The sequence below is a fragment of the Alosa sapidissima genome, chromosome 19 (genome assembly GCF_018492685.1).
Source record: "Alosa sapidissima isolate fAloSap1 chromosome 19, fAloSap1.pri, whole genome shotgun sequence".
Lineage (NCBI taxonomy): Eukaryota > Metazoa > Chordata > Actinopteri > Clupeiformes > Clupeidae > Alosa > Alosa sapidissima.
The window spans coordinates 4,229,728-4,371,402 of record NC_055975.1 but is presented as its reverse complement, the minus strand read 5'-3'; the positions used below and the strand labels follow the sequence as shown (position 1 = coordinate 4,371,402).

Below are 141,675 nucleotides of genomic sequence, written 5' to 3'. Positions count from 1 at the left end.
TGTCAGATTCGGAATGGGGTAAGGCTGGTCGATTGTGGAATTCGAAGGCAGGTGGAAAATAACCATGACCTTTGGTGATCTTGGAAGTTTATACAACAGCCACTAAGGCCTTCATTACACTAAACAGGAGGTGTCCCCACCAGTCCCCACTGTGAATTATTCCTGAGTTAGTGAGCAAGGCCCTTGTAATTAGACAGCAATTTGTTAGAAAGGAGGGGGGAAGCGTGCTGACTCCTGGCCCTTGCATGGTACAGCTAAGTGTGGAGCAGTGACCCAAATCAAGTGAGTGAGGGAAAAGGTCACCTGGAATGTGAGTGAGAGATTTCCCCTGATGTATAGAGGGGCCAGTGCATAGTGACCAGCATGACATCTCATTGCTTCAATTCATGTATGATGAGGACAAAGATTATTGTGGATCTGTGTCCAAGCAATTATGTGACCACAATGAGGATCAAACGTCTGATGCATCCAGTGACGACACGTTATGTGTAAATGGTGCAGCTTTTCTTTTCTCTATCCACACAACAATTTAAATTTACCAAATTCAGCAAATGACCTGAATACCTCCTTGAGCACAGTGACAGTCATGTGTAAAATCATTGGTGACCGCTGTGTTTTGGATACACTAGTACACATAGTTCTTTCAAAACACATCATATGACAGAAGTACTCAACGAGGCTGAATTCCCAGGAAGTTTGCACTGCATGCCAAAACAAAACTGTTGGTCTGATTGACTTGCCGAAGGTTGCAAAATTGTTCCAATGACATGGTAGCCCAATGTCCCAGAGAGTGATCTCGAAAAGGGATTTCAGTTTGACTTTAGAATAGTGTTAAAGAAGACTGTAGAATAAGACTACATGCTGATTGATGACATGCCAAGAACGACCTTTAAAGTGTTAGAATGGTGATCATATTGGTTTGTTTACATCTTTAAAAAACTCAGTGTCATTACTAATTAAACTAATAACAAGTTAGAAAAATAGGCAATACTGCATAAATATCCTACAGAAATAAGCATAAAGCCTGTATAGGTCTTCTGTGTGTTGACTAGCACATTGAAGCATTGTTGTTATTATCACATGTGCAAAACCAGCATAAAGGGGTCAAGTTATGTCATCCGACATTGTAAAAGTCTCAAACATAACATCCAGCTAGGGTCATCACAATTATCAAGCAGTGTCCATTTACTTTAGAGGGGCCTGCAGATCTATATATAGAGCACAGTTTTCTTATGCCTATTCAGAAAACTTTGACTAATCTCTGTTACATAACATGCAATAGACGAGGCTCTGCAAACCAGTGTGAAAATATTTACTCTATGTCCACCATGCACGTGAATGCACTAACGCTATGTGCAAGGAAAACACAGCTTTGCGTGACCAGAGCCCTGTGTACAGTCCAACTGATGCATAGATTGAGGACAGCTCTCAATGGAAAGGTCATCCACATGTCTTTCTAAGTTTAGCCAGCTCTCTGTTGCATTTCCACTAAAATAACAACCAACACATAAGGGAAGCATAGGCTTTGGACAGAGGTTTAAGTGCCACTGAATGCATGAATGTCCACACTGACTAATGCACACATGGCATCTGATCTAGGTCCACTGCTTGCTTTTCACTTTGAAACTTCTGCATATTTTCTTTCACCTCCAGGTCCACTTTCTTTTATTTTGTCTGCTTTTCTATCATGGAAACTACTCACATCTAGCCCAGCACAAAATGTGCTAATAAAATCAAGGCACGTTTGTAAGCTAAATGTGCCGTGTCTTGATCACATTACTGAGCATAAATAGACACTGTGGATATATTTCAGTCACACCTGACCTGGGTGCAGATGATAATTACAGAGAGGGGTGAGAGCTACTGTAGCTGCTCACCGACTCCTGCTCCCGCACATTCAGGGCTTTCTTTCTCACACCAGCTTGCTCATTAGGCAGACCGTTTTTCTTCACAATGGTTTGTCACGTTCAAACCAAACTCTGGGCTGCCTCAAGCCAGTGCAAATTGCATCAGCACCAACTTTTTTAATCACACAAATCTATCCATAGGGACACAGCTAGGCCTGAGCTGAATGGTTGCCTGGGAGGAGACATCTTTGTCCTGGACTGAGAGCAGCATTACAGCCCCCCACCCCAGCCCACCCCCATCTGATAGCTCTGTTGCCTCTGGCGACAGCTCTGTACATTGGCAGTGCTGCTGTATAAGGCACGTTTTCAGGAGGAGGGAAAAAAAAGGCACAAGGAAAAAAAATGAAAAAAGACACAACCGTGCCATCTGCGGAGCAAGAGACCGAGTTAAAAATAGACATAAATACAAACCGGCTAAAAATAGCAGCAGAGAAAAGCCCACACTCACCTCTGGGTTTGAAGCACAACAAAAACACGTTCTTCATCACTAAAGAGAAATCGTAGCCACGCATGGCACAAATCCAATTCATCCACTTGATGACCTTGGCTTTTAGGGAAGGACTGCACAATCTATAACGTGATCAGCTTGGGAAACTATCCAGAGAGAAACCAAATGCAAAAACAGTGAATACAATCCAGCATGCATTTCATGGGCATAGATAATGAATGCATTCCACACACACACACACACACACACAAACACACACACACACACACAAACACACATACACACACACACACATACACACACACACACACACAAACACACACACACACACAAACACACACACACACACACACCATCTCTCTCTCTCACACACACACACACACACACACACAAATGCATGCACGCACATACACAAAAGCTTACATGTAAGAGAATCCTAACTGACAATGTTATAGCTAAAAGCCCATATTGCAGCACATCAACCTCAGTCTAATAGTCTAATACTGTTAATAGTCATGGCTCATGCATGAGGGAAGAAACCCGTCTTTATAATTCATTTGCTCTGGACCACTTCTGCTCTCCCTCACGCTTCAAGCTGCTTCATAGCTACTTAATTTCTCCCAGTCACCTCAGGGCTCCGAGGCTGAGGCACGGTCCTGACCTGTCTCAGACGGGTGAGGGAGGGAGAGCAGAAGGAGCAGAAGAAGGAGGAGGAGAGGCGTGTGTTTGGAGGAGAAAAATCACTCTCAAATTGTGTTTAGGAAACATGGCTTCTATCTGAAGCTCATCCACCCCTTTCGGCATCTGGAGAGCTCATCAGTGGCACAGCAGATGAGGCGCTTTGGGAGAGAGAGACGCGCGGCGCATTCCTCTGCCCTCCTCTGTTTGCCTTATTACCTCAGCGGGACGCTCATGTTAGCAATTAGCTGTCTGATGCCCGATTCCTGTAAATTAGCGAAGAATAACAAAGAAGGCTTTGTGTTTACCATTCAACGATCTGTGAAATAGAAAAGCAATTGAGCCTGGTCTGTGGTCCAGTCACGGCAGCACGCAAGACTTTCAGGCACTCCAAATGTGTGTGTGTGCGTGTGTGTGTGTGCGTGTGTGTTTGTGTAAGGGTGGGTGAGTTGGTGTCTGTGCACATGGATGTGAGTGTGAGATGGCTTCAACCTGTGCAGTCGAAACTGGGATGCAGATCAAAAGACCTCGCGGTCCATGCATAAAGCGTGTCAATGCTAACCTTTGATTTCCACCAGGGTTCATAGAAGCTCCACACTTCCTTAGACCGTCTGGAGAGTGAGACAGAGAATGAGAGACAGAGAGAGAGAGAGAGAGAGAGAGAGAAACAAAGAGAAAGAGAAAGACAGCAAATACCATCAGTCTCTGTCATGAAATAATCTCTTCCATTACAGTGCTGTTAATGTCAGCCATTGGAATTTTGACATACACCGCTGCCATTTTAGGCCATATTAATTATCTCCCAACATTTGATTTAGCAGCCTGCTCCCATCAACAGCAACGTCTTTACTGTTAGTGCCCCCTCGGTGGGGATGATGGATTTTAAATGGCGGCAAAGACTTCCTCCCTGAGGCGGATGCCAACGCTTGAGCAGAAATGATTAAGAGACTTTGGGGAGAGGTGCCCAGCTGAACCCTCCGCTGCCCTGTGTTCTTTGCACGTGCCATGAGAGCGGCTTCCTTTACTTTATTTACTTGTGTGAGTGAGTTGTGAGGTGGTGTTTCCAATCGCTTATGCATCATACACACACACACACAGACACAGAGGAGATGAGAGGCTGTAGCTCAGTACACTAGGGCATGGGTTCCCAAAGTGGGGGTCGAGACCCCCCGGGGGGTCGCGGGACGCTGAGGGGTGGGTCGCGAAATGATTTCCATAAATCAAATAAATTTTGGAAAAATAAAAGAGCTGTCACTTGACAGACAGATTTTAATTCGCTTGCTGAGTTTTGGATTTCAGTCGAGAGGGAATATCCACAGCTATTGAAGGCCACGATGGACGTACTGACGCCGTTTGGCTCCACATACCTGTGCGAAAAGACTTTCTCTGCAGTGACATATTAAAAACAAATACAGATCGCGTCTAAATGTGGAGGATGATCTCCGTGTGGCCGTCTCCACAATTAAACCAAGAATTGCTGTGTTCCACGTATAGCGCGCTTCCATCTCATTATATGAGATTTACGCTGAAAGATAGTTGCCAAAATGTAAATTTGCTCAGCAACAATGTACATATGTTTGCAACAGTTTGTGGATATTACCCTGACTAAGATATTCTTCTGTTAAAATGGAAATTAAAGTAATGTTTCAAAGTTAAGTTTGCACGACAGCAATAATGTGCACTCATGTTACAGGTATTCTGCTTTTATCATATAGTAAATTTCTATATGTAAAATCATAACAGACTGCTCTGTTCTTTTTTGTTGTCGTTAAGCCCGTGTTTGGATAAGCCTAGTGCGTATGGCCGGTGCGCACATTTTATTTTATTTTTTGAGTCACATCCAGGGATAGTGGGGGTCGGCAGTCTCTGGCACGGTTATTTTGGGGGTCGCGGGTTGAAAAGTTTGGGAACCCCTGCACTAGGCCATAAGGTTTTCCATGAATAATTCAAGCTACTCACCCCCCCCCCCCCCCCTCAGACAGCCCCCAAAAAGTTTAGAAACATCAGAAAGATAAACCATCAGTTAACTTTGCCTCTGTCTGTATTGCTGGCATGGCAGTATTTTTTCTCAGTCACGTGTACCACGCACTAACCCCCACCCCCACCCACACTATCCCAATTCCAAAAGCTCCACAGGGGGAGTGCTTTACCTCATGAATTGAGGGGGACCCGAGGTGAACACGGTTCTGCTGTTCTCTAAGCCAGCCAAACGGTCGGATACGGTACACCGAAGGGGACAAACAAAACAAGCTGACAGACAGTCCTTTCCAAAAGCCTCTCAAGCACACACAGGAGGAAAGAGATCAATCGTAACCCATCCTCCTCTGTTGCTTTAAAGAAACAGCCACAGTTTTGAAGGAGACCAGGCACATGCCGGTGACATGTGTCACGTGTGGCGCAGGTGACCTCTGTCTGGTCACGCTAGTCACACTCACACACACACACACACTCACACACACAGGTGAAGTTCGGCACTCTTACCCTGACATTTTGACAACCTTGCCTCGCTATCTGTCCGAGTCCATGCCCTCTTCACTCCCCCCCCCCCCTGCAGTGCCCCATCGCAATCTCTGCCATCTCTCCCATGTTTGACCGGGACACTGTTCTTTTTCTCGCGGACATGGCTAGGGAGTTATCAGCCTTCCTCAGCTGTGCAGTGGCCAGACCCAGCTTTATCTCATGGGCACACAGTCCTGACGGCCACAGAGGGTGCCGCCATGCTGTCAGGACAAGAGCTGACCGCCGAGGCAGACCATCACATGTCCGAACTGACGGGCAGTGGGGTGGGCACATGCTGGCTGTCATGCGACTCGGCCGGAGCCTATCCGGGTCGAACTGCAGGGGTGATCCCAGGGGCGGACTGGGACCAAAAATCGGCCCTGGCATATTTGGCCCAAGCGGCCCTCAAATCGGTCGGGCACACCTAATTAAATACAAAATCTTTGCATTACCCTTAAATATGCATATATTTTCAACTGTCATGGAGCACTGAAAGTGATGTAGGCCTCATTGGCTATCACTCTGATCAGAGGTAGCCATGGAGCACATGGTCTCCATATTCAAGTAGGCTATAAAACCAATTATTAAAGAGTTTCTGCTTGAATTCACATCATTTCAAATTATTCAATAGGCTAAATTTAAACTATACAATGCTCAACTGACAGCAGCACCAAACAGTTACTGAAGCCTATGTGTAAGGAGCTAAATTTCCTAGATTGTCGTAGACATTAATCACTGTAGGACAACTGAAATAAACAGGGCTGTTGCTGGAAATATTTTATTCCTTTAGGCTATATACCTACCTACATTGCTGGTACATTTTGGAACAGTATTTCTACATTAACTAATTATCTTTAATGTCTTTCAGTAGCCTATCGTATAGGTCACTGTATATATAGCTTAGTTGGCTTGTGCATGAATATGACTTGATGTTTTGTAGCCTACATTTCCGTCAGTCTACAGTCTTTTAGCCCATCTTTACCATGATAGTCTAGTCGTGATCCCCATAGGCCCAATAGTAAACCCAGAAATGCTGAGTACCCTAAAGTTTTATTGCAGAAATGTCATCTATAGGCCTAGTGGGTGGAATTCAACTTGGTTGCCTAAAGTTGCACTTTGGGCAATTTGCATAATTAGCATAAATAGGCAATTAAGGCGAGGCAGTACAGGTGAAAGATGTAAATAATAGATATCACCATGAAACTTTCTGAGTTGATTACTTATGTTAAGATGAGAAAAAAATGTATTGCATGTTTTTTTATATTTTAATGTTTACATATGCAAATGAGGCCCTATCTCATTAAAAATGCTCTAATTTGCATACACACTAAAGCAGATAGTGTGATAAAGCCAGGCTCAAAATTGTTTTTCCAAGGTAAACACGTGTACTTGGTTGGGTGAGTTGGTGAAAACCTTTAAGAAACTTGGTAAGGAGGCAGTGTTGACCTATGGACAGACAGATTAAGAAATTAAGTGTGCCATGCAAAACTAGAAAAGCACTCCAAGAGTGCAGACCTCCGCCAAGCGAAAACATAACCGCCTCCTGGATCCAGACGGTGATCCGGATCACTCCCAAACGTTATCTTGCGAACAAACAGATGAACAGACAAACAAACAAACAGACAAACAAACCCTGATGAAAACATAACCTCCTTGGCGGAGGTAATAACTATATAACAGCATGCACACACAAACCCACAAGAACTATATACAGTATGCAAAATAACTATATCCAGCATGCACACGTACACAAATGCACAATAACTATATACAAGAACTATATACAACATGCAAAATAACTATATACAGCATGCACATACACACAAACCCACAAGAACTATATACAATATGCAAAATAACTATATCCAGCATGCACATGTACACAAATGCACAATAACTATATACAAGAACTATATAGAACATGCAACACGCGCGCGCACGCACGCACACTGTAAACTATATAACTATATACAGTATGTACACACACACACACACACACACACACACACACACACACATTTAACAACAACCACACAATCCCACTCAATAGCCTTCACCATCTTCATCATTTCTTTCCTCATTCCCTTCAGTCTCATCATCTTCTTGATCTTTATTATTGTATTGTGAATGGGTTGCAGCATCGGACCTCACCCTCTTCACACTTGCAATAGCAATAACTATATAAGAGCATGCACACACAAACCCACAAGAACTATATACAATATGCAAAATAACCATATCCAGCATGCACACGTACACAAATGCACAATAACTATATACAAGAACTATATACAACATGCAAAATAACTATATACAGCATGCACATACACACAAACCCACAAGAACTACCGGTATATACAATATGCAAAATAACTATATCTAGCATGCACACATACACAAATGCACAATAACTATATACAAGAACTATATAGAACATGCAACGCGCACACGCACACACACACTGTAAACTATATAACTATATACAGTATATATATATATATATATTGCATGTTGTATATAGTTCTTGTATATAGTTCTTGTGCATTTGTGTACGTGTGCATGCTGGATATAGTTATTTTGCATATTGTATAGTTCTTGTGGGTTTGTGTGTGTGCATGCTGTTATATAGTTATTACCTCCGCCAAGGAGGTTATGTTTTCATCGGGGTTTGTTTGTCTGTTTGTTTGTTTGTTTGTCTGTGTGTCTGTTCATCTGTTTGTTCGCAAGATAACTCAAAAAGTTTGGGAGTGATCCGGATCACCGTCTGGATCCAGGAGGCGGTTATGTTTTCGCTTGGCGGAGGTCTGCACTCTCGGAGTGCTTTTCTAGTTTTGCATGGCACACTTCATTTCTTAATCTGTCTGTCCATAGGTCAACACTGCCTCCTTACCAAGTTTCTTAAAGGTTTTCACCAACTCACCCAACCAAGTACACGTGTTTACCTTGGAAAAACAATTTTGAGCCTGGCTTTATCACATCTGCTTTTGTGTGTATGCAAATTAGAGCATTTTTAATGAGATAGGGCCTCATTTGCATATGTAAACATTAAAATATAAAAAACATGCAATACATTTTTTTCTCATCTTAACATAAGTAATCAACTCAGAAAGTTTCATGGTGATATCTTTTATTAGGGGTCCGAGCAGCGTAGCTGCAGGACCCCTATTGTTTCTGTACCGTTCATTTTTGGCCAAAATTCTGTAAAAGTCATACTGCAGCCTAAACCGTAACTCCAACACTCTTCAAATTTTCAGGTATGGTTACCAGTACCCCCCTCTGCCCATAACCCAAAATTTGGGGTACTGCACCAAAAGGTGGCGCTGTTGGAAAAAAAAGTTAATTATGCTAATTTCTCCTTACCAGATTGACCTAGACTCAAAAATTCTTTCATAATATTAATCTCTAAACTCAGATGCATCTTTTTGGCCCTGGTCTTATGGTCTAAAAATGTTTACTTTTGACACAATTTCATGGAAAAGCCAAACATTATAAAAAGTTTCACACGCTTCAAAAATAATCAAATCTTCACCAAAATTCTCACAGACAATGTTTAGACCAAGCCTCACAAAAGTTATCAAAAGAATTTGGATATGTTGTTCCATTTCAGAGATATAGACCAATAAAGTTCGACCACTCAGCCCATTTCTCCTATATCACCTATATTCCTATATGAGTAATTTTTTTTCCTTGGAGAACAACCATACAACCATCATTATGTGGATACCATTAACAGTGCACATTTTCAGATCTATACTCTTTTTTATAAAGCCCTTAATTCTATTGTCAAATGTATGCTAGGAATTTTCTTGATTTTGTGTGTTTGCCAACACACATTTTCACCATGTGAATGTGACTGGCAAATATTTAGGATTGTCAGTGGCTCAGTGGGATAATGCCTAGTGCTGGTGTTTGTTAGGTTGAGAGTTCAAATCCCTGGTAGTGCTTTAGGCTCTAGCTCAAATACTATTGGTTATTGAAGATTCACACCATTGAACAGCACCTGAATGACATCAGGCAATCAACATACAGAGTCATTAGTTGCCAAGAATCAGAATGCCGAGACACTCTGACATTTAGGGGAACTTCTTTGTTTACTATTTTTCGTTCATCATTAAGTCTACCATATTTATATTTCAAATTGCCCCAGAATTTTTCCCAAATTGCCCCAAGAAGATTTCAGGTGTACTCTTTCAGCAAAGCCCTTCATTTTATTGTCAAATGTATGCTTGGAGTTTTTCTTGTGTGTTTACCAACACACATTTTCACCATGTGAATGTGACTGCCCAATGTGTATGATTGTTAGTGGCTCAGTGGGATAATGCCTTGTACTGGTGTTTCTCAGGTTGAGTGTTCGAATCCCTGTTAGAGCTTTAGGATTTGTCATTTAAGATTCACACCATTGAACAGCACCTTAATGACATCAGCCAATCAACATTCACACTCATCAGTTACCAAGAATCAGAATGCCAGGACTATCTATTACAATCATAATACTATAATCTCTACAAATGTCTAATTCCCCCAGAATTTCAAAAAGTTTTCAGGTGTACTCTTTTAGGGAAGCCCTTCATTTTATTGTCAAATGTATGCTTGGAGTTTTTCTTGTTGTGTGTTTACCAATACACATTTTCACCATGTGAATGTGACTGGCCAACATGTAGGATTGACAGTGGCTCAGTGTGATAATGCCTTGTACTGGTGATTCTTAGGTTGAGAGTTCAAATCACACTTGAAGCATTAGTGTTTGAATGCTGTTGGGTTGTGGATGTTCGCATACTACAATAGAATGCTGTTGGGTTGTGGAGGTTAACGCACTATAACATTACAGCTACTTGTCAATATGGACTTGTAGTGCAAGGCAAGTATAACTGTATAATTATAGGCTGTTTATCTTATTGACTCCGACACAGCTGTAGCCTATAATTATTTGTTATTCTTATAATATTTGTCATTTCTTATACATATTTAGTTGGCTCTTCCACTTGACAGAACAACTCTGTATCGGTTAAGGATGTCACGCATGAAACAATGCTGCAGAAACACGAAAATACGACTTTGAGTTTAGTAGGCTATAATTTTCAGTTCCTGTTTATCTATTGCACGATGGGTAATAATTTAAAGGAATCGTGTTGCAGTCTTGTAAATAGTGACCCTGCAAGATCCCTAGTCATTGCAAAATCATAGTCTGTGACTACTTGTCTTTAGATGTGAGAGGGTCCGAGACTGTAGTCTTTCAAAAATCTTTTCCAAATCTTTGCAAATCTTTCCAAAGTCTGTCAGTGTAAGGAGGGCTTGAGGTGAAAGTGCTGTGGAGAAATTGCAGGATTGTTTGGCTCTGCCACCTAACCACACCCAGTTTACCTGCTGGGAAACCCTGTAGCTCCGGAGCAGGGGCTCAGAACAGGATAAATTGTTTGCTCGCCCTCAGTTCACTTTTTTGTTCATCTCAACCCAGCACTCCAGTGTGTCCTGCTCTGTGTGCGTCTTTGAGTTAACGTAAGTCATCACTTTAATGACCCTCACTATGACTTTTGTGATGTTTATCAGTTTGTAGAGTAGCTCTGCCATCATGTGTAAAGTTAAGGTCTTTGTTTGTTGGTTTGGTGTGTTGGAGTTCCATGTGAGAAATGATTAGGTGATGTTGGTTGACTTGGGATGTCAAGTATTGTTTAGTTGTACCTTATATGATTTCAGTTTATTGTTCAAATGTCAATTGGTTTGTTTGTGAGTTGGGATCTGTACTGATTTACCCCATTTCACTGATTACTCCATTTTCTGTTTGTTTCCTCTTTGATGCAGCACACATACAGGTAAAGAAGAAAAGATGAATTGAAACTCAAATAAAGTTAACTTGTGTTGCACCGAAACCTGCCATCTCCGTGTCATCACTCCATACCATTGAGCCTTCTGACCGAGGCTCTGCCTCGACCCACATCGCCCACTACAGTTCCTTCAGTTGGGTTGTGGAGGTTAGCATACTAGAATAGAACACTGTTAAGAATACTGTTGGGTTGTGGAGGTTAGCAGACTATAACTTTACAGCTACTTGTCAGGACTTGTCGTGCAAGGCAAGTATAACTGCATAATTATAGGCTGTTCATCTTATTGACTCCAACACAGAACCCACCCCCACCCCCCTTCACCTACCACCACAAATACAATTCCATTCTGTGGGAAACACTGCCTTCCATAATCAGACCCTTCATCTTATCCATGACAAATGCATAGTCCTGTAGAATAGAGTATTGTTAGAATACTATTGAGTTGTGGAGATTAGCGCACTAGAATACTACTGTTAGAATACTGTTGGGTTGTGGAGGTTAGCACACTAGAATAGGGTATTGTTAGAATACTATTAGGTTGTGGAGGTTAGCACACTATAACGTTACAGCACAGGGTAATCCTAATTTTATGCATCAAATTTATTCCAATCCAACTCAAAAGTTTTGAACCACAAAGTGAATGTTTTATCCAGATCAAAACCAAGAATAGATTATATGATTTAATCCAATTTCAGGATCCTTGTTTCCCTTTGAACAAGCTTTTTTCAAGATTTGATCCAATCCGTTAGCCAAAATCCGATAACCGAAATCCGATCACGTTTCTTTTGAACAATTGGGCCCAAACAATCAAAGCATATGTAAAACTAAAAAGCTATGCTACCTCATGTTTGTTTTGCTCGGACCCCGTAAATCACCGCTTGCGGTTATATTTATTAGGGCCCGAGCACCGAAGGGCGCAAGGCCCTATTGTTTTTGTAAGGATTATTATTATTTTTCACTATTATTATTGTTATTCCACTTTTTTGCTTTCCTGTTTTTGAGGTGGTTAACATGGTCGAAAACTCTTGAAATTTGGCACACACGTCAGGTGTCACGCATCGCAGTTAAGTACAAGAGCTTGACCCCGGGCGTGGCCCAGGGACTCGCTAGCGCCCCCTTAGGTGACTGATCTCGTGGTTGGAATATATTTTGAGGTGGTTAACTTAATCGAAAAGTCTTGAAATTTGACACACACATCAGGTGTCACACAAAGCAGCTAGGTACAAAAGCTTGGCCCCGGGCATGGTCCAGGGACTCGCTAGCGCCCCCTTACGCCCCCTTAGGTGACTGATCCCGTGGTGGGCATATACTTTCAACTACACACACCAAATTTGGTAGATGTCTGTATCTCCCCAAGATGAACAACTTTCCTATGTACAATGCATTAGCCACGCCCAACAGGAAGTGAGGTATTTGGGATTTTGTGCAGACTAATATGTGATGAAATATGTGCTGAATTGTGATCCCAAAAGAGGTGCTTCCCATGGGTGAAAACGCATGAAATTTGGCACACACATCAAGTGGTACAGTGAATAGACACGGATAAAAGCTTGTTACCGGGCGTTGCCCAGGAACTTCATAGTGCCCCCTTACGTCACAGTGACTTGTGGTTGGCATATAATAATAATAATAATAATAATAAAGCTTTATTTGTATAGCACCTTTCATACACAGAATGCAGCTCAAAGTGCTTTACATTTGAAGCATGTAACACAATAGTAGTCAGTCAGTCATTATCAATCACTTTTCTTTGCTGTTTATGATATGCTCAGCAACATATCAAAAATATAGAAAATGACGTCATAAGACTGGCAGCCTTAACCCTCTTACCCCCCACAAGCACGCCATATGGCAACTGTATATAGTTTTAGATACACACACCAAATTTGTATGGTATGTAACTCCCAAAAACAAACAACTTTTGTATTAACATGCCATTAGCCACGCCCACAGGAAGTGAGGTATTTGAGATTTTGTGCGTTGTGGACATGATCAATTTTAATGTACTCCTCCTTGACGGTTGATCCGATTCATGTGAAAGTTGGTATATATGATGCCAATATGCTTCTGATTCTAAATTGTGAAGCTTTTTTTGATATGTTGTAATTTGACGAAATGGCAAAACTCTGAATTTTAATACCCTTCCACATAAACAATAAATGTGTCTTAATTCACCATGCATGGCTTGAAATGTTTTAAATTTCACAGGTCTTTGAATACCATGGGAGTGATGATATTGACATGCCCATAATGCATATTTGGCATAGTGCCACCACCTGGCAACAGAAAGAATGGCAATTACACTGATGTCACATGATCAATTTTAACATACTTCTCCTAGACGGTTTGTCAGATTCATGTGAAATTTGGCAAATATGATGCCAAGATGTTGCTGATGTTAAATTACGAAGGGATTTTTGATATGTTGTAATATGTCATGATTTTAATATCTCACCACATAAACAGGAAATGTGTCCTAAAGTCACAGTGCATTGAATGAATGGTCTGAAACTTCTCAGGTTAATAGATATTATGATTATGATGATATTCAGACACCCAATGGGCCTGCCTGGCATAGCGCCACCACCTGGCCAAGTAGGAAATGTGCCAGAAATGGACAATGCCTTAAGTGACTGATCTGAAACTTTATAAAATATTGGATATCATTATTGTGATGATATTCACACATATAATTCATATGCCTAGCATAGCGCCACCATCTGGCCAAACAGGAAATATGCGAGAAATGCTCTATGCTTTGAATGAAAGGTCTGAAACTTCTCAGGTTAATAGATATTATAATTATGATGATATTCAGAGACCCTATGGGCCTGCCTGTCATAGCGCCACCACCTGGCCAAGCAGGAAATGTGCCAGAAATGGACAATGCCTTAAGCGATTGATCTGAAATTTTACAAACATTTGGGATATCATTATTGTGATGATATTCACATGTGTAATTTCCATGCCTACTGTAACATAGCGCCACCATCTGGCCAACCAAAAAGTGTATCAGAAAGGTTCTTTGCTTAAAATGAATGGTCTGAAATTTCTCAGGTTAACATATATTATGATTATATTGACACCCAATGGGCCTGCCTTGCATTGCGCCCCCACATGGCCAAGCAAGTAAATGTGGCAGAAAATAAAATACAAAAACACATAGCACACGCATCAAATATGTACATTTCACAAACGCACCACGTCGGTGCTTTGTTGGATTCCGACATGTCACGGGTTGCGGCCCGCAGGTGCTCGGGCCCGCCATTGCCGATTGCGGCTATATTTGTTATTATAATCACAGCACGGCCTTACTATGTTATCATTACCATTACATTATCGCAATTAATAAGTCATCATAATTATCATCGTCAGCATGGCATGTCACCATTGACGGACTGGGATTAAAAAACGGCCCTGGCATTTTCATCAAACAGCGGCCCACACGGGGACGCGCATGCACGCACATTACATTACATTACATTACATTACATTTGGCTGACGCTTTTTTAACCAAAGCGACTAACAACATGGTAAACAGTAAGTTTTAGAACAATTCTCACAATTTTAGGACAGTTTAAAAAAAACACATTAGAGTACAGTAAGAATAAGTGCGTCGGTGAGTGCTGTATTTTAACAGTTACTTGTCAGTTTAAAACGGCTGGTGAGTGCTAGGATCAGTAAGACTTGTTGTAAGTGTTGCTATGAGAGTAGATGTTCTCTAAAGAGCTGGGTCTTCAGGAGTTTTTTGAACGTGGAAAAGGATGTCCCTGCCCTTGTAGGAACTGGCAGTGTGTTCCACCAACGAGGAACAACAGATGAGAAAAGTTTGGATTGGCTTGAGCGTACCGGTGGTAGAGCTAGACGTCGTTCGTCAGAGGAGCGCAGCGGTCTGGAGGTAGTGTAAGTCTGTATGAGGGCATTCAAGTAGGTGGGAGCAGAACCGGAGACTACTTTGTAGGCAAGCATTAGAGACTTGAATTTGATGCGGGCCGCCATAGGTAGCCAGTGTAGCTGGATGAGCAGCGGGGTAACATGTGCCCTTTTGGGTTGGTTGTAGACCAGGCGCGCCGCCGCGTTCTGGATCATCTGAAGTGGTTTCACTGCGCAGGCTGGGAGACCTGTCAGGAGGGCATTGCAGTAGTCGAGTCGTGAGATGACTATTGCCTGAACCAGAAGTTGGGTAGCATCTTGAGTCAAGTAAGTCCTGATTTTCCGTATGTTGTAGAGTGCGAAACGGCATGACCGGGCGACTGAGGCAACATGATCTGAGAAGTTTAGTTGGTTGTCGAGAACAACTCCTAGATTTCTTGCAGTCCTGGTCGGTGAAACAGACAGGGAGTCAAATTTGATGTTGATGTCGTGGTGTATGGTAGGTTTAGCTGGGATGACCAGCAGTTCAGTCTTTGAGAGGTTCAGCTGGAGGTGGTGTGCCTTCATCCATGTAGCTATGTCTGAAAGGCAATCCGAGATCCGTGCTGAAACCAGGGGGTCGTCAGGTGGAAAGGACAGATAGAGCTGTGTGTCGTCTGCATAGCAGTGGTATGAGAAGCCGTGCGAACGGATAATCTGTCCCAAGGAGGTGGTGTAGATAGCAAAGAGGAGGGGGCCCAGCACTGAGCCCTGGGGGACCCCTGTGGTGAGATGGTGAGGTGCAGATAGCTGACCAAGCCATGATACGTTAAACGAGCGTCCTGTGAGGTAGGATTCAAACCAGGAGAGAGCAGCTCCGGAGATTCCCATGTCAGCGAGTATAGAGAGAAGGATACGGTGATTAACCGTGTCAAAGGCAGCCGATAAGTCAAGCAGAATGAGTACTGATGACCGAGCGGTCGCCCTGGCTTCTTTTAAGGCTTCTGTTACAGACAGCAGAGCCGTTTCGGTAGAGTGGCCGCTTTTGAACCCAGACTGATTTGGATCCAGAAGGTTGTTCTGTGAAAGGAAGTCAGAGACCTGTTTGGAGACTGCTCGTTCAATGCCTTTGGATAGGAAAGGCAGTAGTGAGACAGGGCGTAGTTCTCGACTTGAGCAGGGTTGAGAGAAGCTTTCTTAAGTAACGGTGTTACCCGGGCCATTTTGAACGCTGTTGGAAATGTGCCGGAGGTTAGCGAGGCATTGATCACATGTGTGATAGCTGGAGCGATGGTCGGGCTGATGGACTGAAGTAGGCTCGTAGGTATAGGGTCCAGCGAGCAACACACATATAACTTCACATGCACGGACATAACACGTTTGTAGCCCCATTGGTGATGAACTCTAACTTTAATATGCATAAAGACTGAACCAAGAACATGGATATATCAATGCACAACTCCAAAAAATGAATGCAATATGAAATATGAAAAAGAATAGCCTAGAATACATGGATTTCTATGTAACGTCACGAAAACATGCGTGCGCAAGAGGCAGAAAGCACCATAGAACAGCGCTCTCCATGAAAAGAACAAAATGTTTTTGTGCTGAAAACTGCACCAATTTGAAATCACGATGGTTAGAGAATGTTCAATATGTTCAATATCCCTAAAGGAATGCATGTCTTCGCCAAAAATGACAAAATACGATGTTAATGCAAATGAACGGCAAACTCTGAAATATAGCCTGAAATGAGACAACAGGGGACCAGGGGTATATAAAAAAATACGATTGTAGCTTACAGCAGCCGACTATTTAAGTCAAGTTTATAACGTTGTGGCACCAAGCGTCTTCTGCCCCACGGCTGCGCGCGAATGTAGTTTTGTTGATAAACGGGAAACCCATCAGAGCAGCCGCTCCACAAACATGTCTTAATTAACGTCATGCAGTTAACAAGGTGCAAAGGAGCTTGCTCTTCTCCGCAACCCTGTCTATCACGTCATCAGCATCCAAGTTCATTATAGGACCTCTTTCTCTGTCGCCATCAGCATAAAGGCCTCCAAATTATCCTGTGACAATCGTGTCCTTAGGCGATTCTTGATGAATTTAAGAGTGGAAAAACTCCGTTTGCATGCCACTTGAGCAGGGACGGATTAAACAAATATGGGCCCCTGTGCACAATATCAAAAAAGCCCCCCCCCCCTCCCCCTGACCGCGACGCGCGCGGGCGCGTTTGCGCATGCGCGTGCAAGTGACGTGCGCGTGCAGCCAGCGCTTCTCTCTTTGCTGTCGCTGTGCAGGCTGGTGCACAATTTCACACAATGATAATGTAGTACATTATGTCATATTTTATAACTCAGGCCCACACAGAAATGAATTCCAGCAGCTGTTTTTATTATTAGGCTGTAATCTCCCTTTGCTGGCCAAACAGTCTACAGAAACATTTTTCACTAAACGGACCGGACAACAGTTGTCATATTTCTGACAGACCGGTAGCAGGGACGTTGATAGTATTTTGTGAGAGGTGGTGCTGATCATATTACGGGGGGTTTGGTGGTGTCTCCCCGGGAAAATTTCGAAATTCTGGCTGTTAAATATACCCTTTTAACACAGTTTGACACCATTCAGTTGTGCCGCAAATTAACAGACAGAAGCACCGGGCATAATCTAGCCTAAATTCATGGCAATTTTTTTTTTAAATCCGAGGGCCCCCATTGGCTGAGGGCCCCTGTGCACGTGCACACTTGGCACAAGCCATGATCCGTCCCTGCACTTGAGTACATGACAGTGTTAGTAGGAATTCTTTGCTAACCATATATAGTTGTAGGCAGTGGCGTCATGCCCATTGAAGTTAAGGGGGCACGTGCCCCCTCGGATTTTTCGTCCCTGATATTTTTTTTGATCATAACTTTGTTCCTATTATGCTCCATAATAAGCCAGAGCCTATAACGACTCAGATGTATTCTTCTAGATGTGTAATAAACCGTAGCAAAATAGCTGAAAACCAGTCAACAGCCCTTTTCCTAAAATTGGTGTCTGTGTATGTTCCCGTAACAACTCACACGTGCATTGAGCTCGCAATGTTTTGCTTGTGTTAAACTGTTACAGTTTAGTAGGCTACAGTTTGAACAGTTGAACTGTTACAGTTACAGTTTAAACAGATACAGTCAATGGTGTTGAAGTGGTAAGTAGTCTAGCTAAGCAATACAAAGTAGTGGAATTATTTGTAGTTGACCAGGAAATTTTGACTTGATGATCAAATAGTTAGAACTATAGATTTGATGTTGGCCGCGAATTCAGAGCATTACGTTAAGGTTAGCCTACATGGTGTCAGTATAACGTAGCCTAGGCTACTCTTACAAATATTACAAATATTTGGCAAAGTCTCCTGGTTCAATTGTTTCCAGTTTCATAAACGAGGGTGTTAGATTTGCAGTGACTACAAAATCCAACCTAATAACATTAGGCCTACCAAGGCATTGCATTGGATGTTTCTCCACATGTTCTCTTCACGTATCTGGCTGCTAATCCATGTAATGAAAAGGGATAGGCTACCCGTTCAAAAGGAGGCTTAAAGTTGTTTTATATTGGATCGCTATGACCGTGATGTAGAGGGCAAGAAAGTATAATAGTCTCTCTCGTGCTCATAACTTAGGTTATTATCAGGTAACTTGCTCATGATTTGCAGATAGCAACTTACAAATGAGGTAGCCTATCACTTGCCATAATGGTCCTGAAAAATATATTACTAGTAAAATATCAAATAAGGGTTAACCTTACTCAGCACTGAAACCTGTCAAACTTCTTTCAAAGTCCTTCATCACATGAATTAAGATTAAAATAATTTAATTTCTGAGCACCACAAAGTCAGACCTCAGCAACTTTTTTAATGTAAGATTGTTCTTACAGTAGGTCACATATCAATCAAATCATTACAACTAGCAATGATACTGCTTTTAAAATCATGTGTAGTAGGCCTAAGTGTAAATGTGTGTGTCTAAACATGCTTTAATGAGCTGAATTTGAGCTTACAATTCTTTCACCAACCTATGTGTTTTACATTAACTTACAAAATAGATACTTTAGCTTAGTCCTCAGATAGAGGATGGTTGCTGCTTGCTGTTTCTGTCCCTCCCAAACTGCATTGAAATGGTATGTTTAGCAGCCAGAATGTCAAATCTCCTGGGGAAGAAATCCCCTCTAACACGACCCCCCCCCCCCCCCCCCGAAGAATTTGCCTCATTGTACCCCCTCTGAATTTTGCCTTGCATGACGCCCCTGGTTGTAGGCACAGGTAAAGAGGTTTAACTGCTGGAGAAGGAAATAGCAACAGATTGCACAATTCTTGCAGGTAGCACATTTCTTGCTCACCAGGTTTATTTTTGTATCTTCCTATATCTCCGCGGCATCATCAAAGTCCGACGCTTTGACTGTATAGGCCTACTCATTTAGAGGAGACTTTTTCAGGCTGTCCCAGTGCGTGGCGAGATGTGTCAATTTAGCCTACCTGCTCCATCACTGAGTTCTTATCATGTAGCCTCAATTAGGCTCCACCACTTTCTCACTGTCCCTCTGCTCTGTATGCTTGCTTACATCCTCGTTCAAACTCAACGAACTTCAACATGTTGCTGACATATGCTAGCCTACTTGCAATATTGTATTTTTGAAACTTCTACATTGGTGTTACTTTTTCACTATTGTCACTACCGGCACCCGCCACAATTTCGTGTAGGCAACTTCGATTAACTTTTGATGCGCTCACAGAATCCTGGCTCTGAGCCAAAATGCGAGGGGTGGGGCCTGACGTGAGCTGTTATTGGATCAGTCGAGTGTCAATATGGAAATGTAACCAATGGGCCGCTGATTGTCCTTCCTTTGGGCCAATCGTTGGCCAAATTTTTTAAATTATATAGGCCTATAGCCTATTCTATCGGCCCAAAAGGTGCATCGGCCCACAGGGAAAATGCCCGGTATGCCAGATGGCCAGTCCGCCCATGGGTGATCCTCACAAGGCTGTCAGTCAGCTAAAGGATGACCGGATGAAGGACCCAGGAGCCAGAACACAAGTGGTCCAACACACGTGGCGAGTCTTCACAAACAAATCAAATACTGGATTATTCAACTCATACAGTTGGTTAATCTTACCATTCATCGGGTGTAAACACTATTTGGGTTTAACGATGAAGTGGTGCATGTAGAGCATGATGATGATGATGATAATGATGATGATGATGATGATGATGATGATGATGATGATGATGATGATGATGGTGGTGATGATGATGGTGGTGGTGATAAAGAAGATAAGATAAGTGAAAACCGGTGGTTTAGTGAACCGTTTAGAAAACCGGTGGCCTAGTGGTTTCATTCCCATCGGAGAGCAGTTTATGTGTCAAATCCAGAGTTTTCAAAAAAAAAAAAAATGAAACCATATCAGTAAACTTATCAACAACATCAGACATCCCTATTCATTGCGTTGGGAACAAAACCATTAGGGTGTGATGAGATTACTTTCCCTCCCTATGTAGCAAGGATGATGATGAAGATGGTGATGAAGATGACAGTGATAATGTTGAGAATGATGAAGATGACCAAGATTAAAAAAAAAATTGTGAAGCGACCTTAAGTGTCTTGAAAGGTGCTTTATAAATAAAATGCATCATCACTAATGTATTATCACAATCACTAAAGGAAAATGTTGCTGATCAAGGGGAGAATCTAAAAGACACACATGAAAACACACGGGCACGAAAACACACACACACACACACACGCACACGCACACACACACACACACACACACACGGCTCATCTTAAATACACCACCTACTTTTCTCCCACTTACTGTATGCACACACTGTGCCATTATTCAGTGCTGTCTTGGGAGCTGCTGCTGGTTCAGTTGGCAGCCGTCCCAGCCAGGCAAGGTAAGATGTTGCCCAGTGTTTAAATTAATTGAATATTTCACAGCTTCATTACTATGGTGAGGTGACCTCTATTTTTAGACTGGATTGATGCCTTGGCTCAGCATCACTCACATCTCTGCAGATCCTGCTGACTCTCAGCGCAGCGCAGGGAAGGCATAATAAGGAGTCCTGAAATAAAATATCAATGAGGAGACCCACAGAAAACAGAGAGAGAGAGTGAGGGAGGGAGAGAGAGAGAGAGTGAAAGAGAGCTAAGCAGTAGAAAGGTGCAGCTGTGGCTGTCGCCGCTGTTCCCTTTCTGTGAATGGAATGTAAATAGGCTGTTTAAGGAATATACCTACTCAGCCAAACCCACACTCTCAGGCACACACGTTCACAACACACTCACACATCCTTGAGCTCAGCTCTTCCATATGCCCCAGGGCACGTGAGAAAGGGGATGCTTCAGAAGCCAGTAAGCTAAGAGGCAGCAGACTTCAACCGAATATCTGAGACACCAAAGGAATGAAAATAAACCGTGAAGACAGAAAAGAAAAGAGAAAAAAACATGTTAGTGTAGACCGAGTGAGGTTGAGTGTTAGAAAGCCAGTTCAACATTGTTGATAAATTACACTTAAAAGACTTCTTAAAATGATGAGTGGAATAGACCTTGTGTTGACACCCCAATCCAAACAAGCTTTTGTTATGCTAGCTTTGAGGCCAGAGGTCAACCAAACATCATCCCTAAGTTTTTTCGCCGTGCTGAGTGAAGTATGGCGTCCAGCTGCTCTCGTTTTGTGATTAAAAATACACGCCGATGCACCCAGGTAACATGGAAGTGGAAAGCTTTTTAGAAAACTCACCAGGCCAGATTCACCAACGATGAGAACATTCATTTCTCCTGACATCTCTAGCTCATACGGACATTTCAAAAGTGACAGCCATGTCAGCCAGCTTCCTGCCTCCCCCATGCCCCCAACATGCTCTTTTCAGCCTCTCATATCAGAGTCAACAGGAAGCCTTCATTAAATCACTCCTAAATGAAACCCCCGCTAACATGGAAGTGCATGAGTGAGGATGCTGGAACGGTAAACCGGAGTCATGGCTGAGTGGAGATGGGTGTGTGAGATAAGCAGTTTGAGCTACTGTGCTGGTTCTCCAAAAACGCTACTCTGTGAGCCACTTCAAAAAGGTCATTTTGAAGTGGTCCGTCCTGGTGAAACCAAAATGCATAGATGTGTGTGGAGACTATTTAAACCTACCCTGTGTAACATACAATTTATAGATTTTTTGTTTAACTGTGAATTGAAGACTTCAACCACCTCTTAGTCTCCTCTTTTCTGTATTCTGTTTTTTCTTCCTCTTTAACAATCCAGTGAGACACTATAATCACTGTGCAAATACTGTTTTTCTATGTGCATCTATTTTGAACAAACCTATATTGAAGAGATAGATCATTTGATTTGTGAGGCTTGCAGTTACAGTGAGATGTGGTTTTGATGCTTACAGCTTTATGAGTTCCAGCTGGCCTGAGGTATCTTATCGTAGGCCAAGCAGACTGGTCTGACAATGTCTGCTCACCACAGACAAACAACAAACAGAAAGAACAAGCCACCATAAAAAGCAAATAAATATTTAACTGTTCTTTAAAATTTTTGTTTGGCTGGATTCTCGTAAGTGATGTCTAGACCAGCACCTTAAAGGTATCAGCTCTGTTTGATATCCACACAATTGTGTTAATCAAGGGATGCCCAACACCTTAATTGCTTTTAGTATTAGGCCTACTTGTGGGATAATACAGAAGTCTAGCCTGACGTAGCCATACTTCGTATTTTATTCAGAATTTGAGTCTGGAACTGAAGCATTGGGGCGTGATTATGGGTTGTGTGTTTCAACCATTACAGGGGGTAAAATGCCTCTGCACACAATTGGATAGACCTAACCAATCAGAGCAACAAAATAGCTAACGTGAATTCTGCAGAACACTGTCAGAACATCCTTCTTCTCGACAAATGGCTTGTCCCTGTTTTCTGTTCATTTTTTAAAGTTATGGTGCCAGCAATATCTTGTACAACAGACACGTTAGCGATATAAACATGTAGCTTCTCTAACGACAAGCTTTTTGCTGTAAACAAATTTGGCACACCGTACAACCCCTCTTCTCTCCCTCCCTCTCTCTCTCTCAACTCTCCCTCCTACCTCTTCTCTGTCTTGACGTTCAGCTCCCTCTTCTTTCCCTTTCTCTCTCAACTCTCCCTCTCTTGCCTTTTCTCTCTATAGTATAACACTATAGTACCATTGATATACTTATTAATACTAACCATCATGACAATAATACTAACCCACTCTACAGTATATCTCTCTTTCTTTCCCCTTACCTCACTTGTGAGGTAAACCATTACCAGTCATCAGCCATCCTTGTGTTTGGCCCTCAACGCACCTGAAGTCCCATCCCTATGACTGCCCTAGCATCGCCTGTTGCTGTCCCCTTGCCCGGACTCCTGGCCCGCGCAATCTAGTGACCCACTACTTGCCCTACGACAACTTCTAATCCCTATGAGCAATTCATTCCCTACACTGGACTATTTGAACTTTCTGACACTAAATAGGATTCATGCATTATCATACTGGATATGTAACCATCATTCCTCTTTGTAACATACCTCAGTTGGCTTTAAACACCATGTTCTATTCTCTACACCTATAACTAAACTTTCATTTATCATGTATACAGACCTTACTACCCTGTAACTGACCCTAGGCAGATGGGTCAGGCCCTTGAGTCGTGGATCTGCTTGAGGTTTCTTCCTATACTGTATGTATCTCCAGTTTTTCCTCACCCCTGTTACTTATGGGCTCTCTCTGAATGTTTTAACACTGTAAAGCGCCTTGAGACCTGTAATGATTTGGCGCTCTATAAGTGAAATAAAATAAAATTCAAATGAAATTCAAATTCAATCAAAGCGCGCTCAGGTCATGTGAATGAATAGGCACCTTGCTCATCTGTCCATCATTGTATAAAGCCCGCCCGGACGATTCTATTGGTCTCCACAGTTCTCAAGCTTTCATAGAGGCTTGTCAATGGAACAAGTCCAGACCGAACTTCCCAACCTCAAATGTTGTGAGCGGCTAAGTTCGGGCTTTCTTTCCAGGCTAACAAAAGTCATGAAAAGAAGCACAACATTGGGAAGGTCTATTCAAAGTCAGGGAAACTTAGTGTTATAGACTGACTGTTAGTTAGACTGAAGTGGGGTGAGCAGGGAGAGAAAGAGGACATGCAGAGCAAAGGTGACCCAGCGGTAAGTATGAGAACCCCTTACACTGCGTTAATGTGAAGGCACAGACTTGTGTTGTATTGGACTGGTGTTAACATGCCTGTTTGAGAGGCTTTTTGAAACAAACACCAGAGGTGGTCCTTTCGATGGTGCTTTGAGAAGGTGGCGTCAAGGAGTTCTCCTCTGTTCATGCCCGGTCATCAAAGTGAATAAGTTGTGTGCGGTATTGATTCCCCCAGCCCTGGCATGTCATACGCTGGCACAGACACAGGGCGCATGAACCAGCTCTGCACTCCAGTGTAAGTGATCGTCCCTCTCCCGGGACGCTTTGGGTGGGCTTCAAGGAGACGTCCCACTGAGTTTTTCTGTCTTAATTTAGCTCATCCTCTTCCTATCCCCCAATCTGAACAGCGGGGCCCACATCTCTGCATGATAAAAATAGCAGACAAAAGGAAAGTCAGGACAAGGAAAAAGTTCCAGCTTCTAAGCAAAACAAAGAAGTGTGGTTGTTTGTGGGCTTTGTTATGATGGGAACTGTGACCGCTTGTACCCAAATAAACTAGAACAGCATGAATACAGGAGTTGTAATGCTGAAGTAAACAAGTGCTACATCTGTGCTTTTTTGCCTCTTGATTACTCAACCTGGTTGCCTTGGGGAACAGAGATTTCTCTTACCAGCTCTATAGCCAGATCCTAGCTGCACCAATTAAATTACAATACAATTCAATAAAGTGGTAGTGCAAGGGGAAAAAAACCCAAAAGAAAGCGTGAGCTTCCATGGGATATGGAAACTACTGTTTACATTGTGACTGTCGTTTTGCAGCAAGCACTACTAAGCGAGGGGTGCCCTGGCAACCATATTACCAAGGATGGAAAGCTGGTCTTATCTAATGTGGCCGTGCCAATAACAGCAGGCTGGATTTGATATAGTGCCGTGATTGCATTTCGTAACGTCCCTGCGTGAAGTCAAAGTGGAGGACCCTCTTATTTTTTGGAACAATTGACAGCCAATTGTGCAGCTGTTGCGGAGCAGAAAGGCCATTCATCAAAGCCATGCTTCATCCACTGCCCAACAAACCTCAGTTTGGGTCTGTGGTTGTAAGACAGGATTATGAAGTATGTGTTCTTGATTGTTATTCTGAACCATCTCAGCTGTATTTACAGTGCAGTATACAGTATGCAGTACACTCTGGGTACATTGCCCCCTCAGCAGAAACAAAATGGCAGTTTTGAGAGGTATATTTCTAATCCCCATTTAATTTCCTGAATGTAAGAATGCAAATGCTTTTTTTGCACAAGAGTTGGCATTTTTTAAAGCATTAGACAACATTGTGAAATGCATTGCAAAGTCATCAACATTTAATGGAAGTCTAGACACTCACTCAGTGTGCTTTGCTCGATGGTGTTTAACCCACCGTCGACTTCAAGGCAAGTGCTGCAACCGTCGACTTCAAGGCACCTAACCCTAGTGCCTTCCATGCAGCGCTGCCTGGAAGACGACGTTGGGGGCTTAAAACACCATCGTGCGAGTGGCTCCAGGTTTACACATGACTCAGCAGTCTTGTCACTTTATTGCAGAGTGCTGGGTTAGATTTCAAAAAATGTAGTATGCTACAAAAAAAATAGAGTAGGTCAAGTGCATATCTCAATTGGACAGTAATGTTTGGCACACAAGAAACAACCCCTGACTCAAATGTTGACACAAATCTACTCATAATGTGGCAAGGGTACTGTATTTCTAATTAACAAAACATCCATCATCTTACATAATGGAAAAATATGTAATTACCAATCTAAGAGATTTAAGTAAAATATGACAAGAAAATGGCATCTGCTGATTTTGGCACTTCCCATCTTGTTACAGTCCCTCAGACTCAAGGAGTCCAGGATCCTCTGAAGAAGAGGATGGTTGTTAGGCTCTTCATAGGCTAGTGACAAATGGTCAGAAAGGGCTTTAGTTTTTGAGATACCCCTACCGGAGGTAGAACTAAACCCAACAATGTTTTTCCTCATCTCTAAGGTCTCCCATATATGAAATGGATTCTTGGCTAAAAATAAGCTAAGATTGTTAAATTAACAGATATTGTTATACACCCCAAAACCAAAAAAGGACTAAAATATAGCCTGTCCGTATTGGAGTTAAGGCATATAAATTAGTGCAGATCAATCACACAAGCTCTGAGACCTTTGAAACTTGGCATGTTTATAGTCAGGAAGTTGCTTTACTTACTAGAAAAGACTGGATGTGAATATATTGATGTATGGAATGAGTAGAGACATGTAAACTCTTCTGATACCCCTCTTCTACTGCACTTTTTACCCCCCCCATTAATGCACAAATAGGCTGACACCAGACATAATTTCACTGCATTTCTTACTTCCAGTAACTATATGCATGTGACAATAAACTTCCTTGTATCCTTGTAAACATACACCTAAAATAAGCGGACATGCAAAAAATTAATATCTATGCAGAATGTTTTAATTTACTTTGTGGCTGCTTTGCCAGGGATTATCATAGAAACACATATGATGGCTTGTTGGAAAGGTGGGGTTGTACTGAATCCAACAATACCAAATATGTAAATATAGTATGACAAATTAGGGTGTTCTGTCACTCAATGTATGAGGTGTCCAAAATGAAATTTTGAAAACAAAACAAATGAATTTTGTTTTGGTCAAGTCATTACTGAATAATGGAAAATAATATTGTTAGCTTTTGTCTGTCCAGACCAGCAGTGGACAGTACAGCCTACACTGCTTACTTCACCCCTAAGTAGCTAAACAGTTAGTTGTAGAAACTACTTTCCCTAGCTAAGAAAGTACTTAGCCCTCTGACTAATGTTGCATGTGTAATTCAACTTGATTTGCATTTCAATGAAATATCTGAAATGTATATAATTGTTCCTTTTCACTAGTCTCTTGAATTATGGAGAATGTCTTATAGACATTGGATCCAAAGCTTTGTATCATTTGTGGAAAACATTTTAAAAAGGGCAAGAAAAAAGATCCCTATGTCCAAAAGTAGAAGGCCTCCAACGCATTCTTACCCTTGCTCAGCAGAGAGAGATGGTGATGTCCATAAAACTCTGGCTCCATATACAGATGATAAAGTTTCATATCATGTATCATGTAGAGCGAACTACTGCAGTAAGACAAAAATCAGTGAGCAGCAGCAAGTTGCAAATGTTGAGAGTGAGAGCACATCTGCACCAAGAAGGCGGAGTAGGGTTGATACAACATCATTTCAAATACGGAGAGATTTGATTTTGGAGGAAATATCAGTAGTATATGGAGCCAGAGTTTTATGGACATCACCATCTCACTCTCTGCTGAGCAAGGGTAAGTATGTGTTGGAGGCCTTCTACTGTGGGGTTTTGGACATATGGATCTTTTTTCTTAAGCAGTGTAGGCTCTACTGTCCACTGCTGGTCTGGACAGACAAAAGCTAACAATATTATTTTCCATTATTCAGTAATGACATGACCAAAACAAAATTCAAGTGAATATACATATTTTAATAAAGGTGTTCCATCCCAATGTTAACCTGATTCAATTGGATCTGTGTTTCATATGAATTGTTTAATACTGGGACATATGAAATGTATCATTATTAAATGTAAATATAGAGCAGCACTTACCTTATGTAACTTACTTTGCAGTAACAATGAATTTCTCAACATTCTTCTCACCACTGATAATGTGATTTGGACTTGAGACTGTATTTTGCCAGTGTTCCGTTTTCTTTCATTTTGGACACCTCATACATTGAGTGACAGAACACCCTAATTCGTCATACTATATTTACATATTTGGTATTGTTGGATTCAGTACAACCCAACCTTTCCAACAAGCCATCATATGTGTTTCTATGATAATCCCTGGCAAAGCAGCCACAAAGTAAATGAAAACATTCTGCATAGATATTAATTTTTTGCATGTCCGCTTATTTTAGGTGTATGTTTACATGTCTCTACTCATTCCATACATCAAGATATTCACATACAGTCTTTTCTAGTAGGTAAAGTAACTTCCTGACTATAAACATGCCAAGTTTCAAAGGTCTCAGAGCTTGTGTGATTGATCTGCACTAATTTATATGCCTTAACTCCAATACGGACAGGATATTTTTTAGTCCTTTTTTGGTTTTGGGGTGTATAACAATATTTGTTAATTTAACAATCTTAGCAGTAAAATATTTTTTAGCCAAGAAACCATTTAATATATGGGAGACCTTAGAGATGAGGAAAAACATTGTTGGGTTTATTTCTACCTCCGGTAGGGGTATCTAAAAAAATTGGGGCCATTGTCACTAGCCTATAGAGGACGTGTCACAATACCATATCGGTAATGCGATACATAGTTATGTTGCCGTTTTCTTCATCTTTGCCATAACCCCTATTGCTATTTCTGTAGACTCTCTTTTCATAAGACCATAAGTCTTGTGCATAAGTCAAATGCATAGTCCCCCCACCCAGAAAAATGCACAGGAAAACCTTCCTAACTGATTTCACCTTTATAAACATAATACACAATACATAAAGTATGGTTCAATACCATACACTTTCTGTACAAATTGACAAATACTATTAAGAGCTCATACTGGATCCAGTGGCCCTGCAGCAAATGCCTTGTGTGTGTCTGGCTGCATGAACTCTAAACAGGAGATATGGATGAATTCATGAGTCTCCTACAAGCTGTAATTAAGTACAGATATGATCACTTCCTCCTTTCAAGAGTTTACTTGAAAGCTGAAGTTTACTCAGTAAAGTGTATCTGTAATTATACAAGCTGAGATATAAAACTCCTCGTTAAAGTTGATATTCAATTTAGAATCGGGTTATGAACAAACCATAAGAAAATACTGTCCATAGAAGTTTACCAATGACAGTCCATTCATTCAGCAATGACTAAACTTTGTTTGTAATGACTATAATGAATCCCTTAAAGAATGTGTATGTGTTTTGGGAGGTCACTCAGTCACATAGCGGATCACATAGACTTCCTTGTCACCTTGTCAGCCCAATCACATAAGCCCCAGTGCGTTCTGACCGGTCATATTTTATTTCTCGGTGGGTCCGAATGAAAGCCCACCAAGTCGACATGAAGGATTGCCCACCAGGAGGACGGAAAATTGGATTTCTGCGTGGCCTACACAGGGGAGCAGTAAGAAAGCCAGCTGCTCGCATGTTCTGCAGAGTGCAGTGTGTGTGTGTGTGTGTGTAAAATGATGGCTACCTTGGGAGGGCAGGGTACTTGGGGACATGCATCCTCCCATCACAGATCTAGAGGTGAAAAAGATTGACTTTGTAAATGGGTAGGCGGACGCTCACACCATTTCGGCACTCCTCACAACACGCCTGCTTTCGGTTCTCACTTTGGAGTGAATGTAATCCAGAAAGTTCTCCCAGAAAGTGGTGGACACACAAGGTCTGTAAATGCCCACCAAAAAATCCAAATACTAGTAATATGACCATTCAAGTTACCGAGAATAATGAAATACACTGAACTGCATTAACATAAAAAAATGAAAGCTTTTTGCTACAGGGGAATAAAGGCACAACATCTGCCTCATAATGAGAAAAAAAGAGCAGAGGGAATTACTTTGCTCTTCTCCAAAACCAACATGGAGGCAACAAGATTACAGCTGGGAGGAGGCCAACATTGGAGGCGGGCAGCAGGGATATTGATTCCCAAAATCTGCGGGATAGAATCGTAAGTAGGACTCAGAGTGAAGTTGACGCTGGCAAATAAAAATCTATCAGAACTGTGAACAAGATGAGAGAGAGCAGGCGTGCGTGTGAATGAGAGAGAATAGGGGAGATGGGACACTCATGTATGTTAAAGGGACACCAGGCAACGTTTTCGTGTTAATTACTCATCTTCCTAAGTCAGTATATGGTTAAATGACTCATTACAGGGCGAATGAAGACTCTCTCACCCGCCCCTACTGCACAGAGGCAGGCTAACGAAACGCTAGCGATTGTTGCAAACGTGTGTATAATGGCAGAGCCGACGAAGAAGCAGTGAAAACCCTTGACGGAAAACGCAAAGAAAAGGAAAAGAGCTTCAGACCGAGCGAGGGGGAGTTTCGTAGAGAAAAAGCATCAGGCTTGCCTGGTGTCCCTTTAAGGGAGATAGACCAGCCTATGAGATACCACTATGAGAGGGCAGGGTTGGAACGGACTAGTGCTTTATGAACTATAAGTGCCTGTGACATTAACCATTAAAACCCTAAAGACAACAGGAAACTATTTTGATGAAAATCATTAACATGTTTACTTAAAAAAAAAAGATGTACAAAATTGAACAAATCTACAAAATTTAATTAGAGCATCATCTATCTGTACAAAGCAGTGTCTAATAATTATGTTCATCTAGTCAATGTTTGTAACATCAACAGGTTTAGAAAGGACGGACAAACACATACATTTTTACTGAAAGGTGAAAGATCAACAAGGGTGAGTAATTATAAACCTTATCATGGAGTGTAAAAACTTGAGTGAATGAGATGAGTTAAAGTATGATATGAATGTGACCAACACACACCCATGTACAAAAGATCAGCGATCAGCACATTACTGCACGTGGCAGTTCTCATCCTGCCTGGCAGAGGTGGCTGGTGGTCGGTGTTCGCTGTGCTGGCTGGAGGCTCTGCGGGAGCTGCTGGAGCGTCTGGTCTTCTTCTGGTCTGCGCTGACCACAGGGCTCTCCGGTCCCCTGGGCCTGGGACTGTTCGTCACTGAGGACAGGATGCTGGAGACGCCTCCAGTCTGAAGAGATGAAGAAAAAATGGTGAAGTTACCCTGTAAACCCATTTACATTTTTTTCCATTTAGCAGACATTTTATCCAAAGCCACTTACAAAATGAAGAAAAACATTGAAACTAGTGTGGTAGTAGGAAAAAGTGGTAGAAAGGAGGTAGAGGAGGGAAGTGTGTGTTAGCGATGTTTACATTGTGGCGATTCACCATTTTTCAAGTAGGAAAACGTTAAGTGTATGTACACTCTTCTGTAGTCTTGAGTCAATGTGCACTTTAAAATCAGATACAATAATATTTCAATAACACATCTTTTTGGTCACTTCTTTATAACTTATCTATATCTGTGTCAACTTTCCAGAAGCTATATTGAAACCATAACCATTCTGTAACCATCACCAATGACTCAGACTCGAATGAACCAGATGAAGCAGGAAGTCATTTTATGAATGGAGTGCCACTCAGCGATGGGAAATTCACTTAGAGAAGAATGGGACTGGAGCTTAGCAACGCTTGAATGATTCCTGGAATTGGCACGTTCCGGGGTCGTCAGCAGAGAAGTCTGAAATTGGTTCTGACCCAAACAGCCAGGAGCCTCATCTGCCTGAATGAACCTGACCCACTGTGCCCTCACCGAACCTGATGGATAAGCCTGAACTTGGGCCGACACAGCACCCCTGGCTAACACACGGTCCTGGTGGACCCCGGTCAATTAAGGGGTGGGGATGGAGTGGGGGAGCAGAAAGGGTGAGAGCCAGAGACCCCATCTAATCTAAGCAGCCTCGTTGAGCAATGCTTTCCCAGAAAGCCATAAACCCCAAAGAGATTAAGTTATTCTCTGTGTCAACACGTGTGAAAGGGGGGGAACTCGTACTGGTTTACTTTTCGATTTCCACCACACTGAAGCTCTACAATGGATGTTCCCTTGTACTAGGTCCCTTAAAAAAAAAAAGAAAAGAAAAGAAAAACAAAACCACCAAAATGTTTGAGAAAAACAGCTTGGGTCAAGTGGGGAAGGTGTGAAAGAGACCTACAGAAAAGGGAGGGACAGAAATAACTTTCCCTCCAGAGTTAACTCCCCATCATGTTCCAAATTGCAGGTATTTCAAAAAGGCGTGTATGGTGTATGAGTATGAGTGTATGTGTGTGTGAGTGTGTGAGAGTATGTGTGAGTGAGTGAGAGGAGAGAGAGAGAGAGCAATACATTCTATTCAGACCTGAAGCATCCCATCTAAGACACAACGTTTTCCCACATAATGAAAAAAAGAAAGAGCCTAATTTTCTTTCCATCCATCTCCTCTGGTTCGAAAAAAAAAAAAAAAAGAGATTCATAGGAGCGTGACTTCAATGAAAAACTCACACGTATAAAGAAATAAACCTAGGTCAGCCTGATACTGGCAAGCTTCTTATGAACTGACTTCAGCCTCCCTTAAGTCCATCTCCATCATGAGTCCCTGAGTCGGAGGGATAGCTAAAGGTAGAGTGACCCAGGTTAAGATGACCTAACGAGAGCTACGAAGGAGAAGCTAAGACTCACCCCCCTTTGGTCTCCCAAAGCAACACAGAAAATGCTCTCCTTAGCAATGACATCGTGCTAACCCCACGACTATCTAACACATCAAGAGGTGCTGCTCCTGGCACTGACAAGAATGCGAGTGTGCGTGCGTGAGGATGGCTCAAATCGACAAATTATGCGCATCAAATGGATCTTATTGATCTGTAAATAAAAAGACACGCTCTTCTTACGGGAGTTAACAGTGTAGAATTAGAGGCTTTCACACAATTGTGAACGTGCTATGACTGCGATGATGAGGCTTTAAAAGCCAGAGCGAAATGCAAAGCCGCGGTGGTCAGGCTCTTGTTGAGAGAGAGAGACTCTGTGTGTGTGTGTGTGTGTGTGTGTGTGTGTGTGTGTGTGTGTGTGTGTGTGTGTGTGTGTGTGTGTGTGTGTGTGTGAGACACATGCAAGACTCACTTCTTGTAAACTGCTGTCCTCTGCTGGCTGTTTTGGGCCACATGTGGAGGGGTCGGCCGGAGACCTCCGGGCAGCCAGCCGCGGGCTGCACCTCTGCACTGCTGTCCGGCGCATGATGAAGGGACTCATCTCACCCTTGGGGATGTCAGCAAAGCCTGAGTAGTCACAACAACAGACAGTGAGCGAGAGGAACAGGGACAACAACAACAACAATATATATTTAAGACACACAACTGTTCAAAGAGCAACTTTTTTCCTGAATAAACAGCAGGATTCTTAAGTACTGATGCAATCTTTCATCCTTCACAATATCACAATATGGATTAAGCTGTAATGGAAGGTATTTTTGAGCCGCATTTCAAAAGAATGTGACCTGATGCCACAACAGTGTTGCTCCAGATCAGTTTAAATTCCGGCACCTTTCATTACACGGTCGGGCAGTCCCTCAGGGCTAAATGGCTCCTCCTCCAGGCGAGGCTGGGGTGTCACTCCTGCCCTCAGTCTCTTGGCGAGATTCTCCAGGGCCTCCTGGGCCTTGATCGGGGTTTCGGCCAGCGCCCTGGGCCTCTTGGCCGAGGCTTGTCCATCCGGGTCCTTTCTGCCAGTGGGCATGGTGTTCTCTGTGTCGCTGCTCTTACTGGCTTCTGATTGGGTGGCACTGGCTGATGTAGACTTCCTGGCCTTGCTGGTGAGCTGCTTGAGCTTGTTCTGGAGGCTTTCATTGGCCTCCTCCAGCTTGTGCACTTTGACCATCAGGCTGCAGTAGCGGTCCATGCTCTCGTCTGCCTCCTTGGTCTTCTCCTCCAGAGCCTCCTTCAGCTCGTCCAGCTCAGCCTTCAGGTCTTCATCACTGCAGTCACTGTCAACTACTAAAATAATCAGAAACAGATTGCAAACTGAAGCTTTCATTTAATTTACCATAATTTCCCAATTATAAATCACACTTTATACATACATTTTGCAAAATGTCTGCAGCCCTGAAGTTAATACTGGGGGTCAGTATATCTACAGGAATACATTTCTTCATTCATCTTTCTGATAAAAGCACGACCCATCTACTATAGCTGTCTTGATATTTCATCGGGCTCTACCTTGTTTCGGTGAGCCCTTCAGGCCTGTGATGACGTCTCCCTGTCTCTGGTTCTCCTCCACCAGGGCTTGCTTCTCGCTCTCAAGCTGCTTGCACGACTTCATCCACAGGTTCATCTTGCTGAGGATGCCGTCCCTCTCATTGGACAGCTTAGCTATTTTTGAGTTCAGCTCATCCTATCAAAAAGTAGCATAAATGCACTATGTGAACTTAATGACTGGCAGAAGGACCGGATAAATGCAAAACAATCTAACCACCCACACACTTTCATTAAAGCATCACTTGATTATTCTCTTCTATTCACATATAGAATGCAGTATTTGAAGATATGGAGATGTTTAATTGAATAATTACAATTCATATTTATACTCTGCTAATCAAATCAACTAAAAGTGCAACTTAAGGATAGCCACACACACACACACACACACTATAGGTCACCAGGCTTTCTCTGGTATGAGGTGGCTGGGCTCACCTGGGTGGGTTTGCACAGGTCATGTTGACTCTGCAGCGCTGCTAGGGCAGATGTCAGCTCCTGCTCCCTGGCCCGCAGGCTGCTGGTGTCAGATAAGAGCTCTGTGGCCTTGCTCTCGGCTGCCGCCATCTCCTCCCTCGCGGCCCTCAGCTCCTCCACGTGCTGCACGAGACAGTTCAAGTTCAGATCAAATGCCATTGATCGAAACAGGAGTTTAGTCTTGTACATGGTAACAATTAATGGCAAATACATTTGACAATGGAAATGCAAAACAGGCTAAACACATGAGGATGAAAAGTGAATCATACAGAACAAATATATTGCACATTACATATATTGTACATGTATGTAGATTTTTTGTTGGAAAAAAAAAATGGAGAGGGAATTGCATGCCTAAAAACTGATGTGTAAAATGCAAAAAATTAAAAAGCAACAACACTTGGTCACTTGCCTGTTGCTGAGCCTGTTTCAGGGCATCTTCCTGTCTGATTTGCCGCTCCTTCATTTCAACAAGAGTTTGCTGTATTCCCGCCAGGTTTTTTGCCAGTTCCTCCTTCTCCCCTGCCAATGTTTCTAAGGATAGCTGAACAAAGGCAAAACAAGTTCTATATAAATGGAGCAAGACAAACACTGCAGTAACACACAAATTACTTCTGAAAGGCAAATCAATTGGGAAAACCAACAACACAGAACAGATGTAAACACACAGCAAGACCCTAAAAAGAAAGCATTTAAATTCTTACTTTATAGTTCAGTGCTTCCTTCTGACTCTCTTGAAGTTGAATGTTGAGTGAGTTTAGGTTTTGCTGAAAAACATCTTTCGCTGCACTGCCTGCATTCTCAAGTTGGTTCTGAAGATTCAAGTTGCTTTCTTGTAATGCATTCATCTAAAAAGCAACATACAAATAAGCACTTTAGAAAATATGAAGCATATGAAAACTTATGACAAGTAAAGTGAATTTTGAGAAGTACTTGTACATTTTCTGTCATACACACCTTTTCAGTGAGCTCTGTATTCATCACCTTTGCAGCTTCTAGTTGGGTTTCCAGTTGCTCAACATTGCTTTGGAGGGAAGTAGCATTGATCCGCAGCGTTTCGTTTTTAGCGGACTCCGCCTGTACCTTCTCCTCCCACTCTACGGCGACAGCCTTCAGATGCTCCCTTGCTTCTTCCCACTGTAGCCGCTCATCCACCAGCCCCCGCAACTCAGCAAGTTGAGAGCTCAGCTTTTCTTTCTCCTCTTCCCTCTCGCTAATCTCCTGTTGTCTGAATGCCAAATCATTCTGGAGAGATTGGTTCACTGACTGTAGGCTGGCCTGTAGCTCTTCAGCATTCTGAAGTCTCTGCTCAAGTTCCTCGTTTGCTGTTTGTAAAGACAAAAGTTGACGGGTTGCATCTTGTTCTTTGAGCTGTGTGGTTTCAAGCTCATTTCTGCAGGTCTGAAGTTCGCCCTCAGTGGCACCAAGTCTGGACTGGAGCTCACCAACAACAGTCTCCTGGTTGACCTCTGCATCTTTATTGGCTTGTTCAGCACTAACAAGCTTCTGGGACACTTCCTGCATGGAAGCCTTCATTTCTTCAATTCTTTGGAGGAGCTCCTTTTCAAGTCTGTCCTTCTCTTCTTGAAGGTTGCTCAGTTCCTTGGCCATTTCATCGATTTTCACAGAAAGAGCTGCCTTCTCAGCTTCAAGCTCTTCAAGTTCTGCTTTAGCAGTTTCTGCCTGCAGGACTGCTTCCTCAAGGTTCTGTTCAGAAATCTCACTTTCTCTCTCAAGCTTTTCAATGTTGTCCTGCAGTGTGTCAGCCTTCCTCTGGGCAGCTTTCAGGAGCTGACTCATGTGGTTCTTCTTCCGTTCATCCGACTCGATGCGAACCTTCAGTTTCTCAATTCCAGTTCTCATTTGGGCCACCTCTTCTTGAGTGGAGTTCAATCGTGAGGCAATCTCCCCTTTCTCCAAGAGGGAAGACTCGAGTGACTGAGAAAGTTTGGCGTTCTGTTCCTGCAAGTAATCAATTTTTGATACCATGCTCTCAGTTTCTCTAAGAACAGTGTTCTCTCCATCTTTTAGCTGCCTAAATTCTGTAACCATTTCAGTTTTCTCTTCTTTGAGGGTTGCAATATTTTGCTCTATTAACTGCACTTCTTCTAACAATTGTTCTTTTTCTTTGACAAGGATATCAATTTTGTTGGAAGCCTCCTCTAACTGTTTCTTTCCTGTATGAATGTCCTCTTCAAGTATTTTTATCAATTCTCTTGCATCAAGATTGTTCTTTTCCAAAATGTCAGCCTTTTCCTTCAACTTCATTAGGGACTGACTTTCACTCTCCCTCTCCTCTGAACATGAAAAGAGCTCTTGCTTCAGCTGCCCTCTTTCAGTCACTGCTTTATTCAGTTCTTGTTCAAGAGAAATGTTAGCTTTTCTGCTCAACTCAAGTTCAGTCTCTAACTTCTGCATCTGCTCCTGCATGCTCTCAAGATCAACCTCCATGGACAAAATGTGTTTCTCCAAGTTGGCCTTCTCCGATCTGGTTCTTTTCAGTTCACTCTCAATCTGGAGGAATTTCTCATCCCAGCCACCTTTAGCGTGTTCTAAGTTCTCCAGCATCTCAAGTACATCTGAGAGTTGAGAATTTGAGGTTTGTAGCTGCAGCGTCAACGAGCTGATCTCTTCAGTCATTGCCTCAACCTGAGACTTAAGCACCTGTTTCTCCCCAATGACAGAGGCCAACTTATCAAGGGATTCTGAATTCTCCTTAGCCAATTCATGGACTTTGTTCTCCATCTCCTTACACAAATCTTTTCGCATAGCCATCTCAGTGGTTAAAAGTTCATATTGAGCGTGCAGCTCCTGCAGATTGCCCTCTTGCCTTTTAATTGTGTCCTGATTTGCCTGTAGTTCCATCGGTGAGATTTCTTGTTCTTTAGGGTTATCTGAAACGTAGTCAGTCAAGGGTTTTCCAGCATCATCATTCACTGTCTCTGGAGTGGTGGATTCATCCAGAGAACCTGGGGCATCAAAGAATTCACCATCATCAAACTCTTCCTCCTTAGGACATTCCTCTTTCATCTCTGCTGGAGAGGAATCTGCTGTGGCTGTCTGTAATGAAAGAATTTAACAGATAAAATTGATTAAAAAAACAAATTGATGAATAAAATGCATACAAATTCCATGTAGAATTTACAGACCAACATATCTAACCCAGTGTTTAACAAACTTTTTTCTCTTACAGCACACCATTTACTATGACAAAAGTCTCACGGCACACCACTATGATATTTAGCATAACCATAGTGGAAAAGGGCCACATGTGGCTTACCTGTGAGACATTGCCCTGGTGGTCATCTGGAAGCAGAGACTGTGAGGCGAGGTTTAGTTCTTCCATTTGTTGTCTGGCCACCTCTAGCTGTGAGGACAACATCTCAGTGTGCTGCCTTTCGTCTACAAGTTTTGCCTCCAGGTCAAGCTTGACACTGTCCATTTTTTGTTCCAAGTTCTTTAGTTCAGCAGTATGCTGACATCTGAGCTGTTCCAGCTGAACCTCTCTTTGTTCCTCAAGGGTTCGGACAGCTTCTTCAAAGGCATTGGAGAGTTCCTCTAGCTCTCGTGACTTTAGCTGCAACTGTTCTTCAACTGGTCTATGACCATCCTCTTCACTCCCTGACTCAGATCTTTCAAGAGCTTTAGATTCAGTTTCTGAATTCTCATGAGTTGAACTGATCAGTGTGGGGAAACTGTCCTCAATAGGAATGCTGGTCTCCAAATTCTCAGATTGCTGGGCCACATTGTTTTCTTCCTCAGCATACTGCTGTTGGATTGCATCGTCAGAATTCAGTGACCGATCTTGGTTCTTATTCTCTCTAAGCTGTTCAATAAGTGACTTCTGTTCTACCACTTGAGACTGCAGCTGGTTGTACTGGTCACTGAAAAGAGATTGCTCCTTCTGCAAAATGACAAGCTGTTGGGAGAGTTTTGTGTGCTCTTCTTGAAACTCTTTATTTTTCACCACTGTGTTCTCCATCTGTTGCCTTGCTTGCTCTTGGGCTGTTTTGAGGGTCTGTGATTCATCTGTAAGATTTTGGATAACTTCTTGAAGACAGTCATTCTTCTGCTTTAATGAATCTAACTCCTCAAGAGCATTCTGGTAGTCCTTTTGAAGTTCCAGCAGATCTTTTTCTACTTTGTGTTTTTGTTCAGTCAGACTGTTATGGATTGTCTCAATATTTGTGTGTTTACATACTTCTGCCTCCAAGGCCATTTTGAGATTTTCATTTGCGATTTGCAAAGACTGTAATTCAGAGGTCAAGACTGAATTATTGTGTTGCTGTTTGTGGATATCTTCCAAGCTTGCAGTCAATTGTAAGATCTCAGTGGTTTTTGTTGATAGCTGCTCTTGAGCACTGTCCAGTGCCACTTCCAGGTTGGATCTTTGAGCTTCACTTTTGTCAAGCTTTTCCTCAAGAACACCAACACTGCCTTTAAGCTCCTCAATCTGGGAGTCAAAGGAAGTAATGCAGGCCTCGTTATCCTCCAAGTCCATCTGGAGCATTTCAAGCTGGACTTTGATTTTGTTCATACTTATGTTCTTCTCTTTCAGTGCATCAGATGCCTTAGAACTTTCCATATCTGCCTCGCGCAACTGGTCTTTAAGTTTCTGAATCTCAAAATGTTTGCTTTCTTCGTTACTCTTAGCTGTATCCAAAGACACTCTCAATGTCTCCAGTTCTTGTGCATGTGACTGGAGCAGTTCCTGTTCAGACTGTTTACAACTTGACATCTCCTGACTGATCTGAACATTGGCCTCACTGACTTCCTTGAGCTTGGAGTTACTTACTGCAAGATCCTCCTTCAGCCTGGACATCTCAGATAGCAAACTGGTAATTTTGTTCTCAACTTCTGCAGCCTCGTGGCATTTTTCCTGGAGCTGAGTCTTAACAACATGCAGTTGTTCCTTCAAATTCTTGTGTTTTTGAAGCTGTTTTTCCAATTCAGCAACATGAGTTTCAGCTGCTTCTGTGAACTTTTCAGAGCGTTCTTTAATTTCTGCCTCCAGTGATCCAATCCTGTCAATTTTCTCTTCCAAACTCTTCTCCAAATTTGAATTTAGATCTACAACAGTATCATGCTGTTTTTGAAGGGATTCAACATTGCTCTTCAGCTCAACACAGAACAAATTTGAAGCCTGAAGGTCAATTTTTAGAGTCTCAAGCACTCCTACTTTCTCTGTAAGCTCAGCTGATATTTCTGAAATACGATTCTGTAGATCTTCTTTTTCCTTGCAAACAGCATTGTGAACTTCTGACATGGTCTGGTACATTGCGGACAGATCATCCTTTTCTGTTTCTGCTCTTTTGAAGTTCTCTATCAACTCAGCCTTTTCTCGCTCTAGATTGGATATGTCATTTTCCACCACACTGATTTGAATTTCAAATTTCTCCATTGTTGTCTTTTGAGTCTGTAATTCCTCTACAGTTTGTTTGTGGGTTTCTTGTAGATTCTCTAATGCTAGTTTGCTTTCTTCTGCAGCAGCAGCAAATTCAGTGCATTGATCTTGGAGGGCACTAAGGGACTTCATCTGCTCAGTCAGGGCTTTCACCTCATTCAAAAGCTCTTCCTCCCTCTTTTCAGCTTCAGAAATCTTCTGTGTAAGATCTTTGTTTACTTTAAGAAGATCTGCATGTTTTGACTGCAATTCTGTGCTCAACCCTTTCTGGAATTTCAGTGCAGATTCAAGTGAGGTGACTTGATCCTGCAACAACAGAATGTCCTGTTCACATTTCAGCAAGTTCAGCTTAGCTTGCTCTGCTTCATTGGCTTTTGCAACCAGGTTCTCCTCACACTCCTTCATCAGAGTGCTCTTTTCCTCCTCAAACCTTGCTAATAGCTGCTCCTGCTCAGCATTTGAATGTGATGCATTCTCCTGGAGGTGGGCAATTTCATTTTGATTAAGCTCGATGATTGAGTCTTTAGATTTGGCCAAATCACAGGCACTTTCATACTGTGCCAGCAGTTCACTATAAGACTGTTCCATCCTCTCAGTCTTGTTATTCTCCACTTGAAGTTTCATTTCCAGATCCTTCACTTGGTCCTGGAGCATTTTTATCTGCACCATAGTATTCTCAGCTTCCTTAGCATGCTTCTGACCAGCCTCGTTGTATTTCTGAACCATTTCATCATACTTGCAACTCTTCTCTTCAAGTTCCATGCACTTGTTGAGAAGCTCACCTTTGAGGGAGTCAATCTGATTCTGCTTCTCTCTGTCTAGATCTTGGAGTTTCTGCTGGAGACATTTGTTTGCACCATCCAATGTCATTGAGGTTTTTTCCAATTCATCAATTTTGCTCTGCATCGTGTTACGATCTGATTCTACATTTTCAATCAAATTACCCTTTTCATTTTTCCACTCTACGATCTTTTCATATTCCCGCTTGACCTCCTCAATTTTATTTTGCTTTGCTTCTGTGGTCATTTGAAGATCATGCTTCTCTCTCTCTAGTCCCTGAAGTTTATTCTGTAGCTGCTCAACTTCTAACTTTTGTTTGTTTAAGTCTTCTTGACATGACTTGTCCTTTGCCTCCAGAGCACTGAGAGATTTTTTAAGGTTGTCAAGGTCTTGAGAACTGGACTGGCTTTGACACTCTAGTTTTTTGTTAAGGGCTTTCAGTTCTTCAGTCTGAGCTTCAGTTTTGGCTATGGAACAAAAAAATGGGGTTGGACAGGTTAATTTCAATACATTTAGTAACTATTCATCTCAACATTTTCTGTACAATTTATTTATTTCTTTTTCATACATACACACACACACACACACACACACTGCTGGTGGAATTAACCCTTAGAGCCCTAAGCTGTTTTTAGGGCATTTTCACTACCTTTATTCATAAGGATTTATTCTGGTCATTGTGAGTGCCACACACACATATTATATATTGTTTTTTTTCAGCAGAGTCTAGGCTATCCAGATCTGCCTTGAGTTTAGCATTGATTTTATTTTGATTTTTAAAGAATGCATTTCATGTGTGTGTAGGGCACCCTGTCCTGAATCGGGCAATATAATATGCCATGTTGGAGGGATACTCTGGGGCTGAGAAATTTACAGAAATATGTGGTGTGTGATTTAAGGAAATAATTTTATTTAGTGATGAAAAATGACCTTTCTGCGCTCCATATCTATGACATAAACTGATCTGACTTGACCCAAGTTTGCGTGTTAGCATGTGTGCCATAATGATTCTCAACTTTTTACTGCATTGCCATGAACAAAGTAAAGGCAAAAAAGGTGTTTCTTTGTTCAACAAATTGGGATGCAATGTGAGCCTTGAATTGGATGCCATGCAGGAATTTGCTAGGATCTCAAAACCGGATTACGAACATGCTTTGCCGTAGAGAAACACACGATAGCGTTGGATTATAAACATGCTTTGCCACAAAAAGACAAAAACGTGGGGTAAGTCCAGCTATATGAAGTTATTATTTTGCTGTTCTTTCGTCTGTTTTATAACCCAGAAGGATGTACTTGGTATCAAATGATAGCTCTGTGTCTCCTCTTTCATCTGACATGCGTGGCATATCTATCCGATCACGGGTCCGTGAGTAATTAAAACGAGAGTAATGGGTGTGCAGCGTTGGTTTGTGTACATGACGTTAATATTTTGCCGGTCACTTTGTCTGTTTTTATAAGCCAGAAGGATCAATATACAAGGTACCAATGGATAGCCCTGTGTCTCCTCTTTCATCTGATATGCTTGCCATATCTATGCGATCACAGGTTCGCGAGTAATTCAAATGAGAGTAATGGGTGCGCAGGTGAATGCAGAGAAGTATAGACTGTAAATATGATGCTATTTGATTTAATTTCAGGATTTTTTAAAATTTTCATACTTGATCGTACAGACAAGTGCGTGGTCTCGTTGGAAAGCCCCACTTCTTCTCTGTCATGCTATAAAGGTTTCATCTCGGTGAACAGTTGCAGAGCAGAAAGGTAACAGAGAAGAAAGGGTGTGTTTTTTGACGCACTTTGCGTCAATCGGGTTCTAAGGGTTTAAGTAGACTGGGACCAGGTCAACTTGTGAAAAGGTTCAGTGACAAAGTGTGAATCTACCTCAAGTAATTCAACAAAATACAAGGGAGAGAGAGAAAAGAAAAGTCATATTACCATAACTAAATATCAAGTTCATTTGGGGGGGAAAAAGTGCCATTTCAGCTGTTGTGATTCATTTTTACTTAATCAAAAGTTTGGTTTGATTAGATTACCTGAAATATACATTAAAAATACTTTTTTTTCTTGTTTTTGTAAAAATGAGAGTTGGAGCTTGTTTTTGCAAATTAACTGCAATTGTAAATTACCAGCTCTACAATGACAATTTAATTTGTACAATCTGATTATGAACATTAACAGACCCACCCACCCAGACACACCCTACCTTTTAAGTCTTCCACCAAATTACGGCTCTGCTTAAGGCTCTGTTCACTACTTTTACGTTCTTCTTCAAGCTGATTCAGTCTTTTGGTTCCTTGTTGCAGTTGACTGCTAAGGTTGTTGTGCTCTCTCTGCATCTCCTATGAAGGAAAGATAGATTGATAGATAGATAGATAGATAGATAGATAGATAGATAGAGATAGAAGTAAGATAAAGAATTAGACACCACAACCATGGGTATTTGCTTTCATCCATTCAAAGAAAATGCATTGGATAAACAATAATGGATGAAAATAATTAAACAAGCGGGATAAATACGTACATCACATTTCTTCTTAAACTCCATTTCCTTTGTTTGACTAGCCTGGAGTCCCTGCTCAGATTTGAAGAGCCTCTGTTTTAGTTCTTCCAGATCTTTCTCCAAGCGATTCTTCAGTGCAGTTACCTTTAGAAAAGAAACATGTTAAGTTTGGATGTCAGAGCATAAGCAATTCACTGTGAGGATATGTCAGGCTTTAGGTTACATTTTCATCTGGAGATCAAAGTTAGTTAGTTTAGTACCTTATCAACTTCCGATTGCAACATGTTGCATTCTTTCTTCGCTTGCTGGATCTCCTGGCTCATTTTAGTTTTTGTTTGATTGAACTGCTGATCCAAAGCTTGATGGGAGTTTTGCAGGTGAGCAAGTTCCTGTCAAAGGGAAATGAGAAGAGAAACCACTTAAAATATGCATAATCCAAGACATTTCACATGCAAGAAAACCAAAAACTATTACCCATAATTTTGTAATAATTAAGCCATTTACTTTTTGCGACTCTTTCTCCTGGTCTTTGATCTTCTGCTCCAGGGTCCGCCGTGTGCTATCAGAGTTGTGCCTTTGGCAGTTCATCTCTTCAGTCACCTGCTTCAATTTCTGTTCCACTGATGTACACTAAAATGAACATACACAACACAGAGTGAATTTCTTTAAATCATTCAGTGTTATTTAGACCATGTACAGGCCTATACAATAATATTCAGTGCAATAATAAGCATTCATTTTGAATAGTCAGTGTATATTTGGAAAAATGGTCAAATGAAAAATAATATAATACAAATATTAATTACATTTACAGTGAAGATGTATTTGCTACTCTTACCTTTGCCACAGCCTGCTCATGTTGTGTTGTCATTTTAGCCAAGTCATCCTTTGACTTAGTCAGAGCCCTCTCCTTCTCGGCAAGGTCCTTTTTAGCCTTGTCCAGCTGACTTTGGGTCTCATTAAACTTATTCATCTGATTCTTGATGTCCTTCTCCTGTGCCTGAAGACGGTGCTCCAGCTCCGTGACCTTAATTTTAAGATCTATGAAAAATTATATAAACATGTTTACATAAATATGAACATTTCTAGTCATACAATGAACATGCACAATATCATATTTAAAGGGACACCAGGCAAGACTGATGCTTTTTCTCTACGAAACTCCCCCTCGCTCGGTCTGAAGCTCTTTTCCTTTTCTTTGAATCTTCCGTCAAGGGTTTTTGTGTCTTCTTCGCCGGCTCTGCCATTATACACACACGTTTGCAACAATCGCTAGCGCTTCGTTAGCCTGCCTCTGTGCTGTGGATGCAGGATGTAAACTGATCCTGCTTCGGTCGGCGGGTACGATACACTGAACTTGCAAGCGGGATATTTTTCCTACAGGCAGTAGGGGCGGGCGAGTCTTCATTCGCCCTGTAATGAGTCATTTAACCATATACTGACTCACGAAGATGAGTAATTAACACGAAAACGTTGCCTGGTGTCCCTTTAAGTTATCAAAAGGAGAGGCCATGGAAGTTACAGCACTCTCTATATAAAGTGTCACTAGGATAAAACGTTTGATACTCAGATCAAGGCACAAGTAGGGCAAAAGGGATTAACAAACTCCATGTTCACCAATCGAGAAAACCATGCAGGCACAGTATATATATATATATATATATATAAAAAACACAACCAGCATAATTCACAGCCATCTTACACATAAATGTTAATATGATGTACTCTCCCATTCAACTAGGCAAAATATGAAGTACTGTGTTCTGGCTTTGACTACTTCAACTTACTCCCCTTGCTGCAAACGGTTTCTTTTTGTTTTGTTAACTTTTACTTATTTTTACCTTCTTGCACATGTTTAACCTACATGCACAGGGCAGTGTGTTTATGACACTCAAATGTTCTTTGGTATTGGTATTAGTATTTAGTAATTATTAGTAATAAGTATTTTATTTATCTTACATTTCCAAAGCCCTCTGTAAATAAAATCACTTATGAGAGCAGCTGTGTTTCAGTGATTGCAGAGCTTCAGGATTATTTGTTTGGAAACACTTTGATGAAATGTTTGGGCATACTACACATGTATTACACTCTTGGCAACATTATAAAATACTTTTAGGAGACATACAAACCTTGATTCAGTGCCTTGAACTGCTCCGCTTGCTGGACGTTTCCGGTGCTGTCTCCCTGTGCCATAAACGAGCTCTGCCGCAGTGGGGTTTCTTCTGCGTTCCACATCGTGCTGGTCACGGCGTTTCTCCTTTTGGAGGGTGTCTGCTCCTGTTGCCATGGGAATATGGAGGAACCAGTCTGCTGCCGCGCAATGTCCTTGTGACTGACGGACGACTGGTTCAGCAGCTTCAAGATGCACAAACAAAAGAAACAATTCAAGATGAGTCATGGTAACAATAGAGACCATTGCTTACCCCTTCAGAATGAAAATACGCTTTGGGGCTTACTTTGACTTGTAGGACTTTGAGCTCAGCTTCTAGTCTTTTCCTTTCCTCAACTTCATGGCTGTATTTTTCCTGAAGCTCCTCCAACCTTGACTCTGTAAGGCAAATACAAACACAAAAGGACCAATTTTTCAAATCAATTCCATGTTGCTCTCATTAGTAATGTGATCATGCACCTAAGCAAGGCATCATTAAGTAGGATATAGAACTGTACCATGTTGCCTATAGCTTGGAGTAGCAGGGGCAACAAAGGTCTTCTGCGGAGTACTGTATGGCTGTAGCTCACTGCTGTTGGAGCTCTGAGACCTATCCAGTTCATTTTTGTACCTGTAAAGCAAACACACATATACATATGTTCAGGAAAATAGTACATTGACAAATATGAAACAAAGTACATTTTAGTAATTGTCAGTATCATTATTTTGAAATAAACACATTATTGTAAAACACTAACACAACACTTGCATGCTCACTCACTTTTTGAGCTCTTGTTCCAGTCTTTCAATTTGTTTCTTGCTGGTGTTCAGCTGACCTTCCAGGAAATTCACCTGCTGCTCCTTGACTTGGAAATCATGGCTAAGTTTCAGCCTGGCCTTCTCCAGGTTGTCACATGACTCAACTAATGACTGATTCTCCCTCTTGGTAGCAGCGGCTTCACTTTTTTCAGAGTCAAACTAATGTACACAAAAGAAAACAGGTTGGGACTCAGACATCTTGCAAAGGTATCAAGCTGGGGCAACTTTTTGAGCAATGCTGCTGTGGAATGATACCTCACACTCCTAATATTCTGATGGGACAATTGTTTATTTCTGATTATTCAAAATTCTCCAGATAAAATTGTGTTGCTAAATATCAGTGAGAAATTCCCCAACGACATTGCCTGACTACAATAACAAACAAGTTAACCATTGTATCACCACCTTTACTGTGGCAAAAGTTTGTTATGTTTTTATGGGCTATGTTTGCCCAGGTTGTTTTTATTGCCGTTTCTGGTGCCTGGGCTGTCCACAGAGATCGCGGTTTTTTACAGTGTATTCAGGACACAGACAGCTAGCGGTTGGTTAGGTGATATTTGCAGTAAGTGACATAAAATGTTTTAGCCTAAAAAACGCATGGTATCGCTTACAGCACCTTATCCGTAATGACAAGAGAGTGTACCAACCTTCTGCTTCTGTTTCTGAAGGGCTGCTTCTAATGATTCCAACTGGAACTGTTTCTGTTGTCGTTCCTTCTTTAGTTTGTCCAGCTGGCTCTCAAATTCTTGTATCTTCTGAAGGGCTTTTCCAGAAAGACCATCCTTCCACTCTTCCACAGCCCAGCTCATTTTGATTAAAATTATACTCTACTTACACCAGCATAGTCTGCAGACGAACAAGTAAAACATCACACCAATTCAAGCTATGTAAACACCCATGAACATTTGATTAGTTTTTATTAAGTTCTAACATTACTATCAAAAAATATGATTTCCCAATGGACGTTTTACTGTCAACAAAGTAAAATACCATTAACAATGTGGTCTTTTCGGCACTGGACCGTACAACAAATTTAACGTTACCCCTCTTGTAAAGCTACACACACAAAGAACCTTCAACCCTCTCTGTTCAAAGATCAGCTAGACACAAACGAAAACTGATAAACTTATGGCAATACGACATCGACTGACATAACCTTAGCCGAAAGCGATTTGATACAAGGATATCAACACGACTAGACATAGCATGGTTTAAGTTTAAGAGCAATTTGCAACGTTAACTTATGGTTGTCTTAACGTTAACTGATCAAAGTAGTTGCACATAATTGAAGGCAAAGCAAGTTATCTTTATGTAGCGACAGCTTGCTAACGTTAGCGATAGCAATCCTACAGCTACTTTTAAATATAATATTCATATCATAGCAGACACCACCACAAACAGAAAACAACACAACAAGCTCGCTAGCAAGAATAATGTATTCATAAAATATACGTATTTGCTTGCGTTGGCCTCACGCTAGGATTTTAAAAGCGCACAACATCCTACCTTGTTTGAAAGCAGTCTAAATCTAAATCCATGTGTGACTGAAATAAACGATTCAGTACACACATTTCAAAAAATGTTCTTTTTGTCGTGAGACACAATCCAGTCCTGTGATTGGTGCTTATTTTTTAAAAGCACTGTTCTTATTGGATGTGTCAATGACGTCATCAAAATCTCTATTTTGATTGGACAAAACATTTAAATCTCACCCCACCCATCGCGGTCTTTCTAAACGTTTGGCCTCTTGTCATTCTCCTCCATAGTCCGCAACGGTTTGTGCGCATTTACAATGTGCGCCTGTTTTAAGTAATCTCAATGGTAAGTATTATTAGTGCAACTCTATAATGCAAATGTACAATTTACGTAATGAGGACATGGAAGTGCTATGGATGGAAGATCTTCAAGTTAAGCAGTTGACATGGTTTGCATTTTTTGTGTTGTTTACTGGACCCTTGCTTAAAATGTTATGCTGAGGCACATAGATAGATAGATACTTTATTGATCCCAAGGGGAAATTCAAGGTCTCAGCAGCATACATACAACACAAACACATTCTTTAACAGCAGAAATAGTAATTAAAGTATATAATATAAAAACACAACTAAGTCCATTACATGTTTCTTGAGTTTGCTCGCTTTTAACCACAAAATAATGTTTTCAAAAAGGTTACCTTTAGCAGTCATGCTTTCAACATTGCACGCACGCTGTCTTGTTGCATTACTGTAAACAAACAGCAGATGGAGTTATGTTGTCCACAGCAATCCCAGTCAACATGCCACCATAAGTGTGTAGGCTAGACCTATTCTTACACCTGCTAGCGTTATCTTAAACAATATTTACCCTTAACTGTATTACACAGTTAATATAGTTTACTATATCAAAATAAAGTCACTATTATTATGTGGTTATTTTACTGAGACAACTCTCAAATGGAGATGCATTACAGCAGTTTTGATGTCTGTGGAGACCAGTCAAATACCCATAACCACTGCAGTTACATGTGGGAAAGGGAAACTGGCCAGACACAAAGTGCAGATAAGTTGAAGCAACTTACAACGATGGAGTACCATTGCCATAGTTAGTCACAAAGCACGTACACCTCTTCATATACTTTTACAAGCTAAATAAATAGGCACAACCATAAATTTGCACAGGACCAGGGACAATAACCTTCAGATAAACCTAAAAAGAATAAACAAAACAAACAACAGTGTTGGTTGAAATTGCATTTGGAGTTTATTTTTGCAAGTTTGATGCAATAACGGTATACGTTTTTTTCTCTCTTTTTTTGCATTCCAGTATGGCCCATGCCACATGTCAGGAAACAACAGAACAACAAACCAGAGACAACATTTCTGAAAATGAAACTTAAGAGAGTGGGCTTCCAAAGTGTGCTCTAGTTCTGATGACAGTCAATTAAATAAATCACAGATAATCAAGACATTTCCACTGAATTTTATGCATTACCGTAATGCATGTGGTCTGTGCAAAATGAATCATGCAAAATCTTTGATTTTATCAACTGGCAATACTGAAAACAATATGCATTCTTATCTTGTTCTGATTCACAATAGTGTTTTGCGTTTCCCTTCCATTGCTACAATAGGCAAGAGGACAGACGGATCCATTAAACAGTATGTTTAAAAACGTGGTGAATGTTTTGTTGTCTTTTTAAAAAAAAAAGAAAAGAAAAGAAAAGAAAAAGCCCTTGTTGTCTTAGGCCTAGTGCAGAATATTCTTCTGACAAGGTGCTGTAGCAAACACTTAACAAATCCACAAAAAGATGTGAGACACAGGTGTGCACCACCACAATTGTCCACGTGTAACATTTATTAGAAAGAGTTGAATATTGTTCTGACATCGCTTGGTTGTAAGGACTGAAGTAGAGGTATAAGATGCATGCCATGCAGCTTTGTTGGTGCAAAACGTCAGGGTGGTCAGGCTCATAGATATATATATAGGTAGATACCGCATTGGACTCGTATGGACGTATGTCAATGCGCTATCCATGTATGTCTATGGTCAGGCTCTCCTCCGCTCCTCTCTTTTCTATTCCTCCATCTCTCGCTTGACCTCGGCTACGTAATGGTGATCTTTGCCATGAGCAATTTCCATTATGGCCAGTGCCTTGAGGATAGGGAAGAGACATAGTGAAAGATGTGAACATGCATTAAAATAACATCAGATATATTGATCCAACATTGTAAGGAAGGGTGCACTTCTTAAGAGAAAAAGACCAAGGTCCTAAATATGTTTGTCATAACAACATCAACATCAAAAAATAGGAAGGGGCATCCTGACAGCTTTTACTGAGATGTAGTGACTGTATTTCACTTCACTTGTGAATTAAAGCATTTTTGATTAGCAAACTATAATAGATGAGCAAATCCCATGACAATTTTCTGAACCTAGAAGTTGTTCATCTATACTGTAGACACCCAGAACAATCCCAAGTGCCTACACAATAAGGCAGGCAGTCTAGGCAATCTAGGCAGCAGCACCAACGTCTTTATACAACTACATTTTTTGGGTAAAATTAGGACACTTTACCTTTTTTAAAGCCTTGACTCCAAGTGACTTCTTTTCCAGTCCTAAATATAGTCTACCTAGCTTCAGGTACATTGAGGCTGTGTTCAGAGAATAAAGAGGATAGTGCACGCTGCAATAACAAGGACAAGAAGCAAGAAAAAGAAATCAGCTCACAATCTTCCAACACAATGCACAAATCAGTAACATCCAATATCACAACTGCATTACCTGTATGGCATTGTGATTTTCTTCCCATATTTCATGCACAAATCAGTAATATCCAATATCACAATTGCATTACCTGTATGGCTTTGTGATTTTCTCCCCATATTTCATGGCTCCGTCCCAGTCTTGCAGGTAGAGGCACACTCCCATGGCTTGGTACATCATGTGAAGCATGTACACATTTGTGTCTGCAAAGATGGCGCCCATCTTCTCCAGACTCAATTCACAGATTTCCAACAGTTCATTTGGGGGTGCAACAAAGTCAAGGGCTAAAAATAAGGGTGTGTCTACTGACTTTATGTATTGATCACTGTGTCAAAATGCTTGTCATACTACTTATATGTTGTGCAAATTAAGTTTTGAAGTTGTTAAGTTTATAACAAGTTACTGTGGCCCCATAGCTCTCATGAAACAACATATGTTCACATATTCTGACCTTTGAACTGAGAAACCTACAGTAGGAATCATATTGACAAGGTTATGCCACACAAGTGTGCTCTAGAGGAAAGCAAGGGAGCAAGAAAGGATATTCTTGTAATGCTTTGCCTTCCGGAACTCCTCGATGACGTTCTTGGCATACCTCACCATTTGTCTGATTTCCTCTGGCTCTGGGGGCGAGCTCAAGTTCTTCCGGAGCTCCATCTTGGCCTTATCCTGAGGAGGCAGAACATCGAGTCAGGGACAAAGGAGATCCCCTTTTAGTTATGCATTGTGACTAAGTAATTTGCAGTAAAATGCTGGAACTTGATACCTGATACTTGAAAATCTGAATGAGATTGAGGCTAGCTAGTAAAAGGTTAACTGCTGTGGTGTCTTGTTTAATTTAGTTTCAGTCAGTGCTTGCACAGTAGTCAAAAAGCCAAAATAGGGTTTTCCCCGTCTTTGAGAAAATGTAAATGTAGTCCTTCAGCTAAAAAAGGGCTCAGACTTTCAAATAATTGGATGTTTCCGATAATTTAGTCGTACATGTGGCAGTGGCACTGAACAATTCAACTTCCTTGGATTGAAGTGCTGACCTTAGACTTTGTGGTGCACTCCTTACAGTCACACTCGAAGAAGTAGGAATCAATCAACCTCTCATTCCGATCTTCCGTGGGATAAAGCAGGTCGATATAGCTGTTGAAAATCTAAAGCAAGTACAAAACAGGGATAAAACACATTTGCTACTAATATTAGGCACAAACATTAATGGAATGTTTTAGAAACCCATGTGTCCGCAAGGAAATAAAAAAGCGCATGCTCATATGTTTATAAATGTACTGGAGTAGGTGTAGGAGTATCTTTTTAATGTAGGGGAATGTGAACTGTGTATTTACATGCACAACCAAATGTGGGAGTATGTGTTGGTACAAGCCAGAAACCCTGTAAAACGTTGCAATGTGTTTTTTTTTTCTATTGCCAAGACAGAAAAATGTGGCTAAACAGAAGAAATGTGACATTTTGAAGGCAGGATAAAGTTTTAAGTCTTTTTACACACTGCAAATTTCTCAAGCAATGACAAATGTAAATGGAGGCATAAAAACACCTGAAACAAAGAATGAAGATGCTAATTGGAATACAATTAGCATGGTAATGTTCACTTCTCCTGTCCTGTTACAAATGCAAATTATGTTGGGTCCGGAAATTTATGTTTTTGATACCAACCTCCACATTGCACTTTTAAAGTAACACAATGTAGGAAATTCCCCTTTTCTGAGAATTCTCAATGTACAGTACTGGATAACTATTTAGTGTTAAGTTGTTAGCGGCTATCCAACCCATTTAAAACCCATGAAAAGGGTCATGTTTCTTCCTGTGACAACAACACAATACCAGGCGTTCCAGGTGCGCATGGGCAAGATTAGAGACTTCACAATCACGATCATTGTTGATTTCTTCTCAGTTGTGAAGATGCTAATGCTGCAGAGCCTCACCTCTTCCCCAGGACTAATGTCCTGCACTGCCCTCACTTCTGCTGTTGTCCCTTTGTAGGTCACAATGACATTGGGGCTACAGCTGTGGTTCATCAGAGCAACACTGCAGGAAGGAGAGATGGAAGATTTAACCGAGCGCAGCCTCAAAATAGAGAGTGATGCAGAGGCTCTGTGCAAGGTGAGCTAAAATAAAATGTCCTCAAAATGCCAAAACACAAACTAGCAACACTAAAAAAAAAGAGCACAGTCATCTTTTCAAAGAAGCCAGTTCAGTGCGGACCACCATAACATCAATGTACTGCATGCCTAGACCAAAAAACATTCTCCTCATGTAACATTCATAAACACATTATTACAAAGCCATAGCTTAGGCTTTATGGTTTGAAAACCTATTAAAATATTTCTAAGCCTTAACATTTTACCCTATTCATATGTACAAAAACTAGGCCTGTCAAACGATTTGAATTGATGCATTTCGCGATTGAATTTCGTGATTAATTGCATATTTTATTTCCAGAAGTCCATATTAACAGTGTAAAGCAATTCTTACCAGTGTATCCTGATCGTGAATCAAATGAAAGCAAAGAAAGTTACTTTATGAACTTAACTTTAAAACGTATTTGATTATTTCAAATACAATTTCAAAAGATGTACAGTTGGCCTGAGGCAACACAATGTATTCTTCTATACACAGGCACATCTATTAACAGGCATAACAAACAAAAAATACTCCATATAGCCTATATTCCTTATGACCTGAGATCAGATGAAAATAAGGAACTTTTCATGTTGAGAAATATGCACAAGTGCATGTGAAAAATGCAAAAAAAAAAAAAGACTTAACATGGTGGTGGCAGCAAAGTGTGATGCTGGTGTGCAGAGTTGTATTGAAAACAATGGAATCTAATGTAGGCCTAGGCTAATTGAATGTCGAAAACGCAGTGCGCCACACTCATTAAACGCCATTCAGCGTTTAATCGATTAATGCGATTAAAAAAAAAGGAACTTGTTATGCTTGGTCCTTAATTACATTACGATTAATGTGTTAACACTGACAGCCCTAATAAACAATTCACCAACTACAAATAATAATATAAGGGATGATGATGCAAGAGTAAAATTACTGTCTAAAATAGTTTACTTTGCAAGTGTGCACATCTTTCATTAAAGTCCTGTTGAAGTTATTGTTATTCTGGAAAAACTAGACACAGATTAAAACTGCACTCAAGAGGTTCAAAAGTTATGTGTGAACTGTAGACTATACTTGGGGACTGGGCAATGGAATTATTGCAGTAACTAAAACAGGAGACTTACTCTGGAAATACTGCGGAGCCTAAGTGAGACAACTCTTCATCTTCAATTGTGAACCCATTGTTGTTAACCTGTTGGCATAAAAAGACTTTCATTAAAATGTGACTATTAGTGGATTGCTCAGTGATTATGTAATCAACAGAATATGATTCCAGAATGTAGAGTGTAGAACTACTGATTAGAGATCAATGTATTGACTGATTAAAGAGTGAAACTGTCAATTCATTGGTTTTATTCAATGTAATACTGCAGGAAGATTGGCACTTGGGAGTTACCAGTTACCACAGTATAAGTGCAGTGTCAATTGACACCATCAGCACTGCATTAACAAACAGAGCAGCTGAGAGGTGAAGAGTGAATGGGAAAGGTTGGGGGTGATCCTAGGAGGGAGGGGCCGAGAGAGAGAGAGAGATGTTGGGAGTGGGGGAGGGTCCTAGAGTAAAACTCGAAACTAAATCCATTAAGACGCAGAGAGCGAATCTGTGTGTGTGTTTGTGTGTGTCTATCTGTCTGAGTGCATGCATGCTTGAGTGTCTGGTTGAGAAACAGAAGAAAGTGAAAGTGACTGAGAAAGCTGTAGCGGAAGCAGAGTGAGGAAGACCTAAAATGAGCAGTGTATATGTGGAAGTGAACGAGTACATGGGTACGTGGTGGCCTCTGTGGTATGTAGTAGTGGAAAGGCCTTTTAAGGTGGCGAGACCTCCCAGAGGAAGAGGGGGGGGGGGGGGGGGGGGACAGCTGGTAGTGAATGGGCGCAAGCAGCTGGGACACACAGGACATTAGGGGCTACCACATGGACAGCACCACATGGGCGAAGCCATCTTGGCATCAATCAGGCCTTAATGACTTGGCCAATGCTGACACATTAACATAACTCTGACTAGTGACTGCTGACATGCTGCCTCATGCAATAATAAGCCCCATTTTGTACTGTGAAGTATGCCCATCACCACAGGAATTAAAGAATGCCTTAAGATTTTAAAAATATAAATTCTCTCACAACTGCAAGGCTAGGTGACTAATATTTACATATATGCTCCATTACCCCAGCAAAAAGCTCATTGAGAGTGGCCTTGTCGGGGAAGTCTAGGTGTCGGGAGTAAAAATGATGAAGTGCGGCGATGTCGGCTTCATTCATCTCGTTCTTCTCATTGTCAAGCTTGTCAAGGTCTGGGGAGAGATGACGGATTCCTTGAAAAATAACCTCAACCTCAATATACCACAGATTTGTTCAAGCCCAGCAGCAGTAGGCAATATTATTCTGACATTTATAAGCAATATCTAGCATGGCTTTTTTTTAATTATTATTATTGGACTAACTTTTGTTGAAATTGTGAAATTGAAATTGTATTCCATTTTCATACATAATTAATATAATCAAATGTATAAGTACAATTGTACATTTATACATTTGATTATATTAATTATGTATGAAAATGGAATACTATCTATTAAAACATAGGAAACACATAGAATTGCAGCCTAATGCTGCAACGGATGTCTGATGCACTGAACATCTCTGGCCGTCCTGACTACAACAGAAGGTGTCTTAGATACAGTTGTATGCATCTTATTACAGCTCAAAATCATCAAGTAAAAAGCAAAGAGAAAAAAGTATTCAAGTGAGCTCGTAACTCAACTTCTGACCATTTTCCATTTTATGAGTTTGTGAGGTCACCTAACACTGACAGTACATTCAGAAAATAAACACTTCCTGGTAATGTTCATTGAAAGCATCATGATTGTTCAGCTGTGCTTACGTGACTCAAACTCGCTCAGTGCTAACAACCGCTCAGACGGAGTCCTGTCTTTTTGCAGTTTCTGTTGAAAAGGAAAACACAAAATTATGATTTTCACAAATGCATTACAAGGGCTCCAGCTGGAAAAAGTACTATTGATTAATTCAATTTATTCCAGTTACGCCCTTATAGGTGACAACTCGCAGTGAATGCATCTGGCTAGGACTACTGTGACAGTTTTGCTAAGAATTTCGGTTCGCCATCTGGAAGTGTATGTTCTGTTCTTGCCCAGTTACATGTGATTGAATGAATGTACCTGTGTGTACAAAGGTTAGGGTTAGGTTAGGGTAACTGTTGTCAGATAGAGAAAACTATAGAGACAGCATGCAACAATATGCATTTGAACTTTTTCACACATTTGAACACTTTAACAAGCTCGCACTCCCTGACTACATGTAAAAGTGTGCTTCAGCAGCACTAACTTGCCAACTCCAACACCTGTAATTGTATTTCAGAGGAAAAACACAGAAGGTTCTCTTTCCTATGCTACATAGAGCTAGTCTTCTGGTGATCAACCACTAGTTACAGTTACACAGGTAGCCAGCTCTGCCGTTACAGTTCATGACAAGACATAGCCAAAATATGCCCACAGTGATGCAATGTGATTTGTGTGAGAGACTTCATCTATCGCTACAAAACCTGACCAGACATTCCACTCCTGTCGACATAGGCCAAGTGAGGCTACTTTGTATTGCCTTGTCAAGTCAACATCTTGTGGACCTCAGTGGACGACTATTATGGATGAATGAAACGAGAGCACTAGACCTCTTCCCTGTTGTCTCTTTCCCCAGCGACTAAGCACAAGTGTTCACGAGCACCTCACCCACACATACACTCAAACAAACAGCAGCCAGAGTCATTTCACACACTAAAAATCATACCATCAGTTTGAAAGAAAAAAAGACTCATATATATATATATATATATATATATATATATATATATATATATATATATATATATATATATCAGTCTGGTTAAGAATATACCTTTATATATCAGTTATGGGGAACAGGAGGGATTTCTGTGTGCATTTCCAGGATATTTTTGAAACAGCTTATATTTAAACCCCCAGGCCAATGCTCTGATTAGTTACAGTGATTTGGTTTCACAGTGTTTTAGAGAACACTGGTCGTCTTGATCACAATCAAGTTGAGTGGTAACAGTACATGGATCAAACGGAAATAGCCAGACTCAGAGCCATATAAAGGTAGAGTTGCGACAATGGGTGTTCAAAATTCGTCACGTCACGTTAAGGTCACGTGGTTCATGTAAACTTCAAAAAGTTCCCAGAAGTGATTGACAATGGATTTGAAATTAATGCATTAAATAAGCTACTGTTCAGAGCCACAATTTTGGGTAATTGACAGACAATAAATGCATTGATATACAATATTTATAACACAGTGTAATTATTGTGTAAACTGTGTAGTTATCCTACCATTACAACAATATTAAATTAAATTCCAGACCGCCTGCTAAATATCGGAAGGGGACCTTTTCTTCTCCCTTTTACGTATGCGTCACTTAATATTAGTTTATGTACAAAACCAAGACGGGAGATTCTTTAGAAAACACAATAGCACCCACCCCATAAGTGTAGCCTAGTCCTATCTAAATTATCGTTATAAAAAAATGACCTAGTACGTGACTCAAGAGCTGTAAACAGTGTTTTTGAGACTGTGTGTAGCCTACAAAAGCGCATGGAGATTTTAATTTTGCAACGAGAAACTGTAACACAGCTAGTCTAAGTCTAACATTAACTTGTCTGAGTTTTCTCCCCAACGTTTTCTCTGGTAGTTCTTCACTGATCTGAGATAATGAGCGAACTACCTTAAAGGATAATTCCGGTGTGATTTTGACCTAAAGTGTGTTGAAACATGATACCAAGTGTGAACGTATGTCTCATAGCTCACCTCGGCTTGTCCCCTACACTCAGAAATCTGGCGCTAGTTAGCCAATGCTACCAACACAGTGTTTCGTTGTGGTGCCTCGGGCATCGGCCTAGCCATGCAAATAAATCACTGTTTTACACCATTTACGAGGCTCAAAGTAGCTCCATAATTCATTGGTAGACTTCCGAAGGCCTTGACATTTAAAACGAGACATAGAGAACTTTGAAAAAGCACTGGTAGTTTATTTACAAGACGATTTATACTGACAGTACCTTAAGGAATTTTACAGTTATAGACGCCATCTTGAATTTAGTCACGATAAGTCGAGCGACGAGTACGAACAAACAGGTATGATAAAGGGATCAGATTCCAAAAATAATTCCGTAAAAATGCATGGATTACAGTTGCTGCTACTGGAAGCAACTGAATCCATGCATTTCCACTGAATTATTTTTGTAATTATTTTTAGGGGCATTAACCCTTTGAGACCTTGACTTTGTCATTGTAATCTATACATCCTATATCTTGTTTTTGTTTATTTTTCAGGACAGTCAGGGATTTGTACCCATCTGGGAAAGTATAATGCATAGCCTATGTCTCTTATGTCAGCCTTAAGAGAAACCATTTGTGTTTTTATGTCACCAGGAAGCATGTCAGTAGAAATAACTTTTCATATTTACGTGGGATAGATTGGAATCTTGAAATATAATAATCGTGACGCTGGGATATTCTGTGGCTTACCAATTTACGAGATGTATATGTACTGAGTGAGACAAATATTTTATTTATTAGGCTAATTGCTTTATTCACTTGAGTAGCCTATATTGTCACTATACCATTGGACTAAGCATGTGCATGCCGAGACCATTTTTTTTTATAAGGACAGCAAGTTCATCATCTTGGGTTGCTATTACTTGTGGTTGGCAGGTCAATTGTCTGCAGCAGTCCTGTATCTTTAGAAAAAAATGTATGTGTAGCATACTCGCTCAAATTGATAACACTCGTTAATAATAAGCCAATTTCCATTCATTGTTGACATGGTCCATGGAGGCTCAGACGGGTGTCCCGGGACCTGATGAACACGGCGCTAAAAAGCACAAACGAGTGCGAAAGTTGCAGCCGTGACGACAGGGAAAGTGCAGGCAGCCACGAGAGTGATTGATCGTGTAAAATGAACGTTGCTGATGTCTGGGTTACACAAAGCTATAATGACACAATCATTATGTTTTCTTAATGACCGACAGTTTAGTTTAGTTTATAGATAAGAAATAATTTTGCCTTAAAGTAGGATAGGCCAAACGCTCGTGAAAAGGCTTGATTTACACACCCTGTAAAGTGTCATAATGGTTTACCAAATGACAGACAGTTGAATTTCTGAATAAAAAGAATGTTGGTACAGTTTTGAAATCTTAAACGTGTAACCCCACACAAGCATAACGTGAGGGAGGGAATGTGCTATTTTGGAATTTTACCCGGATACGAATAGCCTATTTTTTGATTGGATGTCGGTGGCTATTTTTTTTTTTTTTTTGATTTGTCTGGTGAGTGGTGCGCTAGTTCTGAACCCTGCAAGAAAACCTCTTGTATCCCTTTGTTTCGCCTGCCTCGGCGATTCGCTTTCATTTCGCCCAACCAGGGCGAATTTCGTCTCCATTCAACCTCAATGAGAGCGACGCGAAATTTCGGTATGTGGAAACACACCGTAAGGCCGACAGATGTGAATTTGTGATGTCAACGTAATTGATCCGGCTGCCATATTAGATTTAATCAAATTAGTGGTAGTAGATTAATCAAATTATACGTTTTCAAAGGTCACAAAGTTTATCCGATTTTCACGAAACTTGACGCAGATGATCGCCAGACCATGACTCATAAACGCATTCCTTTTTGGAGCCATATTCAAAACCTGTCGCCCGTCACGACCAATCAAGTTTGGCGGCGAAGCCAAACTTGATGGCGAAGCCGCCAAACAGGAAGTGAAGTGATATCTCAGCAAGGCTTTCGCGTATCAACACCAAACTCAGTACATGGTCTCAGGACCCAATTAGGAGAAGGCTCAAGAAATTTGGTGCATTTTGACCCTGTGATTATAGCGCCACACAGTGAAGTATAGTCATATTTCAGCAACGCTTTGACATATAAAAACCAAAGTCTGTACATGGGGTCAGGACCCAATAAGGATGAGGCTCAATAAATGTAATGACCTTTGACCACTAGGGGGGCGCTATAATACCCGGAAATGGGCTCATATTTAAGCAATGCTTTCACGTATCGAAACCAAACTTAGTATATGGACTCAGGACCACATCCTAAGGAGACCAATAATTTTAGCAACCTTTGACCACTAGGGGTGCTATAATTTGCAACACTTTCTCGTATCGACACCAAACTTGGTACATGGACTTGGGACCACATCCTGAAGACGCTCAATATATTTAGTGACCTTTGACCACTAGAGGCGCTATAATTATCAACACTTTCTCGTATCAACACCAAACTTGGTATGTGGACTCGTGACTACAACCTGAGGACGCACAATCAATTTGGTGATGTTTGAGGTATGCGTATGTGTGGGGGGCTATTGGGGTGTGTGGGAAAGGAGGTTTATCCATGTATATGTGTGTGTGGGACGGGGGGGTTAATTGGGTGTGTGTATAATGTAACAACATTGGGTTGCCATGACAACTCCTGCTCATCTGCTTGGCCCCCACATTGCTGCTTGCAGCTATATTTATTATTATTATTATTCGGATGAGTCTGAAATGTTGGCTACAAACAGTCTATACTGCTGTAACTGCACTGCTGTTATTAATTGTTAACTTCCGGGAACTATTTCAGGCTTCCATTAGCTGCCATTGTTGGAAAAAAATGGAACATTAGCGTCAATGGAGTTGTCGCAACTCTACCTTTATATGGCTCTGGCCAGACTCATTGAACTCCCATTCTATGTTGTCAGCTCCCAGCACGGCTTTAACCCTTAGAACCCGATTGACGCAAAGTGCGTCAAAAAACACACCCTTTCTTCTCCGTTACATTGCTCCGGAACTGTTCATCGCAGTTCATCGAAACCTTTATTGCATGACAGAGCAGTGGGGGTGGGGCTTTCCAACGAGACTACACACTTGTCTGTACGATCAAGTATGAAAATTAAAAAAAAATCATGAAATTAAATCAAATCGCATCATATTTACAGTCTATACTTCTCTGCGTTCACCTGCACACACATTACTCTTGTTTGAATTACTCGCGAACCCGTGATCGCATCGATATGGCAAGCATATCAGATGAAAGAGGGGGCACAGGGCTATCCATTGGTACTATGTTTATCGATCCTTCTGGCTTATAAAACCAGACGAAGTGACTGCAAAATAATAACGTCATGTACACAAACCAACGCTGCACACCCATTACTCTCGTTTGAATTACTCGCGGACCCGTGATCACATAGATATGCCACGTATGTCAGATGAAAGAGGAGATCTATCATTTGATACCAAGTACGTCCTTCTGGGTTATAAAACAGACGAAAGAACAGCAAAATAATAACTTCATATAGCTGGACTTACCCCACGTTTTTGTCTGTTCTTGTGGCAAAGCATGTTTATAATCCAATGCCATCATGTGTTTCTCTATGGCAAAGCATGTTCATATTCCGGTTTTGAGTTCCTAGCAAATTCCTGCATGGCATCCAATTCAAGGCTCACATTGCATCCCAATTTGTTCAACAAATAAACACCTTTTTTGCCTTTACTTTGTTCATGGCAATGCAGTAAAAAGTTGAGAAATTTTTATGACTGCATACACACAGGCACGCAGGCTAACACGCAACCTCGGGTCAAGTCAGGTCAGATCAGTTCGTGTCACAGATATGGAGCGCAGAAAGGTCATTTTTCATCACTAAATAAAAAATGACATTTATTTCCATAAATCACACCACACATATTTCTGTAAATTGCTCAGCCCCAGAGTATTTCTCCAACATGGCAATTATATTGCCCGATTCAGGACAGTCTGCCCTACACACACATGAAATCCATGTAGAGCTGTGAGCTTGCTGTGGTGAGATACATGTTGAAATATAAGAATTTTTATAATACACTTTTTATATTTTAATTCTTTAAAAATCTAAATAAAAATCAATGCTAGTATTAATACATGAAATGATGGCAGATCTGGATAGCCTAGACTCTCCTGAAAAAAACAATATATATTATGTGTGTGTGGCACTTACAATGACCAGAATAAATCCTTATGAATAAAGGTAGTGAAAATGCCCTAAAAACAGCTTAGGGTTCTAAGGGTTAACCAACATCTACAAATTAGATGTGTGAGCCTTTTATCACAGTCTCCAAAATAATCCTGAAGGCTGTGCTGCAGATTTATAAAATCACCTGCATCTTGAAACAAATACCCAAACAGTCTATGCATTTTTTCAAGTATGGCAAAGATAGGTAGACAATTTCCTGAGATTTGTTGATCACAAAATAGGTAATACACTAGTAAAAAACATCATCACCAACAAAAACTCTTAGAAGCAAAGAAACACTTCAAAAGTTTAACAACTTTGAGAAACAGAGAACTGAACAAGACTCATCTTCTTATGCGTTCATGCAGATGAGGGGCCATGAACTCTTTCTGAAGTTCAACAAGAAATGGGGATATACCGGTAGTATAAACTAAACTGTACTAAACAGTCATTGCTAGGGACACCTTACCAGAAAGACCAGAAGCTATAGATATTGCTCTTGATAATGTACCCTCAAAATAGCATTGTTGGTAACACAAACCGTCAGTTAACATTGCCGTTGTTTGAATTCTCGTGTGTGTAGAGATTTTAAACAACTGTTGTGTGGACAGAATTAACATCGTTTTATTCCACTGCTTGGTTGAATTTCCCATTGTCCTACATAATTTAGAACGACCATTAACCGTATGTTATTTGCACACCTATGAAGTAGATACATTTTTTTGGCCGTATCACACTTGTATATTAATTCGCCGAACTCGTTGTGAAGTTTAAATGAACCGTCACGTTGCCGAGCTGTAAAATGCAGACGTTCAGAACATAGTAACATTGTAGCATATGACGGAGGTGGCTTTTAGCTAGATGGATGACAGCAGGCTAGGTAAAATAGCGATGTTTCAAAGCTAAAGTTCATCAGAATCTTGGGATACGCCCGCTTGACAACGGGAGAGATAGAACTAACGACTGGCCTTTGGCCGTAGCAACCATCCATTTAGAACTAGTAACAGCAGTTTGTCCTGCAAGTTGAGAAATTAATTGATATGTGTCGGAAGAAAGTAGTTCTACAAACAAGACAGTTTTAGCAATTAAAACGTTTAAATTGTAACAGGAAATGAATACAACGCAAGTGGCAACAGTGGAATAAGCGGGATAATGGACTCCACGGTGGTCTGTTCACAGAAGTTAATGCACTTACGAGGTTTAAACTGCCCTCCGCTTCGCGTCGGGGCCATTTTACAACCTCGACCGTGCATTAACTTCTGTGAACAGACCGCCGTGTCATCCATTATCCCTTACTTGTTTTTCCCTGGAGAACTTTAACCATCTGTAGGCAAATTATCACAATGATCCAATCAGAGCACATGGAATGTGTCATGTGGTTGCCCAGCAACATTGTTTAGAAAGTTGCCCCATGTATCTTCAGCTTGATGTGTATTTGAATTATTTGTGCCCCCTCTGCAGTAAAAGCAACCCTGTTTTTATGTGGGTCATAAAATTACATTTGCCTTTTAACACCCACAAACCTTTGGGGATCCGTTGTTTCATGAGGGGTGTCCTAAACTAACCCCTTTTTTCAGGATTGTGCACCCTTGTTGCCCTCATTGGCATCTTCAGCTGTCTCCACACAACAACTTTATCCCTCCCTCCCTCCCTTCTCTCCACCATTCCCCATCCCTTCTTTTACTCCTCCTCCTCACCTGTTTCACAATGATTCTTGCCACCAGCCTGACCGTCTCGGAGGGGCACCAGTTCTCACCGTAGGCGCACATGGCTGAGCACTCCAGCTTGTGCATGGGCCAATCGCCTTTCTGTGGGAGTGACATGGGTCAGTTTTTAAAAAGTACAACGCCCAGTCAGGCACAAACCATCTAGATGTTTACAGACAAATGCCTTGAAAACAAAAGACAAACACTCCCCTGCTGCTTTTTTTTCTCTTAACGAAAAGCTAAATAAATACTAAATTCACCCCGCCCCCTTTGTTGGTGAGTCACGCTTTACACAAGAAAAGGACAGAGTAGCCTAAGCGGGGGAATCTCGGGAGAGAAAAGACTGAATTAATCTTAACACTGCCTCTCTGGTGGCTGGGTAGAAAGGAATATACAAAATCCTGCATCTTGGCGAGTAAACAGCAAATTGATCCCTAATGCAAAGGGATGGATTGCCATAGCAACGACAAGTTCAGATCAAATGAATCCTTTCCAATAATCAGGTGGTGTATGGAGCCGTGTTTTCAGGCCACTGTTTCCTATTTTTTTTTCCTATTGCCAGTGGCGAAAGATATAATATTTTTTTTTAAAGCATTAGGCAGTGCAAAAAGGTCTATACAGCTGACTATTGCAGTATATTTTATTTGTCTGCTGAGTTATCAGTATAATGTGATCTACATATTATACTGCCCAGGTGGTACACAACAAATGGTATTTCCAGCTCTATTTTTACATTTTCGGTAAAAAGTATTGCAATATATCGCAATATGTATTGTATCGCAATATCCAAATATATTGGACAATACCTCCCATCCACTACACAACTTACTGGTCAAACAAAAACGTGTTTTCAGTTGGAGGCTACGCCAACTAAGCTGTAAGGACAGATACAGAAAGACTTTTTTTACCCACTGCAATAGCACTTTATAACTGTATTGTATCCTGACCCATGTATTGTGATGCCTATCGTATCATGAAGTCCTTGCCAATACACAGTCTTACTAAAGTAAACATAATTTGACTCCATAAAACATGTGACAATAAAACAGTTAAACATGGGGTTAAATTGTGATTCTGTAATGACAGAAATATGCAATTATGTATAATTATCTGCATTTCCTTTTTCCATTATGTCTTGAGGTATGTTCAGTTTAGATTTGTAGTCATGTTGGTACTCAACCAATATTTATATTAGCTAATTTTAGCAGTCTGTGTGTCATGAAATGGCCTGGGCTTAGCTCAGGCGATAATGGTTTCTTGTATATGGACAATGATGGCTGATGATGTAACTGAGCATCTCTCTTTAGATGTATGAAAAGTGGACTTGTATGTATACGTCTCCCTTTACCTGGCAATCCACATTGCAGTAATACGCCTGTTTGCATTTTCCACACTTGGACAGGCCTTCTTGTCTGTAAATCAAAACGAGAAGGAAAACCTAGGTTATCAAAAGAGCACTGCATTACTCTCTCTGTAAGAAACACATTTCAAGAGGGTCTTAAGTGACATACTGTCTTAGGACGTGCCAAGACATTTATAGGCACAACCTTCTCAGTGACCATTTGCCATTCAGAGCAACGTTGTTTCTAGAAAGAGCTCCGTCTCTACAAACTTTGGAGACATTGGGCATAGTAAACGGGAAGCCAATCAAAACAGGCTGTAGCATAAGTCTAAAATTGATAAGCTGAAATAGTGAACAATTGCATAAGATATTAAATGTTTTAAGTAACAGCTGGTTAAATACATGTACGCAATTATTTTTTTTTAACATAGACCTAGATCTGTTTAACAACCAATAAGCACAATGCAATTTTATTGATGAAATAACCAGTTACAAGTAATTTCCTTTCTTTAGAAATCCATCGACGTAATCAGCTGATTGTAACATGCTGGCGCCCATATTCATGACAGTATCACAATGTGAAAAGGCCCATGAACTGCCAAAAATAATTACGACGAAGCACAGGCCAGTGGTCGCAAATGCTTGCAAATAACGTTAACTCCTATGGCAATCTACTGACATTATGCACATTAAGATAGCGTTACCTAACAGTACCTACTACTAGATAATACTACAGCCACAGTCTGCTGTAGCCTTTCTGGCATTGCTCATGCCAGTGTTGTATTAAGTTAGACTCTTTACTGCCTGCAGACTCGATACATATGTCATCATAGTCATGATACAATCAATTGTTTTTGCATGTTGCTCTGATAGACAAGCTAGTTGCTCCCTAATTGAGTTATAAGTGCCTCAGATGGGCGTGACAGTATAGGTAAAATAAGTGTCGTGTTTGCCTTATCCTTTGTCTTCATCACATAAATGATTACAGATCTACATAGTGAGGTAACAGTAGCAGCAACACTAACCATGATTTTGAATGACATACCTCGTGAAGCAGAATTCACAGTGGGCACCTCTCTCATTCACTGTCAAGACGTATGCGTAAGCTGGACAGGAGAACACGAGGTCCCCTACTTTGAAATGTTTCAAGGCTTTTAGTCCTCGACCTTTGCCAGGGCTCAAAAACCTATCGGTGCCTTCTATTCCTTCACTTTTCATTTTGTCTTAAGCCCTTTCTGTTTTTAACTTATAGTGGACGACTCCAAGATCAGTTAGCTAACGCTCGTTTCTAAGCTACACACAATGCAGTGAGCTAGCCAACAAGCACACTCAATGCGTGCGGCTTATAACATGAACCCTCGCGGCCTGTAGCTACTTGAAGGATGATGATGTTCAGCCGATATATTGAGGCTTGCTAGTGTGACTAGCTAACTAGTTACTGCAGAAACCGTGCTTGATACCACCCTTGCTAGCCTGCTAGCGTCGTCCTAGTAAGTGGTCAACCCTGTGAGCCAGCCCAGCTAACTCAGTGGGCTAAGCCAAGCTGATGCTTCATGATTATGGATTCCGAGCTGTCTTAAAGCCCGTTATAAATGGCCGTATACAGTCAACGCGTTCACTGCTCATCAGAAGTTGGCTAGAACCATCGGGTTGCAGCTGCCAAACTCATATGACAGTTTTTCTCAGTCGCTTTGGTGCATTTCTCGAATCATCATTAACGCTTGCACAACATAGTGCACCTGCATCACAGGCCTACAGTGAGTGGATTACCCTCAATAGCGCGTAGCCTATGTTGCACAAAATGCTTAGTCTAATGCTAATGAAACTGTTAGAATGACAAATCCTTACGCGATTGTTTATAAGTAAGATTATTTAACGTCTTTTGTCATGTTATCATTATGACAGTTTAGCCTACTCTGTAAGTATTCTCTAATGAATAATGCACAACAGCTACATACAAATCAGTACTAACTGCAGAGTTACACATTATTGTATTGTGTGTGTGTGTGTTTTGGTCGGGGGGTTGATTGCTAGACACTGGATATGTTTCAAAGTTATTACAGTGCTGAAGGCATGTTCATAATTTGTTTACAGAAATCAAAGGCCTTTACTGTACTTTACAGCAAAAGGAATATACATGACATCTAGGTATGACAAGTTTGTTTTATGGGGTAGGACTATTTAGCATGGAACCAGTATAGTGCATTTTGACCAACATGCCATAGCAGTTGAAAATGTAAAAAACAGCAGACATTTGTACCAAATTAGTTGCATGGATGTACTGAAGCATTTGCTGTCTGTTCAAGGTCGGGAGAAATTTGCTTTTATGATGTGCACAAGTGACAGGATGACATGGAGTTTGAACAAGTAGTTTTGAAAATTTCAATTCTGATCTGAGAAATGCACCAAAGCAACTGAGAAAAACTATAAATTGATCATCTGATTTAAAAAAAAAAAGTCCTCTGGCTTACAGCACAGAAGAAATGCATGTGACTCAGTGAAAAGCAATGAAAAGCAAAGGCAATCAACTCAAAATGTGGAAGAAGTACACAGTCTTTAGCTCTACTTGTTTTATGCTGCCACCATGAGGCCATTCAGCTAAATTCCTCTCTTTGCTCCATGCAGCAATTTTTGTCATAATTTTATCACGTTATAAGTTATTAAAACGTTTTTATCTTGTAGGCCGACACATGAATTCATATGCCACGTGTTGTTTTGGATTAATCAATGCTTTGTTTACAATGTTATTGTGTTTGTCATGTTGTTCTCATTAAGGCTTATGTTAACCCTTGGCCATTGCGCTCCTCCAAAGAAGGTCGTCTGGTACACATATGGCAATCCAGAATATTCTCATCTGTGGTCCCCCGATGGTGGAACGACCTGCCAAGTGCCACCAGAGCAGGGACGTCCCTCTCTGTCTTCTAGAAGCTCTTAAAGACCCAACTCTTCCAAGGTTACCTCCTCTCTTAATACTTCTAACAACCTAACACACTTACAATGCACTTCCCTCTCCCTTCCTCTACCCACTTCTTCTACCACTTTCTCCTCCTACCACACTTTGACAAGGACATAATGTCCGCACTCTTAGCCTCTAGTAATAGTATTGACTGCAGTAGTAATTCCTAGCTAAGGTCTCCTTTGCACTGCTGTAGTTTCAATCTTGTTGTCTTTCTGTAAGTTGATTTGGATAAAAGTGTACTAAATTAATAAAATTAAATGTAATGTTTAAAGTTCACCTCTAATTTAGCACAACTATGAATATAGCAGCAAGCAGCAATGCGGGGGTTGTAGCAGTCTAGCTGGAGGACGTTGCCATGAAAGTATCATGGTGTTATGTCAAGGACAAATTGGTAAATACGCTCAGCAAGTTTAGCCGAAATATTAGAGCCCGACCGATAAAGGATTTTGAAGGCCGATACCGATACAAATATTTGTTGATTTAAAAATCCGATATTCCGATATATCGGCCGATATATATATATTTTTTCAGAAACGCGCAACAAAACATTAACAGATTTCCCTAACATTAGTTATTTGTAGTTATTTATGAGTATTGACAAAAATAATATGATAATGCATTTTAAAAACACAAAAACCGACTCGGCTGGATCAGCAAGTTGCAGGATGTGTGGCGCGTTATACACGAGTGTTGCCAGCAGGGACGGTGTAGAGTGCCCTCTGGTGGACAAACTATACAACGCCAACACTCATGACATGGTTGAAGGGTGTTTCGTCCGTTTTTATTTTATTTTTAAAATATTCATTTATCGGCCATTATAAATGCCGATACCGATAGTTTGGAAAATGCCTAATATCGGCCCGCCCATAAATCGGTCGGGCTCTACGAAATATTGGTGCATTCATGGCACCTGGGAATGACAAGGACCGCTCCTGGGATTACTTTGTTTTTCCCACAGCGAGTGTTCATGTGCTTTGCCGTCGGAATGTGTGACAAACATGGATGCCACAACATATGTTCACTAATCCTAAATAAACAACTGTATTTGCTTAAAATATAGTGTAAGACGCTTGTGAAAGCTTTCAAGTGAGAAAAACGGCAAATTTCCAAGTTCACATTAAAACTGTTGGACATGGACTACAAACAAACTATAATGTGACGACAAAAGTGATGACGTGCCCCTAACTGGGCAACTCTGTTAGCAAAATCTAGCCCCAGTTTCCGACCTCTGACTCACACATGACGTGACGTGAATGATGCTGAATGATGACGTTTTCACTGGGAAAAAGGTTTTTCCGATGCCCATGAACGCTAGGGAAGATCATGCTTTGGTGGCTATGCCTCCAGTTTTGATTGGCTGTATTGGGTGAACACTATCCTAGAAATCTAGACGCACCCTAGCGGCAGCAAATGTGATTTGCAGCCAGGGTAGTCTAGCAACTCTCCGTTGGCTTGCGAGCTGGAAAAAACAAACTTCGGTCAGGCCAATCACATCGTGTATATGTAGCAGGGTTGATTGTGTTTCCCTGAATTTCCTCAATGTAGTTCATTTCCCTAAGTTCTATGTGCACATTTTCCCACGCCTCTGGGGTACAGTAGGTAGCAGGGGGTATGGCGTGGGTGTGGCAGGAGTTGTTTCCCACGGTAGAGACCCCTTAAGTTTTCATGTAGCCCCCTCCTCTGCCTCTTTTGCGACTGTCCTGAGGCAAAGGGGTCATTCCACATCAATTCAACCAGAGCCCACGCACATTTTGTCTCAAACAAATCTGAAACAATTACAAGGTGTACCTATGTTACCCAGGAGACACACTCTTTGTACCTCTTTTTTTGTCAAAGTTCACAAGCCCTTTGAGCAAGAAGTAAACCATGTAGGAGGCTCAAATTTTGCATGCTGGTACAAAAATAGGAATAGTATGTAGCATGTTTGGCATAGTATGCATGTAGTATGTAATAGGAATAGTATGCAGCAAATCGTCATGTTTGGTCTGGAAGATCCTGCATGGTCATAGCTGTCCCTCAAAGTTGATCAAAATTGTATTGGAGTTTTTGGCTGGGCTCTGTTTAGGCCTTCAGAAGACATTTGTACTCAACATAGGCTTTTGATTTATGTTCCTGAGATAAGTAGAAACACTCTCACAAAAAGCAATGAACAGAAAATAAATTACTTCAGGGTCTGAACAGCAGACCTCACAAGTCTGAAAAATAATTTTGGTTCTCATTTTCAGAGCACCCAAACACCTTGTGGGAATATACACGAATCCGGCGAAACTACTGGAAGTAAGCGGGCGCCATTACTGATGTGTTGCTGGGTAGCATTCAGCATTGCGACTATGATTGTGCCAGTGCCTCCTATTGGATTCCTTGTCCCTGTCTGGTAGCCTAACGTTACCATACGGTTTGCAGAGATAGCAGTTAGCTGTACCATACCCTTTTGAAATGTGAAAATTAGATAAACAATGGTCACAAATGAAAAACATGAATTAGTTTATTTAATATCCATTCATTTATTGTTGCCAAATGGACAGATATTTTTATAGTTTCCTCGTTAGCTAGCCTAGCTAGCATAGTTATTGCTGACGTTAGAGCTACAGTAGTTAAGTAGATTTAATATCAACCTTGTCCCAATTATGTCTTTATTTCCTCATTCTCTACTCTAAGCTATTTTCATAAATAATCTGTAAGATCGCTTGTACCTTCATCTGTGACCGGAGGCCACTGTCTAACATCATCAACCCAAAAGCCATACTGCCTGGCTGTAGCTGTCATTGAGGGTGTGACATAATATACACCAATCCGCCGCAAACTTTATGGGCGCTGCCATCTTGCCTGCCGCCATTACTGCGTGCCTGCGGAGTGTGACGATGTGACACTTGCCGGTGCCTTCTAATGAAATTCAATGAAAGCATCCTGTCAGAGAATATCAAATAGGAGATCCTGCTCATGAAAAAATGTCAGGTGAAAGGGAGCATTGGGTAGATGATGTCAGGCAGTGGCCAAAACTTACCAATGAAGGTAATTTATTGACAACATAATGTATTAAGACGTGTATTAATTAATGACAACAATAAGCCGAATGCTATCATTAGTAGCTGTGTTGCTAATATGTTCACAAGCTTCAGAAGTTGCAAATAACTATTAGCCACAACCACTTGTAGCAGTAAATACATGTTCTTACAGGTATTCAGGATTATTTTATTAATCGTATGTATTTCATCCACTTTTAACGCACATCTTGGTCCTCCACTCCACAAGGAACTCTGTGTAATCCATAAGCCTGTAAACATGGACACTCAATGTGCAACAAAGGTTTGTGAATTTCACAAACGGTTTAATTCTAGGTCTGTATCCTACTGTTGTTAAAACAGCCAACCACACAACACGCTTTTCCCGGCATCACTGGACAGCATACGTACTAAATAAAAATTAAGAAAAAGAAGAAGATTTCGCATCTACAGCTAACGTCTGCTACAGCCGCCTACAGGACCAACACATTACTTCGCTACTTCCTTAGCAGCAAGGCAACGCAGTAATGGCGGCGCTGCTTTACTTCCGTGTTTCGCCGGATTTGTGTATACTATGTCTATGCCAGTAACAGCTCAGTACAAGATGGCAGCCTCCACAGAACGCTCGTCGGATTGTATTCGGAAAATATTTTTTCTTTATTCTCCATGATCCCTTCTTTTTAAAAACACTAATTTGACTTGTCTTATGCAAATCTTTCTTCTTTACTTTCCACCCTGAACATGGGCAAAATGTACCATTGAGATCAATATGTATAGAGTTACCACAGGTTACTCTATATAACCACAGGTGGCACTGTGGGAACTCATGATGATAAAACATATTGATCTTGTGCATTTTGCCCATGTTCAGGGTGGAAAATAAAAAAGTAACTGACAACTAATTTGGGCAATCTACCACAGAAAAAGAGAATTAAGAGAACAAATGAAAGTTAAATATGAAAACATCTAAAGTAAGTCATAGTTATAGTAACAGCGCTCCACAATGGCATTGATGGCAGAGTTGAATGAAAAGAGATAAAAATGATCGTAGTCTCACAATGAAAGCATGGGAAGCAAGGGAAGTCTTAGGGGCCTAAATTGACCCTGCTTCTTACTCCTAAATGACTAAAATCTCCTAGTGTTTCCCCAACATCAGGAAAAGTCAAAGACTTCGCTCATATTTCCATAAAAGCTCATCACCAGGGTACAAAGACTGCCGTATGGGTAATTTTTTACCTGCCAAATGACAACCCTAACCCTAACACATTTACAGACACACATTTCTGACATGTAGGACAAGGGTATAAATAATAGGAAAGGGTTAAGTTGGAGAATACAAAGATTCCTAGGTCCTCTCTTTTGCACTCTCCTCTTTAGCTCTCCCCACTGGTTGTTGATCAGGACTGAGATGGCCATGGCGGAAACTTGATTTTCTGTTCAGCAAACCATATACAAACTATACATACAGCAGGGGAAATAAGTATTGAACGTGTCAAGTGTCTAGTATTTACTCAGGTAATCCACACATATAAAAAATTCCAAACATTAAAGTCCATAAGTAGAGTTATGTGTATTAAAGTGGAATGACACAGGAAAAAAGTATTGAACACGCTAAGAAAAAGGCAAGGAACAAGCTTGAATCTATAAGTAGTTAGAGAATAATTATCCCTCCTATCTGTGCAAATTAATATAAGCTGGGTTAGTACACATTGATGGGCTATAAAAAGGTTTTCGTTACCAAGGTGTCATACAAGAAACATTTCATGATGGGTAAAAGCAAAGGGTTCTCTCAAGACCTTTGCAAAACATATTGAACTGATTATAATGCATTTCAAAATTTCAGAATCTTCTAGTTAGCAGCATTGGGGCCATTATTTGCAAGTGGAAGGAACATCATCAATCGGCCACGCACAGGATCTCCTCATAAGATTTCTGACTAGGGAATCAGAAGGATAGTCAGAAAAGTAGCCCAAGAGCCAAGGACCACTCGGAGAAAGCTCCAGAAAGACTTGGATGACATATTTCATACGAGATAGAGAAAAATATAGAGTGTATGACATGTTTAGCAAGTTGTGGGCTATTTAACAAAAAAGACTGAATTGGAATATCATTAACCTTTCAAAAGTTATGATAAATTTAGTGATCAGTGTAAAAAAATGCAGGAAACGGGATTTATAATGTTGACAGAATTCACATTCTCTTTCTCACCAAAAACATAAAAGTATGCATAAAAACTAATAATGAAGTCAGACACAATGGTTTAGATTTATTTGGTCCATAAGAATAAACCATTTATTTGTATATAAGCAAATGCTACAGTCAATAATAATGATATATAAAAGAAAAACATGCACCTTACAGTAATACAGGAAGTAAGTATACTGTATATTTACTGAAGATCAATTCTGAATAGAGACATAGAATACATTTGATTCAACAGATACAACTTCCTTATATAAATTAGTGTAATATGAAAATGATATACATCTATAAAATGTATTATTTATGAAAATACAATCAACTTCAACATCACTCAAAAATCAATGTGTTCTAAACATTTGAAAGTGGATTACATAGAACAAGCATGTTGAGAATAAACACCTACATGTACACCTACACACAAACTCACACACACACACACACACACACACAGAGGAGGATAGGAAAAGGTGGGGTGGGGAACCTGAAGGTTAAACACAGAAGACCTATGACTCATAACGAAACGCATCCCCTTCTGTAGAATGCCAAATCTGACCGCAATTTTATTTACCAAAAAAACAGTCACCTACCGCTAAACTCCAGGCCATACAAGCTACTTTAATGTTATTATGTATTGTTTTTATAACAAAGCCAACAATTTTTCTTTGGCTCCTGCTGTACAGGAATATGTACTTGATGAAAAGACAACAGAGTAGTAGTTGGAGCAGCTGAAGGCGAGGCTGAAATTTTGACGGAAATGGCTGCCAGCTGTGGTGATAGATTTTCGCCAAAGTCTTTCTGGCTGTAGCTACCAAACCTAGGTTCAACACCAGATTCTGCATTGCCAAACTTGAAATAATAAGAAACTACTGACAACGGCAATGTCAATGGAAGAAAAAGTGTACACAATATCTATTTCTCATTTGGTCAACGCTCCCTGATCCCTTCAGAAACTTCGTTCCCCAGTAGCAATGGATATTAGGGAGGAAAGTGAAGTCCCATGTCAATGATCAATCCCAGAAAACTGTGAAACTCTTCTGGGGTCTCTTCGTCCCATGCCCCTGCACTGTGTGTTTGCATACGAAGGCCTACTAAGCACAACCTCCCACCCGTTCCGGTTGGTAAAACCACATATGCCTGTGACAACAACATATAACCGCCTGGACAATAAACTGGACTGGTCAGCCAACACTGACACACTCTACAAGAAAGGGCAGAGCAGGCTGTACTTCCTGAGGAGGCTGCGGTCCTTCAATGTGTGCAGCAAGCTCCTCAGAATGTTCTACCAGTCTGTTGTGGCCAGCGTCCTCTTCTATGCAGTGGTATGCTGGGGAGGAAGCACAAAGAAGAAGGATGCTGGGCGACTTGACAGGCTGGTAAGGAAGGCTGGCTCTGTAGTGGGAGCTGAACTGGAGTGCATCACTTCAATATCTGACAAAGGGACCCTGAACAAACTGATCAACATCTTGGACAATGAATGCCATCCACTCTACAGCACTATTAAAAAGCAAAAGAGCTTGATCAGCTGGAGACTTCGCTCACTGCCATGCACAACTGAAAGGCTGAGGAAGTCATTTGTCCCCAGGGCCATTGAACTGTTCAATGCTTCACTAAAGGGAAGAGGAGAGATAGACTTCCCTGCTTAGTCTGTCTGCCTCTCCACCCTCTCCATGTTTGAGTACTGACTGCCAACTACTGCTTTACTACTATTTTACTACTGTTTTACTAATGTCCACAGCCTAATGTTTTTACTACTGTTTTCCTACTACACTGTTTTTCATGCTATATTAGCACACATGATCAATGGCTTCTGCTACAATACTGAATGGCTGTAACCCTATTACCTCAACCTGTTCTTGCACTGACATAGTTTTTTATAGTTTTTTATATTACCTTGTCTACATTATACTTTACTCTCCGATTTGTCCATATTATTTATGCTGGTCTCTAGACCTTATTATTGCACTGTTGGACTAATGTTGGACTACTTTTTGCACCTTCACCATGACACTCACTCTCTTGAGCACCTTACCATGCACACATAACTAAAGGACTATTGGACTACTTTTTGCACCTTCACCATGACACTCACTCTCTTGAGCACCTCACTATGCACACAGAACTACAGGCCCTGTCACTACAAGCTTCTCATGCTTGATCACCCTCAAGCACACTGGATTTTTTACATTTATTTAGCATATTTAGTATTTAGTTTTGTTAGTTTTTCTTATCTCCTACTGTCTCTTTTGTACAGTGGAGTTTGGTTATATGTTTATACTTATACTTATATTTACCATTTCTGCTGTAAGTGCATGTTGTGTGTGATGTCTGTATGCTACTGAGACCCCCCTGAATTTCCCCTCGGGGATCAATAAAGTATCTATCTATCTATCTATCTATCTATCTATCTATCTATCTATCTATCTAAAAAACATCATAACAAGTCTATTTCACAGTGTTTTAGTGGCAGTCTGCACCACTCTACGCACGCCACCTAAACCTATACCTTCTTCCTCCATCCTCACATGGTCTTCAACATTGTGAGCGCAAGCTCATCAGCAGTCAGCTACCTCTTCAGGCCTGCAAGGAGGTCTGTGTAGGTCTTGTCATCCTCCATCTGAAACAACAGTAAAATCATACAAATACCTTTATTAATTTAAAAAATAAAATCACAAAACTACAGATGCGTGCGTGTGTGCACATACATACACAAGAAGAGGTAGCCTAAACTATTGAAGCATTCTGAGTAACTCAAATATTTAGAAGTATGAAAAGTCGTTTTATTACACATGGGTTTAGCTACCCTAAATCTGATTGCCTGGCTGGCATTAAGATAAAGACAGATTCACCTAGTAACTAACTGCTGAAATGCAATAATGACATTTCTGACATAATATGTGATTTCACATCATGTTTTCTATAACTACATATTGAGAAGAGTAGAATATCAAGTCATGCCATCTTAGAAAATGTTGAGACAAGCACGTCTGATGTTTGTCATTTAGAAGTTTAGAAGTTTAGAAGCCATAAGTTAATTAGCACTACATTTCTGACAGAATCCGTGATTTCACATCTTGTTTTCTACAACTACATATTGAGAGGAGTAAAAATATCGCTCAACTTATTTCATGTAAGAGAACGCAACTTGGAAACGTGGCGCCCATTGATTTATTATGACCGCCGCTAGCGAAGCGAAGGGATGGTCAAAGTTTTTTTTTTTCCCCCGTCATCTACTTCCTGAATTTTTGGTCAACGATACCCGGAACGATACCCGGAACCGAACCACCGGGGCACATGAAATTTGGTGGGTATGTAGCCCCACTAGACTTTTACGGAAACATTTCGTTTCGTCCCCGGGGGCCAAAATATGGAGACAAATTGAAGTGTGATTTATTTTCGCGGAACGGATGTACAGGACTGAGCGGCGGTTGTATTTTGTACCGCTATGCGGTACATCTAGTTCAGCTTTGGTATGCTATACTGACTTGCCAATATAATGCTTACCTAACAAGCAAATTGGTACTAGAAAACAAACTTACCTACAGGTTATATACTAACAGGTTTTTATATGAAATTGTCAAATGAAAATAACTGATATCAAAAGCAAACGAGAATATTGCAAGCAGTTCAGAGTAATGCAGCTAGCTAAAGTTACATGACGATGCACTTAGCCCCCGCTATGCCATAATGTTGACGCTGATGAGAAAGCATATTACTGTCAAATAACATGATTTTATGACAACAAATTAAGATTAACCATAACTAGAAGCGATGTAAAAACATATATTACCTCAGTTTATCCAGCTGTGTGGTTTCCAGTCAAGGTAAACTCCAACGAAGTGCAGGTGGCATCTAACGGTCCATGTCAAAGTTTTTTTCACGACTCATCTTCAAGTATCCAAAACATTTCGCGCCATAAAACGCTTAACCAATCATATCAAATTGAAGCTTATGTTGTCAGCATTACTGGGAAGATTTCAGAAATAAAATCAGTCATTGACAGCTGAGATATTAGATGATTGGTCATCATTAAAAATGTAACGAAATTAGAACGGTCGGGCTTGTAAGGGTTAAGACGTGTTTTCGGATTACAATAACAGCTTTTTTAGAATGTACAGTGTCTATATCTCCTACTTGCAGAATGATATGAAAGACGTAGGGCCCTATTTTCACGATGCAAAACCCTATTATCCCGACGCAAAGCGTATTCCTATCGTACACTTGAGTTTTTCACCATGCCCTTCTCTTTTATTACACGATGCGCTCAGGGGTGTGGCAATTAACAACCTTAGGTGTGGTCTTGGTGCATACGGTTTTGCGTGCAAGGAGATTCCTTCAAATACACCGCTGACTATCAAAATACAGATGCGCTGTTTGAAGTTGCGCTGCCTGCTGTTAAAGAAGCAACAATTTTAGCAAAAATTACCTTAATTATGCAGGTTGAGAGTCGTTATGATGGTTCTACAACACTTTCTGGGTCGTTTGGTGGGTGCTTCATCTCCCCCTATCGCTTCTCCGTGGAAAAAGCGGATATGCAACTTTCTGTTCCCGGTCCAAGGAAATCCGGATGTGACCCAGCGGGTTGCAAGTATCCAATCGCGCCTAGAAAATGTAGTTTGTAGTTTCGAAGAAGACTGCAAAACAGACACCGACTTGGCTTTGTTGCTGTTAAAATTGTAAGTAGCCCTCCCTTGGGTGTACTTCGTTTTTGTAATGCGGTTTGATAGTCTCTTGAACAATGTGTTTGCTCGACTGTTTTATTGTGAGCCCTGTATGTGTTTAGCTTGGTTTTTTGATGGCTAGCTTACTAGCTAGTGGGGGTTTAACGTAGCAGTCACTTGCTACCGAAGCTGCAGGGGGAGCTGTGTTGTGAAAAATGCGAGCCCAAAAACCCAGAAACAGTGAAGGAATAATCAGACCTGCATAGTGCTTCTTTAAAGGAAATGACAGATGTCATTTTCATTGGTTTAAAGGATGTTACGCCCAAAACACACCCACGACTGATTAAGAAACATAAGAACCACCTTTTTGTGCCATGCACCGACATTTGATAACAAAACCACCCCCAATGTGGACTGGACAAACCCTGAAATTCGCCAGTGACCATGCGGTTTAGATCGCCAAAATATAGCCCGTAAATCAAAGGCACAAAACCCATTTTCCTTGACAGCGGTCTGTTATACATAGCAACGGTCTGTTATACAAAATGATCAGACCTCCGAACGTTGAGAAGGCCTATTCAAGTGAATGGAGCATTCTACAGCACTATGAAGAGCCATATAATAATGATGTAATATAATGTAGGTCAGTTGAAGGGCATGTGAGCAGTAGATGTTGCTTGACAGTAGATGTTTCTTGGCTGTGTTCAATGATGTAAGGCCGGTCCTGCTCCCCATGCTCTACCCACCTGTCCACATTCATGAAGCCCAGCCACCTTGGATCATTCTAATTATAGTTATTTATCTAATTATAATTATTTTTCATATATGTATTGTATTCTTGGTACGGTGCCAATTGAATGCTGTGGTTGGTCACCCAACGATGATGACATTTGACAAAAATTATTTTAGGCTTACTATAATTAGAGGTGTTCCTATGATCATTTGTTAGGTGAAGCAATAAGGTGGTCAAGGCCCCATTCAGTTGGGAAATGGTAACTGGAGCCAGGGCCAGCTGGGACAACAACAACAACAACAACACTTGAGTCAAACAAGCAGCAACATATTTTCTCAATATCAGCATCCGTTGATGATATTTAATAACATTTAATAACAATGGCAGATGACCAAAGTGCTGGTTTCCTGTACATGGGTTGAGCCTAGTTCTACACTACAACATACATTGAAAATATAGTTGTACTTGGTATAACTAAAAACATTTGACTTACAGTATATAATGGGTCAAGGGCCCATGGGTTGGGCTGGGACATGGTAGCTGGAGCCAGAACTGGCTGTGACAACAACAACAACAACAACAATAACAACATTGGGTCAAACAGGCAGCAACATTTGACATTGACTAATTTTCTCAATATCAACATCAGTGTCAATTTCTGCAATTTAAGGACATTTAATAACAGTGGCAAATGAACAAGGTGCAGTTTCCTGTATATGGATTGAGCCTAGTCCTACACTACAAGACAACTTCAATGAAGATCTCCATTGAAAATATAACTAATAACGGAATAACTAAAACCATTTACTTACAGTTTATGATGGGCATGTTTCTGCAAAGCACAGGAGGAGCATCTTGCTCCGTCATTTCCCGCCATATCTGCACAACCCAGCCTGTTAGAAAAGGTTTGAAAAAGGTTATCTGTGAGCATGAATAAGCAGTTTGTGGTCAATGCCATGCCCATAAAAGCTAAACTGTAGAGATGGTTATGGGATTTGGAAGACACTTTTGTTCAAAGCGACATAAAAAATAAAAACAATACAATATTTAAAATGAACAGTGAACGTTTTTTAAATTACACTACATTAAGGAGAATATCAATAATAAACATATTAATGCAATCAACAGCCTAATGACATTAAACAATGGAAATAAACAAATACTATAATATACAAACCATAACTCATAAGTAATACTTAATTAACTAAGTACATGCACTGATATGGAATTTCAGGGCCGATAACCATAACCAATATTTATCTGTTTGTTGTGGCCGATACGATAACTGATTATGTTATTCTTGGAAAAAGAAATTGAAAAGTGATAATAAGCAGCATTTAATTTTACATACCACCAATGACGCACAGAACTCATAGGCCGGTCCTTAATGGTACAGCAGCAAAATGTCATTAAAATAGCAGTAGGCCTACGTATGGCTTCTTTAAGGTGAACGTGATGTCAGTCGGTGAGTGAGTGTCTGCGGCCAGCGAGATGGTGAACGGAGATAAATGAAAAAGCTAGAATAGGGCTGCAACTCCTCGGACTATGTAGTCTCAATTGCAAAATCATGTTGGTTTATCCTTTACACATTGAGAAGATCAGACCTTATCTGACAAGATTCCACACAACTTCTTGTACAGGCCATGGTTATCTCTATTGTAATTCACTGTTAGCTGGCCTACCTGCTTTTGTAGTAAGATCGTTACAACTGATTCAGAATATTGCAACGTTCCTGGTCTTCAATCAGCCAAAGAGACACATGTAACTCTCCTAGTTACTCCCCACTGACTCCCTATAGTGGTCAGAATTAAATTTAAATCTCTCACTTTGGCCACTGACTGGATCTGCTCCCTGCTATCTTAATTCAATAATCAAGATATATATCCCCAACCCACTGCGGTCTTCTGATGAGTGTCTGTTTGTGTTGGCCAGCCATAATCGCTAGGTCAAATTCAAGACTCTTTTCCTCAGTGGTTCCTTGTTGGTGGAATGAGTTGGCCAGTGCTCTCCATTCCTGTGATAGTTTTGGGTCTTTCGAGAGGGGTCTAAAGGCATACTGTATCTGTTCAACTTGCACTTAATTTATTAAGCGTTTCTTATGCGTTATGGTTTGTATATTATGGTATTTATTTATTTGCATTAGGCTATTGATTGAATTGACATTGTTGTTTATTATTGCTACTCCTTAATGTAGTCTTACCTACTTTTTAAAACTTTGTATTGTTGTTATTTGTATGTCGCTTTGGACAAAAGCTAACCATTACCATAAATTATCAATATTATGTAGGCCTATAAGCCTTTATATATTAAGCAACTGTATTTTTATCTGATTCTCCAATACTTCAATATCAATATGCAACACTACCAACATTTTTGTTCAGTCTGTTCATTTCAAAGTTTGCATGGGGAATTTAATGTATTTTTTTTAAACAAACAAACAAAAAAACAACAACAATCTTTTTGTGCAATTAATTATTTAGGTTACAATTTTTAGCATCACCCACCATTAAGAAGTCAGAGGCTGTTTAAGTTCTGATTTCAGTGGACAATTTGGTTTTAATATTACCATAGCAATTACCAACACCACCCTATCTTATGAATACGCCTTTTATAATTATTGCTCATCTGAAATCTCTTCATGATCTGACAAAAAAGTTTTGTTTTTCGCTAGGTAATGCACAGTCCTATTGCATGGCATGCATGCCTCAAGATTTTCAGCGCTATTGCTACACCAGTACAGCCGTGGCCTACTGGTTAGCGCTTCGGACCTGTAACCGGAGGCACCTAACCCCTCTCACTGCTCCCCGAGCGCTGCTGTTGTAGCAGGCAGCTCACTGCGCCGGGATTAGTGTGTGCTTCACCTTACTGTGTGTTCACTGTGTGCTGAGTTTGTTTCACTAATTCACGGATTGGGATAAATGCAGAGACTAAATTTCCCTCACGGGATCAAAAGAGTATATATACTTATCTACTTATACTAAAATACGTAGCCTATAAAAGTAACTGAAACTGTAAACTGGATAGGTAGGATAAGGGGGTATCAAGAGAACGCTTGCTTTTCATCATATCAGATCTTTTTAATTGCAATCAGATCCAGAATCAAGTTAAACCACATAGAAATTTATAAATTAATAGAAACAGGAATAGAAGGAAATCTAAGCTTGCCTTGCCCTGCACTGCTCTCTGCTGGTTACAATTGTCATGAGCATTTATTATGAGAGCCTCTGTGGAACCAACACCTCTATACTACCCCCTGGTGGATTTGTAGGGAATTTAAATATCAGCACAGACTTGCTGTGTTCTCTTTTCAGGTGTTTTTTTTTATGGGCCCTCTAGACTGGTTATATGCTTCCTGCTGGGGGGCTTCCAAATGGGATTTTGATTTGTGAAACTAGCAAATTAATCTAAATAATGATCAAATCTGGTAATGGCACGTTTGGCTATGTGAGAGGTGGTGCAATATTGACCTAATGCAAATGACGTTGATAATTAAAAACTGGATTTAGTTTCGTCCACTTCCCTGTTAAGTATTTGTGAACCCAGATATGACAACCAAAATACAGATGGAAAAGATTAGTGAAACATTTATGTCACACAGTGTTTAATAGATAAGATAATCAATGCAGGGTGCTCAGAAAGCAAATATCAACATCTTAGAAATATATTTATTAGAAAGACATCAAAATAGGAAGTCAGCATTTTACAAAATGTATACAGTATGTTCAAGCAGGGAGTGGGTTTTGCAAAGGATATAGCCACAGCTGTGGTTGGGCTAAAGGCTCTCATGAATGGAATGATCGGCTCGGACAATTCAATGCAAAATGCAGAGTGATTATTGGCTTTAAAAAGTCAGAGTGTGGATGTCCTGAGATACCACTCATGTTGAGTCATGGAATGCCTCTCCTCAAACAGAAATTAACAAATAGTTTGACTGGACCTAACTGCTGTATATTTTCTATGTTTTGGGTTGGAATAACTTAGCAATGCATGATGCGATTTCACATAACAGAACCTTACACGACATCCGTAAAACGATTGACTTGGGTCACAATATTGTCAGGTAACAATTTGAATTTGCTAATATTAATCAAAAGAGGTAAAATTAAAACATGAATGTGTGAAACATGCCAGCAATTGAAATGTTGTCTTTCTTTTGTGCTTCGTGATGTTACCATTAGTAAAGCCTGACCTGACTTTGGGACTGCTTAGGGCAGTGTTATGTTTTGCTGGATTAGGATTTAAAGACAAGATTGATACGGGGAGCTGGGGACCTGTCCTCCTTCTCCTCCACTCCCACCCCCACTCATCATAACAACAGCCACATTTTTATAATATTCCTCCACATAAATACTAAGACTTCACCCACATCTGCGTCTGTAGGCTTTGGCCAACCGATTTGCCCTACTTGCCCAACCTAATTCAATTTTTTCAATAGTTCTAATCTAAAGATTTAGCCCTAGTTTGTAAATCCATCAAGGCAAAGGAGCATTTGTGAATATTACTGTCATTTTCATTTTTCTTGTCTTGATTAACAACGACCCGTGGTCTTTGGGACCCCACCCCTCTGTCCCCCTCCCAGCGGTTTGGCATTCCTCTTAAGTAGAAGTCCGAAATCAGTTTATTCCCTTATTTTTCTCTCTACACGAGGACAGAGCGTATGGGAATATAATTATTTTTAATAAAAAGTAAGATGGATTAGATGGTACAGATTGTCATTTCGAATTAAAGAAAATGATAAGGAATGAAAAAAAAATGTATAAGTAGATTTAGTGCTCAAGGAGACTCGGTTATGATAAAATATTGCAATCTGTGCAGATGACAGAGCTGTCCTGTACCCTTAAATCTCTCCATGACAAACATGCACGGCTTAGTTGTGCCTTAAGCTCATTCACTTTGGATCTTCATGTGGGATGCTTTTGGCCAACTCTCTTGTTTTTTCTTTTTGTGTGTGTGTCTTCTACTTTTTTCTTACTCTTGTAACCTGCACTGAAGCTAGTATTCTTAGCATGTAGTTCTATAGTGAACTTCTGCTGATTGGTTTTAGTGTGTATTGAGAAGCACTAGACCTAGACCGACCTGCCTAAATAGTGGTTTTTGAAAGCAAATGTTGACTCAAAGACACCAACCATGCTTTAGGACTTGAGGACACGAAAGCGGCCATAAATGTCTTGCTGGGGAGCTTAAATTCAAACTATTCGCTCGTATATTTACCTGTATACTGGTCTTACACTGTGCAAGTAAAGAACCCATACTCCACTCCGAGGAGCATTTGTCTGTCTTGGATTAGTTTGAGAGGCATGGTTAATAAGTGGACCAGAGAGTGTGAAGTTTGATTAGTTTGAGAGGCATGGTTAATAAGTGGACCAGAGAGTGTGAAGTTTGTGGCGCGTGGCACCCCAGTAATCTTTGCTTTCACTGTAGGCTTAGCTTTCAACTGTCAGTCTGATTACAACCAAACAGGTGCATTAGCCAGTGGTGAGGTGACTACTCTGTGCCCCCTCCCCCCTCCCCCTGTATCTACTCACAAATATGGGCATGTCTTTCAAGTTGGTTTATCTGAAAATCTGCAAAATGCCTTTATGTTATGCTATATTCTATCATTTAGTAATGTTTCAATAGATTGTATCTCTACAGTTGCCCTTCACAATACAGTGGATTAGCTGGCTCTGATGCAACCTCTGCTTACGTCTATTATCAACTACTCAGGCCAAATTCTAACACTGCAGTTGACGGTCTATTATTTAAAGGGAATGTGAGAAACTTCAGGTTTACGTTTTTTCTCTTTTTTTGTGTGTTAACATTCAAATGAATCCCTAAAGGAAGCTATAATGAACACAGCTTTTACATAAAATGTAGGAGGATTTTCTTCATTTTAACTTTACCTAGCATTTCACCGCACCCTGAAACATCACACTGTCGAGAGCTGATGAGAGCAATTTTGTTTAATTTCCCTGTCACAATTATTTTATTAATATGGATAAAATGGGACATCTGGACATTTAAATGCGTGCCATTATGTGCTCTAAGCAGATGCTCTTTTATGGCCGTTTACAGATGTTGCCGTGACCTGTTTCATATGGATGAGGGCACTTATGGCTTTACAAGATCAACATTAGAAATAAATAAATATTATAGAAAAGTATCTTTTATTTTCCTTAATCTGGTTACTTTCCTCTTGTTTTATCATACCGAATGGCACATTGTCATTCAATGTCATAGATAATGCTGCTTCTGTAAACCACTACCCTTAAGTGATAGTTGCTCATTTTCTAACCTAGTAATGTTGCGGCCGAGTTGTAGTGGTGTTTTTAGTAATTGTGATATAGATATGGTACCATGGTGGATCTAATGCAGATCTGCTCCAGGGAGGTATAGAGCTGACAAATTGTACATGTTCTTGTGTGCTTATCTCCTGATTTAGTGAAAGGAAAAAGAGATTGTTTGTCAAGTGTAAGTGGTGAGGAGAGAGAGGAGAAAGGGTCGGCGCGGCTTCTTTCAGGATTAAACACACGTGGGTAAAGGCCCACTCATCATGGGAGAAGGATTACATTTGCTGAACATCTTCATATTATTCCTGAGGTCTTACTGCATTTTGCTTATTGCTATTGCAGGGCACAATCTTTTCAATTCCTACTGGGCCTCTAAAGGCAATCTTTGTAATTCAAAGGCAAGTTATCTAATTTATTATGAAAGGAGAAAAAAAAAAGAATGAGTAGCATTCAAGTTTTTCCTCCTGCAAATTAAATTGAACTGTGTCCTGCTTTACTGAATATGCTTAAAAGATAGTTTGCATGATATGTGGGCCCAGTTGCAATATTGTACAGTGTTTGGTTAAAATGTATGGGCTTTACTGGGGTCCAATAAGCTTTCGTCATAATTATGAACATTCAGAAGGTATAACCTGTAAGCTCCACTGAAGTCAATAACTTAAAATTCGCCTCCCAATTCCAAGAGAAGCACTTTCGTGCTATCAGTGTAATTGTTTCTAAACCAGGGCCAAAGACCTTGAAGCATAATACTCCATCCATTTTAGAAATTCAACAGCAGAACCTCTAAATCACATCACCTCTGTCCCCGCAGCCTCGTCAGTATCTCAAGACTCGAAAGAGGCTTTCGAGAGCAAAATGCGGAGCGCGTCGTGGGAAGAGGCCGTCCTATTTTGATTAATGTGTCTGATCATCAACTCTGAAATCACTTTCGCTTGTTAAACCCATCACACAGTACCATACTCTAACAAGGCACATTTATTTTCTTCTCCAACAGACAGATTTGGTAATTCCCGCGGCTGACTCTAGAACAGCTCTGGCTGGAGTCTGGTGCCGGTACCGAGCCGGAGTTCTCCACTAGCCTGGGTGGGCTAATGCGCTCCATTCAGCGCAGGTTCTGAGACCTCACTGCGGGGGGAGAAGGAAGTCGTTTAGCGTAATTCCCTCTCTCGAAAAAGAGCTCTTTCTCTCACTCCTCTCTCTGTCTCTCCCTCCCTCTCCCCCTCTCTCTCCCTCTCCCTCTCTCCTTCCATCCATTATCACAATGCCAATTAACCTCTTCAACACCGGCGGAGTGCCGTGGGCGGATTCCTGGCAGCATCCTGCGCGTAAAAAGCTGCTCTCACCAGGCAATATGTGCTCTCTGCCTCCATTAAGGGTCTTGGGAGGAGGAACAGAGGCTACTAGATAAAGCAAATAAGTGTGTGGGGACGCCGCAATTTCCTTTGTCATACGCTACCATTGTCCTCAGCCGCCAAGTATTAACCAGATGTTAGCCTCCTGGTTTCATACACCTGAGAAATGACTTTAATGCACCTAAACAGCATGCAAGCAAAGTCTTACTGCTCTTTTTTTCACACAGAGGACAGAGGGAAAAAAAGATGCCTGCCCTCGCAACAAAGGGAATAAAAGGTGATATATATCATGTCTAAACTTTGATGTAGATTGACAGTTGTGGTGAGGCATGGAAGCAACTGGCATGTCCTTGTGGTGTTTCCGTGTCTGCGTGGCTTTGGCAAAGGAGAGGATCCTTCAGCTGACCTCTTTGATGTCCCTAGACACTCATTCTTCATAAGGGGAGCCGTGTGTCATTGTCTTATTTATGGTGTGTGTGTGTGTGTGTGTGAGTTTCTGACAAGCAAGATCTTACTGGCATCCCAAGTAGCATGCTGTTCTGAAAAGGAGAGCGAGAGCGAGTGAGTGAGGGAGAGAGAGAGAGGACGTGTTTGCGTGCGTCTGCATGTGTCTTTGTATGTGTGTGTGAGAGAGAGAGGGATGAAGGGAAGAGAGAGAAAGAAAGAGAGAGAGGGACAAAGAGAGAGAGAGAGATTCTCTGGTGAATTCTCTGTCTCCCTCAATAGCCATACTAAATTGGACTTGGTGAACGTAGCCCAGGCAACAACTGGTGCTTGGGGGTGGGGGGGTGACTAAACGGCATATGCAGTAACTTCTTCCATGGATGCTTCTGCCCTTTCATTTATTGTTGGCCGACAGCTGTTGAGTACCTGGCCTGATACGCATTGTCTATTCCGACAATCTTGGCAAGGGCAGCCGAGGAACGAGCCGTGGATTCCAGAACGAGTCCCTTCTCAAAGATAACACTTGTGTCATCTGACTCATGCCTCCATGATCTGCTTCTCCAAAGCGCACTTTGATCCGCCGGTTTCCACAATGCCCGTGCGTTCGCCCGTGTCTCCAAACCCCCTGTTTTTCTGCTTTTTTTTTTTCTGCTTGACGTAATTGTTCCCCCACTCGATTCTCGCTGATTTGAGTTGAAACGGGACAGATGGCTGCCATCGCCTACCTGTGGGGCTTGCCATGCTTTAGTTCGGTGTTGCAGCAGCGCTACATTAATTTGCTTGTTAAAGCAGGCAGGCAGGGTAGGCAGACAGGGTGGACATATAGTGGACTTTGAAAAGAAAAAAAACCCCAATACAACACAAACAAACAGACAGAACAATGTAAAGCTCATCTGCTTACACCCAACACCCTCCCACTACCCCCTTTTTCCAATCCCTCACCCCACCTCAACCTCTCCCTAACCCTCCCCAGACATTAGAGACAATAGCCGGGTGATATTGTCCTTCGCTACGCAGCGAGAAAGGGATGGTTATTTATAGTGAAGTACCGAGGAGGCGAGTTCTAGGAGCGGTATCCATTTCATGATAAATGAAATTCCTTGGCCCTGCTCGCAACAATGGCCTAGCAGTGCAGGAGTGGCTTAGAGAGCCCAGGCGAGGCGAGACTAGGCGGCGTAGCCCCACACAGCTGTCGGGGCCGTCATGCCTCTTGTCTTGTGGCTTACGCACCCAGCGTCTCGCTCCCTTCACACTTAATGTAGAGAATGGAGGCGGCGAGCCGTGGCTGTGCCCAGCGTCACTCAACAGGCTGCGAAGCTACAAACTCCCCCTGGTCAAGCGCTGGGTCCCTGTGTAAATCTGCTGTGAATTTGACTCTGGTAGTTGCGAAATAGTTGAACATCTGAAATGGGAAATTGTAGTTGTAGTTGCAGAGTCTGGACGTTAAAGTTTTGGGAAATGCAAGGAAAGTGCATGCCAAGACTTGCCTTGATGAATGGCATTAATTATTTCATCATTATCTCCTAGTGGTGCTGTGAATGATAAAGAATCTTCTCACATCACGAATGGTATGCTGTCATGATAAGTAATAGATACCGCTGTTGTTGTAAGCCTCATAAAACAGGAAGCTGCTGCCTTGGCCTCAAATTCCACTCTTTGGTTGTACATAGTGGAAGCAAATTCATCTCCAGATATAATACACTAAGAAGAAAGTAGGTCCGGCAGCCGTAATCCTTCCCACTGTAAGGTATTGTATGTAATATCCTGGAAGGTTAAAAAGAAATTAATCTTTTTAGCCCTGGAACTAAGAAGATTTCAGATATATTTGATTGAGGCATTGAAAATCCTGAAGGAGATTGTCAAAGTCACTGGCATGGCCTGAGTGGGCTCTGAGAGAGCCTGTAGGACATGGATTAGTATCTGCCATCTCATTCACTGGCACCCACGCCCTCTCCACCCCCCACCCTCTCAGTGTCTACCCAGGTAGGGTAGATTTCCCAATACCCTCCATCAATAACCATCAAAATACAATGCTTAAAGTTTCTCAGGCACAGAAATGTGTGTTTATGTTTCACGTGTGCTATGCATTGCTTTAAGACTTGAGAAATAGACAATTAGACTGAGTTGCTATAGCAATACTTGACCATTTGGTTGTATAATGTCAATTGGGGTCATTTTTGGGGTCAAGTTTCTCAAATCTCACTAAAATTGTCCATGTTCTTTGTTTCTTCATGGTTCATGCCTTGTATGCAGTCCCATTTTCGCTGGATACCAGGACAATCCTGAGGTAGATGTGTGCACTAAAGCCAAATATCTGGGCACAAGTGCCCATGTTTCACTTGTGATACGCCACCCTACCTGGGCAGCCGGGTAATAAGGGTCACTTACCCTCATAGCAGACTTAAGCTGAATATATCATAACTCTCTAATAACATTTTCCTACCAGAGTACTCTTCAACTGTTTAATCTTAAATATGTAAAGCCTCAATTTATTTGGAATTACAGAACAATGGTTGACATGTGAGCTCGGTAGATTATAAATCTCCTGCATTCTCTGGCTGATCCTCTTTGCTTCCAATTCTTTTCCGGGAAGATAAAACATTTTTTTTTAAAAGAGTCTGTTTGTGAACCCCAAGACTGTATTATTTTAAGGGAGCTGAAATTGATTTTTCTTGATGACAAAAATAAACCTCCTGAGGCCTTACCCTACCACTCTCTCCAAAAAGGGTGTGGACAAATCAGGACAAATCAATCAATCGGTGAAGTCACAGGGATTTCACTGTTGAGCACTGCAAGCAACCCCCCCCCCCCATCCCCCTCCCACCACCACCACCAGACACGCCACAGCTTGTCTTGTTCAATAGTCCTTGCTTGGATCTTGTTTTACACGAGGAGCCGTAACTTAATGCTAAAGATGGTAATTGAAAGGATTGTTGGATGGGCACTCTTTCCATCTCCACTCCTCACTTGATCCTCTTGCCATTTGCTACTGCCATGTACTTGTCTCCTTCCCCTCAGAGGCCTACTCAAGGCTCTGAGAAGAATCTCCAAATGAGATTGGATTCCTGGAGCACCGCTCAAGTCATCGAGCACAGCAGTGGTCTGCTTCAGTGTTCTATAGTGTTGAGAGATCTGGTAATGAGAGCAAAATTAAAGTTGTATGAGTCTTGGATGAAAGTTGAAGCTGTCGCCAGTACCTTCTAAGAACATTCAGAAGTACTCTGAGAAAGCCTTGTCTATGACATTTCAAAAGCATTTCATGCATTACATCATATTGTTTCAGTGGGGTTTGCATGTCAAAACTCACTCCAAACCTCTTTTTCACCTCCAGAGATTCACCCAGGGCGCAAACTGCATATTTAGTAATCATTTGTTTGTCCACATTTGGGCTATTCTTCTTTTGTGCTATTGTGGATTTGTTCCTTGCCTGTGTTGAATACAGAATAATACAAACTCTTGAGGAGTTTAAAACTATGTTTTCATTGAGAGTATGTTTCAGTGAACAAGTCCCCAGGACAAAGGACTTGACTGTGAATCCAAGGCCTTTTGCCACTGAACAAACAGCACTTTGAACGTGAAACAAACATAGGCTGGACTGCTGCTCGCACGTTCCCTGCTATTTCCAACTTAGAGGCCAAGGGGCTGGAGGGGACAAAAAGGACTCCATACTGTGTGTGTTTAGCCTCTTCCTGGGCATGCACACACGCTCTTCACACAGTACACAGACATCAACATCAGAGCCCGGAGAGGAGAAACCACACAGAGACCAATGATTAAATATGAGTAGGTGCGATACAAGACAGCCCTACCGTGCTACTCTGCAATGCAAATTTTAAAGGACTTGGAAGGGCTATAGAAGCGAGTTGAAAGGAAAGAGCTGGTGGCTATTTTCCCTGACTTTTTTCCTCCCCCCTCTCTCTATCTCTATCTCTCTTTCTCTCTCTCTCTCTCTCTCTCTCTCTCTCTATCTATCTCTACCTCTCACACACACACAAATTCTGTGCGTCTCTCTAAGGTCTGTTGACAAACTGAAAACCCTTGTGGACTTGAAAGCCTCCGTTGGCCGTTTTTAATGATCTTAGGCTGCAGTTAATTAATTAATTACAAGCTGGTGGTTTGCTAGCCTCCCAGCCCAATCTTACTGCAACCCTCAAACACCCCCCCCCCCCATCTACCCACCCACCCGCACACACCTCACACCTCCTAACACAAACACACACACACACACACAAACACACGTCGATTGCCCATTGTGGTTAAAGTTGGGGCTTGCAATGTGCCCGGAACAAGACTCACATTACAACCACTAGGTGTCACTAAGTCATTTAATACACAGTAGCTTTTGTTTCTATCAGTTGGGCAGCTATTTAAAACCATGAGGTGACTATGATAAACAACAAAACTCCCTCAGCCACTGGGTGTACTTTGCACTAACCAAACTCAGCTGTCTTTTGTATTCTGTATTTCTATTATTTATAGTCCCAGTAGTTAAATGTATTACACTATGAAGAGACTGGAAGTAATGCCCCATACATTTTAAGCTATACATTTGAATACAAAATCTATATTTTTTGTCTTATATATTTGACTGTGATGTCAAGTATAAGTCTTATTGAAAGAAAACTAAACATACTTAGGAATGCCTCTGAGGTACTCTGCAAAAACTGTTTATATGCAAACCAGCCTTCTCTCCTAACCCTAAGCTCTATCGGTCTTTGCCAAATTAAAAATCTAACATCATGTTTCTGGTGTCTGTGCAAGCATACCGACTAACATCTGGTGTCAAATTGGTCTGAAGTTCAGGGAGAACACACTTGGAAATTCCTCAGCATGTGTGAGGCGACAGCAGTGTGTGTGTGTGTGTGTGTGTGTGTGTGTGTGTGTGTGTGTGTCCTCCCAGGGACCTTTTTAACTCCACCATTTGCTCAGAGCCACACTTCAGTGGCGTAGCGGCCATGTTGCTGATTCTCCCCCTGGTTGCCATTCTGCAGGCAGTGTCATTTGGTGTAATAGGGCTTTGTGCATGATCAACTTCGGGGCTTCTCAGTGGCAGGAGGATGGCACTGGCAATGGAGGAGAAAAATGAAATAAAAAAGAGAAAGGTAGCAGAGCTGTTCTACTTGTGGTCATGCTTTTCCCCAGTTCTCTCTCTCTCTCTCCCTCCCCTTCTATTTCCTTCATCTCTATCTCTTTACCTCTTTACATCATGCTGTCTCTCTTCCTTCTCGGTCCTTTACCCTGCCATTGCCTCTCTGGCTGTCTCTCTTTTTCTTTCTCTCTCGTTCTCTCTCTCTCTCGTTTTCTCTCTCCTCTGTGCCTGAGTTCGTAGCGCCTCTCTACACTTGGCTACTCATGGCAGGACAATTGGTACTTGAGCAAGGCAATATCATCCCACCAGCACCCCCCCCCCCCCACCCTCCCCCTCCCCCTCCCCCTCCCCAGTTGAGGCAGAACAGGGGCCCATAAAAGTAGCAGAAAGATGTATTAAAGGTAGTAAATATACACATCTAGTCAGTGAGCTGTGAAAGTTGTGAATTGGTTTTTAAAGCTTTGTTAAGACCAGAAAGCACAGATGTTAAAAACAGGTTCAGCTGCAGGGACAGATGGTATTTGATTATGAAGCAGACTGCTGGTGTAATGCAAAGATGCTGCTTCAGCCCAACCGCAAGGAGCTGTCTGTCCAGGGCTGTGGGATTCAGGTGGCACCAGGAGTGTGTTTCTCCCCCCACACACACCCCTTTCCCTTCTTCTCCTCCTCTCCTTCCTTCTTTTTAAAGACCCAGCTAGCGATAGAAGGCTGCTCAGCATGCATGGGTGGTGCTGAACACACAAACAAATTACCTAAAACTAAAAGAGAGAGAGCTCTTTGGTTTGCTTTTTCCCCCTCGATATTGAAAGTGAGGTGTGTGTGTGTGTGTGTGTGTGTGTGTGTGTGTGTGTGTGTGTGTGTGTGTGTGTGTGTGTGTGTGTGTTTCCTTCTTTTTTGCCTTTAAATGTGCAGGCTATGTGTTCATTGCCCTCTGCCTCCGCAGTGATTATGTCTGTTTCAAACAGATGCACCAGCATCTGCAGTCGTCTCCACTGCCAGAAGAAATGATGGGGGTCATTGTCTTCTCACACAAAGACAAGGTCACGCATGGCACAGTTATTTTCATTTTTTAAAGCGCAATTAAGACTGAACTCTTTGATCTGACACAGGAATTCTGAGGGAGATTTCAGGGCTGCTCTGCAGGGGTAGTGTGTGTGATAGCGCTAATATAAAATGCCACCCCTCTGGTTAAACCACATCAACATGTGAGGAAGATAAACAGGCTAAATAGAAATAGAAATGCTAATAGAAATAGAAAGTATCTCAAGTAGTAAATAATTCAGTTAGCTTTATTCCTTCTGTTTTTCTGTGCATGTCCAGACACCATGTCTTTATTCATTTCCTTCTTCCTCAGAGTAAATATGTTTAAAAGGTGATTTTTTTTCCCCTTTTCTTTAAACTAGAGCAAACAAAGCAATAATATCTCTTTGGGGGAGGGTGGGGTGGTGTGTGGGTGGATGGGGGGGGGTGGCAGGAGAGAAAGAGAGAGAGAGAGAGAGAGAGAGAGAGAGAAAGAGAAAGAGAGAGAAAGGGAGAGGGTAAGAGAGAGAGGATGGAGATGATGATGGTTTAAAAAAAAAATTCAACAATGACCGAGCCAACACAAACACAGCTGTTTTATTGTTGTGCTGTTAAGATGTGGTTTCTGAAAAGCCGGCCGGTGATGAAATCAAACAGAAGGGGGTTGGTTGGGGGGACGTTTGGAAGGGTTGTAGGTGGACACGGGTGGGGGTGGGGGGGTTTGCCCCCGTCATTACGGGGCCGAGTGACCTCACCTCCTGTTCGGCAACACTATCACTGCTAGTGCTGCTGCTGCACTACTGTAGTCGCCGCTGCCGCTGAGCGAGTGCCTGCCCGCCGCGCTAAAGTGGCTCTTTGTATCAGACTATAAATTACAGTGCCGCCTGGCCAATCCCACCGCGGCCCCACCGTCACAAAGGCCCCTCACTGCTCCTCAGCCTGCCCTATCCTAATGCCCCCCCCCCCCCCCCCCCCCCCCCCCACACACACACACACACTCCCTGCTCACCTTTTCATATCTGAGGCCTTTCTTTGTGAATCTGACCAAATAATAAGGGTGCGTGTGTGTGTTTATCTATTCATGAGTGCGTGAATGTGGAAGGATCAGTGTTTGTGTGTGTGTGAATATGAATATGTTTTAAAACCCTTTTTATGCCATGTCGAAGGCACTAACAATGTCACTGACAAACTGTCACATAAGTATATGATGATTTGTGTGCTGCCAAGCTTTGCAGGCTTCTGTCAATTCCACTGGCTTATTGTGAAGAGGGCTGTTCCAACACTCCATAACACATTCATATTTAAATCAGTAAATAACCTAATTAGGTGTAGGTGTGTTTGTGTGTGTCTGTGTGTGTGTGTGTGTGTGTGTGTGTGTGTGTGTGTGTGTGTGTGTTTCTGTGACTGTCTCTGTGTCTGAATGTATGAGAATACCATGTTTGAATGTGAGCGAGACCAACTGTTTAAAATAGTGTAGTTTTGTAACAGATTTCTGAGGACCAACAGATTGGACTTTGTTTTTATTTTGCACAAGCTTGCATATGTACTGCACATACATTCAGTTCATAGAAGATGGAAGGCACACCAGGCAATTCAACTACTGTATTGTGTAGGTGGTACAAAGCAAAGGTAAAGATTTGATTGAAGAACTTGAAAAAAGAAAAAAAAAAGGCAAACACACAAAAGAAACTATTTTTTTTTACCTTCCAAACAAAACAGAAGAAAACTTTTTTTTTTTTTACATACTCCTTTTTTTCCACAGATGTCAAGTTTCCTCTTGAACAGCAGGTCATGGTATTCCATTGGCTACTCGCATTTCCAGTGCTTTGTTTTTTTCTCTCCTCTACTGAGTAGAGCATCGTAGTGTTTGATTCTACCAAATAATATTACAGTATGTCCTTGAAAGAACAAAATTGTACATCTTCACCAAATAAATTAGGATAAATTAAACCAATAAATTATGAAAATTCTGCAAGACGAATTGACAACAAAAATCCACAATGCAACTTGTTACCTATGTATGTGTACAGGTCAAATAATTCATGTATTTTTTAATTCTTCTTATATATGCATCAAAGATACTGTGTCATGAAACGTCAGCTGGAATTACTTTTACTAGAATCAAACAATTCTTTTAATACAAAAAAAGCGTAACAATGCTATTTACATCATATTGCTAATGGGAGAAGAAAGGCAGTAGTTTTTCACTCTTGGGTTCTATTTACACACATCCCAACCAGGGTGAATTAAGTTTAAAAACGCTCTAAGGGACACAGGACCCTGTAGGAATATAGCTCAAACATTTACAAAGAGTGGAAAAATTGAGAAACACGTATCCATATACATGTGATCACCCTTCCCCCCACCCCATCCCTTAAACCTGCCCTCAAAAGAAAGAACGAAAAAAAATAATGTACACATTTTTTCCCCCATACCAGTATTTTCTAGCTGTCCCTTTGTTATGGAACATATCAGTCACTTCTGCTGGAGTTTGCCAAAACAGTCAACGAGATAATAACCTGATCACTGTTACACCTCTTCAACAAAACAGACACTCCTCCAGCTGGGTGTACACTTGTTCACAGGTTGAAAGCTTAAACCCATGGGAGTTTACTTTGTGACAATGTGACTACAATGTAATTCTTCCATCTAAACAGAATAGCAATTCCACCCTGGAAATGGTAAATATCAGTGAGCTGAAAGTAGTTCAATCCTGACTGTGTCACAGTGAAATGTTTACATCAAAATCATTTGCTTGAAATTAGCGTCTATAGTTTAGTGTGGATATCTTTTGTGGAAGCCTCCATAAAATTATGGGTGCAGTACACAGGGTAACACTTCAATCAAAAAATAATAACATACAACACAGAAATATTCAAGATTATTCAAGAAAGTTGGCCTCCCCCTCTCAAATCAAAGAAGAAACATCACAAGGGGATGTATGGAATGAAGAGCTCAGCTCCAGCTGCGCCTTTCAATGTAAAACTAAAACACATGAGATGCCCTGGACTCACACACAGCACACCAATCCAACCCACAACCCAAACTGGAACAAAGCAAACAGACACAATATTTCCTCCCAGAAATACAAAGTCACAGGGGGCCAGAGAGTGGTTGCAGGACCTTCAAATCACAAGCAGTGATGAAGTGTGAAGTTGGACTTTTTAAAAGAATACAATCTTGACACCTCTGGTGCTCCACCATCTCTGTTTGGTTAAAGGACAGATTTGAATCAGGCAATTGCTACTGAGCTCTTCAGGAAAAATGGCTGAATTGCCAAGTTGAATTCTAACCTTCTATGTCCTAATACTCTCAAGAAGAGACTACAGGAATGGTGACAACATAGTTCTATTCAACATCACATACTTATATTCTGTTGATTCAACACAATGCAATTTCAAATCAAATCTAAACTGTACAACAGTGAGAGATACCAAATAAAGGGTATAAAATATGTCATCTATGAAAGGGATGAGTTGTTTTTCTCTTGTATACAGATACACTGCAGTATCTCTCTTTCTCTCTCTCTCTCTCTCTCTCTCTCTCACTCACACACACACACACACACACACACACACACACATACATACAGTACAAACACACAATATTGCTTCTGTGCTACCTTTCATAATATGTGAAAATTATCCTGTATTAAATATCAGATCCTACTGCAAATTTCAACCTTGAGAGTTCAAGGAAAATTTCAGCACACAAAAATTTGTTCTAAAAATGCCTTTTGTGTTTTTAAAAGACTTAATTCTCCACCACTGTGATACTGAATGACATGAACAAAAGTAAAAAATAAAAACCTCACAGTTAATGCATAGCTGTCACCATTTGGAAATGCAATGACACTCTGATGTTGCAGTTGCAATGTAGTTCCAATGAAGAGAATGAAGCCTTTTTGTCAAAGAGGACAGCACTTAATGAAGAGCTGAGATCACTGGGAGTGTATGCTGAAATGATCTGACTTAATTTTGTGCTATCTCCTTAAAACAATTTGCTGGTGTTTATGATTCGAGGCACAGACAGCTTGTTAGATATCTCCCCTTCAAACACACACACACACACACACACACACACACACACACACATTAAATGATCATTTGAGGCAGCTCAAACTGACACTACAGACTGAGTATTTGAGTATTGAGTATTAGAGTATTATTTGAGTGGTTTCCACACTTAGTCTGGTGCAAAGTTATGAATGACATGACTGCTTTTAAAACATAGTGGATTTTCTTAGCTCTTTCCACTGCCCAGTGTCTCCAAACTAATCCTCTGTGCCGATTTCAATATCTAAAATGGATGCTGCTTTGACCATCTCTAGGTCAACAGTGTCACTGAGCATTACAATAAAAGGAAGGGACTAAAACGTACTAACACAGGTACAGTTTTCTGATTACATATTTGCGCAAGAGGTATAATCAGTTTTAATACAAGTGTTCAAGCTCATGATGATTATTTAGAAGTGTTTCCCGTATATTGTTGAAAGCTAGCATCACAAAAGCAGTTGACTGTCAACAACAATAAGGGGTGGGAGGGCTGTTAAGTTGAGAAGACCTGTGCCTGTCTGTTTCTTTTTCTTTCTCTAACGTGTGGTCTAACATCACTTCTCTTTTTTTAATACAATGCATAGTGAAAACGTTGGCACTTTGTTCCTACCATTGTCTGCATTGTCCAGTGCCTGCAGATCCTGCCAGTGCTTGGAGCATAATGACGGGACCTCACCCTGCTTTGTGCCCATTAATCTACAAGTCAGCAGGTTTTTTAAGGCATTGTGCTGACAATAATTGCAGGTCCTGCATTTCAATTCATCAGCTGTATTTTACAAATGCAAACAGCACTGCTACTTTAGACAGCGTGTGTGGGTGTGTGTGTGCGCACGTGTGTTTGTGTGTGTGTGAGAGAGAGAGCAAGTGAGGGAGGGGGGATGTGAAAGAGAGAGATCACATGTCCAGTCCTTGCCCTCCAAAAAAGCCAACCTTACTTCTGTAAGCGAGACAAATTAGGGAAGAAAAAAGGTGACTGTTTGCCACGACATTTAGACAAGTCACTGTTGAAGCTTCTACATTTAAAAAAGACAAATGTGAGGGAAATATACAGAGATGAAGACATAAGGACTGAATTCTGCTGTCTTCAAAATGACATTGTGAGGACTGAACTATGGCCATCTGTGTTCAAGTACTCAATCTCCTCATGTAGAAATGTGTTACCTTCTCTCTCTCTCTAACACACACACACCCTTCTTTGCAATTTGTTTTGTTGCTTTGTTTTAAATTCAAATTGTTTCAGCAGTAATAAACGGTACACTTTCATAGCTTATTATAAAAGAAAAATGAAATCTTTAGATTATGAAGAGTATGAATACAAAACAGTAAAGAAAAAGAAATCACTGTGAAAGAACAATCACAAAAGGGCTCTAGACCTCAAATAAAATTTGCGCTAAATCATTAAAGGAATAATAATGATAATAATAATAATAATAATAATAATAATAATATTTTAGTCGAGGAGATTACACATTTTTTCTTCAGTTAAAAGGTGTCTATACCACCATTCAGACCAATAAAACAGAATTCAGTCCATTAATAGAGGTGTTTCCCTACCAGCAGGTGGGAAGAGCGACAACAACAACAAACCCCTTGTTTTGGGGGATCGAGGGCCCTCATTGGACTTGTGAGTGTGTGTGTGTGTGTGTGTGTGTGTGTGTGTGTGTGTGTGTGTGTGTGTGTGTGTGTGTGTGTGTGTGTGTGTGTGTGTGTGTGTGTGTGTGTGTGTGTGTGTGTGTGTATACGTGTATATATGTGTGTGTGTGCTTGTGTGAGCACGCGTACGGCTGACTGCGACAGTGTGCTTTTAGAATGGGCAAGAATGGTCTCTCTCTGTGGGAAAGCATCCATCTTTTTTTGTGCAAAAGCCGGCCTGGCCCAGTGTGAAATGGCCATGTTGCTTGGTTACAGGAGAGGCTGCGCTGTCAAGGAGGCTGCCGCTGAGCGGGGCCTGCCTCCCCTGGTGCCTACGCTATCAAAGTGGACACAATACACAAGAACACTGGACCCGTGCCAACGGCGAGAAAGAAAAGGCCAAATGGAGAAAGCGGTTATCACAGTCCCTTCAAAAACATGTCAGATATATGTTTTGCTTTGATTTTTTTTTGTTTGTTTGGTTTTTGTTTGGTGGTAGAAAATTTATACCCCTCTATTTTTTTGTGCAAAGAATAATTTATTATTATTATTTTTTAAAATGTAGCATTGCCATGAGAAACAGGAGAACCACGTGTCAATTTGTAGCAAGCATTGATAACATCAATAGGAATAATTATATTAATCATAAATAATAATTACATCTATACAAGCTACAAATGTAAAGTTGTATTTCTGCAATAAAACCCTCACACACACACACACACACACACATCACACATCCCACAGGTGAAACCAAAGCCTTTTGGGGTGGCCGTTCAGGCCTTAGGGTCTCTAGTAAGGCTGAAAGTTTTCGGGAAAGTTTTTAGTTTCAGTTCTATGAGTCACCAGAGTGTGGAATAATAATGCCCAGAAACTTAAAGAGCATCGCATGAAACATGAGAGGGAAAGGAATCAAGTAGAAACAGTCAAAAAAATATAACAACCAGAGTTTTCTTTCCAAAGAAGAAGAATAAGAAGCACAGAGGAAGAAAGAAAGAAAGAAAAAAATATGTACATGAAAATATGTATATGAACAGCTAAATCGTCCAAAAGGGTAGCCAGTGTGAAGGAGGGGGGGGGGGGGGGGGGGCAAAATAGTGATGCTACTTCGTACTTCATAACAACAAGAGGTGTTGGAGGGCGTTAGCCGTTGGTATTATGTGGTGTGGTGTGAGGGAGCAGGAGGGGAAATGTGATTTTTTTTTGTGTCATTACTCGTGCAGAAGCTCCTGTAGACAGTTGGGCGATTTGAAAATCTCCGGGACCTCACTGTCCAGCTTGCAGATGACCTTGTATATGGCCTTCTTCCAGGAAGGATCAACGTCTTTGCCTGCCACAATGGCATTGAAAAACTCCCGTAACGTGATCTGTGCCACTTCCAGGAACCGCTCCGGAACCTGCTGATACACAAGGAGACAATGACATTAATAAACGGATTGGATTGCAATCCCAAGTCTCTGATTAACAAAAACCAAGGCTGCAGCAAAGCTCCTGTAAGACAAAGGGACCAGACACTCTCTCTCTTTCACTCTCTCTCCCCCCCCTTTCTCTCTTTCTCTCACTCTCAGAGCCCTCAGCTTCCCACAGGTCTGTAACAACCTGCCAATCAGATCTGAAGTTGATAGAAGCACAATGACATCAACGTATATTATATAGACAGTAGGCTAGTCAAAAATAAAAGTAAACAAACTAAAATAAATGTAGAAAATTAAAAACAGAAAATGAAATCTTTGACATACTGCCAATATTTTCGGGATGTTAGGTTACACACAATCACATACACTCTCATAAACAAACAACTGACAATTTCAACGTTTTAACGGAATTTGAGAATCCCATTGCAATCACTGTGCGAATCAGCATATCATGTTACGTGGTTAAACATTAGCCAACAAGTTCCCAATTCTTGAACGGCTTCCTTACAAGCCACACAATCAAACATCTTGACTTCTCTTTTCTTGACACCTCAGTGTTGATCTTTCTCATGAAATCACTCTTCCTTTCTCCTCCTCTGTGTTTTCACAGGACAGGGCTTGTACGTCACATCACATGTCACGTCAGGCAGCAGAAGATGCTGCTGCAGATCTAGAACGCATATGGGTGACCAAATCTATCCCACGGCCAGCAACTCTTATTGTCTCCTCCTCTGAGTCAAGGTGAGTCACTTCCTCTACTGAACAATGTGCCAGTACAGGGAGAACAACACAACACTTAAGCCTACTGTGGACTGCACTGGTCAAGTTTATGATAGTGAAGTAAATGGATAGATAGATAGATAGATAGATAAATAGACAGATATATAGCATGGATAGATAGTATAGGAATAGTCATATGGTATAGCATAAGTATAGTATAGTAATGGTCAGTGAAGTGTACAACTATTAAACCATGTAAATGGGAGGAGTAAGACTAATTTAACCCCAGTAAGGAATGGACAGCTGAACTCAGGCCCATTGCTCTGCCCAGTGTGAGCAGTTATGGCCTGCTGTTCAGAGACTCGTCCGAGCCCCACCCCTCCCTACTTCCTCTCCGGCCACACCAGCAGTGCCTACTCTGCTCCCCATGATGCACACAAACTGTTCCTCTTCCTACACGCATCAGGTGGCAGAGAGAAAGGAAGAGGGAGAGAAAGGTGGCAAAGAGAGAGAGAGAGAGAGAAAGGGATTGGGCAGAACAGAACGAGAGACAGAAGGAGAGAAAGAGGAGGGAGAGGAATTGGGAAACAGTGAAAGGCAGGGAACGAGACGATGAGGGAGGGAGAGAGAGAGAGAGATAAGGAAGGGGGGAGGCAGAAGGAGGTAGACAGAAGGAAGGAAAGTGAGACCATGTGCCTCTCCTCTGCTAGCGGCAGTCTCACAGTGGGACTCTGACATCTCTCTCCCTCCCTCTTTCTCTCTCTCTACTCCTCCTCCTCCGTGCTGCCCGCCCGCCCTGGCGAGGCCGTGTGTGTGTGTGTGTGTGTGTGTGTGTGTGTGTGTGTGCCGTGACTCAGTGGGCTCGGCAGGGCCAAGTCCACGGGCGCACTGGAAACCATCCTCTGATCTCTTTAGTAGCCTTGACAGCCCTGCTCCTCGACACTATGGGGATGATTAGCCTCGCTAAGAACCCTGCCACCTCCCCTTGAGCAAGACAAGACACTTCCCAGACACACACACACACTCACACACCCACTCACAGACACATACACACACACTAACACATACACTCACACAAACACACACATTCATCCTTGGGCAGGATTCTGTGCTGTGCTCTGTGTGTGTGTGTGTGTGTGTGTGTGTGCGCGCGCCCTTGTATTGCATGAGTGCACACAAACACACACACACACACTAAAAAACACATTCACATACATACACACGCACCTTATTCTCACAATAGAGAAGGGAGTGTAAAAGTATAACGGTTGAATTGGTGCATCGGAAACAAACAAACAAAAAAAAAACATAAATAAATATAAAACAAATTGTGAAGGAGAGGTCGTGTCTCTGCAGACATGCCCCCATAAAGCAGTTGCCCAAACTATCTCCATAAAGCACTCGCATACAACTCAGAACTCCTGCCATGTCAGCACATCAATCTATTTAGCAGAGGGGACATTTAAAACAAAAAAAAGTCTGAGTTTTGCAAGGTTAAAGTTCGACAATGAGGGCTCCTCTCTCGCACACCTCACACGGGCCACCCTTAAAGTTGAGCTGTGCCCCCCGCGGCCATCAATCACGCACTGACTGGCCACCCGCAACGTTGCGTGCCAGGTGAGCTGGAGGGGCGAAGGGCCAGGGCAAAAGCATGCCAGCCATGCCACTCCAGCCATCCCGCGCAGACACCCTCATTTTCCACTCCGTGTTAAATATACTGTCATCACATGGATCCGCCGACCCTGTCACTGAACCAGGGGGCACTGGATGCTTGTGGATGTTTATGTCTTGGCGGAGTTCTCAGGCTAAAAGTACAGCGTGGAGGTGCAGAATGATTTATTTAGCATTTAGTGGAATTGCTAAATTGGTTGCGTATACGTAACACATAATGGAGTTTTGTAATGGGTGTGATGGGTCTGTGTAAAGGTGACAGTGGACGCAGCTGCACAGGTATGGCAGGACAACAACAAATGGCCCTTGAGCACCAGCCCTTCCCTTTCAAATAAACAAAAATCCTGTCCATGTAACAAATTGAGCTTTTCTTTTTTTTTCTTTTGTTTTTTTTTTGCAACATTCCTCTATGGCCCGCTACAGTATTTTCTCTCCTTTCTCCTGGGGCAAGATCACGTACTGTACTGCAAGAGAGAGAAAAAAAAGAAAGACAGACAAAAAAAAAGCCCTGCCCAAGTCCTTTTGGCTCGAGTCTGTCTCCTTCTCCTTCTCCCTCTCTCCCTCTCCCTCTCTCCCTCTTTCTCTCTCTCTCCCCGAGGGGTACAGCCTTCAGGGGTCATTTGTTTGATTATGCTGACTGTCCCCAGCCTCGGCGGTACACAATAAAAGCCTGACATAGCAGGCTGCTTGCCTTCTGTGTCCTGCAGATACTCATCATGAGTGTCAGGACATACCAAGGTTAGTGGTCACTGGAACGCAGCTCGTAGGCGAAGCCTTGCCAAGCGCACTTGGCTGATGAATGAATGTCACATGGAATGGAAGGGGAGGGGGGTGGGGTGGGGTGGGGTGGGGAGTCGTGAAGGGGAGTGGGTGTGTGTGTGTGTGAGGGTGGGGGGGGTATTACAAAGGTTATAGATATCCCACCTCCCCAACACCCATCCGCACCCCCTACTGACGACCCCCCCACACACACCCTTCCTCCCCTCCACACACACACCTCTTTTTCTTTCCTTCCCCCTTTTTTTTTTGCTGGTGTGTTGTTGTTGAAGCGCCCCCTCCTTCACCGCTGCTCCAAACCAGTGTTCTGAAACAGGCGAGCGATTTTGACATGGCTCAGAAAGGTGCCCTTCTTAAGCCTTGGGGCTCTCGGGAGGCCCCACGCACTCGCTCCCTCTCCCTCCCTGGCACGCACACTGCTTCGCCATGCAGGTGTGCTCTATGAGCCGTCCACTGGAGCCTCTGCTCAAACACGGCTTAAGAGCGCATCGCTTACAAAACCAAGTCAGATATTTACTGATCTACCTTCCAACTCTCTCTCTCTCTCTCTCTCTCTCTCTCTCTCTCTCTTTCTGTCTCACTATTTTCCTCTTTTAACTCTTCAGGGCATACATTATGGTGCAGTGACTATAAATTACGTAGTCACACACCAATCTTTTCTTAGGCCGAGAGGTAAGGTAAAGAAATGCAAGTGGCTTCCGTGCTGCTAAGAATATTCCGTCGAGGAATCTCTCCTCCCCCGTGTCTTTCTTCCTTCCTTTTTTTTTACTATGAAAGGGCAGCGAAATGCTGACTGTAAGGAGAAGACAATGTCAAGGAGAAAAGGGTATTGGTATTTTGGATCCTCTTGACTGCTTGCCTTGGAGGGTGGGGGGAGAGGGACAGAGAGAGAGTGGGAGAGAAAGACAGAGAGGGAGGGATAGAGGGACAGAGTGAGAGAGGAAGGAAGAGAAAGAAAGAGAGGGAGAGAGAGAGAAAAGAGAGAGGGAGAGTTATTCTTGTCACAAACCCTTTTGTCTGCCTCTGCTGACTGCTTTGCCCATAGGCAGGAGCGGCAGCGTGCTTTAACTGTTTTGTCACCTCCTCCCCGCATCACACGGATCAGCTGTTGTGCTTTTGTTGCAGGGCATTGTGAAGGCTAATCCGCCGTGGCCCTCTCTGCTGCACACTGAACACCGCTCAATCGCATCTCTCTCTCTCTCTCCCTCTCTCTCTCTCTCTCTCACACACACACACACACACACACACACACACGCACACACAAAGCCTGACTCCCTCACACACACAAACTCCAAATAAATATCTCATATAGCCCTTTTAACTACTCATGATTCTGTCAAAGTGAACAGGAAAAAAGAGAAGGGGTAAAAAAAATTGAGACAAAACATGGCAGTTTACAGTTTACAAAGTGGCAGTTTACAGACCCACTGTGAGCGATCTGAGAGGGAATTAACACACATTGTCTTGGCTTGACATTGTAGGGGATGCCTGTTGTATTTTTTCCCCTTTTTACTGACATCTCACCAAATATTTGTATTTTCTTTGCCTTTGGAGAGACCAGCGTCACTTCAACATAAAAAAATCACTCTCAAATCACTTCCTATCAGTATCTGTTAGTTGATTGACTTCAGCAGAGCCCCCTCCTCAACTGAAATGTACTGGCTTGGCCAAATCGACTCAAGATGTAGAAAGGACAGCAGAATGCCACGCAGGGCTGCCAATGGATGGGCCTTGTGCTGTAAGGTTTCAGCATCTCTTCTCTTCTCTTCTCTTCTCTTCTCTTCTCTTCTCTTCTCTTCTCTTCCCTTCTCTTCCCTTCTTCCCTCGGCTTGCAGGCTCCTCACAGTTTCTGGCGGCGTCTTATCTCGCCGATTTTGGCCATAAAAGAGATCCCCTTTATTAACGAGCCGTCGGTGAGATCTGTGCCTCTGAGCCTGCCTGCCTGCTTGCCTGCCTGCTTGCCTGCCTGTCTGCTTGCCTGCTTGCCTTTGTGTTTCCCCCCTCTGTGATCAGTGCACTGGCATTGTTGTGCCCCGTGTTTGGTGGTTGCCAAGGATGATAGGGTTGAGGGAGAGAGAGCAGGATGGAGAGAGAGAGAGAGGGGTGGGGGGTGTGTGAAGAGAAGGCCTCCATGAAAGAAGGAAGGACATTACATGGCCTATCCACTGACAAACACAAGATGAGAGGTGGAGAGGGAGGAGGGAGGGAGGGAGAGAAAGGGTGCGCAGCAGGAGCTGGGGCGAAACATCCCCCCAGTGCTTCACCCAGCATTCATTCACCCTTGTGTGTGTGCACACTCGTCCCTCTAAACAAACTCGCCCAATCCCCGCTGTTTGTTGGGTAAATATTGATCGAGGAGAGACTTACCTCCTGATAACTGCCACACAATCCAAGGACTGAGAGAGGGGTGGGGTGGGGAGGGGTGGGGTGGGGTATGGTGGGGTGGGGAGGGAGAGACACAGGGAGGAGGGAGACTAGCCAAGGGAAGGTGGGCTAGGGGGACTGGGCTGTGTGTGTGTGTGTGTGTGTGTGTGTGTGTACGTGAGAGACAAGCTGCACAGATGAAGACATGATCTAGTAAATCGCTCCAGCACAAAAGAGCCACCATGGGGAGCCTTCCCTGGTGCTCATTTGAATCTGTGCTGTCCATCTCCATCTCCCCTTTTCCTCAGTGCTTGTGTTGCGTGGAGAGGGTTTCATTTCCTTATTCAGTTAATCATTACAAGCCACTGCCCACCCCCCCTTTTTTACTGGAATCCAGGGGACTGGATGTCTTTCTCACCAAAGACAATGTGCTCAGAGACTGTTTTTATTTGTTCAGGAAAAGCAGCTGAGCACAGATAGGTAGGCATATGCCTTGGCCAGCTTGCAGCTTGCCCCATAATCTGAAGGTTGATTCAGTGGATTTTGGTTAGTTTGCATTTGGTTAGTTTGAGTGTTATTTACCCAATATTTGAACTTTGAATCAAACATGAAAATGCCTGATGTTGATTAGGACTGTTTTATTTACTGTGCCTGCACCAAATCTTGTGTATGAAATGTATAAGCTTTTTATAAGGTATAATATTAATCATGTGTTAACTGAAGCAATAATAACAATCACACTACTCATGTTTTTGGTACATGCATGTCCAGTTGGGAGGTGACCTGGTATGGTGTGGGTACAAAGAGAACGAGGGAGAGACAGTAAAAAAAGAGAGGGAGAGGGGGAAAAGAAAGTGTGAGAGAGAGGGACAGAGGGATGTGACTTCCAAAACAACTCAAGGCTCCCTTTTCATGGTGTTGGCAGATAGTTTTTAATAATAGTAGGCCTGTCTCTTAGTTTGCATGCTGTATCAACTTTCCCCTGTTGATGCAAGGCCATGCCATGCAATAAATCAGAGAGGCAGCCCTATTCCCAACTGACAGCAATATGGCCTATAACTCATACACTCTTTGGGCTGCGTGTGCCTATTATCCTCTGTGCTTTCTGATGGGTCTATAACAGCTGTCTCTGCCATTATAGAAATATAGTCAAATTTGCACATATAGTGGGGTTTGTGCTAAGAGCTAAAATAATATGTTCTTTGTATGTGTGAATGTATGCAAGTGAACCCAGGTACTGCAGGTTCATGAGAAGGGGCAGCAGGGAGGGCTTTTCTTTCCCTTTTTTCACTTGTGTTTTTTTCCGTAAGAGATAATGGATTGACAGTGAGCAAATACGTCTCAAGGCCACGGTTTAAAAGGATAAGAGTATGTTTGTGTGTGAGTGTGTGTTTTTCTCCCTCCTGTCATGGCTTGAGAAAAATAAGCCCCCGCAAGCGCTCTGTTGTGGACTTGAGCCTCGAACTTCAAAAGAACAATGTCCCGTTGAACATGAAACAGCACGGAGTGGCCAGCGAGCACTCGTCCTCCTGGTGATCGATAGTCTATACCAGACGAAACCTCTTCCCCGTCTGATAAACCCTGCTGGCTCCAGTGCCACAGTTAGCGTGTAACAGATTGCAGGTTTCCCGGCCCTGATAAAGACGCTTTCAAAGTGCTGCAGGGATGTGATGCAAGCCGGTGTCGGCGTCTGCGTGTGCAAGTGACCGAGCAGCGCAGCCTTGAATGGGCCCGCGAGCTCCTGCTGGAAGGCTGGGTAAACATGGCCGGACACTGATTACGCACTGCACTGGCTGTCCTTGTCCAAACTATTTTTCACACTTAAGAAAACTTTCGGCCAGCACCATATGCTGCTTTCTCAACGCAGACTTTGGAGGGGGGAGGGTTGTCCCATCTATGCCACAAAAGATCAGTCTTCTTATTTTGCTTACTTCTCATTCCCCCCCAATCTGGTATTCCTTTCTTTTTCTAACTTTGGATTTTTCTTATTCACGTTTGCCTCTAAATTATGTCAGTACATAATTATGTTAGTATCATGCTATTTTAAGATCATTTCTCTACATATTGTTGGATATGGTGGACTTGGTGTTGTTGTCCTGAAAACACAACACTTCTGCTGCTCTTACATAACTTGCACCACTATGCCACTTTCTTTCTTACTTAGGTCAAACAGAACTACCCAAGCCTTTTATTGGCCTGACTTTGCACTAGTATTTTATTGACTGTCTATGCACAATTTCAACCAAATTTTGCTGCTCTTATTTTTTCATTATTATATGTGCCCACTTATTTACTTACTTTTTTGTTTACTTGAATGTTATGTTTGTCTGTGGACCTAAATTGGTAAAATATGTCTTGTCTTCACCGTGGGATAGTGAGAAACGTAATTTCGATCTCTTTGTATGTCTGGAACATGTGAAGAAATTGACAATAAAGCTGACTTTGACTTTGACTTTGATATAGTTGTGTAGTTGTTGTAAAGCAAGACCAGTTGCCTATTTGGTTATTTTTTTGTTGGGGGGGTGGGTATTGAACAGATGATGCAGCTGAATGTATATGCGAGAGTGGAGAATAGAACTTCCTTCTGGCCTTGGAGGGCTGGAGGGGGTGGTGAGACTGGGGTCACTCTTGGCCAGGTTAAAGGTTATGAAGTCATTTGTCTCAGATTGCAATTGAGGCAAGTTTTTTTCTCCTTTTTTCGTCTGCTCCTTTTTCCAAAGACATGGAAAAAAGGGGTGTGTGGGTGTGGGGGAAAGAGGGACATCTGGAGAACAGGGAGGGAGGTGGCGGGTGGGGTGGGGTGGTGTGTGTGGGGGGTGAGGGGGGGCACAGAATGGCCTGAAGGACTGAGAGAAGTGGGCAGAAGGAAGGGCGCAGCTTGGAGTTGGGTCTTTCTTGTCTAGAGAAAGAAGGGGGCTGGCAGTGAAACTAATGAAGGGAAGAGAGAGAGAGAGAGAGAGAGAGAGAGAGAGAGAAAAGAGGGAGGGAAGGATGGAATGAGGGAGGAGGAGGAGGGCGCATAGAGAGGGTGGGAGCGATGCCAGGGCCTGGGAAGGCGTGTGTGTGTGCGTGGGGGCTACAGATGTGTCAAAGCCCCCTGGAGCAAAATAATGACATAATCACCATTGGTGTCACAGACCAGACTGCACACAAGGTGACATGGGACACTTTAAATGGGAGCCTTGGCCAAAATGTCCCCCACGCCCCCCCTCTGCTGAACTCCAGAGAATAGAGAAGGACTTCCCTTGTCTTGGCGGACTGGGAGCAATAACAGCAGTCCCGTTTTTACACTCTTCAATGTTTCTGTCTTCTTTTCTTTGCCACTGTATCAAATGTTTATATGCTGTTTTTTTACCCTCTTTCTTAGCCACAGTGGGACACGCTTCTCAGACAAACCGTTTTGAAACTTTGAAAATCAACGTTGTGACTGAAACCAACATGATGCAGTCTGGTAAGGAGTAATCTTTTTTTTTTTTGTTTAATGGCTGTGGTTAGTGTTTGGGATGTTCTCCTGTCTCCCTCGCTCGGCAGGCTCAGCTTGCTGGGGGGCTATTAACAGCTCTGTCTATGATTGAGCGCAGGTCCCTTCTTGACAAGAAAAAAATGCCCAGGCCGTGGCAGGGACCACTTTAACCTAAGAGGCAATTAAAGGAAGTGGACATTCAGCAGCACGGTGTCACACTTAAGGGCTCAAGGCATGTGACTTTCCTTGGGGTGTGGGTGTTTGGGGTGGGGTTGGGGAGTGGGGGTGAGATTGAGTCAAGTTCATTTTTAACTGGAACAACAGTCCAGCATCTAGACAGCTGCATTGCACATCCTTTAAAGGCGATTAATTGTTCACTTGGCAAAACAAAAAGGAAAAGAAATAAAAAATATTCAGAAATCCACTAGTCAGGTTCAAAAAAAGAAGAAAAAAACAAAAACTCACTTACTATGCAAAAAATAAAAAAGAAATCCCACATAAATTTTAGCTGACCATAATTTGGCTGACTGCCCAATGGACCAGAGAAGGTCATTGTTCTTGATCAAGAATGAATAACACAAAGCAGTACATGTAAGAACTGGCTAGATTGCTAACTGGTATGTATTACTAATGCATTAGTTATACAATGCATTAGTTAATACATTGTTAATGGTCAGAAGTATATGATAATGAATGATAATTAGTGGCTTGTGTTGTGTGTGGTAGGGAATATGCACTCTCTCAACACGGCCACACACCCAGTCTCCACCTCTCTCACTCTGCACAACACAAGCTCAGTGGGTCAGAAAATAAGCTGGGGTGAAATAAGAACTGGCAACAACAAAAGAGCACACAATCAACAACAAAGGCTCCACCTTTAGATATGTTTACGTGTGTGTGTGTGTATGTGTGTGTGTGTGTGTGTGTGTGTGCGTCTATGTGTTTGTTGGGGGTGGGGGGTTGGGGGGCATTTTAATAAAATAAAAGCAGGCTGATTTTGGCTGCTACAGAAGGCTGGGGGCTAAGAGCCCCTCTGTGCAACTTAGTCCCCATTAATAAGTCATTTTGCCTGGAAGAAAAGGCATTGCCTGAAAGTGGACACACACCCACACACACTCACAAACACAAACAGATCTACTCACAAGTGATTAGGTCTGTGTGTGTGTGACAACCCCCCACTTCCTCCTGCCGTAATATAGATGTTTTTGTACCCACATTGGGCAGGTTCTGAATGACTAAGACCAACTATAAATGGGAGACTCACGTCAAAGCAAATGCCAGGCGATACAGATGAAAACCAAACACACGCTCACAAAAAAAATAAATAAACCGATTTCTCAACACCTAATTAAACATTTATAAGCATGGGCCCCGATCTTTCATCAGATCAAAGTGTACGCCTTCATCTGTTGCCCACAAGCACTCTGGCCTTCCCTTGAAAAAAAAAAAACGTAGAAAAGAAAAAAAGCTCAAGCCCTGATACATGTCCATAGTACACTGTAACAGCAGAGTCTTCTATTGCTCTCTCTCCTAAACCGTTCTCCTTGAATTTAAGAATAAATATTTATGCAATTAATCGAGAGTGGCTAATCCCCCGCGACAAACTGGAAAGCCTTGGAGAGTGATTACGCAGGCTTCTTACAGGAAAAGGCCACTAAGCTACTGTGAGACAGTGGTGCCACTGAAACGTCCAGCTGCGCTTCTACAGATGATTAACCAACGGGAGGAGGAAGTTCAGTCGCCTCGTCGGAGGGGACACGGGGACCTGGTGACCTCCCGGGACCAAATTACGCCAGGTTCCCAGGAGTTGGATCAAAGTGCTTACCTTTCCCCTACTTTTTGTGTCTCTCATGTCAAACGTGTTCCGATACAGTCAATTTTGCAGCGGTTTGGAGCGTAAATTATTTTCAATAGCCTTGTGGTACGCACAATTCTGATACAGATAATCTATTTTGCCTGGATAATGTGTTTTGCTGAAATTTTATTAATTTACCATTTCCTGTCTTTCAGTAAAGAACCTTTCTTTAGATTAGAATGTTTACTCTGGGTACTTGGCAACTGGTAGATAAGGCAGTAGCTGATTTACTCCCTCCAACTCTGCAATTCCTCATGATTACGGTGCTACACAAATATCATAGACCCCTATCTAACCACTGGCAAAGCCAAACTGTGATCCATTCTCTCACCTTGACTACAGGGGCAGGCTATGCAACAGTCGTAGGTTATAGTGACTCTGAGGGAGCAAATACATCTGCTGTTTTAACTGAGTAAAGGTCTTAGGTTTGGACCGTTTTTAACCCTATTATTGTTCATACTTTTGCTTACAGATCACTCTCTGTATAAGTGTTTAATGGGGCAATGATGCTTCTTGGATAAGCTCATCCTTGAGGTGCAAATGGTTTGTTGAGAAGGGCCAGGGTGTTCAGAGGCACTCGCGTACAGCGCCGGTGTCACTCTGGCACACTCGCGCCGAGGTGAGCAGGCGTCTCTAATGTCTAATAAATTGAGCGGGCTGTGAAGTGAGGAGCGCCAATAACCGGGGCTGATATGACAGGAGTTTGTTTTCATTGGCCCCCATTACGTTCGGGGCCGGGACATTTCTCTTTGACAAGAACTCGCGGAGCGTGACATTAACGGGGGCAGGGGGGTGGTTTTGGGGAGGGAGGGGGGCAGGAGCGCTCCAGGATAGCAGCAGGAAACGCATTACTCTCTGCCATCCATCAGCTTGGCACGGCGCTGGAGCAAGAGACTCTGACTGTAAAATATACCGTTTTCAGGCAGGTCACCCCTCGGTCTGTCAGGCTAACAGTCTGTGTATCAGAAGCCAGGAGCCACACAAGACAATTTAACACCAAGCAATGAAAATGTTTATGCATTCTAATGTTTGTGTTAAGCCGTGAAGCTGTGGGTTTGTATTTAGCATTTGAGTACTTGTTAGACCCAACATGCCCTTGTCTCTCTTTCTGTGTGTGTGTGTGTGTGTGTGTATGTGTGTGTGTGCGCGCGTGTGTGTGTGTGTGCGTGCGCATGTACTGTATGTTGACTAAAGAACTTCCTTCCCCATGTCAGGCTTGTTTAAAACGCCTAGTGTATGGGATACAATCAGTCGATTACGGCAATGCAGGGGGGACGGCTTAATTGTCCGCCCTGTTTCTGAGACAATAGCCAGTGTCAGCTGACTTCATTGAGTCCTTAGCATCATGTGAGGGTGACAGAGGCCTGCCACAGGCCGGGTATTGTGAGGGCTGCCCATGGCAGCTGTGCCCAGGCCCCCGCCGCCCGCCTGCTGCAGATGCCCAAAGACGGGTACCAAGTCATGCCCACGTCAGGGAGCTTCAAGACTTGTGACTTCAATTAAAGTCAATGACAAGGGAGCGCTTTATACGTAGGCCCTCTGATGTATGACAAATTTCAGGCGATCAGCTGAAACAAAGAACAAACCTGATGGCTAAAAGTGTTACAGTTCAGCCTCAAAAAATATTAATGGTTCTCCAGTGAACTTTAAGGAAGAACCCTTTTTGTTTATACTTATGTACTAAATGGTCTGCATGGATTTGAAAAGTCCCTGTCTGGCCCCTGACAAGAGTTCCTGCCTGAAATGGTTCCAGATGTATTTGTTACTATTTATTTGTTAATATCCTTTAATCAGCATACAAACATATCCATTTGGCTCTAAGTGGCACTACAATAAAACCACTGATTGCATGACAGGCGAAGAAGGCCTCCCTTTATTAAAAATAGGGCCTCAGCGATATCCAGCTGTAGCACATGAATGAGCAGCCCTTCAGCGTGCCACAATGCAGTGGCGTTTAGCCATTGTGCTGCACCTGTCAATAGGAGAGGTGCATCAAAAAAGACACGCAGGAGAGGAGAGGAAACTGAGATGGTCATGCTCAGGCCAGTGAGGCCCGGCCCTGATGGCTAGAGAGAAAGAGAGAGAGAGAGAGAGAGAGAGAGAGAGAGAGAGAAAGAGAGAGAGAGAGAAGGAGAGAGGCAGAGGGCAGGGTGAGGTTCAGAGAGAGGTCTCAATGAAGAGCCTGCTGCTGTAACATGACCCCACATCTAAGATGCACACCTCACCTAGGCAGCCCACTCCAGGACAATCACAGAGAGAGAGAGAGAGAGAAAGGGGGAGAGATAAAGAGACAGAGGGAGAGGAAGAAAAGAAGGGAAGTGAAAGAGAGAGTGACAGAGTGTAAAGAAAGAGAGAGTGGGGGGATTGTGAAGTGTGCTTGCTGGTTGATAAAATATGGAAAGGCAATCCTCTGCAGGGGAGTAGAGCATCTACTCAGAGGCCGGGACCCCCCGTGGCAACAGTAATGGCAGCCTCACTCCCCCACCACACCCCACCCCTCTCTTATTGATAACCCCCTTCTCCTGGGCAAAGCAGTAGAGTGTGTGTGTGTGTGTGTGTGTGTGTGTGTGTGTGTGTGTGTGGTGGAGGGGGGGGGGGGGGGGGGGGTGACACTATACAGGACCAGACAAGGGTAAAGGCAGATGAATGTCACACAATGGATGGAGGCGGCGGCAGCAGTGAGCAGCATCCATGTAGACTTTGAACTTTTTTCCCCGTGTCTCAGAAGGACAATTAATAATGAAGGCCTTTGGGGTAGGTCGCGCCAGGCGGGGATAGCGAGACAACAGAGATGAAGGAGAGAAAGAGGGAAAAGAAAGGCGGGGGAAAGAGAGAGAGAGAAAGAGAGAGAGAGAAAGAGAGTGAGAGAAAGAGAGGGAGAGAAAGAGAGAGAGAGAGAAAGAGAGTGGGGGGAAAAAGTAAAAGTGGAAATGAGTCTTTAACAACCCTTGACACTACACTGTCTAGCTAATTGATTATGTCCTTCAGGTGGGGTGTTATTGATTTGAGGCTCCTATGTTTGTGTACCATGCACTGAAGAATGGTATTCAGCAATGAAAGAGTCTGAATGAGAAAAAAGAGATGCTTGCCCATCTGTCAGATTGCACACCAAAGCCCAAGAAACGTGTTAGTGGGAATTTTTTTTCGACACGCCACAGAGAGATGTAGGCTGAGAAAAATAGGAAATTAATGTGCACAATGAAGAAACACACACACACACACACACACACACACACACACACACACACACACACACACAGACTCATACAGAGGAAGAGCAACACAAAGACTCTTATCTCCTTCTTTTTTGTCCCCCTGTATGAAAATCGTGGTAGCCAGCAAGGACGGACATCCGATAGCCCAGCAAGACTATGAGAAAGCCTTGAAGTCAAAGGCATTCTCTGTGCAGGCTGTGCACGCACCCCAACCCCACCCCTGTTTCAAAAGGGACAGAGATCACAGGGAAGGGCCTCATCCTCCTTTAAACTCGCTTTCGCAGGGGTGTGGCCAGGGACGAGAGGGCCTCGGGTCGGGGGGGGGGGGGGACCAGGGATTCGTCTGCTCGAGGGTAAAGAATCTTGACAGAAGAGCCTTGAACTATTTTCTGGAGGCTGGGGTGGGGGTGGGGGGGTCGAAAGATGAGACCCTCCCCGGCCTGTCATAAAAAATGCCTCCTTATCCCCCCCACTAGCCCTCCAGTGTCTCGTGTGAACTGATACTGGAAGTGCAAAAGGCTTTTCTCAGAGTGCCAAGCATAGACGGAAGCCCAGGCCCACAGGTCAGAGTATGCCTGACCAGTCCAGGCCTGGGCTCTCACCCTCACCCTACTAGAGGCTAAGCAGTCCGCATTAAAAACTCCTGAATCATTTCCATACCCAACGTTCAACTCCACAGCTCCACAGCTACTTTGTACTTTTAAAGTTCACAATGATTTGACATTGTTAGCCAGAGGGAAGGCTCAGGGTGAGCATGGGAGGTGGGCACTTATTATAAACATCTACTCTCTATGACGGCGCAAACCACACAGGAGTAGGAGTTTGTTTTGCATGTGTCAGTTAGGCAGCACCACTGCCTTCCTCTGCCCTGCTCTGTGGCAGTGGAAGGAGGCTGCTGTGGGCTATGGCCGCTGCTGGCTGCGTGAGTGCATGTCTGTCTTGCACACACACCAACACCTCCCGGAGACAGATAAGAGCCCTGACAGATAGTTGGCCGCTGTGCCCAGAGAGAGAGAGGGGAGGGAATTCACCCACCTCTTTCCCCTCAGATGCAAATATGGGCGCTGCATAGTATTTTGTCTCGATTTGGTTAGTCCAGGAGCTGAAGTAATTTTAATGTACTTCAGCCACCAGGGCCGGAATTCTATCTTGTCTGTTTACACACCTCCTTCCCTGTTGCGTGCTTATGAGCATGAGTTTCCAATCGGGAGCGCTACTGTAGACTGATAATTACCAGACACTTTGCTGTACTGAGGAAAGCAAAAAAGGGAGGGGGGGGGGTAAACAACGGAACTTGAAAGAAAACGCTAAGCAGGGGGAGAAAGGCGAACACGTCGAAGGGCAATTAATGAAGCTCCTTTAATTGCTGCTTGTGCTCATTCCACCATGAGGAATGTGACAATTATGTCATTAAAAAGTTTGTAATGGGAAAGGGCGGCCGGGGGAGGAGATGTGAAGGGGAGGGCAGAAACAAATTTGAAGAGGATGAAAGAAGCTGAAGGAAATTAAACAAAAAGGGAGAGAAAGAAAGACAGAGAAAGAGAGGGAGCGAGCGAGGGAGAGAAAGAGGGCCCAACAACAACAAAGAAATCTCAAAGGAGAAGGAGGCACATTACTGGTGCACATTGACAGAGTAGATTACCATCAAACGATCAGCAAAACAGAGGGCATATTCATTCAAGAGGAGGGACCAAGGTGGAACTTTGATGATGCTAAATTTGGCAAAAGAGCAACTTGCTGAATCGGCGGTGGTTCCGGTTTCATGCCTCAGAGTTTGACAGGTGGAAAAGAGAAAATTCAGTGAAAAATCCCAGCGTGAAGTGTCCCTCCGGGGCGTGGAGGTGAAAAAAAAAAAACGAGAGCGAGAGAGGAAATAAGATATGTGACTCCTCTGCTGTGCTAAGACAGAGCAGGGGCTGAGACGCGAACAGACAGCGGACACAAGACAAGCAAAAAAAAAAACACAGGCACACACACGCATGGACACACATACACACACACACACACACACACACTTATATACAAACAAGGAGGAAGCCTGAGGGGGAGAGCATGAGACTGCTTCGCCACCTAACAAGCATTTGCATCTGCGACCAAATTTTTTGGTTTTCCATTATGGCCGAGCCAAAGAAAAAAAAACAAAAAGAAAAACGTCCTAGTCCTTCCTATCTACCTGCATGCACACCTGTGTGACTTGCGCTGCTCTTGATATGCAAAACCCAAACACCCTACCCCCCCGTCACAACTCCTCAGCCAACAAAAGTCTTATTCACTTCACCTTTTTCCTTCGGGTGCCCATGCAAATCTTGCATTGATGTATGGAAATAGCAGTGTGCCCTAAATAAGTTCCTGGTAAAGCCAGAAAAGATAAAAAGGTGTGGCAGGTGCACTTCTTACACTGGCACCCTCATAGCCATAATACAAGTAATGATAATTGTAAATAATTAATTAAAAATAAAACTGTTTGGGCTAATAGTGGGATAAATGATGATGTTGCTGTACAGACAGCGCTTAAATGACAAAGGTCCCAGTGGACAGATATCGATGGAGAGCGAAGGCTTTAAATGTGAACGCAGCAAATTGTGTTTGACAAGGACACTTGGGCCTGAAGCATCGCCCTCTTTTGCCTCATCAAGCAGACAGGCAGACGGACGCAGAGGCGCTTCTCAGCGGAAACTGACTGGTTCAGACGCCCTGCGGTGCACCAAGCAGAGGAGGTGCTGGCTAGCCACTTTACAAAGGCACCGTTTTCTCAGCATAAATAGAGAGACAGGTGAAGACAAGCACGGATGAGAAGGGAAGGTACACTCAGAGAGGACAAGTACACACAAACACAAACACAATGTGCTTACAAGAACATGCTAATGTAAACCAGCTAAATCCCTCTTGACCTTAAATCTCTTTTCCCTCCAAGGCACCATTTTCAAAATATTTACTTGATCAATCTTTAAAATTGTTATTGTCTTGATCAAATACGTATGCAGGCAACACAATTGTAAGTGATACTTTTAGTTTAGGATTTACTGTAGGATTGACTCTCTGATCAGCTGGACTAATTAAGTATTCTAAGCAAACGCTCCATAGGCTGACCCACAGGCCAGTGTGTGTGTGTGTGCGTGGGCACCGGACGAAGGCTCACCTCAAAGTCGTTGGCCTTGTTGTAGTGCATGTTGAGGGCACGGAAGAGCTCGCAGTCGCGGCTGACGCTGAGCTCCTCGACCCCGGTCACGCCGTCGTTGATGGACTGCCGAGCGAACTTCTCCATCTGGATGTAGTAGAACTCGCGGAAGTTACTGAACCATTTGATCAGCTGGGAGGTGATGCACCTGTTAAACTGTGGGGTTTTGGAAAAGAGAGGGAAAGGGTTGAGGAGGAGGGAGTTTAATTGATTTGTTTTATCACTGAAAAGAGAATAGATGTTGACAAGAATTTTAAAGAGGTTTCATTTAGGTGTTAAATGCATAAAAAGTAATCCTAATCATAAACATATGATGAATACAATATTTAATGTTGAATGGAATGTACTGAATAACTGAGGGAAATAATAAAAAAAGCCTCACATTAAAAAAATATTTAACTAATTTAGTGGGTTACTCTATTTGTGTGTGTATGTGTAAATTTAAACATAAAATAAAAAATGCTCAAAAGTAAGCTAGAGTTGATTGGGGTTGGGTGGGGCTATTGTGAGTAAAGCTTAAAGCACACCACACACATACACACACACACAGGTTGTCATTTGCATTACTGTGAGTGACAGGCCATATTCAGAGTGACTGATCCAGGAACAGACGCGTGCAGGCAGTGTCAGTGCCCTGTAACCTCACAAATGACCCATGTCACAACAGCATGTGCTCTTTAGTCCTGACTGTGTGTGTGTGTGTGTGTGTGTGGGGGGGGGGGGGGGGGGGGGGGGATGTGGCGTGAACGTGTGTGTGTGTGTGTGTCAGTAAGAAAGGATGGGACTGTTATGTGTATGAGTGGTGTGTATCGGGAGGAGGTTCTACATGTTTGTGTGTGTGTACTTACATGCTTGACTGAGTCTGGATGTGTGTGTGTGTATGGGTGTGTCTACTCGCTTGAGTGAATCTGGATGTGTGTGTCTCCCTCCCTCTGTGTGTGTGTGTGTGTGTGTGTGTGTGTGTGCGTGTGTGTGTGTGCGTGTGTGTGTGTGCGTGTGTGTGTGTGTGTGTGTGTGTGTATCTGTATGAACCCACCAAGTGCCAAGTGTGAATTCACAGAACAGCTGAGTTGCATGTAGCCAAGTTAAAACCAATAAATCCACGGGGCTTTCTGTTCGCCCCTGACACCCGGCCTTCTGTCTTTTGTCATTACAAGTATTCATCAACGGCCCCGCATCCTGCTGGCCCGGCCACTCAGCTGCACTGTGTGCTGGACAGCAAGAGGGCTGCGCATTCACCCAAAACTCAGCGGAGAGCAGCACTTATCTGTCTGTGCTCATGAGAACATGCAGGCCACAGCCAGCATGATAACTGAGAGAGAGCAGAGGGAGAGAGAGAGAGAGCAGAGGGAGGGAGAGAGAGAGCAGAGGGAGAGAGAGAGCAGAGGGAGGGAGAGAGAGAGCAGAGGGAGAGAGAGAAGAGAGCAGAGGGAGAGAGAGAGAGAGAGAGAATGATAGAAGGGTGGTAGGATCAAGGCTGTAGGAGGAGCCAGCGTCTATGTGACTGTCTCTCACTTTCTCTGTGTGTGTGTGTGGGTATGTGTGTTTGTGAGACTGAATAAGTGAGGGAGCGTGTGTGTGTGTGTGTGTGTGTGTGTGTGTGTGTGTGTGCATGCATGTGTGTCTAGATGTAATTACCATGTAGAAAGTTGTCTGCGTGCGAGCAAATTTAAGATAATGAAGTGAATGGGCATTCATGGCGTTGGGGGAAGCTAAGTCACAGAGAAGAGGGGGCCGAAGGGTCTGCCTGTAACTCCCCCCCTCAACACACACACACACACACACACACCACCACCCCCAGAAGGCCAAGCCAGGAGCATAATTACAGAGGCACCACCAGGGTTCTTGCGGATAATTGACCAGAAAAAATGATTGAGTCATCATCAAAATGCCCTAGTCTGGAAAAGTTCAAACATGTACTTAACCTATGCTGGCATTATGCATTCATACCGTGTGTCTGCTGTGCTGCTTGTGGGGTGCCTGATTTACTTAAGGAAAAAAATCAGAAAGAAAATGGATGGATGGGAAAAAAGACAAGAAAGAGAGTGAGAGGAAGGGAGGCAGTGCAGGCTATCTGATCTGCTGAGTTTGGGATTTCAATAGGACTTAAACCTATTAGGATCTGTTGAACTCCAAACCCACCCACTCCCCCCCACCCCCCACATTTTATCTCGGAGGCAAAATACACTGTCCAAATTTCCAGACTCTGAGATAAGGACCTCGGGGGGCCCCAGTGTGACGACTTATTTTTCTCCCCCCTTTAATTCTCTTAGAATAAGAAACAAAACATTACAAAATGATAGGAGCCTGTTCACTGGGGAATGAAAATTGCTTTGACATGGAGATTAGGCTGCGGCATTGTTACAAGACATTGTCTCATATGAACAAGGCTCGGGGAGGAGAAGGATAAAAGCTGGATGGGGGGATTTTTTTTTTCTAGAACGGCCAGCGGATGACATAATGGAGACTACAAAAAAGTAAGTCCGCATGACATTGTTTGTCAGGGGTGGTAAAAAGAGGGGGAGATTTAAAGCGGCATTGTTGCGGAATAGAAATGCCAGAGATGCAGCGGACAAAAAGAGCAGCGTTGCTGGAACGTGACAACTCAGCAATTAAGAATCATGTCATCTGCTTGTCAAACAAACACGTCCCCTCCAACCCCTCAGCTCGCCGCACAGCATAGCCCCAGTACAGGGAACGAGGGCCAAAAGCAAAATAACCTCAAGCGCAATGACACCCAAAAATGTATATCTACAACTCGTGACAGGCCAAGACTTAAACCAGGCCATAGATAGACGTCCTACACAAACACGTTAATCATATTTTATTTATTACGTATATGAAAATTTCTGCTTATAATTGCGGTTTCTGTCTGTCTGTATAAATATTATATTGAATTGAATAATTTAGCTTTTTTAGCCAAATTTTGGACTGTGTTCTGTGCAAACAGTTAATTCAAACAAAAGAAATGTTTAAAGAGCTGAAGAGCTTCAGCTGGGCCGTGTGATCCCTCCCTCTCCTGCGCTTACAAGATCTTTTTTCGGGGGGTCGAAGTGAAGTTCTTCCCACGGGACACGGCCGTGGTGCGGCTGGTTTACGGAGCTAAGAGCCATGGGGGGAAAAACCTGCTCGGCTGGCCGATGAGCACGCTGAAAAGGCTCCTAAAACAAATCAACGCGACGCCTTTAATCGGGCCGGGCAGCGGTTTACTCAGAGGTCCGGCGAGGCGGCGGAAGAGGCCAGGTTCACACACTCATGCTCAGGGGCCTGTGAAAGATTATTCCCGGCGGCGGAGGAGGGGGCCGGCCTGCAGAGGTTCCGCAACACCCCCCATCCACCACCACCCCCTATCTCCCCCAATAACCCTCACCCCCCGCCCCAGTCACCAGGGGAGACTTGACCTATCACTCTGCACGTTCCCTCCGTTAGCCGCGGACAATGATGCCTTTCACACACCTTTCACACGGCTGTTTCGGGGCCTACGCCCACACATCTTTAAGCTAGCACCCCCCCCCCCCCCCCCCCCCCCTCCCCGCGCACATGCGCACGCACGCTCGCTCCGACCAAACCACCAGCACTGCAATTCTTCATTGAGTTGCCCTCTCAGCAAATGTCTACAGAACACCTCACCTACTCTTCACTTATGAGTCAAAAGAGAAAAGTGACATCTAAAGAATGGTTTAGACTTTAGACGTTTGCCAGCCTTTTGAAAGAGAAACTAAACGACCGGTTCTTTTAGATATTTGTCATGTCTTGTTGACACAATAAGATCTTTTGAATGCAATACTTGTGAGCTCACAGAAGGCGAGACAAACGATCCTATTCCAGAGCCCTTGTGTCTGGAGGGGGGTATTCTTGGTGCGTCCCGCCAGTGACCCCTCAGGCAACTGTAAAGAGTTTCTTGGAGGTGAATTAGATACCTTGACCCCATCACTGTGGCTTAGCCCCCTTTCAAACCCAGCTGCGACCTTGCCTAAGTATGGCTGTTGACCCTCCCTGGTCTCCCGCTGTGTCTGCTTGCCAGTCCGTCACAGGTGCTGGTCTTAGTGTTCCACTAAACGCCTTCGTGGTTATGAATAAGACTGCACCCAGGGGCCAGAGTGGCGAGCTGATGGATCAGGCACTTCACTGCCACAAACGGAGTCTTAATTTTTTCCCTCTCTCTCTCTTTTTTTGACAAAACTCTTTTATATTGGGGGAGTGGGGGGTAAAACTGCCTGAGGGCCTCAATGGGAAGTTAATGTACTTAAACTATGAGCTGCAGCTTGGTGGGGATAGATGGCTGGGTGTTTCGGGCGGTGGTGCTAGTGGGTGGGTAGATGGTGCATGATGGAAATGACCTATCATCCCACGGGCAGCATCGCTCTGACCTACACTTTGACAAATATGAGGATAGATAGAGATTACTTCACACCTTGCGGCAATTCAACTGACAACACGGGGTGAGTGAGAGAGAGAAAGAGACAGAGAGAGGGAGGAAAGGCATTATCCATTATATAACCACTCAAATCAATGGACTGCTCCGGCTTCCTGTTGCAATACTAAGGGGAACTGAGTGGTAATCTCCGTCTGACTACTGACTGACTCCACACAATCGCCACTTGAAAACATCCCTTTGCCATTGGAGCTGAGGGGGAAAACAAAACAAAACAAAAAAAAGCCCTGCAGGCCATTCCCTGCCATCAGCAGAAAAAAGAAAAAACAAGGTGAAATGCAAGGATTTGTGAAAGAATTTTGCACCACTGCAAAGATGACATTTTTTCTCTATATACAAATAGGTTACAATAAAAAAAAAAATGTATCTTTGTGAATTTTAACATGTTGTTTCACAACATTATATTTTAATAATAAATAATCTTTGACCTAAAATAGAGTAGAAGTGAAAGATAATAATTTTTAATGTGAAATCTTAATTTTTTAAAAATCCACTGAAAAATTAATTCCAGTTTTTCTTTCCCTCACACCCGGATTCTCGAGGTACAAACCCCAACAGCATGTTGTTTATTTCCTTACGCTGTGCACGGTATTAGACTAGTCTAGTCAAAAGGCAGGGATTTCTAACATCCAATTAGGGGCATCTTTTTTGTCTTGGAACAGTTGTCAAATCAACCCACTTCCCACACTCATCCTTCCCCCAGTAAGATCCACTCATTGTGGGTCTAGTCTCACAGGCCTTAAAGCATTGGTTCCCATCGCCATTCCCAGAGTAATTAGTTAGTCATTTATGCTTAATTCTCTCCCGTACATACTAGTTGATCCAACAAACACATGCCACCCATTGTCAATCTGCGCAAGTAGGGCCAGTGAGAAAAAAACAGTCTCAGGCTCCTGACCTTGTTTTGAGATATGGTAATGTAATACATTAAAAACCCTGGGATGGCTGTGCGTAACAAGATAAGCAACAGTAAAGCTGACTGTGGACCACATTTGTGCCGTCCTCATTGATATGCATCTATTTCATAAAAAAAAGAAAAAATCACCTCAGAAGTCAGTGATTTGTAGAATTCCGTGTATTTCAAAATATTTAAGACTTGTGGTTTAGTGACTATTAAAAAAATGTAAAAAAAAAAAATCATGAATCATATGAATGTGTATGAATCATGAACGTGATTTAACTGTTTTTCTGTAGTGGTGTGTGTAAGACCGTGAGTGTGTGTGTCCGCCTGGCCTGTCGTGGGTATGTGTCCCGCCAGGAGAAGGGAGAGACATGGAGTGGCTGTGTGTGTGTGTGTGTGTGTGTGTGTGTGTGTGTGTGTGTGTGTGTGTGTGTGTGTGTGTGTGTGGTTCTCACTAGGGACAGGGTGAAGGGCAGCTGGGCACTCTACTGCACGTCTGCTCATTTAAATACTGTGCCCTGAATCTGTCACATTATTTATTCGCCGTATGCACACTGTACACTGCATCAACAACAAATTAAGTTGTAAATAAAAAGACAATCGCCACCATTGTTTTGTTTGTGGTGTTGTGCTGCGGGTTTGTTTGTTGCCCCCCCCCCCCCCATCTCTCTGTCCTATAGTTTTCCTCCACTCACATACTCCCTCCCCCACCCCCCTTTTTTCCTTCCCAAAAGCAACAGTTAAAGATGGAGGGGGGGGGGGGGGAATCTGTCTACTGGGATTTGTTCACTCTCTCAGTCACTCTCTCTAACTCTCTTTCTCCCAACACTTGAATCACAAAGACGCCAGTTACACGTCTAATATCATAAGAGCCTTGCCCCACAGCAAAACAATGGTGGAAATCCATCCCACCCTCGCTCTCTCTTTCTCTCTCTCTCTCTCTCTCTCTCTGTCTCTGTCTCTCTCTCTTTAATTGTTATCGTTATTATTATTTCTCTCTCATCATATGGATAGTGCCTGTGTGAAAATGCTAGCAAAAGGGAAAGTCGGCCCCTCCGCTCCGTGGCCATGCATGCGTCCTCGGCGGAGATTAAGGACAGTTATTTTAATTGGGAGAGAGGAGCTGGCAGGACTGCCTCGGACCCATCTGGTCCGGAGTGTCACAGACTCTCCTCGCACGGCATAGAAGGAGAGAGGGAGAGAGAGAGAGAGAGAGATAACAACATAAACAACAACAAAAAAACAACAAACATACCAAACTCACCTTCACATCTGAGAAGAACATTTTGAGCATGTTGGAGCTGGGGTAGCGTGTGTAGAAGAACATCAGCTTGGCCTTTTTCAAGTGGTTCGGGGACAAGCCTTCCTGAATTTGGAATTGTTCAGGTCAAGGAATAGCACAGAATGGTGAGACAAATACACAATGCGTTGAGAATAAACCAGAGAGGCAATTGAACCCCTTTGAGAAAATATTCAAAGGGTTGGGACAGATTTTTTTTTGTCATATAAAGTGTTTACAAATGCTTGAAACATTTCTCAACCTACGTGCTACACTAATAAGCAAAGGCATTGGGGCCGCAATGACAAGTTCAGTTGACCACTTTCCACCTTCTTCTTAATCATTCTCTCAAATGCCAGTCAACGTATGCAAACGCCACCAATCAATAACCGACCCCCCCCCCCCCTATAAAAATCCCTATTTATCTAGAGGTGGCATTGCCCTCTAGGCTGGTAAACAGAGGCCGCGGCGGAATGTCCCAGGAGACAGGAGAGGAGCTAACCAGAGCGATCTCACCATTACAATTAGCCCCCCTTCAAACCCTCCTGTGATAACCCCCCACCCCCGCCCTCGGCCGCCTGGCACGGTGCGGATCGGCTGCCAGCTAGGGCAGCTTCGGCCACATCTGTGCCGCAGACTGGCCACGCCATTTCTGTGGCAAATTAACGGCTTTATAATTTATCAAAAATGAAGATGCATGCGAGAGGAGAGTCAATGGGCCCCCACAAGGTCAATTACGAGGCCCTCCGCAGAAGCCACCAATCTCGTTTAGCACACACACACACACACACAGTAAATAAAAAATGCAAGGGGATTTTAAGCCAGCAAGCAACTACATAAAAAATCTGTGCATTTCTCTCAGACAACGATAAAGTAAATTATTTACAATAAAGAACAATTAGAGAACACTATTGACTCAACAGAAATTTACAGATATAGATCTTTTTTTTTTTTTTTTTTGGTGAATAACACACTTGCACATCGACCCGTTGAGCATGTATGCGTCTTTTAAGCTTTCTGTGATGTGGCAGTGATGATGGCTGCTGATTGACGTGTTCCTTGTGCCAAGCATGGATGGAGGGGAGGGGGGGGGGGCGGGGGCGAACCCTAGGTGACCTCCATTACAATGATAGGGAGAGACTAAAAGAGCATTACTGTCCCCGCCGCCATCTGTCATAACGCATACATGAAATAGCTGCAGTGAATGGGGAGGGATGAAGACAAGCTGTCCTTTTACCAAACAAACCGGGCTTTTGAAGGACCAGATAGCACATTGAAAAGCGCCTGAATGGGGAGAGAAAAGACTTGATGGAAAAAAGGGGACTCGAGTGTTCTTTGGGTGAGAGAGAGGAAGAGGAGGGAGAGCACAAGAGTGAGAGAGAGGCCTCCTTTTAGTGACATGCAGAGTAAGACACAATTTCACCAGACTAGCAAGGACACAGGACAGAGGGGTGGGAGTGGTTAACATCCCTGTGAGCTTCTTGATAAGATTAATTATATTGAGATGCTCTTTTCAAATTACAGAGCACATCTAAAAACATTTCATATTTGTGATCTCAATTAAGGGCCAAATCTCTTTAGAAGCTTAGCTGCTGCCTGTGTCATCGTTTTTTTTTTATTATTATTTATTTATTTTTATTATTCTCTCCTGGATTCATTGTGCTTCAATTAAATTATCCATGTGTGGGGACATTCTTTCTAGTCTTGTCTACTCTGTTACTGCATTACTTTCCGCCTTTAAAACTGAGTTTTACTTCCAAAGATGCTTTCAATACAAAATAAAGCATTACTAAATGTATCTGTATGTTGTAACAGAGCAGAATATCCAGATATCTACTGTCATCTATCTATCTATCATCATCTAGCATCTACTATTACATCAGTTCACAATAGAGGCAGATGCTTAAAGCGAGAGAGAAAAAAATAGCGGAAATGCCGCCTGCTTTTACATTAAGCCACTTATTTCAGCCAAAAAACACGACTTTAACACACGGAAACAATATATGCTCATGACTTGAGTCATCACTCCCATTTTACCCTTTAAGCCTCTCTTCCAAGAAAAACAAAAAAACTGGCTGTCTCCAGGAGACATAAATATTCATGGTGGCAAAATGGTCAGAGTAAACAGTCATCTAGATTGTGTAAAAAGCAGCGCGAGAGCGAGCCTAGCCAACAGGCCCAAGGTCAGGAGAGGAAACATTGTGGCCCCCCATAAATATAAAGACTGGACACAGCGACAAGAGAAGGAGCAGACTGAAACACAGCGATTCCAAACACCGTCTGCGTGCATAAACAAATACAACTGACACACACACACACGGCTCAAGCCTCTCCCATCCCTGCTGGGCGAGAGCGAGACTTGGCCTGTGTGTGTGTGTGTGTGTGTGTGTGTGTGTGTGTGTGTGTGTGTGTGTGTGTGTGTGTGTGTGTGTGTGTCATGTAAGGGAGACAATAACTGCTGAAACTTGATCCAATTGCCAGGTGTAAGGAGAAAAGAGGGTGGAGGGGGGTGAGGTGGGGAGGGGTGAAAAAAACAGAAGGATGATGAATCCATAAATTAATGCTAGACATCTGTTCAGCAACATGAAAGATTAGAGGAACAGCTACAGGACTGCTGAACCTTAGCTATCGCTCAAATAAACAGGACATGTGTGATGTGTTGAAATCAGCCTTTCAAAACTAGGAAATGTCCATGTATTCCAATGTCCTTTTGTTATTTTTAATGTTTCAAAAATGCTAATATAAAGAGTGTGAGAAGAAGCGATACGAAATGTTAACAGTTGGTGAAAGATAGCGTCAACACATTTTTAACAGCATCTTCCTGATGATAGAGTGAGATAAGGAGAGCTCCACAGAGTGCTTGTGTGCCACTGGGGCTGGGCCTTCAGTCTGATAGACTGAAAATGCAAAGCACCTTCACCTGCACCCATCCACCACCTCTGCCACACCCTAATCCCCCCCCCCCCCTCCCTCCCTCTCGATGTCTTAGTACAGCACAACAGTAGACTTTCTATATGCAAATGCAGGAAGGCAACTGAACAAGGCTATTTTTCTTGAGATGCAAAAAGGGACGCGTGACAAGGAAGATCACTCTGCACGGGAGCGGGGGAGACAATCGGCCGTCTGTTTCTTTCCTGATTTGAATAAAATTTAATATTTGATTAAACAGCCTCGTCTTGCAAATATCAAAACATGGGGCTTGTCGAAGGGGCCAATTGCGCAGGTGTTAGTGCTTGTCTCGTACACGCAGCACTAAGGAAGTTTAACTCGTTCAGGATTTAAGGAAACAAAGAATCCTTTCTTTCCTTGCCTACTTGATGCGTAAATTACTTGAAGGACACTCAAAAAACTCAGAAAAACTGTCTATAAGAATTTAAATTGTAAGAGGCAGTGTGTTCAAGAAGATATAATCTGTATGATCCACTACTTTAAAAAGATTAGGAAATTAAAGAAATGCTGAAGAGTTTAGAAGGAGTTACACGACTCCATGTAAATTCATTGCTTTAATAATACTAATACTGATGAATCATGGCTGTCAGGCATGTAAACATCCTATATTATACATTCATGTCTCACTATTTTTTCTCTCTCCCTCTCTCTCTCTTTCTCTCTCTGTCTCTCTCTGTTTTGCTTGTGTGTAAAGCTCTTTGTACTTTACAAAGGACCTGCAGGGAGGGAGGACAGGTGAGCCAGAGGCTCCGTAAAAGGTTTGGAAAAAAAAGAGAACGGAATAAAAGATAAACAGCTACCTGCAAACACCTGTTCACACCAGCTCTGGATGAAAGAGGGAGAGGGGTGGGGGGGTGGGGAGGGGGACTGCTGCCAAGCAACAACGACAGTCCTAGAAGGGCCTCCTGCAGGAGTAAGATCACAACGCTGTTAAAACAAATAAGACTCTGTCTTCCGATCAGCAACTGTTACTTGCCTTAGGACGTTACATTTCAAGGTACACCACTCTTGTATGTAGACAAACCTGGACTGTCTGTCATCTTCTAGTGCTGTGGCAGTTTTATAAGGCTCAAAGCACAGCACTCTGTCATCGCACAGGGCTCCTACTGAAATGCTATAGGTGGGGTGGTGGAGGGTTCTCAATTCAACTAAAACATCTATGCCACTCAGTCTGTCTTCTCTTCTTTTTCCACTGTGAGTTTCTCAGACCCCTCTTAGCAGACCCCACTTGCCTTTTTCTTTTTTCCCCCTTTCTCCATCTTTTTTTTCCTTTTTTTCCCTTTTTTTGATTTCCCAGCTTTGAAATATGATTTGCTTTGAGCGTTTATGTACAAAGTCTTACACGCGGAGTGATGAAAGGGGCTCCATTGTGAGGTTCCCTGTGATTGAGGGAACAGACAAGAGATGGGAAGGTATCTGCTCCCACCACGGCGGAGCCTTTCAGGGCCTCTCCCTATAGCTGCCACTTAACAGCCTCAAACCACTGAGTTCTGTTTAATCTTCAGACTACTGGGAGAACACAGGGGCTTACAACATGAGCCAATTAATGGAGATTAATTGAAATTAAGTACTTCTTTTAATTTTATATATATATATTTTTTTTTTTGGGGGGGGGGGTGTATTCATGGGAAAGATGGCTACTGTAGCAGTCTTGTGTGTGGAACACATTTTGTAATTGAAAAGGATGTTTCATCACCTCTTGTTGCTGTTTTTTTTTTGGTTTTGAAATAAAAACACTATTTTGTGTTTCACACCAGTTGTCTAACAACAAAAGGCAACACTTAAACAAATAAACAAGCACACACACACACACACACACACACACACACACACACACACACACACACACACACACACAAACAAAGATGGTTTATAGAAGTTTTGAGAAAGGATATTGCACTCCCTGAGTACGGTGAGATGTCAGCCATGTCTTGGAGGTCTCCGCACTCAGACTTGATGAGCGAGAGGGACAGGCCCTCGGTGGTGCTTCCCGGGTGCGTGGGGGACATGGAGCGGTGGTGGTTCATGTGGTTCGACATCTTGGTCCGTAGGCTCGTGGTCTCCCGGGAGAGGTCGAGTGACTCTGGGGAAGACCGGTCCTTGCCCGGGTAGGCCGAGGGTGGCCCCAGAGGACTCTGGAAGGGGTAGCCCATGAGGGGCAGGGGGAATGGGTGGCGGAATGAGGGTGGGCTGAAACCCATGGTGGCCGTGAGCGGAGATGGGTGCAGCGAGGGGTGGTGGTGAGCCCCAGGGGTGGGCAGGCCGGACGACTGGTCAGAGGAGTTCTTGCGCACCACAAGTGGCAGTGCCTCTGTCTGGTCATTGGCGCCAGGCATGGGCATCCCGGTGAAGTCGAGCGGGTTGGGAATGATGACGTCGCCGAAGCACTGCAGGCGCTGGTTGGCCGTGTGGAAGTTGGGGTTGTCGCCATTCATGGTGAAGCGGTCCTGGGGCATCTGCAGGGGCGGGAACACCTGAGGCAGGGCCGGGCGGGGTGGCTTGGCGAACACCTTTACCACCGTGTCCACCACCTGCGACATGGCCGTGTTCAGCTCCTGCTTCAGTGTCTCGGCCAGGTGCTTGCCCTCGGCGTGCATGGACTGTGGCCCCTGGGCCTTCCCCCGGGAGCCGTCTCCTTTGGGCTTGTCGCCCCCTTCAGCGATCATGGTCTGCTCACGGATCAGCGCCCGGGCCCGGTCCAGGAAGTGCCCGGGGTCCAGGTCGGACATCTCATTGTCGGAGCGGTCCGGCATGGAGTCGTCGAGCCGCGCGCGGTTCTCCAAGCCGCCGTCGGATCGCATGCTGTCCTCCGACAGGTTGCCGTCGTTGTCGTCGTTCTCCGAGTCGGTGCTGTCGTAGATCTGGTAGAACTTCTCCTGCAGCTGCCGCAGCTGCTTCTGCATGTCCTCCAGCTGCAGCTTGAGCTGCCGGCGCTCCTCGTGCTTCTGCTCCTTGCGGGCCGACACCAGCTGCTGGAAGCTCTGCTGCTGCTGCTGGGGTAGCTTCTGCTTGCGCTTGTTCTCCCGGTAGCTCTCGCGTGGGCTGGGAGGCTGCTGCTGCTGCTGCTGCTGCTGCTGCTGCTGGTGGTGCTGCTGCTGTGGGTGGTGCTGGGGCCCCTCGCGTTCTCGCTCCCGATCACGCTCCCGGTCGCGATCGCGCTCTCGGTCACGCTCGCGCTCTCGGTCGCGATCGCGCTCCCGGTCCCCGCGCTCGCTCTCGCCGGCCCCGCGCAGCGTCACGCTGGGCGAGTGGCTCATGCCGCGAATGATGTTCTCCACGCGGGCGCGCTTGGCGCGCAGGTGTTCGTCCGTCAGCCGCTCGATGTCGAACTGCGTCATGGTGGGCCGGCCGAAGGGCGACAGGCACTCCTGGGGGCTCTCGCGCGACGAGTTGCTGCACGCGTCCTCTTGGTGGGCCTCAGAGCCTGTGCTGGACAGGCCACCGCTGCCCTGGAAGTTGCCGTTCTCACTGCCACCGTTTTTGCCTATGTTGTTCTTCAGCAGCTGGGAGATAATGGTGGCTCCCGGGAAGGGCATCATGGCGTCCTCGTACGAGTTTGCTCTCTTCAGGAGCTTGCGTAGCACGTTGGACTTCTCGCCGTCGCCGTGTGGCACCACGGAGCACTCGACGTCCTGGTCCGAACCGTGGGGATTCATGGCACTGAGTATGGTTGCTTTTGCCCGGGCGAATACCGCAGATGCTGTGCCTACAGTCCTTTTCACCCCGATGTCAACTCTTCGTCTCTTGGTTTGTCTGTTTAGAAGGGCTGTGTTGTCATGGTCAGGCATCACTGGAACTGTTATTGTGCCATCTTCAAAAGCCTGTCAGCTGGGCAAGGCTCGAGAATCCTGGGAGCCTGCCCAAACAAAACACACAAACAAAAATACAAAAAAAGGAAACAAACACATCAAACATTTTTTTTAGTTTTAAGTTTCTTTATCTTAATCCCATGTAAAACTTGGAATACAGATTTTCTGAAAATATTCTGTAGCATGTAGCACATTTTTGTGAAAAATAATATATATATATATATATATATATATATATATATGACGTGGCAGATAATTTATAAAATAAAATGAATGTTGTACCATTACTATTTCTGAAAAGTGATGGCAAAAACTACAGAAGTTGTAAACATAATGTCCATAGAAATCCAGACTCCTCCAAACACATCTATTTTCATTAAAAATGTCAGACAAACTCAAAGATAGCAAATAAATGCCCATAAGGAGGCAATACTACTTGTATCTTAATCAGTTACCTCCCTCTAAATGGTCATAGCCAGAGCACAACATACATTTTAGTCTTACATTATCGAAGGTGAATTTAATGCAAGACTTTTTACCTACTTTAAGGACTGCAGTGCTTTGGTTGTATCTGAGCACTCATATGAGCATTACCTATAACTGTTCTCTTAATTTAGTAAAAAAAAACAAACAAAAAAAACACCTTGTAGCCAAACTCATCAAACAGGTGAAGACAAATCTGTTCCTCACACATTACCAATATATATTTCATTTCCAAGTATGTGTGTGTGTGTGTGTGTGTGTGTGTGTGTGTGTCAGTGGTCACATACCTTGCATATCAGCTTCACTAAACTGACAACTGAACAAAATATGCAAGTCCCTATACACAGTGGTCAAATGCATACATTCAAAGCATTCGGCGACCTAACTCTGACCTAAAGATTCTGTAACCATATTCTTCCTCTAAATACTTCAATTAGAATGTACAATAAGAATATTTATATGCTCATATATTTAACAAGTTTAACATTTCACAAGCATATGGAAGTCACTTATGGTTGAGATTCTAAGGCTTCATACCACCATCAACAAATGCCACTGCTCTAGTAGAAAAAAACTATATATACAGTATTTCCATCAGTACAGAATATTCTGCCACATGCAAAGTGACCACAAAATCACACAGATTATGAAGAAATGCTTCCATGAACTACACACCTTCCATATGGCACTCTTGAACCACTTCACGAAAACTGGATAAAATGCTTTCCTCACTCCATAAAAGTAAATCAGGGCTAGTTTAATTTCAAACTCAGTTTTCAGTCATGTTACCACATATCAAGAACTATGACAAACAACAACAACGAATAGTGTTTCTAAACTGACATTCTTGACGCGCTTAGTCCACATCATAATGTCTCTTGGTAGTTCAATAGGAAAAAAAGCTACAAGCTACTAATTTAACGTGACTGCTCATACAACTGTCGCCAACATATATTAAATATTGCGTGTTCATATTCAGGCTTTCCAGAGTAAAATGGATTTTTATACGTAATCCAGGAGGCCCAGCATATTCGCATGGCAGTGTCGTGGTCAACAGAGTAGGCTACACAAGAACGCACTGAGCAGATAAAAGAAAGGAGCAAACCGGACATTATTCACCCACAAAACCCTCATCACCTGTGTATTTCTAAATTGAAGTACTTTCATTGTGAGATGGCAATGAGGGAGAATGCATATCTTAACAAAGGGGAAGACGGGCTTTGTCATGCTCTATTGATATCTCTGAATGACAACCATCGCAGAAGTTTGGATGGGTTCAACTTCTCATTTCGGGTAAAGGAAAAGAAATCATGTTATATAGCCTATCAAAGTGGGCGAATTTCAGAATTATACAAAAAACTTAAACTATGAATGACACAAAGACCACAGCAAAAAGCTGCGTGTTGACAATTGGCAAGACCATTAGGAAGCGTTGCGCCGCAGATAACTGACAGTCAGTGAAACATTATAACTGTTAAACATATAGCTACACGATACCAAAGAAAAGGCTGAACAACAGAACCACCATTCAAACGTCTAACAAATGTTTCCTCTGTATCAGGCCTATAAAATAAATCACCTTATGGGCTATACTTAAAGAGTCATATGAAATAAGATAAAGTGTGAAACTAACAGAAAAGTGATTTAAGTGATACATTAATTTAATAAAGATCAAATATAGTCATGACAATCCGGAACAAATGATTATTCACTTAACATCTCCTAATGCGCACCAGAATCAAAGAAACAGCAGCCGACTTACTTCACAAAGTCTCTTTTAAAAGTATACCATTCCATTTATCAAACCTTGTAAAAATGTCCTAAGAGTGCCATTGAAAATCCTGCTCACAATGATCTAAAATGCACTTTCCGTCACTGATGCTACGTGTTTATGAAATAAAATTATTAAAATCTTCAAACGCATCTACCAGCAAAGACGTAACCATTTGAAGGCAAAGAGAATGAACGGGAGCGATACGAGGACAAGGTTACTTACTCTGCAGACGAGAGGAAATTGAGCTTCTTTGCAATAGTGAAAGAGAGAATACGGAGGGTTGTTCGCCTGGTGATGAATATTGTAATTTCTCAGGACAAGCACGAGCGACGAGAGTGAGTGAGTGAGCGAGAGAGCTCTTTTGCGCCGCTCTCCTTTCCAGATGGAAACTGTGTTTCTCTGCGATGCGTACAGGACGGGGCTAGAGCGCTCTCGCACTAACAAGATTCACTTTAAGACGCAGCTGAAGGAAGCAGGAAGACGGCGCGTCATAACCATTGTGATGTAACATTTCCACCTACCAATAAGAACAGTCCGCTGGATTTAGAGGAATACAAAACGCCGAACTTCACCTACGCGGAGAAAGACTCGCCGGTCAAAAAAAGACTGCTTTCGCCATCCACTTTATACAACAAATGATTTTGCGGAACCTGTAAGGATGCATTGTCTCCTGAAATAAGAGAGAACAATTCTGTGTTTTGCCTTGTTACATCTTGTTTATCATACTTACTGAGTAGAATACATTTAAGTTTCATGACATTTTAATAATTGAACAATTGTATTTTATCCTCTTTGATATAATATAGGCTATAAACTGTTTTGGCGATTGCATTCTTTGCCGTTATTGTTTTTCAAATCAAACCCTTATTTGGAAAATGATAACAGGCTGCATAAAACATAGAGCTATGATAGCCTATTTCAATTCTGAAAGTTAGACAATCATCCAATTATAGCCTGTTTTAATCGTCTGCACCGAACAGGCCATATCTTGCTTACCGTCTGTCAGATTTATTATAACGAATGGCCAAACATGATAGAGAGGCATCGGCTAAATATTTATTATTATTTTGATAAATTAGACTATTTTGCATAGTCCAATCAATATAGAGGTAAATTATTCTATTAAACAGTGCAGAGGCTGTATCTTATTTGCTCTATCAAAACGCCGATTTCGCCTGCAACCACAGCCGCAACTCGGAAGATCCCCATGATAATTGTACCAAATTCTGCACTGTGAACCAAAGCTACTGTGCTTATGGTTGCCAGCGAACGTCAACACACATCAGAAATGTCACCGGCAATTATTCCCAATTAATTATAGACTATGGATTAACATATCATACCTCTAGATATACAAGCCGATAAGGGCAATGATCAGATGATGCTATTGCGAGCAAGCAAAATAGTTGATAACTGCATATTGTTAGGAGTCATTCCGATGGAAGTACAACGACCCAACAGCAGAAATATGTTCACATGCGTTTTTAATTTATGTTGTGTATTGCAGGCCAAGGACTGATAAATAGCAAAAAAGGACAAACACCGCAATCCTCTTCAGTTATGCACTTTGTTCAAATACACGATTTTATAAAGAACAAATGTGCTTTGAGGTCGAAGGAACAACATCCCAAAAGAAATATGGTAATGTTGTGCCTCTTCCTGCATGCATGCATCCTTAATTTAATGAGGCCTATTGGCGAAAATTGTGACACCTGAGTGTGATGAACTACAAGTTCTGAACTCAGAGGGCATGCAGCCTAATACTTCTCCCCTCCCCCATCCATCATCCAATCAGGCGCTTTATTAGTTGTCTACAGTATGGTGAGCATCCTATCAGGGCGCATTATAGGAATGCATTCTAAACCTCTAACCTAATTTTTACCAAATTTGCCTTTCACGTGTGCTTTAGCATCTCCTTGGTTAAACAAATCAACTTTGTGTCTTTGACCTAATTTTCTAATCCCATCAAAATACAAGACATCGTGACGCGCTTCTATTATTGTTTATCCCAGGGATTCTAATATGAATCCTTTATATGGTTGTTGGCTATGTGGGAACATCATTAAAAACTTGGCACTGACGCCTTGCTGTGTGGATTAAGTGGCTTGTGAATTGTGTCAGGAAAAGCACGAAAGTACGTATACTTGAAACATTCAGTATAAGTATTTGCCATCGCAGAAGTATTCAAAATGGGTTGTTTCTTGGGCGTTTGAATTTGTGTCAATTCAGCATCATCCGCAGCATGTGAAATCTCACTGTTGGACTGGATTGTGATGATAACCTCCTGGCTTTTATTGTAAATCTTCTGTGACACCCAAGTTTTGTAACAAGTGGAGATATAGTCGGTAATCTTTGTTGGTAATACAATTTAGCCTCCCTTCTTTCTTCTGTCTCCAAATGTCTTCACTATTTGAGCTATCAATTGAATCTTTGATAAACAGCAAAACTTAGGTTTCTAAAGGTCACCCTGTGACTTAAAGACATTTTAGGCCTACTTAAATACTATTTTTTACTATGTATCACTATTACAATCAATCATTATTATTATCATTCATGTTATAAATATTATAATTATAATTATTATTATTTTGTAATTTTCTGCAATTACTTCATTTTGTAGCTTTTCATCGGTTAATAACACCAGTATCTATTTCAGAAATTGTATATACATAGAGAAATAATCTCTTTATGTGGTGAACTTTAATAAAAGGTAAAGACCACTTTGTTTTCCTTTAGGCGTGATGGGCTGAGGCGGCTGGCTTTCGCCATCTCCCTACTTTGAATAGTGCCCAAAAGGAAAAGCGACTCACTTTCCATGTCGTAAGCGAATGTTGTTGTAGATGAGTAAATGACTAGGAAGTCAGAACTTTGGTGTCATGGATTTCTTTTCCAAAACAGGTGTTCCGACCTATTCTGTAAAGTGAGCAGTGCGCACGGCGTTGGTTCCCCTGGCGCGCTCGGTGGACAGACTCTGGAAAATGCATTACAACATTAAAGGAAATTTGTTTAGAAAGGGAAGACGAATCTGAGGTGTAGAGGAAACCTGTTTATTAACACCGCCACCTCTTATAACAGACGACCCGAGATGGACAGTCACTTACTTTTTCATCTCTTTCCCAACATTCTTTAACAGTCGCTGTCCTGCATTAATCCTTTGAGCTGAACGAGGGTCTGCGCGCTCGTGCCAATACAGAAAGGACACCATCTATTTGCGCAACAAGTATTTTACCTACGTGTGTGCGTTTCTTTTTTTTTTTTACATATCCGATGTTCGAAATTGACTGAGATGTAGCTCTATATCAACATCTTCTTCGCCTGTGATGTCAATAAAGAAAACTAAGAAAAGACAACAATCGATGCGCATTTTCCCGCATTTAATTTAATTTCAGACAATGTCGTCTTAACAGGAAGCTGAACATTCTCGGAGGTAGGCTGTTTTTTAGTCATACAAAACAAAATGCAAGTCCCATAGTGTAATATTTTCCTGCGATTACGAGATCTGAAGAATTTGCACTTGTAAATGATCTTAGTGAGCAAAATAGGACAGTTGGACCGTGGCACACTCACATAATGTAAAAAAGCCCCTTTGGAATGCCATTCTTATGCCTAATAGTACACCACTTTTGTAAGCATTTAGAATAAATATTTTATATGTGTATATGAAAGATATTGGAATGAAATAAGTTGGAATGTCCATCAGTGTTTTGCGGCCCCTACACTTTCAAACACATTCCTTTGGAGTCTGTAAATCTCCCAGTACACTGAGCACTGCTGGATGCAGTGCAGTCCTGCCTTTAAAATGCACTATAGTGATGTACAAAGTAGGAAGTGTTTAGTGAATGTGTCAAGAGAGAGAGAGTTCCACACACCACAGGACACTCCTCTCCCATGCCCATCTTTAAATTGGTGTGTTCAGCCACTTTGTGCTTTTTTAATCAGGTCAGACTCTTGTGGAATCATTTGTCTTGTGCCTCTGTTGGTTTAATTCCACAGTTGATAATTGAAATATTATGGTGTATTTTCTTTTTGTCATTTTCTTTGTGTTAAATATGCTGTGTGTGTGGATGCTTACTCTAGGTATTAACATATTGCTGTCACAGGCTTCAATAATGCACAGAGAGCATCCACGGTTTTATTATGCAGTGACAAAATATGTATTGAGTTCAGGCAATGATCTCATTCGGACAATAGCATAGTGTCCACAGGCATAGTGCTGGCATAATGTCATCACAATATATTACAACAATACATCATTGTGATATCTGTGTCAGTAGTGCAAAGCACTGTAGACCTTAAAAACTCCACCAGTGTCAAATACAAGAGAACCTCTATGGGTGATTTTATGTGGTGGGCTATATCCCCAGGATCCAAAACTGTATTCCATAACAAGTTAGTTATACTATGTGACTATACTTTGTCCCTCAACATGTGATTTGACAGAAGCTTACTTATAGAAGGTCACTTTGTTTTACCTTGTTGGATTATTCAGCTGTAGCTCACCTTGCAGTTTAAAGCATGTATTTATTCATAGGGCTAAAGTTGGTGGCCTAAGACATTAGCAATTCAGATGTATAATCAACAAACAATGAGACCAACAGGAAGGAATCCACTGGGCAATAAACAACTCTCGTGTGTATTAGAATGGTCCAGTGGGTCAACATGAAGAGAGATCACTGCAGTGCAGTTTTGTGCAGCCAAAAGATTAACACACACACACACACACACACACACACACACACACACACACACACACACACATTACTGAGAGTGGACATCTTTAAAGCTGGTCTTTTTAATCACGGCTCGTTGGCTCTCCAGCATTTCAATTGACTTCCTGTACTTTTAGCCATACGGCAACTGTTACCGTTCCCCGTGTTGAGCAGAGGTGTCCTTCATCGCAAATGAAGTGGAACGCAAATTAAAACAACAGCGACCAAAATCAACAGGGATTTCACTGAACCAAATGAAATGGATTGTGCCTTGCCTATCAGAGGCACGCACATTTAGCTTATAATATCACCATCAAATTTACTCTCGCATTTTGCTATTTTGTCATTAAAATGTTGAGCCACTGACACAAGTAAAATGGGAGAAATGACAGAGACTATGTGAGAGAGAAGGAGGAGAGAACATGAGCACAAAGGAGAGGGCCAGGGACTACTCTATCACCGGTGTGCTGCGGCACGGCGAAAACGCAGGCGGGCTTTCGCGCGGGGGCCCATCAAGACTCAGCCAGGCACCATTATTCGACACATTAGCAAAAGCTAGCTAAAAGCTCTTATGCTTGAACAAGGTCTTGAAGGTCTTTGGGGAAAAGGATGTGCCACTAAGAGGAGACAATATTTGAGGGACCCTTGGTACTCAGGAAAATGTGAGCCTTTCAGTGTGACAAGGTGACGTAGGGGAACTCATTTAGCAAATAAGAGGACTAGAAATGAGACACATACTCAGAGCCATAAAATGTATGTGCATCAAACCACTGATATGTCGTAATTGTGATAGTGATAATACCAGTCACTGGTGTCATACAGTATGTGTATGATTTTCAAACACTGTCTCATCCTTTATGTTGATTTTTGGATTTGAATGATGTTCAAAGCTACATTCACACTTTTGTATTCATTTGCAGTTTTGGCAGTTGTTGAAATTAATGTAGCAGCCACAAATAGGCCTCAAATGGCCTAAGACTACAAAATTGATGCCACCCAAGAGATGGAATTCTGAGGAAGTGACGTGTTGTATTAGTGTAAGAAATACACCCGGTTTTAAAAATGGTGACACAAGGTTTAGAGAAATAATACATCCTGTGATATAGTGACAAATCTCGCTAACTCTCTTTTTCTAGCTAACTGTCCTGAGCTGCCGCCTTGAACATGACTTACTACAACACGCTGTGCTGTGTATCAAAAGCTCTATTGATCTTACATGCGTTTGAAATCAAATTTGACCACATGCTGTTAAGATGTGACCCTTTTGACTTCGTCGTAGTAATTCACTGAGGCCTCCAACATTGACTGATTTGAACTGTTCACCATCAAAGAACTGGACTTTTAAAACTCCACTTTACTTCTTACTAAGTCATACACCATGAATATGAGTAGTTTATGAATAATTATTTTTTTTGCTCTGTTATTTAAATTTTTCAGAGACACAAGGGCATTAATGAATCATAATAAAGCAGACCATTTGCCAAATTGTCCTTTTCAGAAACTATTAAAACTTCCTGTCAGTTCATAGTCCATAGTGTATATGTGTGTTGATTAATTTATTCTGTATTGTGTCTATGTTTATTGATATGTGTGTGTGTGTGCGTGTGTGTGTGCTTGTGAGTCTCTCTCGCTCTCTCTGTGTGTTTTTAATTCAGAGCAGAGGTCTTAATCTTAACACATAATTAGACACAATTGTCAGCCTTTCCTCGTGATAAGCCTTTGAATGACTGAATAACCACCGAGACTAAATTGCTCTCTACCCCCCTGTCAAGTCTGCCCCGCAGGTCAGGGTTGGAGGCGAGTTGGCAGTGGGGAGTGGACTAGAGCCTGGCCTGCTGCCTTCCAGCCTGCTGGTCTTAGCGGGCCCCCTCTGGCCCCATGCATGAATAGGGGTCTTCAGACGCCGGTGCACTGAACTGAAGCCATGCGTTGCTGTTGTAGCTGTTTGTCGTTTTTTTCTCCCTTTTTCTTTCTTTTTTTCCTTTTCATGAGTTTTTTTTTTTTGGAGCAAACAATCCTATCAGCTTTCTTCTCGTTTACCTCCAAACTGGTCTTCCATGGAGCCTGGGCAATTGGTGTGTATGTGTGTGTGTGTGTGTATGCACGTGTGTGTTTGTTCTTTAGGTTGGCAGTTGATATTTTTTTTTTTATCGCTGTGGCTCACACACTTTCCAGAGAAATAGGAGGGAATAAAAGGAAAGACAACAAACCACAGAAATGCTCACAAAATGGAGAGAGAGGGCTTTCTCAAACGGCTGTATCATGAAGACCTTCCAGATTTAATGAAATAGTCACAGAAATTAGTTTTTTTCTCTCCCTAATGACCCTTGTTGTTTGCATTTCTTTTGGCACCAGTAATATTCTCGAGCCAATCAAAATGTTGGTCAGAAGTAAAATGACAATAGATTATGACTTTTCAGTTTAATACAAATATATGTACAGTGATATAGTTAACCTGTGCAAGGTCAAACATACAGTAGCCTGTTGAACATGTTCCTGTGTTACATTCACTTCAGCAATGCTTTAAACAGGTCATCACTCACACGACACAATGCATGATTCTTAAAACAGCAGACTACATATAAATATTGATTTAAAGATGCAAAACTAGGGCATTGTGTGTGCATGTATGTGTGTGTGCCTCTGTATGTGTGTGTGTGTGTGTGTGTGTGTGTGTGTGCCTGTGAGTGTGTCCCATGCTGTTGATGAAAATCAATTGGGATTACCCCCACTTTTCCTCTTTAAATGAGACTGAAATATAGATTTTACCTTTTCCCCCTTCTAACTAAGCACGTAAGGAGGAGCCCGGGGCTGAGAGGGGCCCTTACTGAAGGACTACAGACAGCCATTTGAAACAGTAGAAAACAAAGTAAGTAATGACTAATTAAAACCAGACTCCATCTACCGGAAGTAATTGTGTCTCAGAGGAATCTGTGATAAGTTCAGCCTGGCTATACAAGTAATTGTGATGACAATAATAATAAAATAATTATAATAAGGATTACAGCCCTAGCCATTCCCCTTGTCATCAAAATCCTACTTGAAGGTTTCTTTGCAATAATAAGGACTGAGATAGAGGTAACAATAAAGCATTCCTCAGGCACAATGATAAAATGGAACAGTGTCTCCGATTCCTTAATAGGGCTAACACTGACTTGTTAGTGTTTTCTAATGTCTAGATTCTCCTTTGTCTGTCTAATTGTCATCAGAGATAGGTCTTTTGTAAACTTTATTTTCTGTGAACAGAAATGCAGGTGAAAGCTTGACCCTTGAATCACCCTTTTTTCCTGCATAATTATATTTCTCAAATATACTTCAGAAACAATACCCTGTTTCCCTTGAAGACAGGTTTTGCTGTGTGCTAAATCGAGAAACAGTGTAGGCTGTAGGTAGTCCGGCACTGTGTCCCCCCCCCCCCCCCCCCCCTGTTGTTAGCATCAATCACACCTGCTGTATCATTAATTGCTTATTCGGCGCTCAGTGGTAGAGGTGGGCAGAGCGCATTAAGAGCTGTAATTGTGGGGCAATCGGATGACGTCCAGGCAGGCGCAGGAGCCTGCCTACCCACCTACTGGATTCTTGATCTTCAGTCAAATCACTGCCACAGCATTTATATTTAGCTGCACCATTATAACCAGTGTGTTCTACAGAGTCCTTTAACAAAGGTGCAAGACATGATATTTTGTTTTGAATTTGATGCACGGTAGATGTGACAGAGTTGAAAAGAGTTTGATTGCATCCACGTATCAGGAATCATATTGAACATTCACAGCCTTACTAAGTAACTAGAGGCCGACATGGGATGTTTTTTTTTGATGATTATCCTACTAGAGTGACTCATGAAAGTTTATCCTTTTGTGAGTGCTGAAACGCAGATGTCATGTCAGGGGTTGGCAGAAAATGGGCTGTTTCCCCCTGGATGTCCACTGAACATATTAAGTAGCCCACCTGTCGTTGATTGCACATAAACACTTGGTTCTGCCGAGATATACCTGGTAATTAGTCCTTAAAACGGCCCATGCTTGATTTACCTTCTCCGTGCAGGTGAGTGCCTATGCATTCAGAGCGCTCGGCCTCACACCACCGCTTTCCGCTTTGTTTACCCACTTGTTTGTTCGGTCGCTAACATGAAAATCAGCAACAGCCAAAACAAGTGGATTGGATCCATAGCAATTACTTCCCTCGTAGACGGCTACCCTGCAGCAATTATACTGTGATACTGGCATTTGGAAAATCGGAGTCTGAAGAGTGTGTTGATTTATTTACTTATTTGTTGGTTTGCTTTGCTAATGATTTTACTTATTTTTTTTTTCTGTTTGAATACATCTAAAGTCATTTTTGGGGTTTTAGTCATTTGTGTAAAGTGGCATCGTGCATAGTAAAGATAAGTTGTTTAATGTTGTGGGTACATTACAGTGA

At 42.3% G+C, this 141,675-nt stretch overlaps 3 protein-coding genes and 1 long non-coding RNA gene across 8 annotated transcripts; all 4 read right to left on the bottom strand.

The window, feature by feature from the left end:
- Window positions 1-30,641: 30,641 nt before the first annotated feature.
- cenpf (centromere protein F) lies at window positions 30,642-47,965 on the bottom strand. Of its 2 annotated transcripts, none has more exons than XM_042073473.1 (20): window positions 47,882-47,965; window positions 47,023-47,221; window positions 46,338-46,534; window positions 46,075-46,187; window positions 45,864-45,955; window positions 45,537-45,762; window positions 44,246-44,448; window positions 43,912-44,037; window positions 43,668-43,796; window positions 43,429-43,551; window positions 43,111-43,246; window positions 38,007-41,377; window positions 35,684-37,786; window positions 35,431-35,574; window positions 35,139-35,270; window positions 34,688-34,849; window positions 34,214-34,388; window positions 33,542-33,991; window positions 33,123-33,277; window positions 30,642-31,160 (listed from the first exon to the last, which is right to left on the bottom strand). In XM_042073473.1, exons 2-20 carry the CDS (start codon window positions 47,182-47,184, stop codon window positions 30,966-30,968), a joined length of 8,394 nt encoding a protein of 2,797 aa, XP_041929407.1. In that variant the 5' UTR covers window positions 47,185-47,221; window positions 47,882-47,965; the 3' UTR covers window positions 30,642-30,965. The 2 variants fall into 2 exon arrangements, with proteins under 2 accessions (XP_041929407.1, XP_041929408.1); XM_042073474.1 differs by having other exon boundaries at window positions 33,542-33,988.
- Window positions 47,966-49,091: 1,126 nt separating this feature from the next.
- Window positions 49,092-66,419, bottom strand: smyd2a (SET and MYND domain containing 2a). The gene is made up of 12 exons (XM_042073479.1): window positions 65,890-66,419; window positions 64,851-64,914; window positions 63,494-63,604; window positions 55,617-55,677; window positions 54,902-55,026; window positions 53,860-53,927; window positions 52,546-52,648; window positions 51,649-51,759; window positions 51,163-51,286; window positions 50,709-50,883; window positions 50,429-50,537; window positions 49,092-50,005 (listed from the first exon to the last, which is right to left on the bottom strand). The coding sequence occupies exons 1-12, from the start codon at window positions 66,060-66,062 to the stop codon at window positions 49,928-49,930; spliced, it is 1,302 nt and encodes a 433-aa protein (XP_041929413.1). The 5' UTR covers window positions 66,063-66,419; the 3' UTR covers window positions 49,092-49,927.
- A 4,562-nt stretch (window positions 66,420-70,981) lies between these two features.
- Window positions 70,982-83,825, bottom strand: LOC121693796. Its single transcript, XR_006025577.1, has 3 exons — window positions 83,815-83,825; window positions 79,186-79,192; window positions 70,982-71,377 (listed from the first exon to the last, which is right to left on the bottom strand). It is a non-coding gene; the product is annotated as an uncharacterized LOC121693796 (long non-coding RNA).
- A 10,254-nt stretch (window positions 83,826-94,079) lies between these two features.
- On the bottom strand, window positions 94,080-133,050 carry prox1a (prospero homeobox 1a). 4 transcript variants are annotated; one of them, XM_042073475.1, is made up of 5 exons: window positions 132,770-133,050; window positions 128,377-130,337; window positions 123,518-123,631; window positions 116,879-117,073; window positions 94,080-99,656 (listed from the first exon to the last, which is right to left on the bottom strand). In XM_042073475.1, the coding sequence occupies exons 2-5, from the start codon at window positions 130,267-130,269 to the stop codon at window positions 99,471-99,473; spliced, it is 2,388 nt and encodes a 795-aa protein (XP_041929409.1). In that variant the 5' UTR covers window positions 130,270-130,337; window positions 132,770-133,050; the 3' UTR covers window positions 94,080-99,470. The 4 variants fall into 4 exon arrangements, with proteins under 4 accessions (XP_041929409.1, XP_041929411.1, XP_041929410.1 ...); XM_042073477.1 differs by having other exon boundaries at window positions 123,518-123,625; XM_042073476.1 differs by lacking the exon at window positions 132,770-133,050 and adding an exon at window positions 132,536-132,691.
- Between the last annotated feature and the right edge of the window lie 8,625 nt (window positions 133,051-141,675).

Bases quoted from the DNA above. Each gene is read 5' to 3' on its own strand.
- cenpf (XM_042073473.1), bottom strand. From the start codon at position 47,184: ATGAGCTGGGCTGTGGAAGAGTGGAAGGATGGTCTTTCTGGAAAAGCC. The intron at 33,992-34,213 runs GTAGAGCCCGAT...TGATTATTTTAG, and splicing joins GAAGGGCTCACCGAAACAAG to TAGTTGACAGTGACTGCAGT. The intron at 31,161-33,122 runs GTGAGTCTTGCA...TCATCTCTTCAG, and splicing joins AGGACAGCAGTTTACAAGAA to ACTGGAGGCGTCTCCAGCAT.
- smyd2a (XM_042073479.1), bottom strand. From the start codon at position 66,062: ATGAAAAGTGAAGGAATAGAAGGCACCGATAGGTTTTTGAGCCCTGGC. The intron at 55,027-55,616 runs GTAAGCACAGCT...ATCTCTCCCCAG, and splicing joins ACTGAGCGAGTTTGAGTCAC to ACCTTGACAAGCTTGACAAT. The intron at 50,538-50,708 runs GTAATGCAATTG...TTGTTATTGCAG, and splicing joins AAAATCACAAAGCCATACAG to CGTGCACTATCCTCTTTATT.
- prox1a (XM_042073475.1), bottom strand. From the start codon at position 130,269: ATGCCTGACCATGACAACACAGCCCTTCTAAACAGACAAACCAAGAGA. The intron at 123,632-128,376 runs ATATCCTTTCTC...TGACCTGAACAA, and splicing joins CACCGTACTCAGGGAGTGCA to TTCCAAATTCAGGAAGGCTT. The intron at 117,074-123,517 runs GTGAGTTTGGTA...AAAACCCCACAG, and splicing joins TGTTCTTCTCAGATGTGAAG to TTTAACAGGTGCATCACCTC.